This window comes from Thamnophis elegans, chromosome 4, assembly GCF_009769535.1.
Source record: "Thamnophis elegans isolate rThaEle1 chromosome 4, rThaEle1.pri, whole genome shotgun sequence".
Lineage (NCBI taxonomy): Eukaryota > Metazoa > Chordata > Lepidosauria > Squamata > Colubridae > Thamnophis > Thamnophis elegans.
In genome coordinates, this window is record NC_045544.1 from 109,718,931 (window position 1) to 109,861,664 (window position 142,734).

The 142,734-nt window shown below is 42.2% G+C and overlaps 1 protein-coding gene and 1 long non-coding RNA gene across 2 annotated transcripts; both read right to left on the reverse strand.

Annotated features, from left to right (window-relative positions):
* Window positions 1-60,332: 60,332 nt before the first annotated feature.
* On the reverse strand, window positions 60,333-70,918 carry LOC116508205. The gene is made up of 3 exons (XR_004255296.1): window positions 70,773-70,918; window positions 66,201-66,324; window positions 60,333-60,531 (listed from the first exon to the last, which is right to left on the reverse strand). It is a non-coding gene; the product is annotated as an uncharacterized LOC116508205 (long non-coding RNA).
* Window positions 70,919-84,966: 14,048 nt separating this feature from the next.
* On the reverse strand, window positions 84,967-120,094 carry LOC116507761 (prepronociceptin-like). The gene is made up of 3 exons (XM_032216088.1): window positions 119,961-120,094; window positions 117,413-117,554; window positions 84,967-85,452 (listed from the first exon to the last, which is right to left on the reverse strand). The coding sequence occupies exons 1-3, from the start codon at window positions 120,092-120,094 to the stop codon at window positions 84,967-84,969; spliced, it is 762 nt and encodes a 253-aa protein (XP_032071979.1).
* Window positions 120,095-142,734: the final 22,640 nt, after the last annotated feature.

Genomic DNA, 142,734 nt, shown 5'->3' on the forward strand with positions numbered 1-142,734 from the left:
ATAATAATTACCAATTTCCAATTGCTATTATAGAGCTTTAATATGCAGATCAACAGTTTAAACCATTATTTTTTTCCAGATTATGTATTCAATCAAAATATTTGTATCTCAGGAGAATTGCTTGCACTTCTTCCAGCCACCTTGTTTCAATATCTTCTTCAGAACTCTTCAGATGCTTCAAAAATTTCCTGATATTTAACGTGGAGTGATTACCGGTTCCCTATAGATATTTATGTAAAAGAAACAGGGATTGCAGATTTAGAAAAGAGAGACAACCATAAATCAGCAGCAAATCAATTTTGAAAATACTGGTATTAATACACAATGTTCTAAAAAAGCCTATATAAGTATATTGTTCTAGAGTTATTAACTTATTTGTATATTTTTTCATTTGTTATATGTTTCATTGATTCAGTTACCGACATGCCCACAAGAGAATCACCATTGCTATGGGAAATTATACAGCTGGCTGAAAAAAAGTTCATGTAGAAGAATAAAGGAATGGATGGAGAGAAACCATTCATTGATCGATTATTTTAAAAGACATCTGTAGGGAAACACACAGGACAACTAAAGAAGGGAGTATGAGAAACACACTTAATGGTCAAGAATGACAAATCTCATCATAATACTTCAAAGTGATTTCAAACCATAAAAATTAATACTAAACAGAAATGTAAGAAAGAATCAACCAAAAAGCCAATGCTTCTCTGATGGGTTGGGGTAAAAGAAGGACAAATAATAATAATAGTGTCATATTATTATGAAATCCGCTCTTCCCCTATTGTACATGCATCATGACATCGGTGGCATTACATAGCTCTTTGTCATGTTTACTTTGTCACTTTGGTAAAATCATCAGATTCTGAAGACACTTCTGCTCTCTAATAGTGTCTAAGCAGGAAATAAAAAATATTATTAATAGGAGAATAACCTCTTAGTAAAGTATGAGGAATATAAGACTTATTGTTAATGAATTCATTGTTTGTAATCAAAAAGGGAATTAGCCTGCAGCCGTTATGGTCTCATAAGTAGCCTATGTCCAACCACTCTTAAATTCTGTTAATCTTTATCTAGCACCAAAATAGCGCTGCCTATTAGTTGACTAAATTCCTTTGCATAGGCATGAACAATAAATTAGTTTAATTGAAACTTAACATGTGGCCCTGGTCTGACAGATGTAGATGTAAGTATAGATATAGGTACTGGTAAAGCTATAAGGCTGCCCAGCTAGTGACCAATTCTGGGTGGTTTATATTATTGAGAATAAAAAACAATAATAAAGAGACTAGATATATGTGGAAATATTAAGATACTACAAGGCTGTAGAGCTCCCTACTCAGGAGCCTGGGAAAATAACTTGGTTTTTAAAGACTTCCTCAACACCATTACATAAGAGCGACATGCATCTTAAGAAAAAGAAAAATCCAAAGTGATTTTAGTAGTATTTAAATTAAAAATGTTTCCTGGCAATTAAAATTGTTGCATTTGCATTTTTGCAAGGAAGATCAAAAATTACTTCTTTAAATATTTTCTTTTAGTTTTTCGTGACTTAATAAAAATATTTTTCCTAGCTTGATGCTTCCGTAGTTTTCAATCTTGCAAAAAATATTTCTTCAATAAAAAAATGTATATAAAAAACTACTGCTGCATTTGTTTAGAGCAGAATAAGAGAGTCAGGTATAGAATGTTGACTTACCAGTAACAGCATGCCATACCTCCAGAACAGGGTCCATTATAAAAGATGGTGGGTGGACATTTGCGCCACTCACAGGAGCCACCAATTTTTCTACAAGCAATGTCACGAGGGTCATTTGGATCAGATGCTGCGTAAAAAATGGCGGAAAATACCATTGGCATTTTAGATTCTGTATTTATTTATTATTACTAATTCTATTTTATTCTTTTCATAAACCTTACATATTTCATGATCTACATTCATTCTACAAATAATAATAACAAGAAGCCCAAAATATTAGGAACACTATTTGAACACTGTTGGCATTGACAAAATCCCTCACAGTCAATAGTTATAGCAGAAGGCAACCTTACTTGGAACAGCTTAAATCTTTTGACAAAACCTTTAATAACATCAAACAACACCTGCCTATCCTCCATTCATTGGGAAGGACTTGGTAGGTAGATAAATGTGCCAAATCTAGACTAAATATTTGGCTGACTATCCAACAAAACAATAATAATAAGATGTTGATGATATGTTGATGCTATACTAGGAAGCGATATGAACTCAATCAGGGGACCTCAAACTTTTTAACAGTTCCTCAGACTGTTGGAGGCTGGACCAGCTGGGTGGGGGTGGCTAGGTGGTCATGTGGGTGTGGCCAATTTAGCAGTCATTAAACAATACACACAAATTAAACTTTAATTAGTTCTGTTTCTGGAGGTTTTTTAATTGCTTTGTTTGCATGTTGCTCTTTTGATTGACTTTTCTTTTTACTAGATCGTTTTTTAAGTCTAGTGGTCCATTTCAGGAAATTCAGTTTTGCAGCAATCCTTCTCAGCCCCAAGGAGCTTACAATCAACAAGTAGAGCAAATCAGGGAAGGGATTTCTTCTCTTCCTTTTATGTGGGTGGGAGGCAAGGGACTCAGCCCAAGAGCCTGCTCCCGTGCAAGTATGTCCAGAGCAGAGGTGACATCTACAGGGCCAGAGGTTGGGGGTGAGTTTCCTGCCAGAGACGTTACCTCACTGCCTCCTGACAGCAAAGTAGGGGCAAGGGGCTCTCGTTATCCTGAGGGATTTCTGGAAGGGATATGGTCACTCCAGCTCCCCTTTGGCATGCTCCCTGGGAACAGATATTAAACTTTAAGCAGAACTGGGCAGCTAAGGCCAAGTATTCTGAGGAAGGTGGGGAGAGGCATAGGCAGCATTCAGGGCAGGGAATTCGGCTGGTGTGAGGCACTTCAGGGAAGAGCCAGGAAGCATTCCAGGAAGCCTCGCTGACCCACCCACCGAAGTGCCACCATGAGCATCCTAAGGAAGGAGGGAAATGGCGGCAGTGGCGGCATTTGAATCAGGGGATTTAGCTGGTGCAAGAAGCTTTGGAGAAGAGCCAGGGAGGGTTCTGACGTTGCCATCTCCCATGTGCTGCCCTCTCTGCATGCCCATCTGCTGGCATCACACCTTCACCAGCTGTGCCATTTGGCCGAGAACAATGGAAGAAAAATTTAAATGATTTTTTTTTAAAGAAAGGGCAAACTACTAAGACAAGACAGGTAGATATGATCCCCCTGTCACATTTCATGATGGAAAAATGAGGTAGGAAGAACCTTCTTAACATTTATAGATTGAACTACCCTTTATGCCCTTTGACTGGTGATCAACACAAAAAATAAAGTATGTAAAGAATCCTTGTGAAAAGTATTTGAGATTAGTCTCAGGTACACTTTTCCTCTAGACCATCTGGGTCATTTTAGTTTCTCTCCTTACCTGCTTGGTGGGAAAACAAGAAGATAGCAACAAGGAGGAGAAGAGCCTTCATGGCTGAAGCTCAGAGCAACCAGTTCAAGAGGCAGGAGTCTCCAAGTCAGGTCAAGTGGGACTGGGCAGTTCTTTGCTGAGGAGGCTATTTATGAAGCTTTAATGAGCACAAGGGTCAAAGGTGGCTTAAATTTTGGCAACCTGGAGAAATGACATATGGAAGCCAGCAGGTATTCTAGGAAAGGAAGAAAGGTAGTAGCCAGTTAAAAATAGCTCCATTTTGTTAGGCTAATCAGATGTGTAATTTAGGATAGCTAAAGCAGTTATTGTTTATTTTGATTTTTCTCTGTCTCTCAGCCACAAGAGGGAGCATCAGTACAAAGAGCATAACAACATGAAAACTGCTCAGTTATCAGGAATAATTATAATCTAATTTTAATAGTTTTAATGTTGTAAAGGTAATACTAAAAAGGCATATTTTTTCTCACATAGAGTACCATTTGGTTATTTAAATACTGTAAAGTTAAGAATGAACTTTCTCTCATCTCCACCTTTGGAAAAGCATCAAAAGTGTGACAAAGTCTTGAAAGCATAGCAAAATATCTGGAAATGTTGTGCTGTTTGATGGCAAACACAAAAGTTATAGGCAGAAAGTAGTGAGCTATGCCTCTCTTTGAAATCACCTTGCAACTGAAAACAAACAGCATGCAGGGAAATACATTTTAATCTTTTTCATTTAATAAATGCATACTTTAGGCCAAAGATTACTTATTATTTCTCTAATATGAATGGAAGGAAATGTAACAGAGTAGCATTCAATATAGAAGTCCAGCTTCCTTCTTCTGTTTCCTTTTCTTCAGTTTAAAGCATTTCTTATAGGGGAATGGAAGGTGATCTCTCTAAATAAATTCAGCAAGCACCTTACAATTTAAAAATACATTTGAATTCCTATGTTTTTAACACAATAGCTTATATCTTTCTCGGGAAATACAATAAAAATACTTTGCTTTCCATGTCTTATCTCTTTTTATAAATAAATCTTTAAAGCCTTGATAGTTAGTTTTTGTTAAGAAATATTAATTAAGAATTACATTTATAACTTAACCTTGATAAAGTAAGACAACTTTATATTTGTTCTTTTTGCTTTTAAAAATGATGATCTTTCATCCCTTTAAATAGTGTCCTAAAACTTTATTTCCTTTAATTTTCTCGTCTTTTTTAAAGAAACTCCTTTATACATGTAACATGTCTCTTATGTTAATCTAAGTTAAGAAAGTTGCCCAGGCCACTCTTCTGGTTTATTATTTGTGTGTTCCTTTTACTTAGTAAGACATCAGCCACTTAAATTTATAAATCCTTTGTAACATCTTTTTCCATTTCATTATGTATTGTGACTTGTCATTTTAAAATCCACATTCTCAATCTCGGTGATATTTTCCTCTATTTCTAATTTTGAAATTTTTTTTTTTTTGGTAGCAGACAATATTAGGCAATTTCTAAAGGTGTTTTCACCAAATATCCTTAAATTGTTTCTAAATTAAAATACTTTTCTCATTCTGCATAAGTGTAGCTCTTCTCCTTTAAAAATGGCCTTCAAAGCTCTCTTATAATATTTTTCTCTAGTTCACTTTTCCCCATGGAAGGTTTCTAGCACTTAGCTTCAACATCTTCATATATTTTTAATAGAATTTTAAATAACCCACAGGATGGATTTCAAAATCTTATTTGACTCCTTAATCCATTTATAACTTTCCAGAATCAGCATTCCAATCAGGATTTTCCTGTTTACTTCAAAATATTATTTTTTTAGTTCTCGTATCAAACTTCTTTTGCTGAGAATAAAAAGGGAATCACTGATAAACTGAAATTTGTCATTTTGAAGGTTCTTAATATCCAAATATCCAAAAACAGGGAACAAGCAATTTCTAAATGAATAAGAAGGAAGTATGTGAAACCAGTGTATATTTGAAGGCTCGAATCCACATCTTGACCACACCACTGTGACCCTCTGTATGTAACTCTTGGAGTTTCTTTGCCTGGAGAGCAATTTCAAGAAGCTTGTTTATTCACCAGCTCTTCATTCCACCACACTTGTAGGCTCAACAAAGAGTAGAGTCATTTCAGTCTGCCATTGCTTCCTCAAAAGTGCCTCTTTTATCCATTTTCTGAAGGGACTCAGGGCGGCTGAACAAAAAACCAAGGAAAGGGGAACAAATACAGAAAAGTAAGACAAACAAGACAGTGATACAACAATTTAAAAAACACAACAAGCACAAGAGTTTGAGTAGGGGGGGGGGACTCAACCCCAGGCTTGCTGGGACAGCCAGTTCTTAACGGCTGTCCGGAAGGCCTGAAGGGTGGCGAGTGTCTGAATCTCCATGGGGAGCTCATTCCAAACGGCCGGAGAAGCCACAGAGAAGACCCTCCTCTGGGTGGTCGACATCCGGCATTGGCCGGCAGATGGAATTCGGAGGAGGCCTAATCTGTGGGATCTGATGGGTCTATGGGAGGCAATTGGCAGGAGGCGGTCTCTCAAGTACCCAGGTCCAATACCATGTAGGGCTTTATAAGTGATGACTAGCACCTTGAAGCGTATCCGGAGACCAATAGGCAGCCAGTGCAGCTCGCGGAGGATAGATGTAACATGGGTGTACCGAGGCGCACCCACAATCGCTCGCGCGGCTGCATTCTGGACCAGTTGAAGTCTCCGAACACTCTTCATGTAGAGCGCATTGCAGTAGTCCAGTCTTGAGGTCACGAGCGCATGAGTGACTGTTGTGGTCATGAGGGCATGAGTGTCCCGGTTCAGGTAGGGGCGCAATTGGTGCACCAGGTGAACCTGGGCAAATGCCCCCCTGGTCACAGCTGAGAAATGGTGATCTAAAGTCAGCTGTGGGTCCAGGAGGACTCCCAAATTGCGAACCCTGTCTGAGGGGCGTATAATTTCACCCCCCAGCCTGAGAGATGGAATACCTTGCCAATTCGTGGGAGGAAAAAACACAAGCCACTCGGTCTTGTCAGGATTGAGAGCCAGGGCCATCGGAGCAATGAGTGCCTCCACATGTGTACTGAACCCATGTCCCTCCTGGCTGGTCGCAAACAGCAGGGAGGTGACAGGGGGCTGGATCCAGACAATAGTGACCGCATCTCTCCAGGAAGGGTCCTTTCCCCCCACTCTAAAGGCGGCGGTGGTGAGACCCCTTCTGAAGAAGCCATCTCTGGATCCAGCTGCCTTAAACAACTATTGTCCAGTCTCCAACCTCCGCTTTGTGGGGAAGGTTGTTGAGAAGGTGGTAGCCTTTCAGCTCCGACTGCGGGAGGTGGGGGTGGGAGCCACTGTTCTTCGGTGGTTCTCCTCTTACCTCTCGGACAGGTCGCAGTCGGTGTTGGTCGGAGGGCAGAGATCGACCCCTAGGCCCCTGAATTATGGGGTGCCGCAGGGTTCGGTCCTTTCCCCCCTCCTGTTTAATATCTACATGAAGCCGCTGGGTGAGATCATTCGACGGCACGGGATAAAATACCATCAGTATGCGGACGATACGCAGCTGTATCTGTCCACCCCGTGCCAACTCAGTGAAGCGGTTGACGTGATGTGCCAGGGCCTCGAGGCTGTTAGGGACTGGATGGGGGTTAACAAGCTTGTACTCAATCCAGATAAGACCGAGTGGCTGGTGTGTTTCCCTCCTACTAATTGGCCAAGTGTTCCATCTCTCAGGCTGGGGGGGGTCAAACAATATGCCCCTCAGACAGGGTTCGCAATTTGGGAGTCCTCCTGGACCCACAGCTGACTTTTGAACACCACTACAGTCACTCGCGCCCTTGTGACCTCTAGACTGGACTACTGCAACGTGCTCTACATGGGGCAGCCCTTGAAGAGCATTCGGCGACTACAGCTTGTCCAGAATGCAGCCACGCAAGCAATTGTGGGTGCACCTCGGTACACCCACGTTACATCTATCCTCCACGAGCTGCACTGGCTGCCTATTGGTCTCCGGATACGCTTCAAGGTGCTAGTCATCACTTATAAAGCCCTACATTAATAGGAGGGATGCGGGAGACCCCTTGCAGGGTAGGGCTGAGGATTATGCTCAATTCTTGGCGGACAAAGTAGCTCGGTTTCGATCGGACTTGGACTCCACCGCAGTAGATCCAGCTGAGACACAGGAGGATCATCTGCCACATCAACTCTGGGTTGAGTTCCAGGAAGTTGCCTCTGGGGATGTGGACAAGGCCATCCGAGCTGTAAGTGCCTCCACTTGTATTCTGGACCCGTGTCCCTCCTGGCTGGTGGCTAACAGCAGGGAGGTGACACATGGCTGGATCCAGGCGGTTGTCACCGCCTCCCTTCGGGAGGGGCACTTCCCCGCCGTACTCAAAACGGCGGTGGTGAGACCCCTCCTAAAGAAACCATCGTTAGATCCAGCCATCTTAAACAACTTTCGTCCTGTCTCCAACCTTCCCTTTATCGGGAAGGTTGTTGAGAAGGTGGTGGCCTTTCAGCTTCGACGGGCCTTGGAGGAAGCTAGCTATCTTGACCCCTTCCAGTCCGGCTTCAGACCTGGTTACAGCACAGAAACCGCTTTGGTCGCATTGACCGATGATCTCTGGAGGGCCAGAGATGGAGGCTATGCGTCCATCCTGGTTCTCCTTGACCTCTCAGCGGCTTTCGATACCATCGACCATGGTATCCTTCTGCGACGACTGCGGGAGGTGGGAGTGGGAGGCACTGTTCTGCGGTGGTTCTCCTCCTACCTCTCGGACAGGTCGCAGTCGGTGTTAGTCGGGGGGCAAAGATCGTCCCTGAGGCCCCTAACATGTGGGGTACCCCAGGGTTCGGTCTTATCCCCCCTACTATTTAACATATACATGAAACCGCTGGGCGAGATCATTCGGAGGCACGGGATAAAATACCATCAATATGCGGACGATACGCAATTGTATCTGTCCGCCCCGTGCCAACTCAATGAAGCGGTGGACGTGATGAACCAGGGTCTGGAGGCCGTTAAGGACTGGATGAGTGCTAACAAACTGGTGCTCAACCCGGATAAAACCGAGTGGCTGTTGTGTTTCCCCCCCAATAATTTGGCTAATACACCAACGCTTAGGCTGGGGGGTCAAATTTTATACCCCTCAGATAGGGTCCGCAACTTAGGAGTCCTCCTGGATCCACAGCTGACTTTTGACCACCAGCTGTCAGCTGTGACCAGGGGGGCATTTGCCCAGGTTCGCCTGGCCCGCCAGTTGCGGCCCTACCTAGATCGGGGGGCCCTCACAACAGTCACTCGAGCCCTTGTGATCTCCAGACTGGAATACTGCAATGGGCTCTACATGGGGCTGCCCCTGAAGTGCATCCGGCGACTACAGCTAGTCCAAAATGCAGCCGCGCGAGTGATAGTGGGCGCACCTCGGTTCGCCCACGTTACACCTGTCCTCCGCGAGCTGCACTGGCTACCTGTTGGTCTCCGGGTGCGCTTCAGGATACTAATGACCACCTTTAAAGCACTCCATGGTAGTGGATCTGGGTACTTGAGAGACCGCCTTCTGCCGATTACCTCCCTAAACCGACCAATTAGATCGCACAGACTAGGCCTCCTCCGAATTCCATCAGCTGGTCAATGCCGACTGGCGACCACACGGAGGAGAGCCTTCTCTGCTGCTGCCCCGACCCTATGGAACGAGCTCCCCATGGAGATCCGCACCCTCACCACGATCCAGACCTTCCGCGCAGCCCTCAAGATCTGGCTCTCCCAGCAGGCCTGGGAATAGGTTTCCAATCACCCGCCCGAGTGTTTGATTGCTGAATGAAAGTTGTGTTTTATCATTTTTCTTTTGTTCACTAATTGTTTGTTTTGACCTTGCACTTCCCCTCCCCTGTGGTTGTAAGCCGCCCTGAGTCCCCTCAGGGAAAAGGGCGGCATATAAATCCCAATAAACCTCAAACCTCAAACCTACATGGTATTGGACCTGGGTACTTGAGAGACCACCTGCTGCCAATTACCTCCTCTAGACCGATTAGATCCCACAGATTAGGCCTCCTCTGAATTCCATCCGCCGGCCAGTGTTGACTGGCGACTACCCGGAGGAGAGCCTTCTCTGTGGCTGCCCCGACCCTCTGGAACGAACTCCCCGTGGAGATTCGAACCCTTACCACCCTCCAGGCCTTCCGCAAAGCCCTTAAAACCTGGCTGTTCTGACAGGCCTGGGGCTAAAGAACTGTTGCCCCCGTCTCAAATGGTATGACTGTTGTGTGTTTTAAATTATGTATTGTTGCGTGTCGCTTTAATTTTTGTTTGTATCCACCTCCCTTGGTTTGAGTTGTGAGCCGCCCTGAGTCCCCTTTGGGGGAAAAGGGTGGCATATAAATAAAATAAACATTCAACATTCATTCAACATTTTTGGGAGGTTTGCAAAGTGCAAAAACTTTTTTTCTCCGTTTCAGAAAGCTCTTTAACTGATTGATCAGAATTAGATTGATCAAGTGCTGTGCCAGCAGAAACAAAGTCTTAAGTGCTGCAGAATGTCAGTGATTTCCTTCTCCATACACCTGGAAACATCTACCTACCTACCTAGACACTCTCTCTATATATATCCCTCTACCTACCTACCTACCTACCTACCTACCTACCTACCTACCTACCTACCTATTATCTCTCTCCCCTGCCTATCTACTGTATCTCTCTCTCTCTCTCTCTCTCTCTCTCTCTCTCTCTCTCTCTCTATCTATCTATCTATCTATCTATCTATCTATCTCTCTCTCTATCTATCTATCATCATCATCTATCCCTCTACTTACCTACCTACTCTCTCTCTCTCCCTCTCCCCCTCTATCTACCTATGTACCTACCTACTCTCTCTCTCTCCATACCTATCTAAATGTATTTCTCTCTCTCTTTCCCTCTACCTACCTATCTACTTACTCTCTCTCTCTCCCCCCCTCTATCTACCTACATACCTACCTACTCTCTTTCTCTCTTTTCCTACCTATCTACTGTATTTCTCTCCCCCCTTCTCTCTCTCTCTCTCTCCCTACCTATCTACTGTATTTCTGAGTCTCTTTGAGAGTGGGCAGCATACAAATTAATTAAATAAAAATAATAATAATAATTTCTCTCTCTGTATCCCTCTATCTACCTACCTACCCAACTACCAGGGCTGGATTCCTACCAGTTCTAACTCTTCTATAGAAGAAGTTCCACAAATCTACAGTGCTTTTTAGAACCAGTTTCAGCTCCTTCCCCCCACCCATCCACACATCATCAAGATGAAGAGCGAGAGGAGGAATTCTGGGAGTTGAAGTCCACAAGTCTTAAAGCTGTCTAAAGGGTTAATTCAATTCAATTCATTTTATTAGATGTATAGGCTGCCCAATCATGGAGGATTAAGGGTGCAAGGGCCTTGTAACTTGACAGCTTTAAGACTTGCACACTTCAATGGCAGAGTTCCAGTATGTTCGACTGAAGGGTAGTGGAAATTGGCCATACCTTTCTGTACTGGTAGTGATGCCAGCCTGTCTATGCCCCAATACCGGTATGGTCCCCTGGCCTGCCCCTGGTCACTCCCCCACCCCCAGGGACTTGGGGCATTTGTGTGATTACAAAAATATAAGTGTGTACATGGCTGCATGCATGTATCCATATCTCTTTGAATACATTTCAGTTTGGAAGACATTTCCAACTCTACAACCACATATTGTGCCAGAAAGTCACACAGAGTGTATCTTTTCTTTCTATTTGTTAATTTACACTGCCATAATTTACACTGTAATCACATTGCCATTGTGCTCCATTGTGGAATCCAACCATTCAGACAGAACTGAGGAAGTTTCTTGGATGAGAAGTGAATCATTTTCAAGGGGGAAAAAACCAAGAAAGTCCAGTTGTGTGTTGGAATTTTTAAAATAAATAAATACATTCTTTTAAATTGCCAGAGAAACTACAACATTCAAAAATAAACATAGAAAGGAGTAACACAAAGATAAAGAAACAAATGGAACAAAAAAAAGCATTCCAACTGATGTGGTTGCTTGGGAAGAATTAGTACAAAACAAATCCTATAATATTAAGACCTTTCGATAAAACATAAAAGACAAATATATAAATAAATGTATTAAGCAAAAACCCATGGAATACTACTAAAAATAAGCATGCCTATATCTGATGATTCAATATCTATGGAAAACCCTTGATTCTAATGCGCATGTGCGAGACCAAGATGGTTGCGAGGCTCCGTTCGCTGTGAACTATCCGACGAAAATGCCGAAAAAAACCGTGAGCAACAACTTTAAAATTAATATGAGAGGCCCGTCCGGGAGGCTTGAGATCCAGGGAGCTCGAAAAGATCAGCCAGCGGCAGGGGTTACCACTTTGGGGATAACCCTGGACCGCAAAAGCTCCAGCGCCTTCAGCGGCTTCCATGCTGGTTTGGCCGCTCGGCAGCGAGGAGAGGAATCTCAGCTAAAAAGCAACGATGGCATTCTTCGGCGGCTTCATCGCCTATTTCACCTCCCAACTTTGCCTGCCCACGACGAGAACACCCTGCGACCGTGGGACCACCCCCAGGACCATCTCCAGACCGTCCGGACGTTGCGACCGCGGACCGCATGGACTCTGGCGGCTCCAGCGGCTTCCGTGCTGTTTCGCCCATACCAGCTGTTCGGCGGCAAGTAGAGGAGCCTCAGCTCGGTGGCAGCGGCGACGTTCTTTGGCGGCCTCATCGTCTGCCTCACCTCCCTGCTCGGTCTGCCTGCAGTGGGGACGAGGAACCGGGGAGACCACCCTTGGGCCTTACAGATCTGGACGACCCCATTGGCTCTAGGGATTCCGGTGGTTCTCGTGCTGCCTCGGCCATTCAGTACTGAGGAAGCAAGTTCCATCTTGAGAACAGCGACGGCGCCCCCTGGCAATTCCAATGCCTGTTCCATCTCTTTACTCTATCTATTTTTAGTGGTGCGCCTTTGGGAATTCCTTGGAGTCGTTTTACCCCAGAAAGAAAACTCTGGGACTGGGCTGCTGGTGGACAGATGATGGCAGCATTGTATGTTCGCACTGAACCCCCACAGGACCTTTTGACCAACAAATTTACAGAAGAAGAGAGGGGTTATAAGACACTCCCCCATATATTCCACCTGAACTGTAATTGGTCTTCAGCCACTTCAACCTTGAGCACTAAGAGCCAACTCTGCCATCTGAGCTCGCATCTTAAATTTTAATCAACTGCGCAACTTATTTTAGTTTCTTTCTTTTCTTTCATCTTTTTCTTCTCTCTTTGTATGGGATATGCATGGGACACGTATGAGATGAATGAATGCCCACTTTTTACTATTATATTGTTGTAATTTTCTGTGTTTTAACTTTTACGTGGGGACTGCTTGGGGGAGTGCATGGGTATGTATGATTTGGAGGACCTGCCGGGAGATGCGGGGGCCATGGGGGTGGTTGAGGGGACCAGAGACATGGGAGAGGGTCGGAGTATTACGGTCGTAACAGGGAGGGGCAGATATGGCGGGGACTTTAGGGCAGGCCATTACCGGGGAAGGAGGGTTCGCTACATTACAGAGATCCCTCCTTCCGGCCCTATGAGTCCCACTCCGAGACCAGATGGCGCAAGTAGTCAGGACCCTGGACTCAGGCTGCTGTCGCTAAATGCCAGGTCTGTGGTACATAAAGCTCCTCTCATCCGGGACTTAATTTTAGACGAGAGGGCAGACCTGGCATGTATTACTGAAACCTGGCTGGGCCCAGAGGGAGGAGTCCCCCTTGTAGAGCTGTGCCCAGAAGGATTTCAGGTGCTGCACCAGCCGAGAGCCCAGAGAAGGGGTGGGGGTGTGGCCATTGTTATCCGGGAGTCGTTAGCGCCTCGTAGGGTCCCTGCTCCGGAGCTTGTCGGGTGTGAGTCTCTGCTGATAAAGTTGGACCTCAAGGGTCAAGTGGGTCTGCTGTTAACGTACCTGCCTCCCAACAGCGTTGCAGCAGCCCTTCCCTCGCTCCTCGAGTCGGTAGCCGAGCTGGCAATTGAGTTCCCTAGGCTGATGGTCCTGGGGGACTTTAATTTGCCGTCGCTCGGTGAAAACTCTGATGGGGCGCAGGAGTTCATGGCTTCCATGACAGCCATGGGCTTGACCCAAGTAATCCGGGGCCCAACCCATTCAGCGGGTCACATGCTCGACCTCGTATTCCTCTCAGAGCAGTGGATTTGTGATCTTGGTCTGAGGGGTAACGACATCATACCCCTGTCGTGGTCAGACCACTGCCTACTGAGGCTTGACTTCCGGAGACCAAACCCCCACTGTAGGGAGGAGGAACCGACCAGGTGGTTCCGCCCCAGGCGACTTATGGAGCCGTTAAGGTTCCAGACGGAGCTTGGGGTTATTCCTGATACTCTCGCCCACAGTCCGGTAGAGACTCTGGTTGCTGCTTGGCACTCGGCAGCATCGGAGGCCCTCGACCGGATTGCGCCACTACGGCCCCTCCGAGGCGGCGGATCCCGGAGACCTCCTTGGTTCACCGAGGAACTCCGGGAGATGAAGCACCGGAGGAGATGCCTAGAGCACCGATGGAGGTCCGATAAGTCCGAATCGAACCGAGCAATGGTAACCACCAGCACCAAGGAATACACCAGGGCACTTAGGGCAGCGAAAAGATCTTATATAGCCACCTTGGTTGCATCCGCTGAGTCCCGCCCGGCCGCCCTGTTTAGGATAACCCGCTCCCTACTAAATAAGAAGGAAGCGGGGGAACCCTTGCAGGGCAGAGCTGAGGATTATGCCCAATTCTTAGTGGACAAAATTGCTCGGTTTCGGTCAGACTTGGACTCCATCTCTGCAGTTCCAGCCGAGGCACAAGAGGATGAAGTAGACCATCTCTGGGTTGAGTTTCAGGATGTTGCCCCCGGGGATGTGGACAAGGCCATGAGGGCTGTAAGTGCCTCCACCTGTGTACTGGACCCGTGTCCCTCATGGCTGGCTACTAACAGCAGTGAGGTGACACGAGGCTGGATCCAGGAGGTTGTTACCACCTCTTTTCGGGAGGGGAACTTCCCCGGCGCACTAAAAGCGGCGGTGGTGGGACCCCTCCTGAAGAAGCCATCTCTGGATCCAGCTGTTCTTAATAACTATCGCCCAGTCTCCAACCTTCCCTTTCTTGGGAAGGTTGTTGAGAAGGTGGTGGCCTTCCAGCTCCAGCGGTCCTTGGAGGAAGCAAGCTATCTGGACCCCTTCCAGTCAGGCTTCAGACCCGGTTACAGCACAGAAACCGCTTTGGTCGCATTGACCGATGATCTTTGGAGAGCCAGAGATGGAGGACATCCCTCCATCCTGGTTCTCCTTGACCTCTCAGCGGCTTTCGATACCATCGACCATGGTATCCTTCTGCGACGACTGCGGGAGGTGGGAGTGGGAGGCACCGTGTTGCGGTGGTTCTCCTCCTACCTCTCGGACAGGTCGCAGTCGGTGTTAGTGGGGGGGCAGAGATCGACCCCCTAGGCCCCTAACATATGGGGTGCCTCAGGGTTCAGTCTTATCCCCCCTACTATTCAACATCTACATGAAACCGCTGGGAGAGATCATCCGCAGGCACGGGATAAGATACCATCAATATGCGGATGATACCCAGTTGTATCTGTCCGCCCCGTGCCAACTCAATGAAGCGGCAGACATGATGAGCCGAGGCCTTGAGGCCGTTATGGACTGGATGAGGGCTAACAAGCTTGTACTCAACCCAGAAAAGACCGAGTGGCTGTTGTGCTTCCCTCCCAAAGATTCGACCAATATTCCATCACTCAGGCTGGGGGGTCAAATTTTACACCCCTCAGAGAGGGTTCGCAACTTGGGAGTCCTCCTGGATCCACAGCTGTCCTTTGACCATCACCTGACGACTGTGACCAGGGGGGCATTTGCCCAGGTTCGCCTGGTGCGCCAGTTGCGACCCTACCTGAATCGGGAGGCTCTCACAACAGTCACTCGGGCCCTTGTGACCTCTAGGCTGGAATACTGCAATGTGCTCTACATGGGGCTGCCCTTGAAGAGCATCCGGCGACTTCAGCTAGTCCAGAACGCGGCCGCGCGAGTGATCGTGGGTGCACCTCGGTTCACCCACATAACACCTATCCTCCGCGAGCTGCGCTGGCTACCTGTCGATCTCCGGATGCGCTTCAAGGTGCTACTAGTCACCCATAAAGCCCTTCATGGTAGTGGATCTGCGTACTTGAGAGAGCGCCTTCTGCCAATTACCTCCCTGCGACCAATTAGATCTCATAGATTGGGCCTCCTCCGAATTCCATCTGCCAGCCAGTGCCGGCTGGCAACTACAAGGAGGAGGGCCTTTTCAGTAGTAGCTCCGACCCTTTGGAACAAGCTCCCCATGGAGATTCGTACTCTCACCACCGTCCAGGCCTTCCGCATAGCCCTTAAGACCTGGCTAGCCCGTCAGGCCTGGGGACAAAGATAGCCGCCCCTCCCGAATGATGAATGAATGTTGCTCATTATTTTTACTTATGTGTGTCTACGTCATTGTTTGTATTCCCCCTTTCCTGATTTTATGTGAGCCGCCCTGAGTCCCCTCAGGGAAAAGGGCAGCCTATAAATGTTAATAAATATCTAAATATCTAAAATTCCCTGCAGAAATCAAGTTTGGGAATGAGGTCACAAATTATCTCTCTGTCTCTATTTCTGTCCTTGTCTCTCTCACACACATATATAAATAGTTATATTGGATAGACCTTTCTTTTCCTGGTGGAAGAAAGTCTACAAAAAAAATCCTCAGACCAACCTGAAGCATAAGAGTACTGAAGAAAAATGATTTTTTTTAAAAGCTACTGAAATAGGCATTGTAGTAGCATATTAAGGGTGAAATTACAAATAGGCAATGTAATAGCATATTAAGGATGAAATCACACAGAAACCAGGCAAAACTGAGGGGTTTTTATTTTTAGAACCTTTTGAATCTGGGCTTTTACAACCATGTCTCTTATCTATAAACAAATCTATAAAATATCATTTCACTCCTGATATCAGCAAAAGCCCATAAAGGATTGCCATTTAACCTTGATGAAATAAACCAAATTTATGTTTCTTCCTTTTACTTCTAACAATGTTGAGTTTAGTCCCTTCAAATAATGTTAGGCCACCTGATTTCTTTTCATTCTGGAGAGTCAGATTTGTCTAGCGATTAAGCCATCAGGCTAGAAAGTTGGCACGTGGGAGCTCTACTTCCACTATAACTATAAACACCAACTGGTTGACCTTCAGCCATTTACTGCCACTCAGACCAACTAATCGCACAGGCTTGTTGTTGTGGGGAAAATAGGAAGAAACTGTGTCAGATGTTATATATTTACTGCCATGAGCTATTTGTAAAAATAATAAAGGTGGTATGTAAAAAAATAGATTATAATTCAAGTTGCATTACCATGTTTATCTGCTTCCTAGTCTGGTCTACTTTGAAGGGCTCATAACTCTTAATGAAAGACATTCTTAAATACAAGTTTGATATATGGCCTCTCCAGGACAAGGAATGGCATCCAGAAAAAGGAAAGAGAGTATACAGTGTTGAGGAGAGATCATTTGGTCACATGTTTGCATTCTGAGGTATTCAGTGTGAATTCTGTCACACTGTTTTGGTCATCAGTTTTCTATCAGAGCTTTTTTAGAAACCACTAAAGGAACACACTCTTCTATAGGTAAATTAGATGAAGAACATTTCAGTACTGGTAAGTTTACAGACTCCTCTTCATGAATCAAATGACTTGTTGAATCACTTTTATCTGTTACCTCTATGTTATCACATCTAATTATCAAGCCATATTCCTTAGAAAAGGATTGCTAATACTAAAAAAGCAGTAAAATATATGGAATCATGAAGCCTGATATAGAACAAAACCATCCAAACATTGTGGCCTCTTACATCATGGATTCACTTTCCATTATCCTACTTAATGTGATTTCTAAACATTGAGTCAGTTTGTTCCTGAGGTTTTCTCATTACCTCTCCTGCACACATTCATTACACAAGTTAACTGGCCATTTCTTGGATTACAGCAAGATTACAACAAGCATATTTTTTCTAGGTCTTAAGGCATTTTTAGAGATAAAGTTGGCTTCCACAGGTTCTTCATCACTTTCTTCCTATGGTTTTGGAGCAAACAACTACAATATTAAATGTTGACTATAATATTAAGTAGAGATTTTTCTTTCTTTCTAGAGCTGCCAATTAAACAATTTTTAGCCTTACAGGTCTACTAATGTGTCTATGGTTAATTTACTTCTAATTTTTCATGTTCAACTTTCATGCGGGTTTGGAGGAAAGATATGCTGGGAGAAATCATCTACAGTCCACAGAAATGGGCTCCATTCTCAAGGCAAAGTATGGGAGACATAGCTGAATAACTACCTTTTCCATTCACTCGTGGTGAAACTGTCAATAACCCAAGTCCTGCCCATTGCCTGCAACGACCAGGCTCAATACCTGACTCCATGAAGGACCCTCTCGGATGCCTTTTCAGCTATTTTTTGCATCTTGATTGTTCACCCCAGTTTTATCAGCAGAGTCCATGTAATACAGAAATTCTTGCATCTTCAAGTAGATTTATTTTCCATTCTTGTCCTCATCCCTCACTCTTAGGATCCTTTCTCAGAGCAACTGTATCACATATAGGGAGGAGAGAAAAAGAGGGACTAGCCTTATATATACCCTGAAATGTTGTCTCTTTTCTAGAGCATATTTCTTGTAGTTGAATAAGAGAGCAGATGTGAAGAACGTGAAATACTGACACTGAATGGTGTAACTCTGTTGCTCTGCCAGGTGATTGCATTTTATTTTCATTCATTAAATCTGTTTGTCACTCATCTCCCTACAATATCCCTTCAGCTGACATTTCATTCTCGTCCCAAATTAGGTAACATCAGGGGTCTCCTCCCAAGAGGCTTTCTCACCCTGAGCTGAGGGGCACCCAGGGAGGCTTCAGAATAATGGAAAAATGTGGGAGAAAAACCTACCCGAGAGAGTTGCCAAAAAGGCTATGTGCCTTCTCTGTATTTTTCATCTTCCATAGATTTTCAGGCAGGAGGAAATAACTGCATTCTCTTTGTTTCTCCTGGTCAAGGCCACAAAGCATAATGTAAACTCCCTGTATGCTCAGCAGTTAACTATGCAAAATACTCATGGAAGTGGCCCAGCTTTTGTGTCCCTTTACAATAATGAAGCCATATGTAGAAGATTTGTTCACCATTTCTAAAATAGTCTTTTAATTTTCTTTTCTGCCATAAAACTGCAGTCTTTATATAGACTTATCCAAATTTCACAGAAACCAAAACTTTACATAATCCAGGACTCTAAACCATTGAAATACTGAGTTTTTTCCTTCTACGTTTCCAGGTCAATGTGTACCTTGTAAGGCGCCTGATCTATGTTGATTCTCCAATTCTTGGCATGTGGAGTGGACATTCAACCCTCTATTCTTATATTGAAAAGAACTAACATCCTGAATGACCCACTTCAACATGTGTGTCTTCCAGAGATGGGTTGCTGCTGGTTTGGCCCAGATTAGATGAACCGGTTGTGGGAGGCTCTGCCCACCCAGCCGGACGCATGCCCTTGCAAGAGCAAACTGGTAGTAAAATAAATTGCAACCCACCTTATCTTGATAACACGTAGTACAGAAGTGATACATAGACAAAAGAGTGGATTCAATCAAATAGTATACCATTTTCATTTTCATATCTTTTCTTAGGCCATTGTAAGTGAAGACATTAAATCTTTTATTTGTATGTGTGTGTGAGAGAGAATTTATCAGCAAACATATTATCAGGGGGTAGCTACATTTCATTACAACCACACATAACTAATCTACCCTGATATGTAATTCATTTGCGTGTAACTAGTTATGTCAACTATGCAGACCATTCAATAATGGAGCCAAACATTTATGATTCCAAAGTATTTTAGCTATGAGCAGAACCATTAAACTATTCAACTAACTCTCCTGCTCTTGCAAGGACTTTTGCAAGTTAACCCTCAGGAGTGTTTCAATAGAAGGAAATACAACAAGGCCAATTACATTTAAGAGTAGTTTCAATATTTCACAGTGTGATGCAATCAGTATAACTGCATAAATAGAGAGTTGTGTCCTATCCCAAAAATACATTTGGTTCAGAACCAATCCCAACATGAAGATCCTTTATCTGCTGTTTGCATTCCTTTTCCTTGCATTTCTGTCTGAACCAGGTAAGAAATTAAATTATTGATAATTGAGAAATCACTGAAAGCTCACTACTTTCTAAGCAAGTATGATCATCACTGACAGCAGGATAATCTTCAACTTCTTCTTTTAGTTTGTGTAAAGAAATAGCTTTGAATAATATGGACTATTGACAACACGAGCCTTCAAATATTTGAAAAATATGCCATTGACTTTCCTTTTTCATTAAAACTTGAGGTCTAGTGTAATATTGGAGATCGAAAAGGGACTGGAAAACCAATTTATTGATTCACTATTCTCTACAAAACTGGTGGTTTTATTGTTGTATATTATTTGTTGATTCATTTTAGTTTTGGTATACCAAATTCTCACCAAAACACATTATGATGTGTTTGAGGGACACAGAACATTTTATCTAGTGCTCAAAACCCCAAGCTATAAATCTGGAGACTGTACTATTCCCATCTTTGGCATGAAAGCTGTTTGGGTACATTTGGGCTTCTCTCAACACAAAGCAGCTCACAGGATTGCTGTTGTGGTAAAATAGGAGAAGGCATCCTTGGTATTCTCTCAGCTTGTTTTTTTTTCCTTACAATTGTTTCATTATCAAACTAAGTAACATCAGTAAGGAATGAAGTTTGCTCTCAGTTTATATTCTAGCAGTCTGCCCTGTTAGTATTGGTTAGGAGTGGTCTTGGGATGTTTTTTTTTTTTTTTTTAGTTCTACTGTTTATTATTAACTTTTAGTCACTTCCGTATTTCTTGTTTATTGGTCAGATGTTAAGTTTGATGTTAATATAAGATAATTTGGATGTTGATTATGTGTAGGGGGATATCTTGGTCTTTCTGTTCCCTTTTTGGCTTGTTAATTGCAGTTTGCAAATTAAGTATATATTGTTTATTGATAGATAATTTATCAGTGCGAGGCTGCCAAGAATTCTCTAGTGCTTTTGGAATTGGGTTGATCTTGGATGGTCACAGTTCCCAAGTTGAAAGTATGGTTAAATCTGTCCATATGTTGTGAAATTAAAGAGTTTTCATCCTATCTTCTGACTGCTACTTGGTGTTCATGGAAATAGGAGGAGGAAGGAGTATTACATATATTTGTCATCTTGAGTTATTTTAAGAAATAAAGATGAGATAAAAATAAATAAAAATAGATATACATTATCGGGTGAATCTATTAATATTCAATTTGTTAAAAAGAAAAGCTATTGCAGCAAAATGTCACAAATGCACCACTTTTCAAGAACAGAGAAGAGCAGCATTAATTAAGAGAAAAGGGGAAAAAAGCCAAAGGAAAACCAGATCCTGAAGTTCAAAGGAAGTTAACCATTCTCACTCAAGTTCTTCATCAAAAACACTCAGCAGAACCAGCCATGATAATTCAGGATAATTTCTTAGCAAGCAAAAATCCATAGTAATAATGGGGAGAAATATATCACAGCAAGGTCTCCCTTTGATGTGAATCAGATTGTTTTTCCTCCATTCTACCTTAATAGATAAAGACATACCTGCCAATTCATCTCTGGCCAGATATGAAATGTGGGTTGATATAAGATATATTGGAGCTATTGAAGGGAAATGAGCAGAAATGAATTCTTTGATCAGAGGGAACATCTCAATTCATAGGAATCATGCAATTCTGTAGAAGAAAGTGATGTCTTAGAAGGAAATATCTATCCAAATAACAAAGTATTTTTACATCATTCCTCTGTCTACCCTTTTTCTTTCATAGGTAATGCCCAACGCAAATGTCGCCGTGAAAGAGGACGCTGCTATTATGGTCGCTGTGTAGGTTTCACTTTGGACATTGGGAGACAGGATTGTAGATGGAGAGCGAGATGCTGTCGACGGTAAGTAAACACTCCTCTAATAAAGATGCCACAGATGTAGATTGGAATACCCTTGTTTGCACTCCAAAATATTCCAAGGCATTGACCTGCAAAGGAAAATGTGTTTTTAAGGAAGAGGGAAGGACAGGAGAGACTTTCTGGTTCAGATAACAGAATTTACCTTAAACCTACTTTGATCAACCTATTATTTTATCTCATTTGTTTAGCCGCAGTGGAAAATAATACCATCTCCATCTACCACGCTGGACATCTTCAAGATATGGCCAATGACCTGAGAATGCCACCTGTATCGCTTTATATTTCTTTACATAAATCAAATTGCTATCTATGAAAACATTTATGCATTGAAGTAAAATTTGGAAAATATTCCTTAAAATAAAGCTAAACGAGCCGAAAAATTCCTGACGTAGATGAGGCACGTCATTCTCTTGCCTCCTCCTCTAGAGAGTGCTTTTTAAGAGGCTTTTTTAAACAGTTAAGCACTAAGCAGAGTCATCCATGGTGACTCTGGCAGCAACTAGCTCAGCCTGACCTCAGCTCTTGCCTTTTTCCTTTTACATTTTTTTTCTTTTCATGATAGCAGGCAAGAGCAGAGTTGAAATCCTCTCTGAAACAGCTGGAAAAGGTACATGTGGGTCAGAGGGAGTGGGAGGAATTCAAACTTCATCCGGTGCAACTTTGTGTGTGTGTGTGTGTGTGTGTGTGTGTGTGTGTGTGTGTGTGTTTGAGAGGGGGGAGGGAGCATATTGAGACAGTTCTTTAGTTTATGGACTATGTAACACTCTAATATTATGCCTTTGGGTCTTCTGAAATTTTAATTATCCAATCATAAGCAAAAACAATGTTTTCAGTAGAATGAATTTCCACTTCTACTGACACCTGCCAGCCAAAATGCTGCTGGTGGTATTGCTAACATGGACTGAGGAGGAAAACCTAAATTTTCTGAATCCTGGTGCAACTTTGTATGTGTGTGTTTGAGAGAGGGGGAGAGAGGGAGAGAGGGAGGAAGGAGGGGAAGGGAGAAGAAAAAGAAAGAAGGAAACTTATTTAGCAAAGGAGAAAAACAAATTTAAATCAGAACTGAGCATGCCTGGCTGTGGAATTCTGGGAGTTGAAGTCCACAAGTCTAAAAAAATTGCTGCCTCACCAGCCATACACCTCACCGCACGTCACTGGTTCATTCCTAAATGAGCAGTTACCAATGTTATATGTACCTAACCTGAAATTCAACTTACTATCAGTTAGGGCTCTGGTTAACATTGGCTATGCGGTAACCTTTAGGGGAGATATCTGTATCATTGAAAAGGAGGGTACCAGGGTTACTGCTACTTTAAAAAATGGTTTGTATGTTATATCAGATGTCCAGATGGCTAACACAGCTTAACATAATGTTAAACCCCATGACGAATGCATACATTTACTACATAGACGCATGAGCACATTAATCTTAAGATGCTGCCACAAACTGTTAAGTTGGCAGAAGGAGTAAAATTAAAACTATGCAGAAAATATTTAAACTGCAATGTTTGCAATCAGGAGAAAAGCAAAGTTACTCCAGCAAACAGACTGAATGGTTTTAAAACAAAGGAACCTCTGGAGGTTGTTTTTGCTGATATAATTGGACCTAAGAAACCCAGTTTGGGAGGTGCCTGTTATGTTTTGAGTATCATGGATCATTATTCCTGATATGGTTTCTGTTACTTAATGAAAAACAAAACAGAAACATTTCAGAATTTTTTTAATTGGCTGAGGATTGCGGAGAGAAAGATGAAATCCAAGGTTATTACTGTAGTTACTGATAATGGGATGGATTATAACACTGTTAAGGACGTAGGTCAGTATAAAACATCTCATTGAGATTAGGCAATATCTTGGTTTACAAATAGATAAAACTAGGGGAGGATACAAAATCTCACAAACCAAGAAGATTAACCAGCTACTCAGAACGTTTAGGATGGAACTGTGTAAACCAGCTAAAACTCCAATGGGTCAGGAATTTAGCCATGATGATGTAAAAAGCCCTGTGTTTGATAAAGGTATTTATCAATCATTAATTGGTAGCTTATCATATCTGAGTAATTGGTCAAGGCCCAACATAGCATATAGTGTAAATCAATTAGCCAGGTTTAATGCTGAACCTACTGAAAGGCACTGGCAAGCTGCTATGAAGATATTGATATATCTTAAGCAAACGAGGCATTATGCATTGTATTTAGAACTTAAAGATGATCTGAGCTTAACTGCATATGCTGATGCAAGTTTTGCTACAGATGTGTCTACACAGAAATCAACATCAGGGTTTGTTGTATTCCTGGGAAAAGCAATAATTGGATGGCCTTCTATTAGACGAAAACATTTAAGTCTATCAAATATGGAGGCTGAATTCTCATGTCTGTCATTATTATGTAAGGATTTGGTTCGCTATAAACAACTCCTATTTGATATGGGGATTGACATACGAGAGCATATTGTTGTTTACGGAGACAATCAAGCAGCAATTCAGATGGCATCCAATCTTGCTGTAAAAACTAGGTCAAAACACACTGGCTTGAGATATTTAAACGTAAGACAAAGTGTTAGTAGTAAACTGATTACACTAGAGTATTGTATGTCTGAAGATAACATCGCAGATCATTTTACTAAGGCCCAAGGTAATATAAAGCATAAACATTGCTGTGAGGAATACGGATTAAGCTTGTAAGATTTATATATTATCCTACCCAAAGGGGAGAATGTTAGGAATACAGGGCGGGGCATAACCTTTTCCTAGGGGGTCACAGCAAGATCGACAGCAGTTTACAACTTCCGCGACACCTCATTTTAAAGCCCATAAAAAACTGAATTGAATGAGCTATTAAATGTTAAATTTGCTTTAAGAATGGCTGGAAAATTCGATTCGGAAGAACAAAGGATCATTGACAGAATAAAATGCATTGCCTTTTGTTGTGTTCTTATCCACCTCGTTTGAATGCTGTTCGAAGGGCTAATGGTGGTCATACTGACTATTAAATCGTGTCAATAAAATCAGTTTTTGATGGGCTTTCGAATGGTGTATGAATTATTTGTGTTGTTATTACAAGTGTTGCTGTGACCCCCTAGGAAAAGGTTATGCCCCGCCCTGTATAATCTAATGGTTGGGTTGGCAATATATAAATCATGTAACAATGCTATACCTGCTTCTTTAAATGATACTGTAAAATGTGATTGGTTGCTGTTTTCCTCAATCGGCCATAAGAGGGAGTCAGAATGACTGTTAACTCTCTGTTTGTTAGATGCTGGGCTGATCTGATCTGAGTGTTTTGGAAGCTGGCTGTTAGAAAGTGCCGTGAGCTATTGTAAGTTTTGCAACTGCTAGCAAACTTTGCGTACCGGACTGTTTGTATGATTATAGACTATGTTATTTGGATTATCCCTTAAGTGAAAGACATTGATGACTGACTGTCTTATCCGTGTATGACTTGGACAGTTTGATGGACTCTGATAACTCTATTTCCACGAAAGTAAAAGCCTATTTAAACTGCAGTGTCTCTGTATGCTGGTTTGTGTGTTCTCCAACACAACTCTCACAACGCTTCTCTGAATGCACACACTCTCCCAATGGGGATCTTACATAAAAGTACGTATATATGCATGCATGCAAGAGCCAAGGTGGCGCAGTGGTTAAATGCAGCACTGCAGGCTACTGCTAGATCAGCAGGTCAGCGGTTCAAATCTCACCGGCTCAGGGTTGACTCAGCCTTCCATCCTTCCGAGGTGGGTAAAATGAGGACCCAGATTGTTGGGGGCAATATGCTGACTCTCTGTAAACCGCTTAGAGAGGCCTGAAAGGCCTATGAAGCGGTATATAAGTCTACTGCTAAGTCTACTGCTATTGCATGCATGCATGCATACATACATGCATGCATACATACATACATACATACATACATACATACTAGCAATAGCAATAGGACTTAGACTTACATACTGCTCCATAGTGCTTTACAGCCCTCTCTAAGTGGTTTAAAGAGTTAGCATATTGCCCCCACAATCTGGCTCCTCAATTTATCCACCTTGGAAAGACGAAAGCCTTTGTCAACCTTGAGCTGGTGAGATTTGAACTGCTGAACAGCAACTAGCAGTCAACTGAAGTAGCCTGCAGTACTGCATTCTAACCACCTTGGCTTTATACGGTATATGTGATTGTCAAGAAATGTTGCAATGCCTCATTTAGAAAATAATAGAGGAAAGTACTGAATAATTGTAGCACTTTCTTTGCTTCACAAAGCAACATCTTGCCTTTCAGACCTTATTTTTCTGAGAAGATAGTGATCTTATGCACAATGTTTCCATTCAAAAATCATTCTCTCTTATCAGCTGCTTGAGGAGAAGTCTTCCTCATAATTCTTCATGAGTCATAATTTATACTAGAGAATGGGATGAAGGGCTGCCCTAATCCTGAAGACAATTAAGGACCAAACAAATGTTTTGAAATATATGAGCTGTGGAATGGGTGGGAACAATTGCTCTTCTCCTAACCACTCATGTTCAGAAGCCTGTGTACCTACTTGCTCCATTTAGCTTTTATGCTTTTATGCTGAACCTATTTGGATGGACTATTAGACAAGGAGATCGCTGAGGAGATGATAAGCTTTTTGGATGCTGGTTGCAATTATCAGCTACAACTATTATGACTGGGAGATGTTTTCTGAGAAGGTTTCCAAGCCACAATCTTCCTACACTAATCCTTGAAAAAAATTCTGAAGGAACTATATCTCCAACACAATAGACTACTTCTAAAGCTAAAATCTTATGGCATCTCTTGACCCCTGCAAAACTGGATAGCTGCATTTTGGTCAAAGAGGCAGCAAGTGGTCAAAATAGGGAGCACACTGTCAAATCCTGCACTTGTTAACCAAGGCAGTGTTTTAGGACCAACACTCTTTATACTTTACATAAATGACCTTTGCAACCATATTACAAGTAACTGTGTTCTCTTTGCTGATGATATAAAACTATTTAACATCACTGATGATGACACTACCCTTCAAAAAGACTTTGACTATGTATCAGAATGGTGAAACAGTTGGCAATTTCAAATCTCAACCAACACATGCTCTGTCTTACACATTGGCAAAAAAAAATCAGAACACAAAATACAAGCTGGGTGGACACGACCTTGTAGATGACCCTCATTCTGTCAAGGACCTTGGAGTACTCACATGTAATGATCTATGTGCCACAGTCCACTGTAATAACATTGCCATAATAGCATTAAGAGTTGTTTACCTAATCTCGCATAGCTTTTACAATATTTACAAGACCAGAGTTGGAAGGGACCTTGGAGGTCTTCTAGTCCAACCCCCTGCTTAGGCAGGAAACCCTACACCACCTCAGACAAACATCTTCTTAAAGACTTCCAGTGTTGGAGCATTCACAACTTCTGGAGGCGGATTAATTGTTCTAACTGTCAGGAAATTTCTCCTCTGTTCTAAGTTGCTTCTCTCCTTGATTAGTTTCCACCAGTGGTGGGTTGCAGGTGGTAGGCTCGGATACAGGTGTACCGGAGCCTGCCCGGAGCCCAGGTACCATTCTGGAGCAGATGAATTTTGGTAAGAAATTTACTCAAACCATACGAATGATATATCAGAAACAAGCAGCAAAGATAATGGTAAATGGAGAATTAACAGATCCTATTGAAATAAAGAGAGATATGAGACAAGGTTGCCCATTATCACCACTACTCTTTGTCTTAACATTAGAGGTCCTAAACAGAAAGATCAGAGAAGGAGAAGAAATAAGAGGAATGAAAATTAAGAAAGAAGAGTATAAGCTACAAGCGTTTGCAGCTGATCTAGTTTTTATTCTTGAAGACCCACTAGAAACAGCACCCAAACTGCTAGAAAGAATAGAGGAATATGGAAAAGTAGCAGGCTTGAAAATAAACAAAGATAAAACAAAGATTATGACAAAGAATATCCCAGCAACACAAAAGGAAGAGTTGTCAGAAACTTTGCAGATTCAAATTACCGTATATACTCGAGTATAAGCCGAGTTTTTCAGCCCACTTTTTGGGCTGAAAAAAGCCGCCTCGGCTTATACTCGAGTCTACAACTGGATCCGGCAGTGCTGTTGCCTGTTGGAGGAGGAGGAGGCGAACCAGCCTGCCACCGCCGGCCACCGCCACCCCGCCGCTCTTCCCGCCCCCTTCCAAGCCCCACAGTCCAGCGGACGCAGCAGAAGCAGCCCCGGGGCTCCGCTGCCGCTCCCTGCATTTTGTGGACGGGGTCTCGCAGGAAGGAATCCCCTCTCCAAGGGATCCCTGTCCAGAAAATGCGGGGAGCGGCAGCGGAGCCCTGGGGCTGCTTCTGCTCCGTCCGCTCCTCTCTGCTCTCCTGTCGCCAGCTGGTGGGGCTGACCCTGATCCATAAACACTGCCGAATTCAGCCTTGGATCTTTGTCCGGACCTCTTTCTGGTCCGCCTCTGAAGTCCATATTCTCCATAGTCTCTCGAACTGCTCCCCCCCACCTCCAGTTTCTTCCTAGTTTGATCCCACGCGCCGCTGACCTAGGAACCGCATACCTCCCAGCAGTTTTTTCAGGCTGCTCCCAGATGGGACGGGAGGGGGATTGTATTAGCCAAAGGGGGGAAAGCGAGCGAGCGAGCGAAGCAGTGGGAGGGGGAAAGGATCCCTGTGAAGCCCTGCGGCCAAGGAGCGCTGCCTGCTTTTAAAGAAAACCTGGAAGGGGAAGAGGGCGGGTTTTTTCCCCCCTCCCTTTTTCTTTTCGTTCCCGTGGCTCAGCCTCTCCTTTCCTTGGGGCCGCTGACCTAGGAACCGCATACCAGCAGTTTTTTCAGGCTGCTCCCAGATGGGAAGGGAGGGGGATTGTAAACCCCTTCCACACTCTGGCTCCTTTTCTTTCCTCCAGAGTTCGGGCTCTCTTTCTTTCTTTCTTTGAAAGAGAAGCCCAAATTAGCCAAAGGGGGGAAAGCGAGCGAGCGAGCGAAGCAGTGGGAGGGGGAAAGGTCCCTGTGAAGCCCTGCGGCCAAGGAGCGCTGCCTGCTTTTAAAGAAAACCTGGAAGGGGAAGAGGGCGGGTTTTTTCCCCTCAGTTGTGAGGGCAATGCTGCTCGCGACTTTCCCCTAAATGTTGGAGAAAACTTTTCACCGCTGTCCTCCTCAGCTCATTTGGGAAGGACGATTGTAACAGGTTGAGATTTCCTTTCAAAACAAAACAAAACCAACCCCTCCCCCGGTCCCAATGTTTCAAACAACCCCCTTTCCTGCTGGGAAGAGCCCAGCCAACCCCCCGTCCCTTCCCATTCGAAAGGGAAGCTCGTATCACCTTCTAGAGAAAGTGGCAAATGCCCTCCGTGACTTCCTTGGTTTTTCTCCGGGCTCTGCTCTTCGGCATTGCCCTTGGGGAAAACTGCCGCGGTTTGTTTCCTTGAATATATTAACAGGCGCGTGGAAAGCAACTAAGCCAAGGAGCGTACGTAGTCCAGCCAAGTGAGTCTAGTTTCCTGGGGTCCCTTGCTCGCTCGCTTTCCCCACTTTGGCTAATTTGGGCTTCTCTTTCAAAGAAAGAAAAAAAGAAAGAAAGAAAGAGAGCCTGAACTCTGGAAGAGGAGGAGCCAGGGTGTAGAAGGGGTTTACAATCCCCCTCCCTTCCCATCTGGGAGCAGCCTGAAAAACTGCTGCCGCGCCACGCCTGCGCCCCAAACAGAGCTGGGTCCAATCAGCCTTTTCCCCCCTTTTTATGCCCTGTCTCAGTGCTGCTTGCACTCTTGTATTTTCCCCTTCCTCTTACGTGCCCTCCTTGGTGCAGCGGGCTAACGCTGGTGAAAGGAGTGGGGTGGACACAACTGGTAAATTATAAACCACAGATTTTAATCCTATTTAATTTTTAATGGTATCAAATTTAGCTATAAAGAAGAGAGAAAGAAAGAGGGAGTGTGTGCACAGGAGTGTGGATTTTCTAAAAACCCCATTGAATCCAGAGGAGGGAAGAAAGAAAGAAAGAAAGAAGGAGTGTATGAGGGTGGGAGATTTCCTAAACCCCATTGAATCCAGAGGAGGGAAGAAAGAAAGAAAGAAAGAAAGAAAGAAGAAGTGTGTGCACAGGAGTGTGGATTTTCTAAAAATCCCATTGAATCCAGAGGAGGGAAGAGAGAAAGAAAGAAGGAGTGTATGAGGGTGGGAGATTTCCTAAACCCCATTGAATCCAGAGGAGGGAAGAAAGAAAGAAAGAAGAAGTGTGTGCACAGGAGTGTGGATTTTCTAAAAATCCCATTGAATCCAGAGGAGGGAAGAGAGAAAGAAAGAAGGAGTGTATGAGGGTGGGAGATTTCCTAAACCCCATTGAATCCAGAGGAGGGAAGAAAGAAAGAAAGAAGAAGTGTGTGCACAGTACAGAGCTAGTTATTTATTTATAAATAAATAATATTTATTTATTTATTCAAAAACATTATTGGTATCTATTTTTATTTTTGAAATTTACCGGTAGCTGCTGCATTTCCCACCCTAGGCTTATACTCGAGTCAATAACTTTTCCAGCTTTTTGGGGTAAAATTAGGTGCCTCGGCTTATATTCGGGTCGGCTTATACTCGAGTATATACGGTACAAGTAAGGTTAAATATTTGGGGATATACTTATCACCTAGATGTAGCACTCTTAAGGAGGACAACTATACTAGATTAAAACAACAAATAGCGACTGATCTGATGAAATGGGAAAATCTGCACTTATCAATGATGGGAAGAATCTCTACAATTAAAATAATTAAAATGAACATTTTACCTAGCATTCTATACCTATTTCAGACAATCCCAATCAGATTGAGTAAGGATTTTTTTCAAGATTTAAATAAAATAGTTTTGAAGTTTATTTGGCAAGGGAAAAAAGCTAGAATAAAACTTAAATTACTACAAGATGCTAGAATTAGAGGATGATTTGGCCTACCTGATTGGGAGCTATACTACCAAGCAACAAACTTGATGTGGATATCATTAAAAAACTCTAGATTATTGAATGTAGAAGGTCATGATTTACTGTTGGGATGGCATGCTTTCTTATGGTATAAGGGAACTAAAGCACATGGTTATTTTAGAAGACATTATATAAGGGAGGCGTTGTTATTAAACTGGGAAAAGGTAAAAAGATTACACTACTTAAAAATTCCAGTCTGGATATCAACAATTGAAGCATTTTCATATCCAATAATATATAAAAAGGAACAAACAGTTAGATGTGTTGAATTATTGAATGCAGAGGGTGAACTCAAATCTATCCAAGAGTTGAAACAAGAAGAGATAGAAATGAACTGGTATTCATATGTACAGATACAATCTAGATATAATGAAGGTAGAAAATCCAAAGGTTTTTACAATAGAATGACTAAGTTAGACAAAATTTTAACAGGTACTGATGAAAAAGTAATTTAAAAACTATATGGATATCTATTGGAGGTTAAATTACAAGAAGAACAAGTTAAAGAAACTATGATAGCTTGGGGGGGGGGAATTTTAGGTATGGGATTGACTTAGAGAAATGGCAGAAACTGTGGTCTCAAAATTATAAAATGGCAATGTCTACTGCTTATAGAGAAAACTTGTATAAGATGTTTTACAGGTGGCATCTACCCCCAACAAGAATGTCCAAGAATAAATCAGAAAAGTGTTGGAAATGTCATCAGATACCGGGTTCATATTACCACATGTGATGGACTTGCATTGAAGCTAAAAGGTACTGGACTAAAATCCACATGTGGCTGGAGAAAATGACACACAAACAAATAGACTTTAAACCAGATGTCTTTTTATTGGGGATCATACCAGAAATCTATAACAAAGACTTAAAATATCTGATTGTAAATGTGTTAACAGCAGCCAGAATCGTATTTGCAAAAACCTGGAAAAATGAAACAATACCAAAACAGGAAGAAGTTATCTGAAAAATAATGGACTGTGCTGAAATGAGTAAATTGACACTTGAAATTAGAGAACAAGAGGACGAGCAATTTTATAAGATATGGGACTTGTTTTATCAGTGGTTAGGGGAAAAAACTTGGAAATGAAAAATGATTTACTCATGCTTTAATTGAAGAAGTTAAATGATAACACAATTATGCTGTGAAATAAATTAACAATGATAGAATGAAAAATTAATATATCTATGAATTGAATATTTTAGAACTTTTTGCTTTAAAAAGGATAAGGATAATAATGATTTTATGTATACTTAACAGAGGACTGGTGATATAATGTATAATGTTAAGAACGTACTATAATGATATCCTATTGTTGACAAATAATTTTAATAAGGGAATAATTGAAAATTTGTATATATATGTAGTGACTATTTAGAATATTTTGTTGAAAAATGAAGGAATAAGACCTCTGTTTGAAAGTATGATGTACAAGGATAATAATGAATATAAGCATATTTTCTGGGGAAAAAATAATATTAATGGTAACTGAATATATATTGTAGAAGGAAAGTGAGGTATTTAGTTATATTAGATGAAAAGTCTGAGATGGTAAATATTATTCGAGAATATGGATGTTAAAACAACTGTAACCAAACGGCATGCTGTATGTGATGATGTTTTTTTTTCTTTTTGTGTTTTTTTTCTTTTTCTGTGTTTTTTTATTGTTGTGTGTAATATATATAAAACAGAGAGATACAAAGTGTGTGTGTGTGGGGAAATATAGTAGTTAGGATAGATTAGCACAGGTAAGGGAATAAGAAATGATACTAAATTATGTTTGGGTTGGTGGAAATACCATCCCAAGGAAACATAAACTGAGATTTAAAATAGATACCCCAACAACAATAGAAAAAGAAAGGGAGAGAGGAGGACAGAATGAAAGGAAGACAGGGGAAAGAAGAAAGAGGTAAGGAGAGGAGGATGGAAAGGAGAGAAAGAGGAGGAGAGAGGGTAGAAAGGGGAAGAGGAAGAGCAGGAGTAGGAGAAAGGTATGGGAAGAAGGAAGGGGAAGGAGAGGAGGAAGGAGGAAAGTAGAGAAGGGAGGGAGGGAGAAAGGAAAGGAAAAGGAAAGGAGGATGGAAGGGAGAAAAGAGGAAGGAGAGAGGGTAGGAAGGGAAAGAGGAAGAGCAGGCGCAAAGGAGAGGTAAGGGAAGAAGGAAGGGGAAGGAGAGGAGGAAGGAAGAAAGTAGAGAAGGGAGAGAGGGTGGAAAGAAAGAGGTAAGGAGAGGAGGATGGAAAGGAGAGAAAGAGGAGGAAAGGGGGGAGGAAGGGAAAGAGGAAGAGCAGGAGTAGGAGAAAGGTACAGGAAGAAGGAAGGGAAAGGAGAGGAGGAAGGAAGAAAGTAGAGAAGGGAGGGATGGAGAAAAGAGAGGGAAAATAAGGTGGTGTTATAACAGGAGGAAGGGATGGTAAACAAAGCAACCCAAACTGTATATTATGACCTATTAAATGAAATAATAAATGTATAAGAATGATAAATGTTAAAACACCTGTAACCAAACGACATGCTGTATGTGATGATGGCTTTTTTTTTCTTTTTTTTCTTTTTTTTCTTTTTTTTTTTCATTGTTGTGTGTATGTGTTGTTTATGTAATAAAAAAAATAGAAGTTAAAAAAAACCTTGAGCTGGTGAGATTTGAACTGCTGAACAGCAACTAGCAGTCAACTGAAGTAGCCTGCAGTACTGCATTCTAACCACCTTGGCTTTATACGGTATATGTGATTGTCAGGAAATGTTGCAATGCTTCATTTAGAAAATAATAGAGGAAAGTACTGAGTAATTGTAGCACTTTCTTTGCTTCACAAGGCAACATCTTGCCTTTCAGACCTTATTTTTCTGAGAAGATAGTGATCTTATGCACAATGTTTTCATTGTTTTCAGACTAATGCACTCCATATACTTTTACTTCATTCAAAAATCATTCTCTCTTATCAGCTGCTTGAGAAGTCTTCCTCATAATTCTTCATGAGTCATAACTTGTACTAGAGAATGGGATGAAGGGCTGCCCTAATCCTGAAGACAATTAAGGACCAAACAAATGTTTTGAAATATATGAGCTGTGGAATGGGTGGGAACAATTGCTCTTCACCTAACCACTCATGTTCAGAAGCCTGTGTACCTACTTGCTCCATTTAGCTTTTATGCTTTTATGCTGAACCTATTTGGATGGACTATTAGACAAGGAGATCGCTGAGGAGATGATAAGCTTTTTGGATGCTGGCTGCAATTATCAGCTACAACTATTATGACTAGGATATGTTTTCTGAGAAGGTTTCCAAGCCACAATCTTCCTACACTAATCCTTGAAAAAAAAAATCTGAAGGAACTATATCTCCAACACAATAGACCACTTCTAAAGCTAAAATCTTATGGCATCTCTTGACCCCTGCAAAACTGGATAGCTGCATTTCGGTCAAACAGGCAGCAAGTGGTCAAAATAGGGAGCACACTGTCAAATCCTGCACCTGTTAACCAAGGCAGTGTTTTAGGACCAACACTCTTTATACTTTACATAAATGACCTTTGCAACCATATTACAAGTAACTGTGTTCTCTTTGCTGATGATATAAAACTATTTAACATCACTGATGATGACACTACCCTTCAAAAAGACTTTGACTATGTATCAGAATGGTGAAACAGTTGGCAACTTCAAATCTCAACCAACACATGCTCTGTCTTACACATTGGCAAAAAAAAATCAGAACAGAAAATACGACCTTGTAGATGACAAACATCTTCTTAAAGACTTCCAGTGTTGGAGCATTCACAACTTCTGGAGGCAGATTAATTGTTCTTACTGTCAGGAAATTTCTCCTCTGTTCTAAGTTGCTTCTCTCCTTGATTAGTTTCCACCAGTGGTGGGTTGCAGGTGGTAGGCTCGGATACAGGCATACCAGAGCCTGCCCGGAGCACCAGGTACCATTCTGGTAAGGTTCTCCAGCAGGCAGCCCCCCAACCCCCTGAGCTCCTTACCTCTCCTTTAAAGTCTTTGGCACTTCCACACACGGACATGGCAAGTACCAGTTGGAATGGAATGCAGAATCCACCATTGGTTTCCACCCCATTGCTTCTTGTCCTACCCTCAGGTGCCTTGGAGAATAATTTGATTCTCTCTTCTTTGTGGCAACCCCTGAGATATTGGAACACTGCTATCATGTCTCCCCTAGTCCTTCTTTCTATTAAACTTGACATACCCAATTCCTGCAACCGTTCTTCATATGTTTTAGTCTCCAATCCCCTAATCATCTTTGTTGCTCCTCTCTGCACTCTTTCTAGAGTCTCCACATATTTTTTACATCGTGGCGACCAAAACTGAATGCAGTATTCCAAATGTGGTTTTACCAAGGCATTATAATATGGTATTAACACTTGGACTTCCAGTTTGGACGTGTTGTCTGAAGAAGCTGGTTTTTTTAGCAACTCCAGTCCCAAGATAGCGTTACGCTGTCTAAACAGCATTCATCAGCTGTCTGGGACTCATTCTGCTTTTTTTGCAGAAACTAAGACACACGTTCGCCCCTTGCTCAACATTTGATTTATACCAGAATCCAAGACAGGCAGAGAAATACTGGAGAATGTAGAACTGTATGTATAATCTTTAACTCCTTCTACTAAATTAACGTGACAGAAGATAAAAATGGCACCGAAGAACTCTAAGGGTGGGGCTTTGCTGTAATGCTACAACTACCACAGAGCTTAAAATTACTTTAAAATCAACAAACCAGCAGTGATTTATTAGCAAGCTACAGAAAAATAATTGAAACAAGTGGCCTGTCTGGACTTATTAATTGGGTTGAAGATAAGATTAACTGAGGAAATGGCTTCAAAGCATGCTAAAACAACAATGGCTTGAAAAGTGCGGGGAGTTCCCCAGCTCTGACAAGTAAATTACAGTCATTGTTAGCCCCCCAACCCCCCCTCCACCTGCTGGAGAACCTTTAACACACGAAGTATTACAAAGAGTGTTAAATGATGCTTTAAAAGACCATGCAGCCACCTTAGAAATTAAAATTAAAATACAGGAGAAGATTTCTGCTGCTTTTAAGGAGATCTCGGAAGAGGTTATGGAGTTAGTTCAGATTCATAACCAAGAAATTAGAGAAGATTTTGGAAGCCTTTAAATATTTATCTACCCATGTATCTGTATTAGACGAAAAAGTGGAAGATGTTAATGAATCTAATATTAATTTGGAAACTAAAATGGATGCGGTCCAAGGCAAGATTTACGATGCAGAAAATGAAATCACAATGCTGCAGCATAGGCAGATGGAATTTGCTTTAAGAATAAGGGGTCTTAAAGAGAAACATCAAGAAAATCTGAAGGAGATTTTTTTCTGAAGCCTTTGACCAACTGATGGGCCAGTCGGGTGGGGACTTTGACTGGCATATAGACAAGATATATCATGTTAATTCATGGATTGCTAGACAGAAACAACTCCCAAGAGACATTGTAGTGTATTTTGCCACAAGGGATGTGAAGAATTTGATACTACAAGAGTCTTACAAAACCAAGTTGCAGATTGTGGGCCAGGATGTGACAGTTTTGAAGGAAATTCCACCCAAAATGTTGAGATCCAGAAAAGACTATGCATTCCTAGTGGAGGAACTTAAGAACCGTCAGTTACAGTTCAGATGGGAAGCTCCAGCTGGATTAGTGGTCAACTACCTGGGACAAAGATATTTCCTTAACTCAGTTAGGAAGGTTAGAGATTTTTACAGCAATGTACTAAAGGCTGGTCACCCCCCATCTCCAGGACCCAGACAAAGGGAGCAAGAAGGACAGACCAGACAGCAAGATACTCAAGAATCATTGCAGGTGGACCAAGTTCGGACCCCTCTGGTGGAATTAGAAGGAACCAAGGAGCAAAGACAAACCCGAGCGGTCACTAGACGTATGGAGCAAGAATTAAAGAAACAACAAGCTCTGCAACAGGCTTACGTAGTGGCTAAAGAAGCCACAGATTTCAGCTCAGAAGCTGTGGGAGGTGCCAGGCCGAAAACCAAACTACAGGATTTCGAGATGGCTCTTAAAAAGCTTCAGGGAGCTAAATATGATAACTAAATTCTTAACCTGGAACATCAATGGCTTAAATTCACCACAGAAAAGGAAGAAAATAAACCATTATTTGAAACAGTTCAAGAATGATATAATTTGCCTGCAAGAAACACATATTAGAACAAATGACCAGAAATATTTGATAAACGCAAGACTTGGACATTTTGTAGCCTCCGCCTCAGAGAAGAAAAACGTTATAGTTATACACCTAAGAAATAATAGGAAAGCTGATCTAATTGAAGCAATAGCAATAGCAGTAGACTTATATACCGCTTCATAGGCCTTTCAGACTCTCAAGGAACATATATCGCAATAGAACTTTTACTAGAATAGAATAGAATAGAATAGAATAGAATAGAATAGAATAGAATAGAATAGAATAGAATAGAATTGAATTGAATTGAATTGAATTGAATTGAATTGAATTTTATTATTTGTATGCCACCCTTCTCCGGGAGGACTCAGGGCGGCGAACAATTCAAAAGGGGAAAAGGGGGGAACATAAAACGAAATACAGATAATTAAAATAAGCAAGAGTCATACAACCATACAAGTCGAGAGGGGAGGGAACTCATCACCCCCAGGCCTGCCAGCAAAGCCAGGTTTTGACGGCTTTTCGGAAGGCCTGGAGAGAGCTGAGGGTCCGAATCCCTGCGGGGAGTTCATTCCAGAGGGCTGGAGCTGCCACAGAGAAGGCCCTCCCCCGGGTAGTAGCCAGATGGCATTGGCTAGCAGATGGAACCCGGAGGAGGCCAACCCTGTGAGATCTAATGGGTCTGTGGGAGGTAATTGGCAGCAGGCGGTCTCGCAAGTACCCAGATCCAATACCATGAAGGGCTTTATACGTTATGACTAGCACCTTGAAGTGTATCCGGAGACTGATCGGTAACCAGTGCAGCTCGCGGAGGATAGGTGTAACGTGGGTGTACCGAGATGCACCCACAATCACTCGTGCTGCTGCGTTCTGGACGAGTTGAAGTCTCTGAGTACTCTTCAAGGGCTGCCCCATGTAGAGCGCATTGCAGTAGTCCAGTCTTGAGGTGACTGTTGTGAGTGCCTCCCGGTCCAGGTAGGGATGCAACTGGCACACCAGGTGAACCTGGGCAAATGCCCCCCTGGTCACAGCTGACAAACGGTGTTCTAAGGTCAGCTGTGAATCCAGGAGGACCCCCAAGTTGCGAGCCCTGTCTGAGGGGTGTAGATTTTCACCCCCCAGCCTGAGTGATGAAATATTGACCAAATATTTGGAAGGGAAACACAACAGCCACTCGGATATGATGGATGAAGGGAAAAAGATACTTTTAATAGGAGTATACACTCCCAATCAACAACAAGATAAATTTTACAAGATGCTTCATACCAAGTTAATACAGTGAGACTATAGATCCTGCATACTAATGCGTGGCTGGAACGGAGTTTTGGATACCAAGAAAGATAAGAAGGGTCTTTCGCAAAATATTCAAATGCATGCAAAATTACCTAAGTCTTTCTTTGATATGATGGATGATTTTGAGCTCAGAGATATTTGGCGAGAAAGGAATGCTAAAGAACAGGACTTTACATTATTTTCTGATAGACATCAATCTTTCTCTAGGATTGATTTCATATTAACCACAAATGATTTGCTTTCCAAGGTAAAGAAGACCAAGATATGTTCCAGAGCCTTAACAGATCATAACCCAGTTTGGATGGAATTGGAATATGGGAAGGAATCTAAAAGGGGTTGGAGGTTAAACGAAAGTTTATTTAGATATCAGAGAAATGTCAATGAATGTAAAAAATTGCTGAGATAATAGTTTGTTTTTAATATGAATAAGGGTACATCTATGGAAATGGTTTGGGATGCAAGAAAAGCATATATGAGAGGAGTCCTAATAAATTTAAATAAGTTACATAGACATAGACAGGGAAAAAAGAAATGAACTAGAGGAAGAGATTAAGAAGAAATAGCAGGAGTTAATATCAAACCCAGGAGACAAGAAGATAAAAGAGGCAATTGCCTTATTACGAGCGCAATTTAATATGCTGAGGTCAGATCAGGTGGCTACTAACTTGTTATATGCTAAACATAATACTTTTTGCAATGCAAATAATCCAGGTAGATAATTAGCATAATGACCAGGAAGAAACAAAAATCTCGTAACATACAAAAAATATATTACAAAGGTAAATAAGTTTATCAACAGGATATGATCCAAAAGGCCTTCCTTGAATTTTTTACAGGATTCTACAAGGGTGATAAAATACAAGGCTTAGATATAGATAGATACTTGGACAAAGAAAAAATACCTATAGTTAAGGATGAGCATAGGGAGAGATTGAACCAACCAATAACCTCGGGGGAAATCCTCCAGGTAATTAAACAGTTAAAGGCTGGGAAAGGCTGGGAAAGCACCGGGCACAGATGGCTTGACAGCGGTTTACTATAAAAATTTACAATTACAAATGGTAGAACCTCCTAAGGAATTATTTAACAAAATCCAAATGGAAGGGAAAGTACCTCCATCTTGGAGAACAGCTTTTATATCCTTGATACCCAAAGAAGATCAAGATCTTAGTTAGCCAAAAAATTATAGGCCTATATCATTACTCAACACAGATTATAAAATCTTTGCTAAAATACTAGCGAATAGGTTGAGGGTGGTTGCTCAGCAACTGATTCACAATGATCAAACTGGTTTTATACAAGGGAGACAAATGAGAAGTAATGTAAGACAAATTGTTAATATATTGGAGTATCTGGGAAAGAATAACCAAGTCCCCGCAGCTCATTGTTCCTGTATCTTGTAAGAAGCACAATTTTAGAACTAAAATCTTTAGAGATATTAAAAGAGGAGAAGGTAGTTCAAACATGGTTCCAGTATGGGCAATTACAGGTCAGGTGGAAAATAGATCAAAAAAATGGTTTTATCCAAGTTGAGGATAATTTGTTTTAACAAATAAGAGATCAAAGCTTAATGCATATAAAGAGGATATATAATGTACTAATACAGATGGATTCGGAAACAGAATTAGTTAAAGATTGTATGATAAAGTGGGCTCAAAATATTGAAGAACCAATAATGTTGGATACATGGGGAAGAATATGGGTAAGAAATGTGAAATTTACACAAGCTCAAAACCTGAGAGAAAATTTTTATAAGATGTTCTATAGATGGCATTTAGATCCTAAAAAGCTGGCTTCTATGTATCCGAATGTACAGCCTAAATGTTGGAGGTGTGGTTCTTTCGATGCTACATATTTTCATATATGGTGGACCTGTAAAAAGGTTAAGGCATTTTGGATAAAAATATGGTGGATTATGCAAAATATCTTTAAAAGAAGGATAAAGTTTACTCCTCAGTTATTTTTACTAGATATATGTACTGACTTTACAGTGGTAGAGACTAACTTGGTTCTGCAACTAATAACGGCGGCAAGACTGTTGGTGGCGCAATACTGGAAGAAGAAAGACTTGCCTACAACTCAAGAATGGACATTGAAAGTTACAAACTTAGCCGAAATGGCTAAAATATCGGCATATCTTAAAGATCATTCAAATGAGAGATATAAACGAGACTGGAAAAATGGATTGACTATATACAAAACAAATACGGGACTAAGAAATTCCAGATAGTCTATGCTTAAGATCAGGAATGAGTTAAATTGTTCAAAGTTAGTGTAACAGGAAGAAGCTAAGATCAATGTAGCGATGTTATTAACCTCTTTTGTTGACAAGAGGAATTGCTGTGATTATTGTTTAATGTTGTATGGCCCCGGTTATGGACAGTATATATGTGACTGTATGAAAATGGAAAATGGAAAATAAAAACATTTTAACCAAAATAAGAAGCACAATGATAGGGTGGCCATGCAATGACCCATCCTGCGGGGTGGACAAAAATCCCTTTTGAGGACCACTGTCCCAATCTGGTAGTCATGTCACAATAATACATCCCTAATGTTGAATTGGAGGGTTTTAAAATGACCAAAATGAGCTGACGAGAAGAGTGTGGTTTTTTTACAACATTTGTCATTTTGTCATTTTTTGTCATTTGTCATTTTATTGACATTTATAGGCCGCCCTTTTCCCTAAGGGGACTCAGGGTGGCTTACATTTAATAGGGTGTGTGTGTGTGAGAGAGACAGGACACAAAAAAGAAAAAAATGTGAATAAAAGAAAATAACCAATAAAACACAACATTCATTCGACATTCGGGCAGGGCAAAATTAGAGACTTATCCCCAGGCCTGACGGGATAGCCAGATCTTAAGGGCTGTGTGGAAGGTCTGGACGGTGGTGAGGGTGCGAATCTCCACGGGGAGATCGTTCCAAAGCGTCGGAGCTGCAACCGAGAAGGCTCTCCTCCGCGTAGTCGCCAGTCGGCACTGACTGGCGGATGGAATTCAAAGGAGGCCTACTCTATGCGATCTGATGGGACGAAGGGAGGTAATTGGCAGGAGGCAGTCTCTCAAATAGTCATATCCACTACCATGAAGGGCTTTATGAATGGTGAGTAGCACCTTGAAGTGCACCCGGAGATCAACAGGTAGCCAGCGCAGCTCACGGAGGATTGGTGTTATGTGGGCGAACCGCGGTGCGCCCACAATCACTCGCGCGGCTGCGTTCTGGACTAGCTGAAGTCGCCGGATGCTCTTCAAGGGCAGCCCCATGTAGAGCACATTGCAGTATTCCAGCCAAGAGATCACAAGGGCTCGAGTGACTGTTGTGAGAGCCTCCCGGTTCAGGTAGGGCCGCAACTGGCATACCAGGCGAAGCTGGGCAAATGCCCCCCTGGTCACAGCTGACAAATGGTGGTCAAAAGTCAGCTGTGGGTCCAGGAGGACTCCCAAGTTGCGGACCCTGTCTGAGGGGTATACATTTTGACCCCCCAGCCTGATTGATGGAACGTTGGCCAAATTGTTGGGAGGGAAACACAACAGCCACTCGGTCTTGTCTGGGTTGAGTACCAGTTTGTTAGCTCTCATCCAGTCCTTGACGGCCTCAAGACCCCGGTTCATCACGTCCACTGCTTCATTGAGTTGGCACGGGGCGGACAGATACAGCTGTGTATCGTCCGCGTATTGATGGTATCCCGTGCCTCCGAATGATCTCGCCCAGCGGTTGAATAGCAGGGGGGATAAGACTGAACCCTGCAGCACCCCATAAGTTAGGGGCCTTGGGGACGATCTCTGCCCCCCCACCAACACCGACTGCGACCTGTCCGAGAGGTAGGAGGAGAACCACTGCAAAACAGTGCCTCCCACTCCCACCTCCCGCAGTCGTCGCAGAAGGATACCATGGTCGATGGTATCGAAAGCCGCTGAGAGGTCGAGGAGAACCAGGATGGACGCATGGCCTCCATCTCTGGCTCTCCAGAGATCATCGGTCAATGCGACCAAAGCGGTTTCTGTGCTGTAACCGGGCCTGAAGCCAGACTGGAAGGGGTCAAGATAGCTAGCTTCCTCCAAGGTACGCTGAAGCTGGAAGGCCACCACCTTCTCAACAACCTTCCCAACAAAGGGAAGGTTGGAGACTGGACGATAGTTATTAAGAACGGCTGGATCCAAGGATGGTTTCTTCAGGAGGGGTCTCACCACCGCCGCTTTAAGTGCGGCGGGGAAGTGCCCCTCCTGAAGGGAAGCGGTAACAACCGCGTGGATCCAGCCTCGTGTCACCTCACTGCTGTTGGCAACCAGCCAGGAGGGACACGGGTCCAGTATACAGGTGGAGGTGCTCACAGCTCGCATAGCCTTGTCCACATCCCCGGAGGCAACATCCTGAAACTCAACCCAGAGATGGTCTGCCAAGCTATTCCCCTGTGTCTCGGCTGGATCTGCGGGAGTGGAGTCCAGGTCCGACCGAAACCGAGCAACTTTGACCGCCAAGAACTGGACATACTCCTCAGCCTTACCCTGTAAGGGGTCCCCCGCCTCCCTCCTATTTAGGAGGGAGCGGGTTATCCTAAACAGGGCGGCTGGGCGGGACTCGGCGGACGCAACCAAGGTGGCAATGTGTGTTTTTTTAGTTGTCCTTAATGCCCTGATGTATTCCTTGGTGCATGCTGTCAGAAGTGCTCGGTTCGATTCGGACCTATCGGACCTCCACAAGTGCCCTAGGCGTCTCCTCCGGCGCTTCATCTCCCGGAGCTCCTCGGTAAACCAAGGGGGTCTCCGGGATCCGCCGACCCAGAGGGGCCGTAGTGGCGCAATCCGGTCAAGAGACTCTGATGCTGCCGAGTGCCAGGCAGCAACAAGGGTCTCCACCGAACTGTGGGCGAGAGTATCAGGAATGACCCCAAGCTCCGTCTGGAACCTTACAGGGTCCATAGGTCGCCTGGGGCGGAACCACCTGGTCGGTTCCTCCTCCCTACGGTGGGGGTTTGGCCTCCAGAAGTCTAGCCTCAGTAGGCAGTGGTCTGACCACGACAGGGGTATGATCTCGTTACCCCTCAGACCAAGATCACAAATCCACTGCTCCGAGAGGAATACGAGGTCGAGTGTGTGACCCGCTGAGTGGGTTGGGCCTCGAATTGCTTGGGTCAAGCCCATGGCTGTCATGGAGGCCATGAACTCCTGCGCTCCATCAGAGTGTTCACCGAGCGAAGGCAAATTGAAGTCCCCCAGGACCATAAGCCTAGGGAACTCAATTGCTAGCTCGGCTACCGACTCGAGGAGCGAGGGGAGGGCTGCTGCAACGCAGTTGGGAGGCAGGTACGTTAACAGCAGACCCACTTGACCCTTGAGGTCCAGCCTCACCAGTAGGGACTCACACCCGACAAGCTCCGGAGCAGGGAGCCTACGAGGTGCTAAAGACTCCCAGACAACAATAGCCACACCGCCACCCCTTCCCTGGGCTCTCGGCTGATGAAGCACCTGAAATCCATCTGGGCACATTTCTACGAGGGGGACTCCTCCCTCAGTGCCCAGCCATGTCTCAGTAATACATGCCAGATCTGCCCTCTCGTCTAAAATTAAGTCCCGGACGAGGGGAGCCTTGTGAACAACAGACCTGGCATTTAGCGACAGCAGCCTGAGACCAGGGTCCCGATTACTCGCGCCATCTGACCTTGGAGTGGGACTCATAGGGCCGGAAGGAGGGATCTCTGTGATGTAGCAAACCCTCCTTCCCCGATGATGGCCAGCCCTAAAGTCCCCGCCATATCTGCCTCTCCCTGTTATGACCGCAATGCTCCGACCCTCTCCAATGGTTGTAGTCCCCCCAACCACCCCAATGACCCCCGCATACCCCGGCAGGTCCTCCGAATCAGTCATACCCAAACTCTCACTCAAGCAGTCCTCACAGAATAATTAAAACACAAAGTTACAACAATGATAATAATAAAAGTGAGATCATTCATATCATCCCAGGCAATCCCATGCACTCAGCATACCATATTAAAAGTAAAAATTTAAAAATTGTGCAGGCTCACAGAAACTGTGCTAAGTTTATGGTAGTCCAACATAACGGTCAGGTGAAGTGGCAACAATAACTCCGTCTTTCAGCCAATGAGAATATGGCAAAAATGCAATGCCCCGTGTGTCTGTACATGTGAGTGTCAATGGTATGTTGTCATGTTGCTCAGTTATCCTAGGGCTCAGGAAAATACGCGGGCTGTCCTTTACGTGAGAAGCTTCACAGCATCCTAAAAATATAATCAATACTAGAATTATGTCACACAATGAAAAAATAACAGAATGATACGAGAAAATTCTACAACTTATGGGTTTCATGAACTCCTGCCACAGTGACAGGGGGATAACCTGGAGGCTTTCTTCGAAATAAGGGACATTCTTCTGGTGGTGAATATGGTGGAGGGTGTCCTACCCTGTTTTCCTGGTCAGGGCAGGAAACAGCCTCCGCAATCTCATACGGTGGAGGGTGTCCAGGCCTGTTTTCCTGGTCAGACTAGGAAGCAACCTCCACAAGCTCTTCCTCATTCGGGGGCTGACGGACGATTGGCATCCCTGGATGTGTGTGGTGGTGATTTTGGAAGAAAAGGTCTTACGTGTCTTCCTGGGATCCAAAGTACTTTGTCTTTTAGTTGGACTGTGGCGTAGCCTCTTCCCCAGGTAATCAGGTCAGCAGATCCTCGCCACGTCAAGTCAGGCAAGCAGCGATAGTAGACAAGTGGTCGGGGGGTTTCTGCAGATGGTGGGGCTGCAAAATGACGACTTGCTGCTGAGGAAGGTGGCTGACCGGTGAGATTTGATGAAAATAGGAATGACTCTCCCATGGGGTGGGAGCTGTCAAGGTCAAATGGGAAGAAGAGTTGGTAGCAGCCGCTGCTGTGGTGTCAGCTACATCATTGCCTTCCTGGAGAGGCCCAGGGAAAGGCTGATGACTTCGTATGTGGGAAACATGAAAAAAATGGGTGCGGGGGGAAATTAACTTTTGCAAAGTTAAAAAGAGCGAGAGTAATTGTGGTTCCAATGAGGGAGAAAGATAGCCCTCATAGATTGATTTCACAATCTGAGTTACATAGAGGCTATCCAAAATCAAGTTGAAGGGTTTATTTGAAAAGGTAGAAAAATCCAAAATGGAGGCAGCAAGCTCTGCATGCTGAGTGGAAGTCTGCGGGGGAGTAATTTTGGTATACCACTGGCCATCCTGCTGCCAGGCACAGGCTCCATACGTTTTGCTTCCATCGGCAAAAATAGTCATGGCCTGAGGAAGCGGGCTAGGGGAATATGGAGTGTGCCATTGCAGGGGAACAGTTTTCAAAAGAGCCAATCTAGAGTCGGGAGGTGCATGGCAAGAAATCTTGCCTGGCCAGTCAGCGAGTGCGAATTGAAGGTTTTCCGAGCTAGCAAGTAAAGTCTCCCAAGTCGATAAAGAACAAGGGACAAAAATTGTGGAAGGTTCAATTCCAGCCAACAACTTTGTTCTGACACGGACGTTTGTAATTAGGGCTGCAAAAACAGCAGGTTTCTGAGAAATAGTGGATTTTGGGGTGTGAGACAAGTGAACCCATTCAATAATTAATAATTTTGAAGTTTTTTGCACCACGGCCCCCGTTGGGAGCCCAAGAGTATTACATATAATGAAAGCTAAGGGGGTGTCGTCCTGAAGACGATCCACCAAAATTTGAGCGAGGGCCTCATTTACTTCTTTTACACTTGCTGATATGTTTCATCTAATTTAATAATATCCACAGGGTTTTTGCCCATTGTTAATGCAGAAAACAACGGAGCCAGTTGAGGGGTTGTGAGCCCCATATATGGGCATGCCCAGTTAATGGAGTCCAAATATTGCTGCAACTGTACTAATGTGGGAGTGAGTGGCAAGTCCAATTTTGGCAGTGCAGGAACAGCATGAGAAGCCAAAAGCTTATGACCCAGGTACGAAAAAGGTTGTACTGTTTGAACCTTCTCTGGAGCTATATGCAGGCCATTTTTATGGAGAAGGTTAGTCAGAAAAGGTAATGTTGCTAAAGCCGTACCTGGGGGTCGACATGCTGCAACCAAGATATCATCCAGATAGTGATAAACTAAAAAGTGAGGGTGTGCCATCCGATACGGCTGCAAGGTTTTATCTACAAAATATTGACACATGGTGGGACTATTGAGCATTCCCTGAGGCAGGACCATCCATTGATAGCGAGAAGCGGGTTTGGAATTATTAAATTCTGGGACGGTAAATGCAAACAATTGGCGATCATTCTCGTGGAGTTGTACAGAAAAAAAGGCATCTTTTAAATCAATGACCATGAGATCCCACTCTTGGGGAATCAAGTTTGGATTGGGGAGGCCGCACTGCAGTGCCCCCATGGGTTGGAGAATTCTACTGACGGCCCGCAAATCATGCAAGAAATGCTATTTCCCAGATTTCTTTTTTATAACAAACACCAGGGTGTTATACGGGCTCAGGGACGGCTCAATGTGTCCTTTTTGTAATTGTTCCTGCACTAGTTCTGTTAAAGCCTTAAGCTTCTCCTGGGTCAATGGCCACTGATCGACCCAGACAGGGGTTTCAGTTTTCAAGATTAATCGCAAAGGATCAGAAAGCAAGACAGAAGAAGACATGACAAACAAAGTGGAAAGCAGTAACTGCAAGATTAATTTGGCATTAAATTGGTACATGAGCTCACAGCCCCACAAATTAATATGGAGGGGCAAAATGACAGGTTTGATTTGAGCTACTACAGAAGAATCAAAAGAAGGAACTGGTAGCCAATGCTTACTGATTTTTACCATTTGGACGCCGCCTACACTGTGGACTGTGGGAGAGGCTTCTGTAGGCCAATCAGGCAGCCATTCCTCTTCATGGATGACCGAAACATCTGCTCCAGTATCTAAAATACCAAGAAAGGAGTGGCCCTTAATTTGAAATTTAGCTGATGGGCGGGCATGTTTCATTGTTTGTTCTATTGCCATGGCTTCATGGCTTCCATGGTAATCATCCGGGTCTGTCTCGAGGGGTACCAGAATGGCCGTGGCCACTAGGGACCCCTCGGGAACATGCATCGGAACATTAGGAATAAAAATCAAAGCAACAGAAGAAAAATCAGAAGAGTCAGTAAGAAAGGGAGTAGCGAGAACTCTTTGAGATATGAAATCACGATGAGGAAAAACTAAAAGAGGCATCATAGGGGGTAGTGGAATAGAAGTAGTCAGAATCACTGGAAGAAAATAAGAAGAGCCAGGCATTTGAGCATCAATAGATTCATTTGCCAAGAGATTAAAATAAGAAGGAAAATAAGAAGCAGACATAGCAGCATCAACCTTTTGTGTGGGACTGGCTGAATGCCCCAGGATTAGTTTTCCAACTGTGAGTCAGGTTTGGGCATGGGGTTTGTGTGACATTGATTTGCCCAATGAAATCCTCTTTTACAACGAGGACAGACTGTTTTTGACTGCGGCAGGTGAGAGCTTGCGGCAGCGGCCCCGCCCCCGGGTGCTCGGCACTGAGATCGAAAATGGCCAGGCTTCCCGCAGTTAAAACAGTTGCCTGATTTAGGATTATTCCGGGAAGCTCCCTGAAGGGCCATGGCCAAAGTTTCCATGTTGTAGGTGTTGGTGCCAACCACCTGGCAAGCCGTCAGGTAGTCAGCAATCGTGACTCCGGGTTTGCTCACGAGAGAGTGCAAAACCCATTGACAATCTGAATTAGCATTTTCATAAGCCAATTTCATTAGCAATTCATTTTGGTCATCAACATTTTCAATTTGACGTGCCAACGCCTTTTGAAGGTCGTCGACAAAGTCAGAGTATGCCTGATTCGGGCCTTGTATAATTTTGAAAAAAGATTTTTGTGGGGTGGCCGACGCATCGTCCACCTTTTTTAGGGCTTCCAGGGCTGCCATTATACCTGCCTCTCCCCATAATGACCATAATGCTCCGGCCCACCCCTGTACCCGTAGACCCCATTTCCCCTCTCACAGTCTCCGCTCCTTCCGGCAGGCAATTTATATCAGTCATTCTAGGACGGGAGGTAGGCCTGGCCCCCCCCTACCACTTCTGCAATAGCACTCAGTGGAGGAGGCACCAGGCTGTATTCCCAATCCTCTCATACATACACAACCACTCATCCATACGTTCCCCACGGAAGTCAGTTAAAAGATAGAAAATACAACAATAATGAAATTTTTAAAAGTGGGTACAGACATCAACAGACATACCATTCACACCACATTCATAAAATTGTGCTGTTGTTAAAAGATGTGCAAATTCAGATAGAGTTTGTGGGTGGGTTCGCCAGGAGTCCAGTCCGGGGGGTTCGCGGGGATGTAAAAGGGGAGGAAGAGTCATGTCTTCTCACTTCCTTGCGTGGGAGATCTTGTGAAAGAGGGGTCCAAAAGGTTCCAGGTGGGCTATCATGGCTGTGATGGAGTGCCTTTATCTTTCATTTTTAAATGTTTTGTGTTATCTGAAGTTGTACATGTGCATATTACACTGAATGACCTGGAATGCCAGCATTTTTATGAATGTTAGCTTGTACATGACAATATCTGAATGGATGAACCAATTAATATCAATAATCATCTAAAAAAAATTTGTGTTCTCAATTTCTAAACTTGAAAACTAGAAATGCCACTCTGTTCACTTAGAAATTTCATCTGCTATTCATATGAGTGATAATTTTCCCTTACAGAACTTTGAGATATTTATTATCTCAAATTTTGTAAAATTGTGTCCAACTCAAAGTTAAACAAAAAGAGTGTGAAGCACTTGCAGTACTCAAGGTAATACTAGGTAATTTCTAGGTAATTTACACCTAATCACCTGGAAGTTATACATTTGTCATGTTATTAATCTCAGTGTAGTCAAGTTTTTCTAATTAGTATTTAATCCCAGTTTGATACAGTAAAGGAGTATAATAATTACCAATTTCCAATTGCTATTATAGAGCTTTAATATGCAGATCAACAGTTTAAACCATTATTTTTTTCCAGATTATGTATTCAATCAAAATATTTGCATCTCAGGAGAATTGCTTGCACTTCTTCCAGCCACCTTGTTTCAATATCTTTTTCGGAACTCTTCAGATGCTTCAAAAATTTCCTGATATTTAACAATTCCTGATTACCGGTTCCCTATAGATATTTATGTAAAAGAAACAGGGATTGCAGATTTAGAAAAGAGAGACAACCATAAATCAGCAGCAAATCAATTCTGAAAATACTGGTATTAATACACAATGTTCTAAAAAAGCCTATATCAGTATATTGTTCTAGAGTTATTAACTTATTTGCATATTTTTTCATTTGTTATATGTTTCATTGATTCAGTTACAGACATGCCGACAAGAGAATCACCATTGCTATGGGAAATTTTACAACTGGCTGAAAAAAAAGTTCATGTAGAAGAATAAAGGAATGGATGGAGAGAAACCATTCATTGATCGATTATTTTAAAAGACATCTGTAGGGAAACACACAGGACAACTAAAGACGGGAGTATGAGAAAAACACTTAATGGTCAAGAATGACAAATCTCATCATAATACTTCAAAGTGATTTCAAACCATAAAAATTAATACTAAACAGAAATGTAAGAAAGAATCAACCAAAAAGCCAATGCTTCTCTGATGGGTTGGGGTAAAAGAAGGACAAATAATAATAATAGTGTCATATTATTATGAAATCCGCTCTTCCCCTATTGTACATGCATCATGACATCGGTGGCATTACATAGCTCTTTGTCATGTTTACTTTGTCACTTTGGTAAAATCATCAGATTCTGAAGACACTTCTGCTCTCTAATAGTGTCTAAGCAGGAAATAAAAAATATTATTAATAGGAGAATAAACTCTTAGTAAACTATGAGGAATATAAGACTTATTGTTAATGAATTCATTGTTTGTAATCAAAAAGGGAATTAGCCTACAGCCATTATGGTCTCATAAGTAGCCTATGTCCAACCACTCTTAAATTCTGTTAATCTTTATCTAGCACCAAAATAGCGCTGCCTATTAGTTGACTAAATTCCTTTGCATAGGCATGAACAATAAATTAGTTTAATTGAAACTTAACATGTGGCTCTGGTCTGACAGATGTAGATGTAAGTATAGATATAGGTATTGGTAAAGCTATAAGGCTGCCCAGCTAGAGACCCATTCTGGGTGGTTTATATTATTGAGAATAAAAAACAATAATAAAGAGACTAGATATATGTGGAGATATTAAGATACTACAAGGGCTGTAGAGCTCCCTACTCAGGAGCCTGGGAAAATAACTTGGTTCTTAAAGACTTCCTCAACACCATTACATCAGAGCGACATGCATCTTAAGAAAAAGAAAAATCCAAAGTGATTTTAGTAGTATTTAAATTAAAAATGTTTCCTGGCAATTAAAATTGTTGCATTTGCATTTTTGCAAGGAAGATCAAAAATTACTTCTTTAAATATTTTATTTTAGTTTTTCATGATTTTAAAAACATATTTTTCTTAGCTTGATGTTTCCGTAGTTTTCAATCTTGCAAAAAATATTTCTTCAATAAAAAAATGTATATAAAAAACTACTGCTGCATTTGTTTAGAGCAGAATAAGAGAGTCAGGTATAGAATGTTGACTTACCATGTACAGCACGCCTTACAGTCAGAACAGGGTCCATTATAAAAGGTGGTGTATGGACAATACTCCCAAACACAGTAGCCACCAATTCTTCTACAAGCAATGTCCCGAGGGTCATTTGGATCAGATGCTGCGTAAAAAATGGCGGAAAATACCATTGGCATTTTAGATTCTGTATTTATTTATTATTACTAATTCTATTTTATTCTTTTCATAAATCTTACGTATTTCATGATTTGCATTCATTCTACATATAATAATAACAAGGAGCCCAAAATATTAGGAACACTATTTGAACACTGTTGGCATTGACAAAATCCCTCACAGTCAATAGTTATAGTAGAAGGCAACCTTACTTGGAACAGCTTAAATCTTTTGACAAAACCTTTAATAACATCAAACAACACCTGCCTATCCTCCATTCATTGGGAAGGACTTGGTAGGTAGATAAAAGTGCCAAATCTAGACTAAATATTTGGCTGACTATCCAACAAACGAATAATAATAAGATGTTGATGATATGTTGATGCTATACTAGGAAGCGATATGAACTCAATCAGGGGACCTCAAACTTTTTAATGGTCCCCCAGACTGTTGGGGGGCTGGACCAGCTGGGTGGGGGTGGCTAGGTGGACATGTGACTGGTTGGTGGTCATGGCTAGGTGGCCATGTGGATGTGGCCAACTTAGCAGTCCATTAAACAATAAACACAAATTAAACTTTAATTTGTCCTGTTTCTGGGGGTGTTTTAATTGCTTTGTTTGCATGTTGCTCTTTTGATTGACTTTTCTTTTTACTATATCGTTTTTTAAGTTATTTAGGAGTCTAGTGGTCCATTTCAGGAAATTCAGTTTTCCAGCAATCCTTCTCAGGCCCAAGGAGCTTACAATCAACAAGCAGAGCAAATCAGGGAAGGCACTGCCTCTCCTTCTTTTGGGTGGGTGGGAGGCAAGGGAGCCCAAGAGCCTCCTTAGAGAGAGGCAAAAGAGCAGGCCTATGTCTACTCCAGAACCTGGAAACAGGCAACCTTCAACAACAACCTCCCACATACTTGGGAAACAGGGTGCTTCTCCTCTGGGCTTGATTCCTCTGCCCCCTCCTCATTTGCTCCCCATGTTTTGTTGTGACTGAAGGAGTAGCCATGAGACCCAGGCAAACCCCTTCTGGCACAAGGGCCTCCTCTGCCTTCTTGGGCTGAGCTAGACGACTGAGTAGCCTGCCTGCTTAAATGGTGAGGGAAGGGAAGATGAGGAATTACTAGACTGGCCTGCCTTCCCAGAAAGCACCGCTTCCCTCTCCTGCTCCCTGCCACCAATTTCCCTACTCAAATTACCTCTGGCTTCCTCTCAGCCCTGCTCTTGATCACGTAGCCCATAGCCTAAATCTGAAACCTACAAAGAGGAGTAGGGGAGCACAATTTTCCAATTAAGAAAACTTAAAACGTACAAGGCTGCTTTTTCAGAATGCTGCACCAAAACCCTTTTCTTGAGTTGGGAGGAGGAAAACCACTTTTACTGTAGGGTTCCTGCCCCCGTGCAAGAATGTCCACAGCAGAGGTGACATCTACAGGGCCAGAGGTTGGGGGTGAGTTTCCTGCCAGAGATGTTACCTCACTGCCTCCTGACAGCAAAGTAGGGTCGAGGGGCTCTTGTTATCCTGAGGGCCTTCTGGAAGGGATCTGGCCACTCCAGCTCCCCTTTGGCATGCTCCCTGGGAACAGATATTAAACTTTAAGCAGAACTGGGCAGCTAAGGCCAAGTATTCTGAGGAAGGTGGTGACAGGCAGAGGCAGCATTCAGGGCAGGGAATTCGGCTGGTGTGAGGCACTTCAGGGAAGAGCCAGGAAGCATTCCAGGAAGCCTCGCTGGCCCACCCCCACCCCCCGCTGCTGCCACTGTTCGAAGTGCCACCATGAGCATCCTAAGGAAGGTGGGAAATGGCAGCAGTGGTGGCATTTGAATCAGGGGATTTAGCTGGTGCAAGGAGCGTTGGGGAAGAGCCAGGGAGGGTTCTGACGTTGCCATCTCCCATGTGCTGCCCTCTCTGCATGCCCATCTGCTGGCATCACACCTTCGCCAGCTGTGCCATTTGGCCGAGAACAATGGGAGAAAAATTTAAATGATTTTTTTAAAAGAAAGGGCAAACTACTAAGACAAGACAGGTAGATATGATCCCCCTGACACATTTTGTGATGGAAAAATGAGGTGGGAAGAACCTTCTTAACATTTATAGATTGAAATACCCTTTATGCTCTTTGACTGGTGATCAACACAAAAAATAAAGTATGTAAAGAATCCTTGTGAAAAGTATTTGAGATTAGTCTCAGGTACATTTTCCTCTAGACCATCTGGGTCATTTTAGTTTCTCTCCTTACCTGCTTGGTGGGAAAACAAGAAGATAGCAACAAGGAGGAGAAGAGCCTTCATGGCTGAAGCTCAGAGCAACCAGTTCAAGAGGCAGGAATCTCTAAGTCAGGTCAAGTGGGACTGGGCAGTTCTTTGCTGAGGAGGCTATTTATGAAGATTTAAGGAGCACAAGGGTCAAAGGTGGCTTAAATTTTGGCAACCTGGAGAAATGACATATGGAAGCCAGCAGGAATTCTAGGAAAGGAAGGAAGGTAGTAGCCAATTAAAAATAGCTGCATTTTGTTTAGGCTAATCAGAAGTGTAATTTAGCTAAAGCAGTTATTGTTTATTTTGATTTTTCTCTGTCTCTCAGCCACAAGAGGGAGCTCCAGTACAAAGAGCATAACAACATGAAAACTGTTCACTTACCAGGAATAATTATAATCTAATTTTAATAGTTTTAATGTTGTAAAGGTAATACTAAAAAGGCATATTTTTTCTCACATAGAGTACCATTTGGTTATTTAAATACTGTAAAGTTAAGAATGAACTTTCTCTCATCTCCACCTTTGGAAAAGCATCAAAAGTGTGACAAAGTCTTGAAAGCATAGCAAAATATCTGGAAATGTTGTGCTGTTTGATGGCAAAGACAAAAGTTATAGGTAGAAAGTAATGAGCTATGCCTCTCTTTGAAATCACCTTGCAACTGAAAACAAACAGCATGCAGGGAAATACATTTTAATCTTTTTCATTTAATAAATGCATACTTTATGTTGTAAAGGTAATACTAAAAAAGCATATTTTTTCTCACATACAGTACCATTTGGTTATTTAAATATTGTAACGTTAAGAATGAACTTTCTCTGATCTTTCAATCTTTTTCATTTAATAAATGCATACTTTAGGCCAAAGATTACTTATTATTTCTCTAATATGAATGGAAGGAAATGTAACAGAGTAGCATTCAATATAGAAGTCCAGCTTCCTTCTTCTGCTTCATTTTCTTCAGTTTAAAGCATTTCTTATAGGGGAATGGAAGATGATCTCTCTAAATAAATTCAGCAAACACTTTAAAATTTAGAAATACATTGGATTTCCTATGTTTTTAACACAATGGCTTATTTCTTTCTCAGGAAATACAATAAACTCTGCTTTCTTATCTCTTTTTATAAATAAATCTTTAAAGCCTTGATAGTTAGTTTTTGTTAAGAAAAATCAATTAAGAATTACATTTATAATTTAACCTTGATAAAGAAAGACAACTTTATATTTGTTCTTTTCACTTTTAAAAATGATGATCTTTCATCCCTTTAAATAGTGTCCTAAAACTTTATTTCCTTTAATTTTCTCGTCTTTTTTAAAGGAACTCCTTTATACATGTAACATGTCTCTTATGTTAATCTAAGGTAGGAAAGTTGCCCAGGCCACTCTTCTGGTTTATTATTTGTGTGTTCCTTTTACTTAGTAAGACATCAGCCACTTAAATTTATAAATCCTTTGTAACACCTTTTTCCATTTCATTATGTATTGTGACTTGTCATTTTAAAATCCACATTCAACAGTCTCCATCTTGGTGATATTTTCCTCTATTTCTAATTTTGAAATTTTTTTTTTTTTGGTAGCAGACAATATTAGGCAATTTCTAAAGGTGTTTTCATCAAATATCCTTAAATTATTTCTAAATTAAAATACTTCTCTCATTCTGCATAAGTGTAGCTCTTCTCCTTTAAAAATGGCCTTCAAAGCTCTCTTATAATATTTTTCTCTAGTTCACTTTTCCCCATGGAAGGTTTCTAGCACTTAGCTTCAACATCTTCATATATTTTTAATAGAATTTTAAATAACCCACAGGATGGATTTCAAAATCTTATTTGACTCCTTAATCCATTTATAACTTTCCAGAATCAGCATTCTAATCAGGATTTTCCTGTTTACTTCAAAATATTATTTTTTTAGTTCACGTATCAAACTTCTTTTGCTGAGCATAAAAAGGGAATCACTGTTAAATTGAAAATTGTCATTTTGAAGGTTCTTAATATACAAAAACAGGGAACAAGCAATTTCCAAATGAATAAGAAGGAAGTGTGTGAAACCAGTGTATATTTGAAGGCTCGAATCCACATCTTGGCCACACCACTGTGACCCTCTGTATGTAACTCTTGTGAGTTCCTTTGCCTGGAGAGCAATTTCAAGAAGCTTTTTTATTCACCAGCTCTTCATTCCACCATACATGTAGGCTATGCACAGAGTAGAGTCATTTCAGTCTGCCATTGCTTCCTCAGAAGTGCCTCTTTTATCCATTTTCTGATATTTCTTATATATATCCTTTGGTTCCCAACAACTTGGTACATTTCATTTATTTTCTGATTTAAATCTACAGGGCTGTCAAACTCATGTTGTCATGGCGGCATCACATGGTGTATTGCGACTTTTTTCTCCTTTGCTAAACCAGGATGGGCATGGCCAGCATGGAGGTATCTGGCCCATGGGCTGGGAGTTTGACAGCTGTGATCTACAGGATTCCTGGCTTTCTTCTTTTCTGTGGATACTTTTGGCCCATCTTTGGCTTATAGTCGCAATTGTCAATTTCAGTTTAGGCAACTGCATTTTCTCTCATAAATTAGTGAAAAGCTCAGAGTAGATCCACTTAATGCTATGGGCCACTCACCATAGAGAAATATTCCTATGATTGATCCAAGAATGGTCCATTAACTCAATAATATATCCTCAATGCTAGAAATGCAAGATCCATTCAAGGGATTAAGTACCCGCTTTTAGTATAGAATAGATTGAATTGGAAGGAAACTTGGAGGTCTTTAGTCCAACTCCCTATTCAGGCAGGGAACCCTACATCATTTCAGCAAATGGTTGTCCAATCTCTTCTTAACAACTTCTAGTATTGGAGAATTCATAACTTCTGGAGGCAATTTGTTCCACTGAGTAATTGTTCTAACTGTCAGAACATTTCTTCTTAGTTCTAGGTTGCTTCTCTCCTTGATTAGTTTCTATTCATTGCTTCTTGTCCTGCCTTCAAGTGCTGTGGAGAATAGTTTGACTCTATCTTCGTTATGGCAACCCCTGAGATACTGGAACACTGCTATCAAGTCACCCCTAGTCCTTCTATTCATGAAACTACCCAATTCCAGCAACCGTTATATATATATTTTAGCCTCCAGTGCCTTAATCATCTTTGTTGCTCTCCTCTGCGCTCAACATCTTTTTTACATTGTGGCAACCAAAACTGGATGCAGTGTTCCAAGTGTGGTTTTCCAAGACATTATTAACTGGTACTAACACTTCACATAATCTTGATTCTATCTCTCCGTTTATGCAGCCTAGAACCGTGGTGGCTTTTTTGGCAGCTGTTGCACATTGCTGGCTCATATTTAAATGGTTGTCCATTAGGACTCCAAGATCCCTCTCACAGCTACTACTATTGAACAAGGTATCACATATTCTAAAGTTGTGCATTTGTTTTTTGTTGCCGAAATGTATAACTTACTATTTTTATTGAACCTGTCTTCAGTTTGCCTTTTTTTTACCAGACGTTTCCAAAGCAATTCCTAATGGATGCTTTAAAGTGGGGGATATATTGTATACACAGGATTATATTATAAACAGTGGTTGGCTTTGTTCTGTTCTAGCTTGATTGATAAGTTAACTATGACCAGATCATAAAATAAAATACAATACAATAGCAGAGGTGGAAGGGACCTTGGAGGTCTTCTAGTCCAGTGTTTTTCAACCACTGTGCCGCGGCACACTAGTGTGCCGTGACATAGTGTAAGATGTGCCATGGGAAAAACACCCACCGGGTGTTTTTGCCTCGGGACATCTCTGTATCCCGAAAGTTGCTTTCGGGACACAGGGATGCCTCTATTAAGTCCTTGCGGCCCCGCGTTTACTTTAAAAACGCGGGGACTGCCGGGAGGTAGCGCACGCAGGGACGTCACTGACGTCCCATGCATGCGCCCATAGCGGTGGGTCTGACTGGCTGGCCCCGAAAGCACCTCCCCAGGGAGCAGCCACCGACCTCTTCCTCGCCCGCGGAGTCGCAGGAGGAGGCTGAGCAGAAACGCCCCCGCATCGCGCCACCCCGCAGGAGACAAGCGGCAGGAGACAAGCTTGCTGTGGGCTGGCGGTGGACAAACGAAGCTGCTGCCGCCCGCCTGCTCACCCATCTCCGGCCAGTTACAGTGCTCGGCGAGTTGGGTCGTTGGCGCCATCTCCCGCAGAAAGCAGCGGTTCCTGCCCCTGCCCTCCAGTCCCTCTTTCCTGCCAGGACTCTGCTCCGAAGCCAAGCAGGAGGCGCCGGGCACCTACCGGGCAGGGCGAGCAACTAGGCTTCGGAGGGAAGTGGGCTGGGGGGTGGGGGTAGAGGCTGACCACTGGCGGTGTGGGTAGCGGAAGAGAGATCCCCGTTTGGACAAAGGAGGTCCTCACCTTCGCTCTCCAAGACTGCCCCAGGCAGCCGCCTGCCCGTCACCAATGCTCCCTTCCCTGGAGGAGGGGAACCCAGAGGCAGCCCGGGCTGCCAGGGGCTTTCTCAGGATGGGACAAAGGTGCCGCTCCCCTTCCCTGATTGGAGTGATCAGCTTCGTGGATGTCACTTTGGCCCTTCCTGCAGCCCCTTCAACCTTCACTGGGCAGGGAAAGATCCTTCCAAGCTGCCCGGGCAGGGGACCCTCCCCTCCCCCCCACTGCTTGGGTCCTCCTTTCTGTCTTCTAGGGCCTAGAATTACTTTATATATAGTCAATATAGGCACAGAGTTAATTTTTTTTAACATTTTCTAATGGTGGTGTGCCTCGTGATTTTTTTCATGAAAAAAGTGTGCCTTTGCACAAAAAAGGTTGAAAAACACTGTTCTAGTCCAACCCCCTGCCTAGGCAGGAAACCCTATACTATTTCAGAGAAATGCTATTCAACATCTTCTTAAAGACTTCCAGTGTTGGGGCATTCATAACTTCTGGACACAAGCTGTTCCACTGATTAATTGTTCTAACTGTCAGGAAATTTCTCCTCAGTTCTAAGTTGCTTCTCTCCTTGATTTATTTCCACCCATTGCTTCTTGTTCTACCCTCAGGTGCCTTGGAGAATAGTTGACTCCCTCTTCTTTGTGGCAACCCCTGAGATATTGGAACACTGCTATCATGTCTCCTCTAGTCCTTCTTTTCATTAAACTAGACATACCAGTTCCTGCAGCTGTTCTTCATGTGTTTTAGTCTCCAGTCCCCTAATCATCTTTGTTGCTCTTCTTTGTACTCTTTCTAGAGTCTCCACATCTTTTCTACATCATGGCAACCAAAACTGAATACAGTATTCCAAGTTTGGCCTTACCAAGGCATTATAAAGTGGTATTACTTCACATGATCTTGATTCTATCCCTCTGTTTATGTAGCCTAGAACTGTGTTGGCTTTTTTGGCAGCTGTTGCACACTGCTGGCTCATATTTAAATGGTTGTCCACTAGGACTCCAAGATCCCTCTCACAGTTACTACTATTGAGCAAGGTACCACATATACTGTACCTGTGCATTTTGTTTTTCTTGCCTAAATGTAGAACCTTATACTTTTCACCATTGAATTTCATTTTATTAGATAGTGCCCAATGTTCAAGTTTGTCAAGATCCTTCTGTATCTTAAGCCTGTCTTCTGGAGTGTTAGCTATTCCTACTAGCTTGGTGTCATCTGCAAATTTGACGAGTTCCCCATTTATTCCCTCATCCAAATCATTGATGAAGATGTTGAAGAGTACTGGGCCTAAAACAGAGCCTTGGGGTACTCCACTGCATACTTCCCTCCATGTAGATGCAGTTCCATTGAGGACTACACATTGAGTGTGGTTGGTCAGCCAGTTACAAATCCATCTGGTGGTGATGCTGTCTAACCCACATTCTTTTACTTTATCTAGTAGTAGGTTATGGTCTACCTTATCAAATGCCTTACTGAAGTCCAAATAAACTATATCGATGGCATTCCTCTGGTCCACTAATTTTGTCACTTTGTCAAAGAATGCAATAAGATTAGTCTGGCATGATCTGTTTTTGACAAACCCATGTTGGCTTTTGGCTATTACTTTGTTTACTTCTAGGTGTTCGCTAATTTGTTGCTTGATTATCTTTTCCAGAATCTTTCCTGGTATTGATGTCAGGCTGATAGGTCTATAGTTTTCTGGATCTATTTTTTTTTCTTTTTTTGAAAATGGGAACCACATCAGCTCTTTTCCAGTCCTCTGGCAGTTCCCAAATGCTCCAGGATCTCTGAAAGATATAGTTCAGTGTTTCTGAGATCTTATCTGCCAGTTCCTTCACAACCCTGGGGTGTAATCCATCCGGTCCTGGTGGTTTGAACTCATCTAGGGTAGACAGGTGTTCACTTACCATTTTTTTCCCTATTTCAATTTGTGTTCCTAATCTGATTTTTGTGGTGCTGTTTTTGATAGGTTGTTTTATCCCTTTGTGTAAAGACAGATGCAAAAAGTGAGTTAAATAGTTCTGCTTTCTCCCTGTTGCTTGTCACGTTTTTGCCACTTTCTCCCAGCAATGGACCAATTGTTTCCTTTTAAACTTTTTCTTGTTTTTAACATGTTGGAAGAAGCTTTTTTTTTGTTAAAAAGCTATAGATTAAAAAGCTTGCTGAATTGGTGAATATCTCTTTTCCCTGGAGAAAATTCGGGGAAATCATCTATGTAATTTTCATACCCAATACCTTTGGTAGAGATATTGGAAAGCCTATTTGGGCCTGGAATCAGAAGCTATGTCTAAACAAGAAAAACTTTATATAAACTTTATAGAGAACCAAAGTGTTGTAATATTTTGAATAGGGTAAACATTTAATGGGCCAGGATAGCAATCAACCAGGCTCAGATTCCTCCAGGGATTCCTATGGAAACTTCCATACTTTTGCCTTAGCAGTGCTTTCAAAGTATCCCACGTGGCATCCCAAATGGATCCAGTTTTTATTTAAAGTGTAATTTCTGAAAAGTTTGATCCAAATATCATTTACATTTGATTTTTAAGTATTTTGTGTTATCTGTAGTTGTACATGTGCATATTACACTGAATGACTTGGAATTCCAGTATTCTCATGAATGTTAGCTTGCATGTGACGATATCTGAATTGATGAACCAATGAATATCAATAATCATCTAAATAAAATTTGTGTTTTCAGTTTCTAGACTTGTGCACTTAGAAAATTCATCTGCCATTCATATAAGAGTGATCATTTTCCCCTACAGAACTTTTAGATATTCATTATCCCAAATTTTGTAAAATTGTGTCCAAGCAAAGTTAAACAAAAGAAGTGTGAAGCACTTGCAGTACTCAAGATAATACTAGGTAATTTCTAGGTAATTTCCACCTAATCACCAGGAAATTATACATTTGTCATGTTATTAATCTCAGTTTGGTCAACTTTTTATAATTAATATTTAATACTAGTTTGATACAGTAATGAAGTATAATAATTACAAATTAACCATTGCTATTGTAGAGCTTTAATATACCGATTAATAGGTTAAACAGTTATCCTTTTCCAGATTATATATTCAATCAAAATGTTTGTATCTCAGGAGAATTGCTTGCACTTCTTCCAGCCACCTTGTTTCAATTTCTTCTTCGGAACTCTTCAAACTATTCAGAGTTTTCCTGATAGTTTATACAGGACCTTGGCGTGGCCTATAAACATTTTTTTTAAAAGAAACAAGAATTGCATATTTAGAAATGAGTGAGAATCATAAATCAGCAGCAAATCAATTTTAAAAATGCTAGTATTAATAGACAATGTTCTATAAAAGCCTACATTAGTATATTGTTCTAGAGTTATTAACATATTGTATATTTTTTCATTTGTTATATACCTTATGGCAGGGGTGTCAAACTTGCGTCACCAGGCAGCATCACATGATGTATCCCCCTTTGCTAAACTGGGCATGGGAATGGCCAACATGTGATACATCCAGCTTACAGACTGCGAGTTTGACAACTCTATGGGTTCAGTTGCCCCCATCCCCAGAAGCAGCATTTGTTCACAACATTTTTTGATATATAAGAGAATTACGGTTATGATGGGAAATAATACAGCTGATTGGGGGGGAAAATCACAATAGAACGATAAAGGAATGGAAGGGGTGAAGCCATTCATTGATCGATTATTTTAAAGAACTCTGTGGGAAAGCACACAGGACAACTAAAGAAGGGAGTATAAGAAAAAGACTTAATTGTCAAGATGGACAAATCTCATCATAATACTTCAAAGTTATTTCAAACGATAGAAAAGTAATGCTCAACAGGAATGTAGAAAGAATCAATAGGCCAATACAGTTTTTTATTGTGAAATCCGTAGAGGAAGTGGAGTTGCTATCTTTATAAAAAGTCCCTAAATCTAAAAAATATTCAAGTTACGCATGAACTCGCTCTTCCTGAGACCATTGTCTGCGAGCTGTCCTTAAATACCACACTTAACTTCTTAGTATCTTACATCATACATGCGAACAAGATAACTTCACTACTATTGTGGGCTGCGTCCTGCCCACACCCTCTTATCTTTCTTGTTGACCTCAATCTACCTCTTATTAATTGGACCCTAAACAAATGTACAACTGAACCCATACATGCAACCTGTGCAATGTTGTTATTAGTCTGGGACTAGATCAACTAATAACTAACAACACTAGACTCAACAACTGCCTTGATCTCATCTTCTGCAACAGTTTAAACTCAATTTATGGACTACAAAGAAAGAATCCTTTTCCAACAGTGACCACAGCATGATTGACTTTTGTCTCAATATATCATATTTTTGGATTATAATACGCACCTTTTTTCCTCAAAAAAGAGGCTGAAAACTGAGGTGCATCTTATACATTGAATACAGCATTTTTTTGCCTCCCAAAGCCCCACCCTCTTCACCAAAGTGGCTGTGCATACCCTTATGGGGGCTTTCAGAGAGCTCCTGGGGGCTGGGGAGGGCAGAAATGAGCAAGCAACAGGCCGTTCTGCCCCTCCTCCAGCCCCCAGCAGCACTTTATAAGCCTCCATAAGGATATGCATGCAGGTTTTTTTGACAAAAAAGGCCCATTTTCACAAAAAAATGGGCCATTTTTGAGAGGTTTGCAAAGTGCAAACAAAATTAATTTCTCCCTTTCGGAAAGCTCTTAACTGATTGATGAGAATAGATTGATCAAGTGCTTTGCCAGCAGAAACAAAGTTTTAGGTGCTGCAGAATGTCAGTGATTTCCTTCTCCAGCACATGGATAAATACACCTGGAAACATCTACCTACCTACCTACACACGCTCTCTATATATCCCTCTATCTACCTACCTACCTACCTACCTACCTATTCTCTCTCTCCCCCTACCTATCTACTGTATTTCTCTCTCTCTCTCTCTCTCTCTCTCTCTCTCTCTCCCTACTTACTCTCTCTCCCCCCTCTATCAACCTATGTACCTAACTACTCTCTCTCTATCTCCCTACTTATCATATTTCTTTCTGTCTCTCTCTCTCTCTCTCTCTCTCTCTCTCTCTCTCTCTCTCCCTCCCTCCCTCCCTCCCTCCCTCCCTCCCTTTCTCCTTACCTATCTACTGTATTTCTCTCTTTCTATCCCTCTATCTACCTACTTACCCACCTACCAGGGCTGGATTCCTGCCAGTTCTAACCTCTTCTATAGAAGAAATTCCAAAAATCTACAGTGCTGTTTAGAACCGCTTTCAGCTCCTTCCCCCCACTCGTCCGCACATCATCAAGATGAAGAGCGAGAGGAGGAATTCTGGGAGTTGAAGTCCACGTCTTAAAGCTGTCTAAAGGGTTAAGGGTGCAAGGGCCTTGTAACTTGACAGCTTTAAGACTTAGCATAGCAGTTAGACTTATATAGCAGTTAGACTTATATACCGCTTCATAGGGCTTTCAGCCCTCTCTAAGCGGTTTACAGAGTCAGCATATTGCCCCCAACAACAATCCGGGTCCTCATTTTACCCACCTCGGAAGGATGGAAGGCTGAGTCAACCCTGAGCCAGTGAGATTTGAACAGCCGAACTGCTGAACTGCAGTCAGCTGAAGTAGCCTGCAGTGCTGCATTTAACCACTGCGCCACCTCGGCTCTTCACACTTCAATGCCAGAGTTCCTGAGCCAACATGACTGGAGGAGGAATTCTGGGCATTAAAGTCCACAAATCTAAAAGCTGTCAAGTTTGAACACCCCTGTTTTTTTTTTCTAAAGGGTTAGGGGTGCAAGGATCTTGTAACTTGAGAGCTTTAAGACTTGCGTGCTTCAAATGCCAGAGTTTCTGAGCCAACATTTTGGTTGCTAAGCAAGTGCAATGTTAAGTGAGTTTCACCACATTTTACAAGTTGGCCATTCCCACCCAGTCACATGGCTGGCAAGCCACTCCCACCAGGTCACATGGTTGGCAAGCCACTCCCACCCAGACACATGGTTGGCAAGCCATGCCCACAAAGCAGGCCACACCTACAATAGAGGTTCTAAAAATATTTAAACCTATCACTGCCACCTATCTACTCTCTCTCTCCCTCTTCCCCTCTACCTATGTACCTACCTACTCACTCTCTCTCTCCCTACCTATCTACTGTATTTCTGTCTCTCTCTATCTCTTTCTATTTCTCTCTTTATCCCTCTACCTACCTACCTACCTACCTACCTACCCACCTACCTACCTACCTACACACTCTCTTTCTCTCCTACCTACCGTATTTCTCTATTTTGCTATCTATCTATCTATCTATCTATCTCTATCTATCTCTATCTATCTATCTATCTATCTATCTATCTATCTATCTATCTATCTATCTATCTATCTATCTATCTATCTATCCCTTTATCTACCTACCTAACTACTATCTATCTCTCCTTACCTACCTACTATATTTCTCTCTCTTTCTCTCCCTCTGTATCCCTCTATCTACCTCCCTACTTTTTTAAAAATTTGCCTCTTCAAAACCTTGGTACGTCTTATACTCCAATGCGTCTTATTCTCCGAAAAATACAGTACATCCTTACAAAAATCATAATAATGATAGGCTGCCCAATTATAACTTTAAAATAGCCAACTATGATCTCATAGATGCAGATCTTTCATCTCTTGATTGGCACATTCTATTCACTGTGGAGATGGGTTCCTACTGGTATGGTCCAGTTCGATTGAAGGGTAGTGGAAATTGGCCATACTTTTCTGTACTGGTAGTGATGCCAGCCTGTCGATGCCCCCATAGCGGTATGGTCCCCTGGCCTGCCCCAGCTCACTCCCTCCCCTCCGGTCACTAATTGCTCACTCTCTTGCCTAGTCTACCCACACCATGCTTGCCCTGCCTGCCTACCTATCCGTCACTTACTGACTTGCTGATCACCCCACCTCTGAGATCCCTATATATACCATGGTCACCACGTAGCCACTACCTTTATTGGCTTGGGTCTCACATCATCTTATTGACTTCCTGATCTCTCTGACTCAATCCTTGCTGACTTCACAACCTGCCTGCCCTGCTGTGTTACTGCTGCCGCCTCCTGCGGCTGCCTAAAGGTAAGTAAGCCTAAGGCTGTGACTTTGCAGGGCGCAGACGGTAGGGGGAAGCTATCAAGAGTGCCGGCAGGCTTCGCTGTCTATGCGAGCCCGGACTGGCTGAGGCCTTCCTTGCCACCACTCCCCGGGCTTGCATAGACCGTGAAGCCTGCTGGCACTCAGCAGATAACTTTCCAGGGCATGTGGGGGGCAGGAAGAACCACCGCAAGTACCATCAGGCTTGGGGTCTAAGCCTGGGGACCCGGCTGAGGCTTTCCTTGCTGCCATCCCCAAGGTCCTGTAGACCATGAAGCCTGCTAGCACTTGGCAGGTGACTTCATGGGACATGCCAACGGACGACAAGAACCACCATGAGTGCCAATGGGCTTCACGTTCTACGTGAGCCCAGGGACCGGCTGAGGCCTTCCTTGCCACCAGTCCCCAGGTTCATGTAGACCACGAAGCCCACCAGCACTTATTGGGTGACTTTATGAGGCTGTGCTGTGGGGCAGTAAGAATCACTGAGAGTGCCTGTGAACTTCATGATCTATGCGATAAAACAAATCCCATGTGAAAAAGTATTCAAAGCCAACAGGCTTGAAATTTTGAGCTTAAACAACTTAGAACTGCATCGCCTTGGGTCTGCCCTAAGCATAGTAAATAAAATTATCTGCTACAATGTCCTACCTGTCAACAACTTCTTTAGCTTCAGCCACAATAATACACAGGCAAACAATCAATACAAACTCAAAGTAAACAGCTCCAAATTTGATTGCAGAAAATACAACTTCAGCAACAGAGTGGTCAATGCCTGGAATGCACTAGCTGACACTGTGGTTTCTTCCTCTAAGCCCCATAACTTTAACCTTAGATTGTCTAAGGTTTAGACTGACCTCACCCCATAACCGCACCGATGTGCCAACCATCCCTGTCCTAATATTCCTTTTTATTCGTATCCATTTTATGTATTAAAAATCATGTTTATACTTATATATGTTATCTGATACATGCTTGATGAAATAGATAAAAATGTTCTATGATGGATTTGGGTAAAAGAATAGAAAACAATAACAAGAGCATCATATTATTATGACATCAGCTGTTCCCTTTTTGTATAGGAATCAACCTGGAGTCCTTGTGATCCCACAAGTGGTCTAAGACCAACTGCTCTTAAATTCTGTTAATCTTTATTTAGCGCCAAAATAACACTGATGATTAGTAAATTCCTGTGCATCGACATGAGCAATTAATTGGAACCTAACATGTGGCCTTGATCTTCTGCATCTGATATGTAGATGTAAAGTATAGATATAGGTACTGGTAAGCTAGAAGGCTGCCCAGGTAGAGACCAATTCTGGGTGGTTGATATTACTGAGAATAAAAAACAACCATAAAGAGACTACATATATGTGGAGATACCAAGTACAAAACACCAAACCCCAAGGGCTGTAGAGCTCCCTACTCAGGAGTCTGGCGAAACAACCAGGTTCTTAAAGACTTCCTCAACCCAATTATATCAGAGAGATATGCATCTTAAGAAAAAGAAAAATCCAAAGTGATTTTAGTAGTATTTAAATTAAAAATGTTTTATTGGCAACTAAAACTATCACATTTATACTGCTGCAAATAATATCAAAAATTACTTCTTTAAATATTTCTCTTTTTCTTTCTCTTTTTTATCTTTCTTTTATTTTAATAATTTTTCACTTTTTCTTTAATTTTTCATAATTTTTTATCTTTCCTAGATTTATGTTTCCGTAGTTTTAAATCTTGCACTACTGCATTTGTTTAGAGCAGAATAAGAGATTCAGGTATATAATGTTGACTTACCATGTACAGCAAACGAAACCACCAGCACAGTCTCCTGATTGTACACTAGGAAATGGACATGATGCTCTACAGGTGCCACCACTTTGGAAACAAGCAATGTTAGCAGGGTCTCTTTGGCCAGTTACTGCATAAAAAGGGGGAGAAATACTATTGGCATTTTGGAATCTGTATTTATTTATTATTACAAATCATATTTTATTCTTTTCATAAATGTTACATGTTTCATGATTTACATTCATTTTAGAAATAATAATAATAAGAAGCCCAAAATATTAGGAACACTACTTGAACACTGTTGGCATTGACAAAATCCCTATCATTTAATAGTTATAGTAGAAGGCACCTTTACTTGGAACAGCTTAAATCTTTTGACAAAACCTGTAATAACATCAAACAACAACATCTACCTATCCCCCATTCATTGGGAAGGACTTGATAGGTAGATAAATGTGCCAGATCTAGTCTAAAGTTCTGGCTGACTGTCCAACAAACCAATAATAATAATGATTCTGGTGTTGATACTGTACTAGGAAGTGATGTGAGCCCATTCTCACCTATGGAAGTTGAATGGCTGTATAGAAACTACTAGTGGAGATGACAGTATATTGGCTCAGCTATTTAAAATCCTAAAAGATTATGCTGTTAAAAGTGCTGCACTCCAGCAAATTTGGAATACTTAACAATGGGCACAGGATTAGAAAAGTTCAGTTTACATTCCAATCCCAAAGAAGGGCAATGTCAAACAATATTCAAATTACTAGGCAATAGTGCTCATTTGACAAGCTAGCAAGCTCCTGCTAAAATCCTATATGCTAAACTTCAGCAACAAGTGAACTAATCACTTACCAGATGTATAAGTTGGATTTTGAAAAGCAGAGGAACTAGAGATCAAATTAAAGCATTCACCGGATTATGGAGAAACCATCTACTTGATTATACTAAAGCCTTGGATTGTATGAACTGCAAAAGTGTAGCAAGTTCTTAAAGAGACAGAAGTGCCACATGACCTTACCTATCTCCTGGGAAACCTGTATGCAGGTCAAGAAGCAACAGCTAGAACTTGACATGGACCAATCAATTGGTTCAAAATAGAGAAAGGAGTACTAAAAGACTATATATTATGATCCTGTTTATTTAACTTATATGCAGAGTACACCATGCACAATGCTGAGCTGAATGACTCACAAACCAGAATTAAGATTGCCAAGAGACATATCAACAATCTCAGATAAGCAGATGATCCTACACTAATGGCAGAAAGTGAAGAGGGTAATGAGGGTGAAAGTGGAGAGTGCAAAAGTTGGCTTGAAACTAACATTAAAAGCTAAGGTCATAGCATCAACTTCCATTATCTCCTGGCAAGCAAGTAGAAGGGGAAGAAATGGAAGATTTTATTTTCTTAGACTGCAAGACCACTTCAGATGGCAACTGCAACTATGAAATTAGAAGACTCCTGTTCCTTGGGAGGAAAGCTATGGTAAACCTAAGCAGCATATTAACAAGATAGACATCACTTTGTCAACAAAGTTTTGCAGAGTCAAAGCTATAGCTTTTCCAGCAGTAATCTATGGCTGTTAGAGTTGAATTATAAGGGAGGTAGAGCACCAAACAATTGGTGCTTTCAAATTGTGGTTTTGGAGAAATCTAAAGGAAATCAACCCTCATTTTTCTTTGGAAGGACAGATACTGAATCTGAAGCTCAAATACTTTGGCCACCAAATGAGAAGAGTGGATTAATTGAAAGGATCTTGATGTTGGAAAGATTAAAGGCAAAAGGAGAAAGGGACAGATGACACATTTAGAAAGTGTCATTGACATAATGAACATGAACTTGGGAAAACTCAACTGATATAATGGAGGACCAGGCGACCTGGTGAGCTATAATCGATAGGCTTGGACAAAACGTAGCAAGAGGACAACAACAAGAAGAAACATTACTGTAGGCTATATATTTATTTGATTGGATTTATGTGTCACCATCTCATCTAGAAGTGACTCTTTGAATATTGAATTTAAAAGAACTTAATAAACTAAGATAGAATTAGGACAACAGTGATATGCTGCAAAAAAAATCCTCAGTATTGTTTACAATTACCATTCACCATATAATTCATATAATACATATCTTAATTCCTATAATGTGTGCTACCAGCTATATTTCATGTTTCCATCATTTCTGCAACTGCTTTAGTTTCCCCATTAAATTCTGAGGCTAGAACTAACCTCTTCTATGAAGCTATTCCATCAGAAAGTGAAGGCCCTTAAAGAAGCTGGAGAATTTAAGAGAGGTTTTCAACTAGCTGATTTTGAAGAATTTCAGAATTACCTGGTGGGGGAGGGAATTAGAAGCAGATAAACCTTTCATGGGGGGAGAAAACTGGGGAAATCAAGAGGCAAATTTCAGATTTACTGAAAAAAAGCATATGTTAAGCAACATAGCATTTTAATAGTAGATCAACTTATGTAAATGTAAATTTGTTAGGGGGATCATTCTTCTATAATAATGCCATGAATTTTCTTAGCTGTTTACCCTTTTTTTTAAAAAATAAAATATCATTTTTCTTTTTCTCCAGTCATATTTGAGAGGGATACTGTTGGAAATATAATAAATGACATAAATAATATTTTGTGAGTGTATCTTCAGACATTCATCTTGAAATATTGGCAGATGAGTCTTCCCATAGGTATAATAATGTTTAACAATGTTTTACAAGTTTTCCTACTTTTCAGGATATATCAATGCTTTATTCTATTGGATTTGGCACATCCAATAAAATATGTCCATTTTGTCATTAAGCAGAACAAATCTTTGTTCAGAGACCAGCCTCAGGATTAAAGTCTGAAGATAAACTAGAATAAGAATAAGAATAAGAATAGAATAGAATAGAATAGAATAGAATAGAATAGAATAGAATAGAATAGAATAGAATAGAATAGAATAGAATAGAATTTGTTATTGGTCAAGTGTGATTGGACACACAAGGAACTTGTCTTTGGTGCATATGCTCTCAGTGTACATAAAGAAGAATGAAATAGAATAAATTCATCAAGAATCATAAGATACAACATAAGATATAATGCTTAGTGATAGTCATAGGTTAATAATAAGCAATCAAATTATACTAGGAAACAAACAATATCAATTTTAAAGATACAGGTAACATGGTTATAGTCATAAGTGGAAAGAGATAGGTACTAGGAAAGAGATAGGTGCTAGGAAGGAAGAGAAGAATAATAGTAATACAGTCTTAGTAGATAATTTGACAGTGTTGTGGGGATTAGTTGTTTAGCAGAGCGATGGCATTCAGGACAAACTGTCCTTGTGTCTAGTTGTTCTGGTGTGCAGTACCCTATAGAGTCATTTTGAGGGTAGAAGTTGAAACAATTTATGTCCAGGGTGTGAGGGGTCTGTAGATATTTTCTTGGGGGCTCCTGTGCTAATTGTACAGGTATCTGATATGATTTTGCCTAGTTTCACCTGCTGCTTCCTGTCTGTTAGGAAGCTTATGATCCATTTACAAGTGTGAACAGGTACAGCTAGATGATTTAGAAGAATATCTGGAATGATGGTATTGAATGCTGAGCTGAAGTCTACAAAGAGGATCCTTGCATAGGTCTTTGGAGATTCACGATTTTCTAGGATGTAGAAAATCATTCTAGGATGAGCCATATTAACAGTGTCATCTGTCAATCTATTTGCTTGGTATGCCGATTGCAGGGAGTCTAACAGCGGATCTGTGGTGGTTTTCAAGTGGGACAGCATTAGCCTTTCAAAGGTTTTCATAACTTCAGATGTTAAAGCAACTGATCTGTAGTCATTCAATTCCTTGATGGTAGGCTTCTTCGGCACTGGGATGATAGTAAAGTGTTTGAAGCAAGAAGGAGCATAGCACATCTCTAGTGATTTATTGAAGATTTGGGTGAAGATGGAGGCCAATGGGTCAGCAAAGACTTTTAAGCAAGAAGGAGTTATCTTGTCTGGGTCTGGAGCTTTTACTGGCTTTTGTCTGGGAAATAGATCTTGCACTTCCTTTTCTGTGATCACTAGAAGTTGTGAACCCAAAGGGATGGGATCAGTTGTAATAGGTTTAGCTGTTGTTGGTGTGAGATGGGGTCACAAGGATGGAAAGCTGAATCTACCTTAAGCCTGATGAGATTTGAACTGCCAAATTGCAAGCAGCTGGCACTCAGCAGAAGTAGCCTGCAGTACTGCACTCTAACCACTGTGCCACCATGGCTCAAGATATTATTTTATCTTATTTATTTTATTTCCAACAGTATCCCTCTCAGATAAGATGGGGAAAAAGAAGAAGGATTTATTTTGCAAAACTACTAAGACAGCATAGCATTATTATAGAAGGCAAGTAGATATGATCCCCCTGAGACATTTCTTGTTGGAAAAATGGTGTGGGAACACTCCTCTTACCTTTTGTAGATTGAAATACTCTTAACACTCTTTGACTGGTGGTCAATACCAAAAATAAAATAAGTAAACATTCCTTGTGAAAAGCATTTGAAATTACTCTCAAGTACACTTCTCCTCAAGACCATCTGGGTCATTTCAGTTCTTACCTGTGACTGCTTGGTAGGAAAGCATGAAGATGGCAACAAGGAGGAGAAAAGCCTTCATGATTGAAGCTCAGAGCAACCAGTTCAAGAAGCAGGAGTCTCTAAGTCAGGTGAAGTGGGACTGAGCAGTTCTTTGCTGGGGCTATTTATGAAGCTTTAAGGAGCACAAGGGTCAAAGGTGGCTTAATTTGTGGCAACCTGAGGGAATGACAACGTCACAATTACATTGGCATTCTTTTTAAAAAAATCTACCTTCTGGTGGGCTGTTTCGTGAAAGGATTCAGGATTGGAGGAGAAAAGAGGTGAGTTTCAGAACAAAGTTCAGTAAGTTAAGCATTTACTCTCCAGCAGAAATTCAAATGCAAGATGTGAATGTCCTCTGCCCTTGCTGTTATTTGGCATTGAAAGATGTAATCCTTCTATACATCAGATTCTAGATATTAAAACAGCAATCATAGCAGATATCCATCTTTTTTGTAGATATGTGTTAATATATGCCACATACGACTTCAGCAACAGAGTGGTCAATGCCTGGGATGCACCTGACTGTTGTTACATCCTCAAACCCTCATACCTTTAACCTTAAACTGTCTACTGTTGACCTCACCCCATTCCTAAGAGGTCAGTAGGAGCATGCATAAGTGCACCAGCATGCCTAACATCCCTGTCCTAATGTCCTCATTTATTTGTACCCATTTCCTGTGTCCTTATTCATGTTTATTCTTATTCCTGTTATCTTGTACATGAGTGACTAACTAACTAAACTAACTAACTAACTAACTAACTAACTAACTAAAATAAATAAATAAATAAATAAATAAATAAATAAATAAGAACCACTTAAAACTGTCTTATGCATGGGTTCAGGGTAAGATGAAAGCAGTGTCAAGAGCAGTGAAACAGTGCTGTCAGGGAATGTTTATAAGGTGAACATAGATGCAAGTGAGGAATGTCCCTTATTTATTTAAGGTTTCAGAAGCAAGCAGTCTTGAAGGGCACAGATCAGCTTTGCTCCTTGTGCAGCAACATTTCTGTCCAAATTACTTGATTTCATTACCAGGTTGACCTTGAAATATTCAAGAGATTTGGTTCTGTCGAAGGGGTGGGCTGCTGGGGGTTCACAGTGGTTCGGGAGAAACTCTAGCTAAGATTCTATGCAGTTCAGACAACCCCCAAATCCCACTCCTGGCTGGGCCTCTCTCCCTCTCTCCCTCTTGGGAGGGTTCCCAAGAGTCCTCACATGGTCCATTTTGCAGATAAGTGCAGGGCGCGCACGGAGGCTTGGAGAGGGCGAAAAATGAGCCTACTGGAAGTTCAGGAAGGCCAGATATGGGCACAGAAATGGGCTCCAGAGGGCCTCTAGAGCCTGGGAAGGCAGTTTTCAGCCTTCTGGAGGCTCAAGGAGAGCCTCCACAGTCCAGGGAGGACAAAAGCACCCCAACCATGGTGCAGAAGGCCAACTAGGCCACACCCATCATAGCCATGTTCACCCAGCAATTGGGCAGCGAACCCCTTGCTAAAAAAATTTGAAGCCCACCTGTGGTTCTTTGTGATTTTAACCTTCACTTGGTTTATCTTGAATCTGGAAAAGCTTAGGAGTTGATTGTCATCATGGAAACTATGGACCTGACGTAATTATAGAAGGCCTAGGCCTACTTGTTCGACTCATTTGTTGGTTTCTTAGTTATCATCAGAACAATCAGGATACCCAAATGAGATTTTAAACATTTGAAAGTTTAAGTGCTGAATGTCTTAAAGCTTTTGTTTACTATTTTAAAAGAGAAAGGCATTCAAACTGTAAACCTGCTCAAGGAAAATATTTTTAAGGGGAAAAAAATGCAAGAAATGTAAAGATGGTGTACTTTTTTTCCTCAGTAGTTTAAAGGTCATTCCAATTCTATCTTGACACAAGTCAGCAAGGAAAGGGTTATTTTTTTTTCATCCAGTTCCTTTAGCCTCTGAAATATTTCATCAGTTAGACAGCATCATCCAACTTTATAACAATAATTAATCCTAAACCTCATGTAGTCACCGTCATGCTGGGCATAGTCATTTAATGTCCCACAAGGTAAATCTTTAATTTGAAGTTATCAATTCATCAGCATTTCTCAGACCTATTATAATTTTTGGAGGCATTGGTGGATTGATCCCACAAAATTCTTCCTATTGGAGAGAAATAAGGGTGGGATAATTTGTAATCTTTTAACTTGGGGTATATAGTAGCAGAAATATAATTAGGGCAGAGAGTTTAGTAAAATTACATCTAAGCTGCATATCATTCTCTGCAATTCCTGAATCTTTGAAATAGTTGAAGCTATTGAGGGACAAAAATAACAGAAAATTCAATAATCTAATTAAAGCTAAAAGTCACATTTTAGGCAGAATTACCCTAACAAGGATAAAGATTTTGCTTTTATTTTTAGCCTGATAATTTTAATTACTCAATAATTATATTATTTTTATATCATTTTATTTTTTGATGCAATACTTCTAAGGCATGGTTTGGCAGTCAAAGCTGGGTGGTATCAAAATTGAATAAATAAATTAATTAAGAAAGCAAAGTACACCAAAATGATGAATGAAGTAAGGTACATCAAAACCATGTTGTCTTGTCTAGGAAATGTTGAGCAAATTGGAAAAAAAATTCCCACCCATCCCCATTAAACTTTGGAAATTAACAAATTTGGTTACAAATTTTGCAACAGAATTTGAGAGTTAATAAGAAACAAAACTGATTATCTTTTCTGTATCAAGGCATAATTTTCAAATGGCTTTAGCCATGATCCCACTAAGCAAGAAAAAAAATCAGTCTCAGTATTTTATACAATACATTCAAGGGATCAAGTAACAAGACCATGAAAACTTGTATTACATTATTTTTTTTCTCTTTCTAATTTGTTTTTTTTTTTTAAATAAATATGACAGAAATCAGTAGGAAATGAATAGAGCTTTCAGTTACAAGTCCAGCTATTGATGCTTAATGTTGTTTATAAAAAGGTATAATGTCCTTGCAACTAGGTAGGACTAGTTTCTGGAGAAATATGCAAAGCTGCGTTTTTTATGGTTCTTTAAAAGCAGTATTTAAGTTATTCATTAATTTGCTTATTGCAACAGGAAAGTTACCAGTATGAATATCAAGTGTGGGCTGAAAAATCCAGGCAACTAATAGATGGTCATCATCAAAGTCATTCAGAGAACATATATTCCAACCTATATGGATACCTATATATGTAGGCCAAAGCTAGTAGCTCTAAACTGAACTTAAATATAGTTGGGCTGTGAGAAATAATTAACTGAATTCAGCATTCCCACTGTTGTGGGACATAGACCTGTTGCCTTCTGTTGGAGGGATGAAGAGTCCAACTACTACTGTTTTGAATAAATGTATATGTGCATGTGAGGGAAAACACTACCGCTTATCCAGAGGGTATGTCTATCTCAACAATTATGTACTGGCATATCCAGGACATTTAGAGAAATTTATGATTATGATTGAATTTGTATCCATATTGTTTTCCTTGCCAAGTTCAGGTGTAAAATCCACTCTGGTAATCAACAAGGCACAGGCATGTACTTCATGGCCTTCAAAATGACATTAAACTTCTTTCTCCTCTTGACTTTCTCATGAGGTCTCCCATTTCCCATCTCTAAAAATAAGATTTTAAAACATAAAGTGCTTGGCAGGAGATTTCCACTAGCTGCCTATCAGCTCTGGATTTTGGCTGGGAATCTGGCATCAGGATGTCAATTTGAGCAGTATATTTATTTGAAAGCCATTCATATACTCAATACTAATGTTGATAAACAATTAAAACACATTTTATTGAGACTTCTAGTTAACAATAAAACGTAGGCTATCATGCTGTTCTAGATAATGCATTTTACCTATTATAGATTATCAGAGACAGAAAACATGTCTACACACAAAAACATGTGTACATGCCAAACAAAATGTGCCTTCAATTATAAGTCCAAGTGGAATAAAATGATGAAAGAAATTGTGATTGTTGCTGGCAACATCTTAATGTAAGTGTCAGTTAGCTGCAAACTTTTCAATTTGCAGAGGTGGGATGTTCTGGAAAATATTGAAACATTTTGTTCATACTCTGGACTATGGAAATTTGGCAGTTTTTGTGGAAAGAAATATTTCAAAGCGTAAAATGACTCATACTGTTCTGGATGGCACACAACTCAGAATATCATCCGCCACTTCCAATTTTACAAGACTTATTCCAAGACAACTGTCAGATTGGCTCAGAGCAACAAATTGATATGGTCCAAAAGAAGAATGGAAGTTCTAAATAAAACTGAAGCACCTTAACCTTGGAAATGGGATGTTAAAGAATAGTAATCATAAGCAATGTACTAAATTAAATCTTTTAGAACCATAAGCTAATAGTCAAATGGCCTAAGATGACCGAGGTTATTTATTCACAAGGTGGTATCTGTACACAGACAGAATATGCACCATAAGTACAAAGTCATTGAATAAAGGAATACCACTTCATATATAAGAATGTACCCCGTTTAGATTTGTCATACAAGCTGAGATTTTTCCCAGATTCACTGCTCCTTTTTGAAGAGATGGCAGCTATGTCCGGAGGGGGGGAAGGGGGGTGTTTGTACAACTGTACCTTAGGCACCATTCCTATGTGCCTATTCCTACACTGGGAGGCAATGCAGTCCTTATTGATTGCACTACTACAACATGCTTTACATAGGACTGCTCTTAAAGACCACCCAAAAGCTACAGTTGGTCCAAAATGCAATGCCATAGGTACTTACAGATGCATCTCTTTATGCTTATGTATAAAGACAGACAAATACCAACCATCCTGTCACCATGTATGATGCGTTGGACTGTGTTTTTAGTGGCTTATAACTACAGACTCATCAACCAGCTGGGTAAATCCCTAAGACCATGATGGGGAACTTATGGCATGAGGGAGGCCATTTCTGCCCTCCCCAGGCTTAAGGAAAGCCTCTGGAGCCTGGGGAGGTGAAAAATGGGTCTAACAGGCAAACCGGAAGTTTGGAAACGATCCAGTTCTGCCTTCCAAGGGCCTCCAAGGGCCCGGGGGAAGGCTGTTTTCATCTTCCCCAGGCTTCAGGAAAGCCTTCGGAACCTTGGAAGGGCAAAAAATGGGGCCATTGTGCCAACTGGAAGTTTAGAAATGAGTAAGGTGACCAGATTTTCAGATTGGTAAAGAGGGACACCATTGACCAGTTTGAGGGGGGGGGGGGGGGACTTTATTAAAAATTTTATATTTTGTCAAAAGGTCACAAAAGACGATTACATGACCCCCAGGACACTGAAACTATCATAAATATGAATCTGTTGCCAAACATCAAAATTTTGATCTCGTGACCATGAGGATGCTGCAACGGTCGCTAAGTGTGAAAAATGGTTGCTAAGTGTGAAAAATGGTCATCAGTCACTTTTTTCAATGCCATTGGTCACTAAATGAACTAATTGAAAGCTAAGGCTAGCTTGCATTATAATGCCTTATGCTAGCTTACATTTTCAAGAGAGAGAAGCTAAAACTCCTAAACACACAAGGAATTGTCTTTGGTGAATCTGCTCTCAGTGTACATAAAGAAAAATAAAATAGAATACATTCATCAAGAATCATAAGCTACAACACTTAGTGATAGTCACTAAAGCCTGGAGGATTGTTCCCTCTGTGCTTCTTTAAAACAGTATATGTTAGAATAGAATAACAGAGTTGGAAGGCACCTTGATCCATGCCTGCTTCTCCAGCGTTCCTGATTCAGGGGCAGAGTCCAAGATAGGTGCCTGGGCGCGCCCTGTTCCCCACTCAAGGCTTCGTGTTAAAGCCAAAAAGGACCTCCACAGAAATGGCTCCGCGAAGGCAGGGCAGGGACGGGATGCTGGAGAGCAGCTTTTGCCTACAGCCTTTGGGGGAGGGGGGTGTTTGCAACCCTGCCCTGTTTGATGCCCCTTGTTGCTTGAAATGGGGTGCTCCGTTTGGGGGGGGGATGCAGGAGGTCCAAATAAGAGGTGGGCTCAGCCTCCGCTGGGATGGAGAAAGCAGAAGGAAAGGCAAGAGCGGGGGGGATGGGACTTCACTGGCAGTTGCAAAGCAGCCTTCCCCCAATTGCCTTCCCCCAATGCCCCCTAACCCTTTCAAAAGCCACCCCCATCGCCAGCCTCTCTCAACTGGATCCCCCCTTGCCTCCTCACCACGCTGCCGCCGCTGGAAAGTCATCACTCTCCCTGCAGAAAAATGGCCCGCGTCGGTGTGCGCATGCGCAGGAGGGGAGAGAGGGAAACCACTGCCCTCTAAAGGCCACATTGGGAATGACACTTCAGAGAAATAAAAACTTTTTTAAAATTGATTTTCTTTCTTCTGGAAAATCGAGATTTTTTGAACATGCCGCGGGACACAGGAAAAATTATTAAAAATTGTGACTGTCCCGCGAAAATTGGGACATCTGGTCACCTTATGATAGAATGACTGCATTTTTAGAGATACTCCTTTTCGCGTGCCTTTGGCAAGCCATGTTGTCATTTTGTTATGTGGGCTGTGGAGATATCTGGAGCTTCCCACAGTCCCGTCATCTCCTTTTGGGGTCTCATGATCTGACCTTTCACCTCATAGCTCAGCCCAGGCTGATGCTGCTAATTGCAGGCAAATTCTCACTACCCTGAGGAACAACAGGATTCCCATCCGGGCGGGGGGAGGATCTTTGTTTTTGTGCTTCTGTAATGAAGATTAATTGTTCTTTGAAGTACCTTCTGGGCAAAATCTGTGTGAGGCAGAAGTTTCTACAGTTAGATCCTCTGACCCAGGCTGAATTTTAAATATATTTTATGATGAAAAATGTCTATCTAAATTCAGTCAGACTGCTTCAAGAAGAAGGGGTGTGGCCATTAGAGACAATTCTGTGATTAGTCTGTGAGAGCAAAGTGTTGGCAAATCATGTTATTACAAGAGGATGAAAAGTTTTCTCTAAATTACCAATACAGGTACTGTGGTAGATAATTGTTTGTTTACATTACTAATCAAACTCCATTTGCCAGTTGTTCTGGCAATAATTCAATCTGTCTACATGTTTATTCAGATGAAGAGATTTTGACAACTTAGTCCTATATTCCAGTTCCCAAGTCCATTGTCCAAACAAGAGCTAAGTTCCTTCCTTCCTTCCTTCTTTCCTTCCTTTCTCCCTCCCTCCCTTCTTTCCTCCCTCTCTCTCTCCCTCCCTCCCTTCTTTCCTTTCCTTTCCTCCCTTCCTCCCTCCCTCCCTTCTTCCTTTCCTTTCCCTCTCTTCCTTTTTCCTTCCCTTTCCTTTTCCTTCCTTCCTTCCTTCCTTCCTTCCTTCCTTCCTTCCTTCCTTCCTTCCTTCCTTGGAGTGAAGCAGATTAAATTTCTTGAGAGGAGGACATAAGTACATTAACCTTTATTGTTTTGGGATACTTCAAATTGTGATGTTTGGACTTAGCCATTCATGACACAAAGGATGCAGTCACACAAGGTTGGTAAATGTGAGGCTTGATTAGGCTTACTATGGCAACACAGCTTGTTTCTTATTGGTTAGTTTAGGTTTCAATGTACTGCATGCATTTTAAAGGGTTTAATTAAACAGCCAGATTAAGCATATTGTGGAACGCTGTCTGAGTTTGGATTGAATCAATTGACAATTATATAGTGTACCAATTAATACAGTGTGCCAGTGCTAAGTTTCATAAAGTTTTTAATTCTCTCTTGTAAGAGGAAATAGAGCTTTATATTGTCTGAAGCTGATTGTATCCCCTGAATAAATTGCTAAAGCTATCCAATTTGGATTCTATTGATTCTTTTTCAAAAGCTGATATCCTATTTGACATTCTCTCCAATTTCATTAATATAAAATGTAAATTCCCATCACTCACCTTCTTGGTATTCTCTTCCCAAGAAAACATTGTTTTATTAAGAATGGAGGTAAATTTAACTCCAGGTGGATTTCATGTTTTCAGAAATGAAAGAAGAGTTGTGATTCCTTGCCTTCTTTATCTTTACAGGTCCTAGTGCCCGCTAGGGAAAGATACAACCAAGGTATTCATTTGGAGGCATTTGTTTAGTAATCCTGAAGAAAACTCAATATCACATCTATAACAGGGGTGGTTTCTGGTTGCTGCTACTGCCAGTTTGCTCAGGGAGGTGCTTCGTGTGTGCATGCAATTGATGTGCACTATGCACATATGCACCGTACTAAAAATGCTTCTGCACATGCGCAGAAGCAAAAAACAAGATGGCAGTACCTATGGCTCCAAGAGAACCAGTTCAGGAGTGTGGCTGGCTGAGTTACTACCTACTCGGCCGAACTGGTCCAAACTGGTAGGACCTCTAATGCATAACCAGAACATGGATAGTGTTCTTACTTGTGAGGGAGGAGCTGAAAAATCTCTCATCTGAACTTATAGGGCTATGGGACTTGTCCACTGCTTCTCCCCCGCCCCTCTCAATTGAATAAGCAGCTCCTATTAAGAGCAAGAACAAGGCTATTTGTAGAGGGGTCAAAAAAGTCAAGAGAAAGCCTGTAAACACACGTTTGAAACTCTGCAAACGTTTAAAAAAGGGATGAGGTTTTCACTACATGGTTGAAGACACCATCTGTCTCTTTGATACTTGCTCTTCTTACCTACAGCTGATTCTGAGCTAGAGTACAGTAAAGGCTCCACAAATTGTGTTTATCAGTGCTCTTCGACTATTTCATTCAGTGCCATACCCAAAGAAATGTAATCTACCTGTGTGAAAATCAAGCAAAAGCAAGTATGAGGAGGAAAACAATAGAAACCCCCCCCCCCCAAGGGATGGGATTGTATACCTTCTGAGGGAGAACTGATAAAAACTCTGATAAAACATTCTGCTGTGGATGAAACCAAAATGTCATAACATAATCCTTATTCTTAACACTGGTATTCCACAGGGGTGTGTGTTGAGTCTCCTATTCTATACTCTTTATGTACATGACTGCATTCCCAGTCACACCAGTAATACTATTATTTAATTTGCAGATGATACAACAGTGGTAGGACTCATCTCCAGGGGGGATGAGTCTGCCTATCGAGATGAGGTGGACCGGTTGCTTTCATGGTGTGGAGACAATAATTTGGTCCTTAACACCAATAAGGCAAAGGAGCTTACAGTTGACTACAGAAGGAATAGATCAGACATCCAGCCCTTGGTTATCAATGGAGACCAAGTGGCCAATTTTAAGGTTTTGGGTGTTATCAAAAAAGAGGACCTGACATTGGGTGCTCACATTGCAGCACTGGTCAAAAGGGCCCAGCAGAGGTTATACTATGTGGGACTTCTCAGGAAACAACAACTGAATTAAAAATTGTTGATGACCTTCTACCGCTGCACTATAGAGAGCATCTTAACTTACTGCATCTATGTATGGTTTGCTAATTGCACAGTGGCAGATAGGACAGTGCTCCAGAGGGTCAACATCATTGTCCAGAGGATCATTGGTTGCCCTCTCCCCTCCTTGGAAGAGCTTCATAGCTCCCTCTGCCTTAAGAAAGTTCAAAATGTTTTTAAAGATCCATCTCATCCAGGGCACCCTTTTTTTTTAACTATTATCATCGGGCAGACTGTACAGGACAATAAAAACAAGGACAAATAGGCTGAAAAACCTTCTATCCCAGTCCCCTCAGGGAAAAGGGCGGCCTACAAATGCTAATAAACCACTAAACCACTAAACTGTAACGATGTTGAATTCTACTGTATAGTGCAATATTAATGCAGTATCAGGGGTTTTCAATTCAATTGTGTAGAGTGTGATGGATATGTGTTTTTGTTTTATTTTTTATAGTTTTCTTATGTATGATGTACGCTGAAGATGGCATTTAACTTCATTATATGAAGGTGCAATGACAATAAAATAAACTTAAACTTAAGGTAGAGCATAATATCAATGCCTCTCATAAGTGGACAAATAAATGAAAATCTGATAGCTTGAATATCAGCTGCTCATTTTTTCTTCTGCCCTAATTTCTAGATCGTTGGGTTTGTTGATTCTTTGCTAAAAGTTAATAATATTGCTCTATCCACCATCAAACTTCTTTCCCTTGGCGTGGACTATCTTCTACATCTCTGGGAAGATGGTATGACTGCCCCCAGGTTCCAATAAGTCACCATTTTAAGAATTGACTAAGAGAAAATGTTATGATTAACTCATCTTGCTATTATCCTACTATGTCTGCCTGCAAGAGATAACTTCTAATTCTTGTGAAGAGGACATTTGCCCACTCTTTATAATTGAGTTTTTAATCTTGGTTTGTCCTTTTTTTGACATTTGTAATAGACCATTTTCTCTGGGATGGAGATAATCCTTTCTCCAAAACCCAAGATATTAAAAAAGGATGTAAGCAATGTATTGCAACACAGAATATAGTGTATGATCATGGAAAGATTGGCTGGTCCAGGTAACTTGATGGGATATAACACACACACACACCCGTGGTGTGTGTGTGTGTGTGTGTGCGTGTGCGTGTGCGTGTGTGCGTGCGTGTGTGTGTGTGTGTGTGTGTGAGAGAGAGAGAGAGAGAGAGAGAGAGAGAGAGAGAAAGAGCTTTGGTTCATGTTTGCAATCATCACACTATATCATCATAATTATTATTTCTGCTATATGCCTGCTAGTTTCTGGATTTTTAAAATAGTCTTTCTTATTATACTGTTATAGAGATATTTTGTTGTGCAAATTAGATCTTAGCACAATGAGACCGTGTGATCTCTCTGGTATCATCCTTCCTAGCTTGGTGTCCTCTAGAGGTACTGGTTGACAACTTTCAAAATTCCCACCCAATTCATTGCCAAGCATTCTGAATATTGAAATCCTGTACTGCCATTTTAAGAACAATGCACTGCATTATACTGTCAAGCGGGAGATGAGTATATCTGCAGGGGTTGGAAGGCTTAGCTACCTGAAAGCAATACTTAATGACTCCTGGATATGTTACATGACTTAGTTGGGAAAATGGGAGTTGAAAGAAAAAACAGTTTGTTTTGTTCACATTTTTCTATATAAGCAACTCAAGAGAGCACAAGACAATTGCATGGATGCAGCCTACGGCAATTAAGTTTTACTTAAAGCTGCCTTATATGTCCATAGCAGAGGGTGGGAAATTGGTGCAATTGGTGCAATTTAACCCATTTATACTTGGAAGTAGGTCCCACTGTGTTCCACGGGCTTTCTTCCTTATTCAGTCAATTTAAAATGTGAGCCCAAATTCTGCAGCTGGCTAGAAATAAGGAGATCTGCAAGAATGCATTATTGCTTTTTGGAAAGACTTGTTAGCTTAGAGCAAAAGCCAAACAGCTGTATTCATATAACGTGCTACCTCCAAAAAAATTAAGCCATATTATAACTTGATATGATTCATACAACATGTGAAGATAATGAATGACTACCTCAGTTTACCCAACCCCATTTTAATCTAATCTAGCAGGTTGTACAAACCTAGTCAAACTGTTTCAGAACTGGAATCACATGCTTCCTTGACTAAGTTTAATTTTTGTTTTGTATAATTGTAAATTAAATAGGGAGAACTGTAGCTATCCAGATGCTAAATATTATTGAATTACAGCTCCCAACATCCCTAGTGAACATGCCAGCAATAAACAATACTACAGTTTTAATTTAGCAGTAGTTAGTGGGTCACAAACTATCTATTTGAGTAATAAATTTCAATGCATATAATTTAAAATAAACCAAACTCCTTCCACCTTAGAAAATGCACTCCTAGCCCACTTCATATGACAATCTTATTAACTTCAATATTCTGTAGTGAACTCCAGAGAAGTAAAACATAATTTCCAATTGGTTGTAACAACTGTATTCCAACCAATTATACGCAGGTGTCCTGTCCTATTCTCATAGCATGCCAGTCAGCACAAATTCAGACAAATCTCTGTATTTTAGTACATAATTACTTTAACCAGTGGAAAATCATCATTTGGGACACACAATGTTCTCCTTTGACTTAAGTGTTCCCCTAAGACAATCAACAAATGGTGCTAACTTAACTTGTTTTGAATTAACTTTAACCCGTGGGAGAAATTTGGTAGCCACTTTTCAGGCTAACACATTTTATTCAAAAGCATAAACTCTTGTTAGCTGGTAAAGGTACTACCAAACTCCTGAGGTTTTTTTTGTCACCATGGACTAACACTTCCTCCTACAATGTCTAATCCTTGGGAATTAATTGTCTAGGTTAATTGTTCCATTCTTAGTATTTCTATAATATCCTAGCTCCCTCATTAACCCTGGTAGGCATGTTGTGAAAATAGAGCTAGAATGTTGGGTTTGATTTATAAGAGATTAAGTTCCACATTAATATGTATTGTCAGATGCAGCTGCGTATGCTGGGAGAGTGGGAGGAGGGATGAATTTTGGCAACGAAAAAGTTGGGAATATACTTGTAAACAAAAGAAAGAGATAATAATGGAATATTAAAGTAAAAGCTCAGAAAAGAGCAGAGGATTGAAGTATCTTAATATGGACCTGTCTGTAAAGAAACTTTTACATGATGCTGCGTATTTGCATTAGCAAATGGGCTTACCTCAGACAATTTACTTTGTAAATAAAAAACGCAATTGAAGACAAAATTGAACAGGAGATGTAATGGTATGTAGGAATGACTCTGGGACAGAGGAAAAAGAGCTGCAGCCTAGAAAACCAGAAATGGATTTTGAAGGATGGGGTTAGGAGGGGTAGGGTGGAGAATGTGTCTCAGAAGGGACTTTGCCTAGTTTTTGGAGAGGAAAAGTAAGGGATGGGAGTGGTCTATTCAAGTTTGCATGATTCTGTTAATGCAGCCATTCAATAAAAATAGAGACATTCACAGTTGTTCTTCTTGTCTGAACTACTTTAAAGAGATAAAAGTTCATTCTACCTGCACACATAATGCTCCAGAAGTAGAGCCACTCCTGGTGCAATCAAACTCATATCAGAGGTGGAATTCAGCAGGTTCTGACCAGTTCTGGACAGTGGTGGGATTCAGCCAGTTCGCACCACTTTGGGAAAACCGGTTCTTAATTTTCTGAGCAGTTTGGTGAACTGGTTGTTGGAAGAAATCATTAGGGCAGAGAACCAGTTGTTAAATTATTTGAATCCCACCACTGGTTCTGGAGAACCAGTAGCAGAAATTTTGAGTAGTTTTGAGATCTAATAAATACTACCTCTGACAGGCCCCACCCTCATCTATTCTCTGCCTGCCGAGTCCCAGCTGATTGGGAGGAAATAAGGATTTTGCAGGAACCTTCCCCTGGAGTGGGGAGGGAATGGAGATTTTACAGTATCCTTCCCCTGCCATGCCCACCAGGCCACGCCCACCAAGCCATACCACGCCTCCCCACCAAGCCACACCTACAGGACCAGTAGTACAAAAAATTTGAATCCCACCACTGACCCATATCATTGAGGGGTGGCAATGAATCAGGAAAAAGGAGAATAAACTACCAAACAAGGATGACAACCCCTCAGACTTAAGGCTTAATTTGTTTGCTTGAAAAATTTTTGTTCAGGTTTTTGTTCAGAAATGATGAGGAGCTGGACCTCAAAGAGGTGCTACCTGTGAAAGGGTTTTCTGACAACTTTCCACAAACTGTTGACTTCAAACATGCAAGGCTACATCTCATTGAATTCTTAATTAGCATCATTCTGCTAGGTAGAAGTATTGGGTATTAGAAGTTCAGTGTGTCTGGTGAGCATCAAGTTAAGGAAAGCTTTTATTTATTTTTTAGTTATGGGCTGAAACAATCTATATGACTTCCAAATGACAATATTTTCCTCTATTTCTTTGCTATCCTTTAGTGGTCCTCCCAATTTTTTGTAGTCTAAGTATGGCCTGGATTTTAGCATTAGAAACCTGTATGTTTATAAGATGCGCAAGCAGAGCTTTAAATTTGTGATGAGAAAGCATGTAGTCATTGAAAGTGTGTCGATCACAATGCTACAGTAGAAATAGAAAACTAATTTATTAATCTTTTCTTTTTCTTTTTGCTGTGTACAAGTTTAATGGAGAAATCTTTGTGCCTGAAATCAAAAAGGACAGAATTTGTTTCCCTTTTTAGATATTTAACATTCAATAATTAACAGAAGAAAAATACCCAAGCCAGCTATATCATTTCTTGATCGATCATGCGTCTTGTCTGAAAATTGTTAGCAGGCAGCAGTGAAGAGGAATTCACTTGCTTCTGGTCTTTTTCTGGTTGTGCCACTTTCGGGTGTATTTCCGAACACCGATGAAGCCTCCAAATCGTTTTTGGAGCGCTCGCACCTTGGGCTCTTCCATCTCCCCGTAGTTGAATGGTCCCCTCAGGAAATCGCCCACCCTCTTGGGAATCTTGAGCTGATCCTGTAAATCCCCAAGTGAAGTTTGGCTTCCATCACTAGTGACATCTTCTGCCTTTGGCTGATGGATGAGACCACTCAATTTGGACACTTGCTTATCTTCTCCATCGCTGAGATCCAGCATTCTGGTCAGGTCACTGTGATGTTTCAGGTTATTTCTGGCTCCTTTCAGGCTGCCATTCCACATCTCCAGTGGCCATTTCATTTCTTCCAGGCTACTGTGGTCTAGGGACAAAGACCTTTTTCTGCTGATGGCTTTATTGCAAAGTCCCCAGGTAGCACTGGGAAACAGTTTCCCTTGACACTCCATTACACAGATCTGTAGGGAGGAAACAAGGACACTTAGTAATATGCCTCACTTTCTGAATGTAAGGAAAGGTACCCATCATAATCTTTGTGTCAAGGCTCTGACTAACAAACTCAAGCAAATCAGAACTCTGAGACCTGGCTCCTTTTCAAAGGTCTTCTTTAATGAGTACATCATATCGGCACAGCTTCAAAGGAAAACCAAATCTAAATCTTTCCCACAGTTTTAGTATAATTAAACTAGGAAATAACCCCATCCCCAAGTGTTGCAGGTCACATTGGCCAATTGGGTTAATTGGCGGGCTCCTTCCCCAACCTTATCTGTTGCCAGTAGAGATGACCTTAGTTCTTATGAGAAAGCTCTTTGTTGTGTCTAGTAATGCATTCTCCTTCCCCTCTTCCACCTCTGGGTGGCAACTGAGGAACATAAAGATGGCTGTGGCTAGGTTCAGTTCAAAGTTGACAGTTTGCTGAAGAAAGTCAAAGAGGTATATTACAGTAAATTATGTTTTAAAATAATCCTGTTTCTGCTTTTTCTTAGACATATAGCTTAATTTATAGAGTGAATTTCAGAATCCATGGCTGCAATAGAGAATATAACATTCCTTCTGATTTCCTTTCCTGGAAATTCTTCATGACTTCATGTAATCCTACAGGTTTACAGACTAATTCAGAAGTCAATACATCTGTTTGGATTTGGTCTTTGCAGTGAATTCACCCAGAATTTTTACTCATGATCTGACAGATAATGGTAATCTAATAGTAGTAGTGGTAGAAACAGAAGACAGTTTCAAATCAGTCTCCTATTATATGAATAGTGGCCACTGAAGACTGATCAGAACTGTCATTTAGAATTGAATTGTTCCATTATTTCCTAGGAGGTTGGTGAGAAAATGCCATCAATCTTTGAATATACTACTACTTTGGGGTTTCTTTTTCTTGTCTAATCTTCTAAAATTGTTGTTTTTCGCTGAGTCTTGCTCATTCTTCTGTAGATTTAATCATGGAGAAGATCTATGTGCAGAATTCTCAGAGGCCAGATGCTCAGGCTGTGTTGCTGTTGAATCACCAGATCTGTCAGAAATTAGGAGTCTGTTCTCTGATGGTGATTATTAATAAGAACAGCCACTCCAGGATGCCTCCAGAATCTAGCTGTGTGCCCAGTCAAAGGGGGTTCTGGAAACTGCACTCCAGCAATAGCAATAGCGTTATACTGCTTCATAGTGTTTTACAATCCTCTCTAAGCAGTTTACAGAGTCAGCATATTGCCCTCAACAATCTGGGTCCTCATTTTACCCAACTCGGAAGGATGGAAGGATGACTCAATCTTGAGCCGGTCAGGATTGAACTCCTGGCAGCGGGCAGAGTCAGCCTGCAGTACTGCATTCTAACCACTTGCCACCACGGCTCTGCTGAATAGATGCAGGACATCAGCTTGTCTACTTTGAATTAAGTAGTTTTTATTTTCTTCTTAAAAGTTTGAAGAGATGAAACATTTAATTCAGGGGAATGATGAAGTGGTAGAGTCTACTTGTCACTAATGGCATTGATTTCCTAAGGGAGCATCTTGAAAGACTAAACCATAGTAACTTTTGCAGCCACTAGAAGCCAATGTTCAAGTGTTTGCTCCTATAAAACATTGTTGAATACCGATTGTACCCGGTTCTGGCTATGGATTGGAGAATATTTCTTGTTCTTTCTGTTCTTGGAATCAATCCCCTAACACTGAAACTACTCTCCATTAGACTCTGCAAGGAAAAAATGTATTTTCTTTGGTACTGGTTCTCCAAGGGTTCGAACATAAAAATGCATATCTGAAATGCTTATTACCTCTCTAAAACAAAAATAGGGCTTCTAGTCTTTGTACCATTTTCCCCAATAAAGAATTCTAGATAAGTATCTATGTTCAAAAAAACATATTGTCAAATGATAGATTTTGCATTGTTATTTTTTTATATTTTTTACTTATATTCATTATGTATGTACCACCAATTTCCCAAGAACTTTTAACAAAGTTATGTAAAAACAGTATAAATATTCTTATAAATGAATGCATCAAATCAAATCCCAGGATTTTCTGCCACTCTTAATAGGCTGTTTGTCTAAACTCATGTCTGTAGATGTACGCCAAAAAACCAACAACCCCAAAACATGATGAAAACAATAGTTTGTGTACCATTAAAAGGCAGCTAATCCAACTGCTAACAGAGAAAACAATTGCTTCTAGAAATACTAAACATGACTATAAAGGCTTAGCAATGTGGGCATGAAAAAAGAAAGTGGGGTTGATCACACTTGGCTTTTAATAACCTCTTACTGTGAATTCAATTCTCTTTGAATGAAAGGGAAGTGTCAGCCCTGGTTGCCATCTCATAATTGCTTTCCGTTAAATACTAACAGCCTCTTCAAATGACTATTTGTGATGAATTAGCTCTGTAGGGAGAAGATACTTGAACAATATAGTTGGAGTCAGAAAAGGTCTTCTCTGTCACTATTACCAGAAATAACAGCCCTTATTTTTTAACTGTAGGAAACGGGCCCTGTTATTTCGGTTATAATTGCAGGCACCCATCTCGTCTCTCCTCCATAGTTTCTAGCCCAAACCAGGTCCCCAGGCTTAAAAGTGCGGGAGGGGGTTGGAGGCCCCAGGTTGCCAGACTGAATTCCTGAATAGACGGGATGCAATCTATCCAGGGTGGTCCGCAGGCGCCTGCCCATCAACATCTCCGCGGGGCTTTTCTGTGTCAGGGGGCAAGGTGTGGAGTGCTGTGCCAATAAGTAAGCATCCACCCTTGCCTGCCAGTCTCCACGGTTTAGACGGCCCAAAGCCTCCTTGGCAGATCTAACCGCCCTTTCCGCTCGGCCATTGCTGGCCGGGTGGTAAGGTGCAACCAGCGCGTGGCGGACCCCTTGCTCGGCCAGGTATGTTTGGAACGTTGTAGACGTGAATTGCGGGCCGTTGTCGGACACTACTGTGTCCGGCAACCCGTGGGTTGCGAACAATCGTCGCAAGGCTCGCACAGTACTGTCAGATGTGGTGGAGTGCATGAGCAATACTTCCACCCATCGAGAGTACGCGTCCACAACTATAAGGAAAGTCTGGCCGTGAAAGGGGCCAGCGAAATCTATATGTATTCTAGACCAGGGACCCCGAGGCATCTCCCATTTCCGGGAGGGAGAGGAAGGAGGAGATGGTCGGGACTGCTGGCAGGTTTCGCATTTGGCGACCCAGGCTTCGATCTCTGCATCTAACCCTGGCCACCAAACGAAACTGCGAGCAAGGGCCTTCATTCTGCTTACTCCGGGGTGACTTTCATGGAGACGTTGCAGAATCTGTTGTCGGAGGACCGTTGGGATGACCACACGGTCGCCCCACAGTAGGCAGCCTGAATGTATAGAAAGCTCCCACTGTCTGTTCTTGAAGTGCTTGAACTGAGGTGGTAACTCACCCGCAGGCCAGCCTCTCAGGACCCAGTTCAATAGCTGTGACAGTGTGGGGTCAGACTGAGAGTAGGCGGCCACATCGGTAGAAGTCAATGGCAATTCTAACTGAGCAATTGCCAGAACAGAACGGCAAGGAACCGCTTGATCTTCCATGTCCGGAAGAGGGCAGCGACTAAGGGCATCTGCATGCCCTATTTGCTTGCCCGGACGGTAGCACAGGGCGTAAGAATACGCCGCTAAGAACTCCGTCCAGCGGGTCATCCTTGGGGACAGGATAGGAGGGGTCGGTCTATCACCAGCCAGTAGCCCAAGGAGTGGCTTATGGTCTGTGAATAGGGTGAAGTGCCGCCCGTATAGGTAGTCGTGAAACTTTTTGATTCCAGACACTGCAGCCAGAGCCTCCTTGTCAATCTGGCTGTAGTTCCTCTCAGCCGAGGACAGTGTTCTGGAATAAAAAGCTATGGGGGCTTCTGAGCCGTTGGGCAGGACGTGACTCAGAACAGCCCCCAAACCGACGGGGGAGGCATCACATGCTAGAGTCAGGGGCATCTTGTCGCTATATTGCACTAAGACTGCCTCTGACGTCAGCAGGGATTTGACAGCCGCGAACGCATGCGCTTCGCGGCTGCCCCATTGCCAAGGCGCGGATCGGTCGAGCAACCGATGTAGCGGCTCGGCTAGTGATGCCTTGTGAGGGATGAAAGGCGCATAGAAATTTAGAAGCCCCAGGAACGATTGGAGCTGCGCCTTTGTAGTAGGAGTGGGAGCGTTCCTGATAGCTGCCAATTTAGAAGGGGTAGGATGAATTCCCTGGGCATCAATTGTGAAGCCCAGGAAATCCACTTGGGGCACAGCAAAGAAACATTTGCTGCGTTTAAATTTAAGACCCGCGCCCCTGAAACGGTCGAGGACTTTCCTCAGTACTTTGATGAGGTCTGAGCGGCTGTCAGCAGCGATCAGGACGTCATCAAAGTAAGGTACCACTCCAGGGAGCCCATGGAGCAGACGTTCCATGAGGCTCTGGAAAATCCCCGGGGCAACGGAAACGCCGAATTGAAGGCGGCGACAACGGAAAGCCCCCCGGTGGGTGACGATGGTTTGGGCAGCCGCCGCATCGTCATCCACAGGGAGTTGCTGGTAGGCCTGCGCCATATCCAGTTTAGCGAAAATACGGCCCTGCCCCAAGGAATGGAGCAGGTGCTGTACAACAGGGACTGGATAGGGGTTTGCCTGAAGGCCAAGGTTGATGGTCGACTTATAGTCGGCGCAGATCCTAATGGAGCCGTCGGCCTTCACCGCAATCACAATGGGGGACTCCCAAGGTGAGTGGTCGACGGGCTCCAGTATGCCCTGCGCCACGAGCTTATCGAGCTCAGCTTCAACCTTTGGCCTTAATGCAAAGGGCACCCTGCGGGCCTTCAGTCTGATTGGTGCAACCTGGGGGTCCAAGCTAAGGGATATGGGGCTGCCTTTGTAATGGCCTAGCTGGCCATCAAAGATATCAGCATAGTCTGACAAGACTGCTGCTATGTCTGGGGGCGTGTCCGCAGTAGAATGAATCCCCTGAAGGGAGATACCCAAGGGAGAAAACCATTCTAACCCCAGAATTGCTGGTAAAGGTTTCTGAACAATTAAAGCAGGTAAAACAGCGCAAAACTTGCCATAAGAAACCCTCAAGGCATATGAACCTAGGATAGAGATATGGGAGCCTTGATAGTCTGTTAAAATTGCGTTAAGGGGTGACAAGTGACAACGTTTCACGTGGGGGCACAACATAGAAAAAGTGTCCCAAGAAAGAAGGGATTTTGATGAGCCGGAGTCCACTTCCATCTGACACGGCTTCCCTTCAATCAGTATTTTAATATTGATTTTGTCCGTACCCTGTGAGGATGAGTTGATGGAGGTGTCATGCAGGGACGAAGAAGCTTGATTGATGTTAAAGCATTCGTCTTGACGCTGAGCAGGTTTCCGCTGCTGCGAGCTCTTCGGCGGGGGTGGAGGAGGACCATATGGAGGAGGTGGCTCGATTGCTGCAGAAGGAGTAGGAAGTGAAGCCTTGCAGACATGGGCTAAATGTCCTTTCTTTCCGCAGCGGCGGCAAACCGCTGCCTTGAAGGGGCAATTAGCCCGGGCGTGCGCTCCGCCACAGCCAATGCAAGCAGAGGAGTTTGAAGGGAAACGGCTGATGGCTTGACTCTGTCGAGGCTGCTGACGGCGGGGTTGTGCTCCAAGTCTATCTACCTGAAGTTGTTGTAGATAGTCAGGCAGGGGGGCTAGCTCATCAATTAGATTTGTAATGTACGTTGGCTGCTGGAGCGGAGGAGGAGTTGGAACGGTTGAGGCTTGAGTGGCAGGTAACCCTCCAGCAACCGTCATCTGCGCGAGGTAGCGTTCTATTTCGTTGGAGGATGAATCTGCCAACTCCGCAGCGCGAGCCTCGTCTATGGCATAAGCTAATGTGACCTTAGGCTTGCCCAAAAGTCTACGCCTGAGAAAAATATCCTTTAGGCCACAGACGAATTGCTCTGCTAGATTTGCCTCAAGATCTGGGAACTCACACTGCGCTGCAGCAACTCTCAAGGCTTGCAAAAATTGATTTACCATTTCTGCAGGCTTTGGACTCGCCTGCGGTAAGCGAAGCGTCTGGCTATTTGAGATGGAGTAGGTGCGTAGTATGCCTGCAATCCGTCTGTTAGTTCTTGCCAGGTGAGGTCGTACACCGCTCTAGGGGCGGCAAAGGACCTTGCGGTGGCAAACATTTCTGGGCCACAAGCCGTAAGGAAGAACCCACATTTCCTCGCTTGAGACTGACCTTGACGGTTGTTAGCGATTAAAAAGCATTCAAACCGTTCAAGAAATGCCTCCCAGGTTTCACCTCCAACCCCAAAAGGGGCAAACATTGGCATTCCGGCCATAGCAGTTGGTTGGAGAAGTGGCAGTTGGTTCCTTTTTCTTCTGGTTACAGGTCCCCAGTCCTCGTCGCCAGTATTATATCTTCAGGAATGAGACAGAGGCTCGTGTCCGGTAACTCTGTAACCAATTTATTTTAACACAACTTGTAACAGTAACAGGTAACAACCAGGCAGGGTGCTGGTTTAACAATGTAGCAACAGAAGGATGATCTGTGTAGAGAGAGAGGCAGAGAAGCAGCTCCAGCTGGACTGGAGTGTTCGTCTGCTCTGGTGCTGAACAACTGACAGTTTGAACGAGTCTGCCTTTTATAGTTCCTCAGACTCGCCCGGCAACTGACAGGCGCGTCTGATTGGCTAAGACGCGCCTGGCTGCTGCCGAGCTGTCATTCGTAACAGCGAGGACTAACTTTTACTATACAACACTGTTGACATTCTGTTTCTCTCTTTAAGTAAGGAAATTTCTCTGAAATGATGACCCAGCAGGTCACAGGTTACCTAGTGTTGTAATTATTGAAACCCTGAATATGTATAGGCAATACTAATCAAAACTAAGGAAGAACAATATTTTTGTGTAATTTGAGCTATAATCTAGCGGACTGTCACAACAGTTTATTTTGGTGCCTCAGTTTCATCATAAAACATTTGTGAAGTTGTTTCAGGAAAAACCTTTCGGCTGGTGAAGTTATATGTTCACACCCTTGACGCCATTTTTCTCTGTATATTAGAAAAGGAATACATTATTTCACATTGAAAAATATTTTGTAAGTATAAAAGATAAGGTGAAAGTAAAGGAGTCCTTGTGGATGTTACTCAACTAATTCTGCTGACTGTAGGGGTACTGCTCATCTCTGATTCAAGGACATTGAACTAACGCTGAGGTTTCCATTGTTATGGGCAAGCATGATGTCACAGACCTCTGTTAGGTTCCCACAAAGTGCTATCAATTTATCTATTTATCTGTTTATCTACTCACATTTTCATGCTTTCGAACTTCTAGGTTGACAGGAGCTGGGCAAGGATGAGAGCTCACTGCTCAGGTCACAAATCTGGCTGCTGGCTTTCCAGCCAACAAGTCCAGTGTCTTTACTGCTGAGCCACTTCCACCACTCCTAAAGGATTAAACTATATGTTAATTACATTTATAATTGATGATTTTTTTTATTGTAGGTTGATACATGAGTGGATTTTTTAAAAGTTGTCATGAAATTCTTAAGAGGAAAATAAAATGTTAAGGATTACCAGTGGAGGTCTTTCAAGATCTGTTTTTTTTAAAAAGGAGCTTTTAACGCTTTATCTGAATGATGTACACACTATCACATACCTTTTTTACAATAGCATATAGCCGTGATGGCGAACCTATGGCATTGTGCCAAAGGTGGCACCTGGAGCCATTTCTGAGGGCACGTGAGGCATTGCCCTGTCTGCTCCAACATGCATGACACGCTGGCCAGCTAATTTTGGCCTTCCTTTTTGGCCATTTTTGGGCCTCCAGAGGCTTCCCTTGAGCCTCCAGGAGGGCAAAAACGGCCTCCCCTGATTCCAGAGGCTCCCCAGAGGCCACAAACAGGACCATTTTCAGACTTCCAGTACTTCCAGTAGGACCATTCTCACTCTCCCCAGATTCCGGAGGTTTTTCTTGAGCCTCTGAGAGGGTGAAAGCAGCCTTCCCGGGCCTCCGGAGGCTCTCCAGAGGCTGGAAAGAGGCCCGTTTTCTGACTTCTGGTACTTCCATTAGGCCATTTTTCACCTTCCTAGAGCCCTTGCACAGGAACTGCACTTACCTTGCATCAAAAATGGGCCATATGGAGACTCCTGGGTGTGGAGGGTCAGCCAGTCCTTACAACTACCGGTTAGGCGAACCAGATTGAAATTAACATCCAGTTCACCTGAACTGGTTGGAACTGACTGAATCCCACCCCTGATTCTGGGTTGAAAAGTGTCGAAGGGCTAAATTTTTATTCCACTCCTAACTAAGGTTTTTTTATGCATCTTGTTCTCCCCCCCCCCCCCCTGTTTCTCAGTAAAATGGATCACTGAGGTAGCTTGGGTTCAGGGAGCTTCTCACAATGAGAGAGAATGTCTTTTCACACTGAGTTTCTTCAACTGGAAGAAAGAGAAATTTCTTCCTGTTAGAACTGAACATTCTGTGCTCACTTTGTTAGGAATTAGTGAGGAGTTTGTACAGAGTCAGTGAGGAGAATAAGGAGGACATAAATCAAAGACATACACATCTATTGTTATTTCAATGATTTAATATCGTGCAATCTTTAGCACTCTGTTATGATGAGACAACACCACAGTCATGTTGGTTATACTGTTTAAAAACAGCAGATTCTGATAATAACTTAATTACAACATAGGATAGGCATAAATAAAACTGACAAGGGTAAGATGGAAGCTTGGGAAGCAACTGGTCAATATGAGTAGCCATTTTTCTATAGCTGCCACTATGGGAATAATGAAATATTGGTAATTAATATCATGGTTAATGAGGCAGGTAGTTCCTGTCAGCTTCACCCAAAGAAATTCCTCAATAAGGAATTTGTCACTCCTATTCCCATTGCTCTTTTGCATGACTGTTTATTATATCTTCAGGAATGAGACAGAGGCTCGTGTCCGGTAACTCTGTAACCAATTTATTTTAACACAACTTGTAACAGTAACAGGTAACAACCAGGCAGGGTGCTGGTTTAACAATGTAGCAACAGAAGGATGATCTGTGTAGAGAGAGAGGCAGAGAAGCAGCTCCAGCTGGACTGGAGTGTTCGTCTGCTCTGGTGCTGAACAACTGACAGTTTGAACGAGTCTGCCTTTTATAGTTCCTCAGACTCGCCCGGGAACTGACAGGTGCGTCTGATTGGCTAAGACGCGCCTGGCTGCTGCCGAGCTGTCATTCATAACAGCGAGGACTAACTTTTACTATACAACACTTCTTCCCCCCCAGCTGTGCGCATGCGTGATGTTTGCGCACGCGTAGTCTTGTAAGTATACAGGAGAACGGCGGACACGCCCCGAACACCGCAATTGCATTGCAGGCGGATCATCGCATTGATGTCCCTGTCTGAGCTCCTCCCCTCGGGGAGTGAAGCTCCAGGTGACGTCTGATGGCAGAGGAACCCTGAATGGATGATTCCCACTGAATGGTAAGCTGGGCGAAGGGGGCGCGGCCGAGGATGTTGACGGCTTATGACTAGGCCGGTAGGCGGCCTCTGGAAGGGGAAGGCTAGGTCTATGTTGGCCTAAACGTAATGGGTTGGGGTTTTCAACTCCGGATTGAGAAGCACTGCTGGGCTGTGATACTGAGCTAGGCTGGCCTGGATTGGAGAAGGCTGGAGAGTTGTGGTTATTTAACTGCGGTTGCGGATTCAGGTCTGGCTGAGAAACGGTTAAGCCAGGACCTTGCGTGTCGGCTTGAGAATCATTTTCTGATGACCGTCGTTGTCTCAATTGATCCAGGTGTCTTCTCCAGGTTGATCCATCTGAAACTCGAATCCTGTAGGAAACGGGCCCTGTTATTTCGGTTATAATTGCGGGCACCCATCTCGTCTCTCCTCCATAGTTTCTAGCCCAAACCAGGTCCCCAGGCTTAAAAGTGCGGAAGGGGGTTGGAGGCCCCAGGTTGCCAGACTGAATTCCTGAATAGACGGGATGCAATCTATCCAGGGTGGTCCGCAGGCGCCTGCCCATCAACATCTCCGCGGGGCTTTATATAGGCAGCGATGCCTTGTTGAACAATGAAGGAATAAGATCTCTGTTTGAAGGTATGAAATGCAAGATTAACAATGAATAGAAGTATATTCTCTGGGGGAAAACAATGCTAATGTTAATTGAATATATATTGTAGAAGGAAAATGAGACCTTTAGTTACATTAGAGGAAATATCTGAGATGGTAAACACTATTTGAAGATGTAGATGTTAAAACAACCGTAATCAAATGACATGCTGCATGTGATGATGGTTTTTTTTCTTTTTTCTTTTTGTTTTTGTTTTGTTTTGTTTTGTTTTCCCTTTCCTTCTTGAACCTTTTTTTTGTCCTTTTTGGCCTCCCCCCCTTCCCCCACCCTTTTTTTTTCTTTCTTCCTCTCTCTCTTGTCTTATTTTGTTGTTTTTTGTTTTTTAAACCCTAGCTTATTGTGGTGCTTATTAAATATACAATAGAGAGATACGGGATGTATAAACTTAGTAGGGATGCACCTGTGATTAAACGACATATTGTATGTGAAGATGGGTTTTCCCTCCCCCCCTTTTTTTCTCTCCATCCCCTCCCTTTCCCATTGTTGTCTATGTAACAAAAAATAAAAATAATTTATAAAAAAAAAAAAAAAAAAACATCTCCGCGGGGCTTTTCTGTGTCAGGGGGCAAGGTGTGGAGTGCTGTGCCAATAAGTAAGCATCCACCCTTGCCTGCCAGTCTCCACGGTTTAGACGGCCCAAAGCCTCCTTGGCAGATCTAACCGCCCTTTCCGCTCGGCCATTGCTGGCCGGGTGGTAAGGGGCAACCAGCGCGTGGCGGACCCCTTGCTCGGCCAGGTATGTTTGGAACGTTGTAGACGTGAATTGCGGGCCGTTGTCGGACACTACTGTGTCCGGCAACCCGTGGGTTGCGAACAATCGTCGCAAGGCTCGCACAGTACTGTCAGATGTGGTGGAGTGCATGAGCAATACTTCCACCCATCGAGAGTACGCGTCCACAACTATAAGGAAAGTCTGGCCGTGAAAGGGGCCAGCGAAATCTATATGTATTCTAGACCAGGGACCCCGAGGCATCTCCCATTTCCGGGAGGGAGAGGAAGGAGGAGATGGTCGGGACTGCTGGCAGGTTTCGCATTTGGCGACCCAGGCTTCGATCTCTGCATCTAACCCTGGCCACCAAACGAAACTGCGAGCAAGGGCCTTCATTCTGCTTACTCCGGGGTGACTTTCATGGAGACGTTGCAGAATCTGTTGTCGGAGGACCGTTGGGATGACCACACGGTCGCCCCACAGTAGGCAGCCTGAATGTATAGAAAGCTCCCACTGTCTGTTCTTGAAGTGCTTGAACTGAGGTGGTAACTCACCCGCAGGCCAGCCTCTCAGGACCCAGTTCAATAGCTGTGACAGTGTGGGGTCAGACTGAGAGTAGGCGGCCACATCGGTAGAAGTCAATGGCAATTCTAACTGAGCAATTGCCAGAACAGAACGGCAAGGAACCGCTTGATCTTCCATGTCCGGAAGAGGGCAGCGACTAAGGGCATCTGCATGCCCTATTTGCTTGCCCGGACGGTAGCACAGGGCGTAAGAATACGCCGCTAAGAACTCCGTCCAGCGGGTCATCCTTGGGGACAGGATAGGAGGGGTCGGTCTATCACCAGCCAGTAGCCCAAGGAGTGGCTTATGGTCTGTGAATAGGGTGAAGTGCCGCCCGTATAGGTAGTCGTGAAACTTTTTGATTCCAGACACTGCAGCCAGAGCCTCCTTGTCAATCTGGCTGTAGTTCCTCTCAGCCGAGGACAGTGTTCTGGAATAAAAAGCTATGGGGGCTTCTGAGCCGTTGGGCAGGACGTGACTCAGAACAGCCCCCAAACCGACGGGGGAGGCATCACATGCTAGAGTCAGGGGCATCTTGTCGCTATATTGCACTAAGACTGCCTCTGACGTCAGCAGGGATTTGACAGCCGCGAAGCGCATGCATTCGCGGCTGCCCCATTGCCAAGGCGCGGATCGGTCGAGCAACCGATGTAGCGGCTCGGCTAGTGATGCCTTGTGAGGGATGAAAGGCGCATAGAAATTTAGAAGCCCCAGGAACGATTGGAGCTGCGCCTTTGTAGTAGGAGTGGGAGCGTTCCTGATAGCTGCCAATTTAGAAGGGGTAGGATGAATTCCCTGGGCATCAATTGTGAAGCCCAGGAAATCCACTTGGGGCACAGCAAAGAAACATTTGCTGCGTTTAAATTTAAGACCCGCGCCCCTGAAACGGTCGAGGACTTTCCTCAGTACTTTGATGAGGTCTGAGCGGCTGTCAGCAGCGATCAGGACGTCATCAAAGTAAGGTACCACTCCAGGGAGCCCATGGAGCAGACGTTCCATGAGGCTCTGGAAAATCCCCGGGGCAACGGAAACGCCGAATTGAAGGCGGCGACAACGGAAAGCCCCCCGGTGGGTGACGATGGTTTGGGCAGCCGCCGCATCGTCATCCACAGGGAGTTGCTGGTAGGCCTGCGCCATATCCAGTTTAGCGAAAATACGGCCCTGCCCCAAGGAATGGAGCAGGTGCTGTACAACAGGGACTGGATAGGGGTTTGCCTGAAGGCCAAGGTTGATGGTCGACTTATAGTCGGCGCAGATCCTAATGGAGCCGTCGGCCTTCACCGCAATCACAATGGGGGACTCCCAAGGTGAGTGGTCGACGGGCTCCAGTATGCCCTGCGCCACGAGCTTATCGAGCTCAGCTTCAACCTTTGGCCTTAATGCAAAGGGCACCCTGCGGGCCTTCAGTCTGATTGGTGCAACCTGGGGGTCCAAGCTAAGGGATATGGGGCTGCCTTTGTAATGGCCTAGCTGGCCATCAAAGATATCAGCATAGTCTGACAAGACTGCTGCTATGTCTGGGGGCGTGTCCGCAGTAGAATGAATCCCCTGAAGGGAGATACCCAAGGGAGAAAACCATTCTAACCCCAGAATTGCTGGTAAAGGTTTCTGAACAATTAAAGCAGGTAAAACAGCGCAAAACTTGCCATAAGAAACCCTCAAGGCATATGAACCTAGGATAGAGATATGGGAGCCTTGATAGTCTGTTAAAATTGCGTTAAGGGGTGACAAGTGACAACGTTTCACGTGGGGGCACAACATAGAAAAAGTGTCCCAAGAAAGAAGGGATTTTGATGAGCCGGAGTCCACTTCCATCTGACACGGCTTCCCTTCAATCAGTATTTTAATATTGATTTTGTCCGTACCCTGTGAGGATGAGTTGATGGAGGTGTCATGCAGGGACGAAGAAGCTTGATTGATGTTAAAGCATTCGTCTTGACGCTGAGCAGGTTTCCGCTGCTGCGAGCTCTTCGGCGGGGGTGGAGGAGGACCATATGGAGGAGGTGGCTCGATTGCTGCAGAAGGAGTAGGAAGTGAAGCCTTGCAGACATGGGCTAAATGTCCTTTCTTTCCGCAGCGGCGGCAAACCGCTGCCTTGAAGGGGCAATTAGCCCGGGCGTGCGCTCCGCCACAGCCAATGCAAGCAGAGGAGTTTGAAGGGAAACGGCTGATGGCTTGACTCTGTCGAGGCTGCTGACGGCGGGGTTGTGCTCCAAGTCTATCTACCTGAAGTTGTTGTAGATAGTCAGGCAGGGGGGCTAGCTCATCAATTAGATTTGTAATGTACGTTGGCTGCTGGAGCGGAGGAGGAGTTGGAACGGTTGAGGCTTGAGTGGCAGGTAACCCTCCAGCAACCGTCATCTGCGCGAGGTAGCGTTCTATTTCGTTGGAGGATGAATCTGCCAACTCCGCAGCGCGAGCCTCGTCTATGGCATAAGCTAATGTGACCTTAGGCTTGCCCAAAAGTCTACGCCTGAGAAAAATATCCTTTAGGCCACAGACGAATTGCTCTGCTAGATTTGCCTCAAGATCTGGGAACTCACACTGCGCTGCAGCAACTCTCAAGGCTTGCAAAAATTGATTTACCATTTCTGCAGGCTTTTGGACTCGCCTGCGGTAAGCGAAGCGTCTGGCTATTTGAGATGGAGTAGGTGCGTAGTATGCCTGCAATCCGTCTGTTAGTTCTTGCCAGGTGAGGTCGTACACCGCTCTAGGGGCGGCAAAGGACCTTGCGGTGGCAAACATTTCTGGGCCACAAGCCGTAAGGAAGAACCCACATTTCCTCGCTTGAGACTGACCTTGACGGTTGTTAGCGATTAAAAAGCATTCAAACCGTTCAAGAAATGCCTCCCAGGTTTCACCTCCAACCCCAAAAGGGGCAAACATTGGCATTCCGGCCATAGCAGTTGGTTGGAGAAGTGGCAGTTGGTTCCTTTTTCTTCTGGTTACAGGTCCCCAGTCCTCGTCGCCAGTATTATATCTTCAGGAATGAGACAGAGGCTCGTGTCCGGTAACTCTGTAACCAATTTATTTTAACACAACTTGTAACAGTAACAGGTAACAACCAGGCAGGGTGCTGGTTTAACAATGTAGCAACAGAAGGATGATCTGTGTAGAGAGAGAGGCAGAGAAGCAGCTCCAGCTGGACTGGAGTGTTCGTCTGCTCTGGTGCTGAACAACTGACAGTTTGAACGAGTCTGCCTTTTATAGTTCCTCAGACTCGCCCGGCAACTGACAGGCGCGTCTGATTGGCTAAGACGCGCCTGGCTGCTGCCGAGCTGTCATTCGTAACAGCGAGGACTAACTTTTACTATACAACAATCAGCAGTTGTCTTTACTTCTTGGAGTCAAACAAGGAGGAATGACTACCATTTCCTGAACCCGAGCTGCCTCAGATAAAGGATTGGAGAAAGAGAAAAAGAGATCTATAAAAAGGGAAAGAACGAGCGAAGCAACCTGGCCCCCTTCGTAATTACTGGCCCTTTGTCAAAGAAAAGGAGGAAACTGACCAATTTGTCAACCTTGTTGCAGCCTCGTAAGTCCTCAGACTTACGAATGACAGCTCGGCAGCAGCCAGGCGCGTCTTAGCCAATCAGACGTGCCTGCCCCTTGCCGGGCTGTCAGACGCGAGGCAATTGGTTAAACCGTTTGACAGCCGGGTATAAAAGGCTGTCAAACATCGGAGACTTGCCGGTCTACTTACTGTTGTTGTTGTTACACATTCTTGCTTGAATAAAAGGTTACAGTTACCTCAGACACCTCCGTTAATTCCTACCGCCGATCTAACACTGGCGACGAGTGGTGGGGGAACTGGCTCTGAGCACAACCTGCAACCGAGAGCAAGCAATGTCTTAATAGGTGCTTAGACCAGACGTTTACCACGCCTAATTCACCTCAGCTGCTTCAATCAATTCGCCTCAGACAATTCCTGATGGCCGGCATGCCAGCTTTTGCTCCTTTCGGAGTTGGCGGAGAATCTTGGGAAGCCTTTTTAGAAAGGTTTGAGTGCTTCCTGATTGCAAATAACAGGCAGGGCTACTCTCAAGCCAGAAAATGCGGGTTTTTCCTCACTGCTTGTGGCTCTGAGATGTTTGCTACTGCCAGATCATTTGCTGCCCCTAGGGCCGTCTACGACTTGACCTGGCAAGAACTGACAGATGGGCTACAAGCATATTATGCTCCTACGCCGTCACAAATTGCTCGCCACTTCGCATACCTCAGGTGGGTGCAGAAGCCTTCCGAAACTGTCAACCAATTTCTACAGGCTCTGCGAGTCGCTGCAGCTCAGTGCGATTTTCCAGACCTTGAAGACAACCTCGCAGAACAATTTGTGTGTGGCCTCAAAGACATTTTCTTGAGGTGCCGTCTACTAGGCAAACCAAAAGTTACCCTAGTCTACGCTATAGATGAGGCTCGAGCCGCTGAGCTAGCAGACCTTTCCTCATCTGAAATTGACAGTTACCTAGCTCAAATGGCCATTTCTGTCGGTTTACCTGCCTCGCCTGTATCACCTGCCTTGCCTGCCTCCTCAACAATCCACCTATATCACCAATTTGATAGACGAATTAGCTCCACTGCCCGAGCACCTCCGACACGCTCAAGTGGATCGTCTGAGGGCTACCCCTCGTCGTCAGCCACCTCAGCAAGTCCAAGCGATTATCCGATCTCCTGCCGCTTCTTCCGTTTGCCTAGGCTGCGGAGGCGTGCATCCCCGGTCTACCTGCCCTTTCAAAGCAGCGGTCTGCCGCCGTTGTGGGAAAAAGGCCATCTTGCTCAAGTTTGCCGGGCCTTCCTGCCGCCTCTATCTTCAAATGAACCTGCTGCTACCTTCGGACCACCTCCATCGCCTAAGAACCCGCAATCCTGCAGATCAGCGCAATGCCAGGACGAGTGCTACAATCTCTCCGAGGCCATTCCTACGCTCCCCGAAGTAGCTGTCAACCTGACGACAAGTCACTCCTTGGGCTTCTGGCTGGTGATAGGCCGACCCCGCCTATCCTTTCCCCTAGGATGACCTGCTGGACGGAGTTCTTGGCGGCGTACTCCTACGCCCTATGCTACCGTCCAGGCAAGCACCTAGGGCATGCAGATGCCCTCAGTCGCTGCCCCCTTCCTGGCGAGGACATCCAGTTGGTTCCTTGCCGTTCTGTCCTATCTATTGCTCAATTGGACTTACCCCTAACATCTACCAATGTGGCCACGCACTCTCGGTCTGACCCAGTCCTATCCCAAATAATGACTTGGGTCCTGAGAGGCTGGCCGACAGCAACCACTCCACTAGACTGCAGGCCCTTTAAAACTCGTCAATTAGAATTATCCCTACATTCTGGTTGTCTTCTTTGGGGCGACCGCGTGGTCATCCCATCGGTCCTCCGGCACCAAGTGCTACAACGGCTACATGCCGATCATCCGGGAATAGCGCGTATGAAGGCACTAGCCCAAAGTTACATTTGGTGGCCAGGCCTGGATTCCGAAATCGAGGCCTGGGTCTCCAAATGCGTAACTTGTCAACAGTCCCGGTGTCAGCATCACTCCATTACATAATTAGGAAAGAAAGACTAAGAGACTCCATGCGAAGGAAAATCCAAAGTACTTTTACTAATCATAAATGGTAAGCACGCAGTTGCGAAGCAAAGTCTGCTTAATTAGGCGCGAAAGCAATTGATATATAGAATAGCCCGTTCCCCCCCCCCTTAGGATCATAGCTCCAGTCCAATCATAAGTCCTTCAAGTGTCAGGTGTGAGATAACTTCAAAAAGACAGGCCGAAGATGGAATGTCGAGGCCGTTGATGCAGGCGGGAAACACACACGCATGCGCAATCCCAACGTCTGGTACATCCTAGAACATTCCTCCAGCACATCAATTAACCCCTCCCAAATACCAGCCCCCCCTCCCCGTTTCATGGCAGCTGAAGCAACAGCAAGGCAGAAGCTGACATCCGGCCGTCCCCCGGAAAAAAAAAGGCTGTCAGGCCTGGAAAAAAAAACAAACGAAACAGACAAACGACAAAACACAAAAAGAAGAGGGAGGGGGAAAAAGAAAGTCAAGGCTTGTCGGGATAAGCAGCATAAAATTTCTGAAGCAGGCGGGGAGCCCGAACATGGGATGTATCAACCCATTCTGTGTGGGAGGGAGGAAAGTGCTTCCAAGCCACCAGGTATTGGATGCGATTACGGTGCTTGCGGGAATCAAGAATTTCACGAACTTCAAAATGACGTTCCCCATCAACCAGCAACGGAGCAGGTGGAGGGGCATCTGGGGGGCGCAAGTGGGAAACCCGAACAGGTTTGATGAGGTTGATGTGGAACACCGGGTGGATTCGGTTGAGGTGTCTTGGCAATTGTAAACGAACAGAAACAGGATTGATGACCTTCACAATAGGGAAAGGGCCAACGTATTTGGGTCCCAATTTCTTCGACTTCTGTGTAGTGTGCAGGAATTTCGTGGACAAATACACCAAATCCCCAGGCCGGTATTCATAGGGCTGAGCGTGTTTTTTATCTGCTTGCTTCTTATGGGCCTTATGGGCAGCGTCCAAAGTGGAAAGGGTCAGTGGCCAAATGCGACTGAGACACTCACTCCAGTCCGCAATTGAAGGAACTTGTGGTTGGTCACTAGGCAATTCGGGAATAGGAACAAAATCTTGACCGTAAACGACCCGAAAAGGGGTGAACCCCGTGCTGGAGTCAACCGAGTTGTTGTAGGCCACCTCAGCATGTGGTAACAAGTCGACCCAATCGTCTTGTTGATAATTGATGAAACAACGTAAATATTGCTCAAGGACGGAATTTGTACGTTCACAGCCGCCATTAGTCTGAGGATGGTAGGCGAAGCTAAGGCCCTGGGCGGAGCCAATGCATTTGAGAAATTCCTTCCAAAAATTAGACGTGAATTGGACCCCACGATCGGAGATAATACGGTCGGGCACTCCATGCAAACGGTAGATGTGGGAAATGAACAGTTTAGCTAATGCCTTGGCGGAAGGAATTTTGTGACAAGGCACGAAATGAACCTGCTTGGAAAACAAATCAGTGACCACCCATATAACGGTATGCCCCTGGCTTTCGGGAAGCTCAACAATAAAGTCCATAGAAATCTCCTTCCAAGGGGCAACCGGGCGAGCGACGGACTGGAGGAGTCCTTGCGGTTTTCCCGGCGGTTTTTTGGCGGCAGCGCAAACTGGGCAACTGGCCACATAAAGTTCAATGTCCTTTTTTAAAGAGGGCCACCAGAATTGTCTCTTCACGAGATGTAAAGTTTTTACGAACCCAAAATGACCCGCCAATCTGGAGTCATGAGCGCGACGAAGGACGACGAGCCGTAGGGACGCGGGGATGTATAATTTAGCACCAATCCACGGTAGATCGTCCCTCATGGTGCAGTCGTCCCGATGGTTCAGAAACCAGTTGTCGTGAGGAAGAGCTTTTTTAAGGTCAGAAAGTAGATCTTGAGGCACTTCTCTCTGTGCTTGGGTCTGTTGACGCGTGAGTACCGGAGCCGCCAGGAGCGGTTGGACGATACTCAGTTTAGACCAATTATATTGAGGTAATCTGGACAAAGCATCCGCCATGAAGTTCTTCCCTCCCGGGATATACTTTAGAGTGAAATTGAAACGGTTGAAATATTGGGCCCATCGCATTTGTTTGGGGGAGAGACGACGAGGCGTCCGCAACGCTTCCAGGTTCTTGTGGTCAGTCCACACCTCAAATGGGTGTTTAGCGCCCTCTAGGAAATGGCGCCAAGTAGCGAGGGCCCAACGGACCGCGAAAGCCTCCTTCTCCCAAACCGCCCAACGCCTCTCCGTGTCAGTGAGTTTTCGGGAGGTGTACGCGCAAGGCTGCAAGTTACCTTGGTCATTGGCTTGCAGCAGAATGGCTCCTACGGCGACATCACTGGCATCAGCCTGGACGATGAAAGGCTGTTCTAGGTCAGGATGCTTAAGAACTGGTTCAGCGGCAAAGAGGCGTTTAAGTTTCTCGAATGCCGCCTGGCATTCCATGTTCCAGTCCAAAGGCTTATTAGGTTTAGGTTTCGGGTCGCCCTTCGTCTTGAGCAAATTAGTAATAGGGAGAGCAATCTTAGCAAAAGAGGGAATGAATTGACGGTAGAAATTAGCGAAACCCAAAAATTTTTGCAATTGTTTACGAGTTTTGGGCGCGTCCCATTCAGTGACCGCCTTCACCTTTTCAGGGTCCATTTCAATGCCATCAGGGGAGATGCGATAGCCCAGATAGTCAATTTTAGTTTGGTGAAACTCACACTTAGACAATTTGGCATAAAGGTTAGCGGCACGGAGTTTTTTCAAAACAGTGCGCACCAGGGCGACGTGGTGGTCATAATTGCGAGTATAGATAAGGATATCGTCCAAATATACGATAACACCTTTGTACAGATGATCGTGCAAGATCTCATTAATAAGTTGCATGAAAACAGCAGGAGCCCCCTGTAGGCCAAAAGGCATAACCCGGAACTGGAAGCAACCAAGAGGGCAGTTGAAAGCAGTCTTCCATTCGTCTCCTTCCTTGATGCGTACTCTATAGTAAGCTTCCCGGAGGTCCAATTTAGTAAAGATGCGGCCCTTCCCTAGCTGTGCCAACAAGTCTTTCATCAATGGGAGTGGGTAGAGGTTCTGAGTTGATACAGCGTTAAGGTTTTTAAAATTACAGCATAAACGAAGAGAACCATCTTTTTTTTCACGAAAAAGTACAGGGGCAGCCACTTTGGGCCGAGCCGGTTCAATGAAACCACGTTTCAAATTTTTGTCAATGAAAGAACGCATTTCCTCCATTTCCCTGGGCGACATGGAGTAAATCTGGGGTTTAGGGAGCTTAACCCCGGGTAAAATGTCTATGGAGCAATCAGTAGGCCTGTGGGGGGGCAGAATGTCCGAAGATTTTTCGCTGAAGACTTCCTTAAGATCCCAATATTCTTTCGGAATTTTCTCCTCTCCTGCAATCCTTTCCTGCCCTCTAGCGGCCACTTCAGGAATGTCAGTGATAGGTTGGTCCGGAGAGCCGTCCCCCACTGGAGGCACCTTTGAGCGAACGCGTAAGCGGCCTGTCCGCCAATTTATGTGAGGGTTCCACTTCCGGAGCCACGGGATGCCCAAAATGAGTGGCCTGTCCATGCCAGGTGCGACCACAAAGGAGATTAGTTCAGTATGGGTACCCATCCTCATTTCCAAAGGCTCCGTAAAAAAATGGGCGGGCCCCCCCCCGCAATGGATCCATCTATTTGGCAAAACACAATTGGGGTTTTCAAAGTGCGCAATTTGAGGCCCAATTTTTCCACCATGGCTGGGTTGATCATGGATCGGGAACAGCCTGAATCAAGTAAGGCCAGAAGGGTGGCAGGTTTCCCCTCAGGAGGAACTTTTAACTCAATAGGGATTAGCAGGGGCCCCTTGTTTGAACTCACCCAGTGAGGCGATGTGTCGTCATCGGAGTCCTCCGAAGAAGAGGAGTTGGCGTCCGCGTCTCCCTCTAATGTCTGGGCAAACGGAGGGGGGTTGGATTCCACAGCGAAAGCTGTTTCCTTCTTCTTCTTCTCAGAGCCTCTTCCAGACTTTTCCTCATGTTTGGGAGGGAGTTGAGCAGAGAGGGGCAATTTAGCACGACATTCGGGGGCGGTGTGCCCTAATTTGCCACAACGAAAGCATGTTAAAGGTCTGGAGAGGCCTGCAGGGGCCCCCCTCCCTTCACCCCGCCGTTTGAAGAGCGATTGGGTGGCAGGAGGGGGGAGGGACTTGGCAGCCCTCTCTTTCCGCTTCCTCCGTTCCTCTTTAGCATAACGGAGCCGGGTTAAGTAGAGTTCAGCGTCCGCTGCATGCTCAAACCACGTGATCAAACGTCTAGGCAGGTTACGATTGACACATTGCTGATAAATGTCTTCATCTAATCCTGAAGCAAATTTGTCCAGTAGGGCGTCCTCCCCCCAGCCTCTCATGTATTGTGAAAGACACTGAAATTCCTGGATGTATTGGGCGACAGGTCTATCGTCTTGTTCAAAGGTTATAAACTTCAATTTGCTCCGCTTCTCCGTTAACGGGTCATCAAAACGTTGGCGGAAAGCCTCCATAAAGCGGTTGAAATTCCCCAAGAGGGGAGAGCCAGACATATGCAAAGCAGTTGACCATTTGGCAGCTTCACCATCTAATGACAAAAGAACCATTCTGACCCTCATGATGTCAGTCTCAAAGTCTCGGCCATAAATTTCCATGTAATTAAACACTTGCATAAGAAAAGAGGCCAGGCTAGTAGAATCACCATTGTAACGCACAGGCAAGGGAGGGATTTTAGCCATCCGATGTCTTCGGGGGGGTGGCCCCCCTTGGTCAGGCAAACCTCTAGCCGCAGGGGGTGAAGCAGGCCGAGGGGGAGGGGGAGATGGCGGGCGTGGGTAACGTTGCCAATTTCTCCAGTCTCTTTCCTCCTCCCCCCTTCTTTCCTCAAAGTATGTTTGACCCCAATAATCAGGTAGTTCACTCCGCTGGGGTTTTCTCATGGGGCCCTGGTGTTGCCAGCTTCTCCAGTCTCCTTCATCGCCCCCCCTTCTTTCCCCAAAGTACCTTTGACTCCAATAGTCAGGGAATTCACTGGTCTGGGGTCTCCTCACAGCTCCCAGCTCCAGCGATGGTTGCCGGGGTTGTCTTTGGGTGATTCCAGCATTCCAGCTTGTCTCTGTCTCTCTTTGTCCCACCGAAGTCGACCATCGGGGTGGGGGAGGTTCAGGCTGGCTGGAAATTTGCAGTTGAAATAAATCTTCGTGTAAAGATAGGTCAGGCGGGCTGGGCTCGTGTAGAGAAAGGTCGGGAGGTCCTACTCCACTGGAATCCGCACCTCCAACGGCCCCCTCCTCCTCTCTGATCGGAGAAGACATTATCTCCCTTCTCGGTAGACGTAAATCTCCTGGAAAGGGATTTTGCAGACTTTGCTTCTTGTCAGCATCACTCCATTACATAATTAGGAAAGAAAGACTAAGAGACTCCATGCGAAGGAAAATCCAAAGTACTTTCACTAATCATAAATGGTAAGCACGCAGTTGCGAAGCAAAGTCTGCTTAATTAGGCGCGAAAGCAATTGATATATAGAATAGCCCGTTCCCCCCCCCCTTAGGATCATAGCTCCAGTCCAATCATAAGTCCTTCAAGTGTCAGGTGTGAGATAACTTCAAAAAGACAGGCCGAAGATGGAATGTCGAGGCCGTTGATGCAGGCGGGAAACACACACGCATGCACAATCCCAACGTCTGGTACATCCTAGAACATTCCTCCAGCACATCAATTAACCCCTCCCAAATACCAGCCCCCCCTCCCCGTTTCATGGCAGCTGAAGCAACAGCAAGGCAGAAGCTGACATCCGGCCATCTCCCCCCTCCTCCCCCTCCCGGGAGTGGGAGATGCCCCGCGGACCTTGGTCCCATATTCACGTTGATTTTGCGGGCCCCTTCCACGGCCAGGTATTCTTGGTGGTTGTAGATGCGTACTCTCGCTGGGTGGAACTGTTGCTTTTAGGAAATATATTTTATTCAATTTTCACATTCCATTTGCAATCATTTATATACAGGGTATTTACTATAAGAAAAGAAAAAAAAAAAAAAAAAAGAAAAAGGGAATAAAACGAACAAGTAAAAAAGAAACACAACTCATCATTCACAACCCCACCTAACCCTTGCGTCCTCCATACACCCCATCTACCCCCTCCAACTTTCCTTTCTCCCTCTAACACTCCCCTCCTACTTCCCTTTCCCCTCAAGCCTTCCTTCTCCCCTTACTCCCCAGACACCCTCCTTACATTCCCCTTACTCCTTACATTCCCCTTACTCCTTCCTTACTCCTCCCTCTTCCTTCCCTCTACCTCCCTCCTTGGTGTATGCCTTTATTCGAGTGTTGTTTGATCTAATAAAAGTAAAGTAAACCAAGGAAAATAATAATAATAATAATAATAAGAAAAAAAAAAGAACCACCGTATATAAATACATTCTTGTTCTTATTAAAACTATATTAACACCCCCCACCCCACCCCCCACAATCCCCATCCCTAATCCTCCCGACTTCCCAGGGTCCACACCTGGCACTACCTTCTATCTAAGATATCTTGTATACATATGGATTAAAAAATAAAAGTAATATATCAAAAAAAAAAAAAAAAAAAAAAAAAAAAAAAAAGAAAAGCCGGGACAGAAAAAAAAAAGGAAAAAAAGAAACCACTCTTTGTGTTGATCTCAGCCCCCCATCTTTATCTATACTTAAATAGTATAAATCATTCTATCTATATTTTATTCTCATCTCTTACTTCTTTGCTATTTACCCCAACCTTCTGTAGACTCTCCCGTTCCCTTCCTAAACCTCATGATCCCTTCCAGTAAGATTTAAGCAGCGTAGTTTATGCCATATATTCAAATATAACTTTACAGACAAGTAATCAAACTTTCCCATCTAGTAAAATTTAAACAACGTAAATGATCTTTCTTTACCCCTTTTTCAAACAGTAATTCAAAATAATCTAACCCGATTTCCCCTTCTTAGTAAAGTTAAGCAGCGTAGATCAGATATTACTTTACACAGGAATCAATTTCTGTAATTCCAACCGACTTCCCCTTCTAATAGAATTTAAATAACTTAGTTCATTCCACATGTATTTTACCCTCATCCCCCACTTGTCTGATATTTACCACTATCAAATTTATACTACCATTTGTTTAAAATATAACTCAGAGCGATTTGTAGCATGAATCCTTCCACATATTCCAATAATACTTTCAGCAAAATTCAGTTAACCTTCTATTTTAAGGTAGTCGCTTCTAACAAAATTTAAACAACATAAATCATTCCACATTCTTTTTACAGTTATCTTAAGATAATCCCAAGCGGCTTCCTGTTCTAATAAGCTTTAAACAACGTAAATTTTGCCCTCATCCCTTGCTTGTCTAATATTTATCACAAATAACGTAGTACTACCATTTGTTTAAAATATAACTCAGAGCGATTTGTAGCATGAATCATTCCACATATTCCAATAATACTTTCAGCAAGATTCAGTTAACCTTCTATTTTAAGGTAGTCGCTTCTAACAAAGTTTAAACAACATAAATCATTCCACATTCTTTTTACAGTTATCTTAAGATAATCCCAAGCGGCTTCCTGTTCTAATAAGCTTTAAACAACGTAAATTTTGCCCTCATCCCTTGCTTGTCTGATATTTACCACAAATAACGTAGTTCATTCCACATGCATTTTACCCTCATCTCTTGCTTGTCTAATATTTACCACTATCAAATTTATACTAGCGTTTATTTGAAAAATAACTCAGAACTATTACAACCAACTTTCCCTTCAAATAAAAGTTAAATAGCATGGATCATATTCAAATAATGCTTTCAGCAAGAGTCAGTTAACCTTCTATTTTAAAATAGTCCCATCTAACAAAGTTTAAACAACATAAATCATTCCGCATTCTTTTAACCACTATCAGATTTATGCTAACGTTACTTTAGAATCTAGCTCAAAGTAGTTTCACCCAGCTTTCCCTTCTGATAAAAATTAGTCCACTTTTTCTACCGGAGAGAGGTCTCAAACCCCCATTCAGTCCTCAACTTTAGGAAGTCTTTTGAAGTATCTAAATTCTCAATCTGCGTTCTTCTGCTTCTCCGAGGGAGGAGGGGCTACCCCCTCCATCTTGCAGCCGCATGGCCAGCCGTTTGCTTTCTCCTTCCGCTTGTCTCTCCTCTCTTCCAAGCGCGTCAGGAAGTCCCGCCTTCAGAATCCTACAATAGAAATCTTGAGCCTCCGAAACAGAGTTAAGACGAAATCTTTGATTCTCAAATGTAACCGTGATGCCGGCAGGGGCCTCCCATCTGTATCGAATCTGTTGACTCCTAAGCTCTTTAGTTAAAAAGGCGTAATCCCTTCTTGCTCTCAACATTTGGAAAGGTATATCTTTGAAGACAATCACGTCCTGGTCATCAACTCGGAGACTGTTATTATGAAACTTTTGCACAATCGCGTTTCTAGATTCTTTTGTAAAGAAATGTATAATTATGTCCCTCGGGAGCTGTCGCTGTTCCGCTATCAATGAGTTCTGGCGATAGATTTTCCGAATCTGCCAATCAAGGTTAAGTCCCGGGCTTCCCAGCGCATGGCTGAAGGCTTCAGCAAATGTCTGTTTCAAATTCTCTTGCTCCTTTTCACGGAATCCTCTGACTCTTATTGAAAATGCCTTCCTATCAAAATTTAGCGTCATAAGCTGTTCTTCGTTATTTCTAATTTTTTCTTGTAAAATTTGAATATTGGTAGTCAAATCAAAATTAGCCTTCTCCAGACTTTCCAATCTGTTCTCTATTTCAGCAGAGTAATCTGACAGGGCAGACACGGCTGCAAACGTATTCGCCTTCATTTGATTAACTTTAGATTTTAGATCCTCATAAAGTTGCAATACAAATTCCTTAAGTTCTTGCTTAAGGGCATTAAATATTTTAAAGAGATATTCCTGTGTTAAAACTTCTCCAGTAGAGGGCGTAGGAGACAAAGGCTGTGTTTCCAAAAAAGATTGTTTAAATTCTTTAGACACATTTGTAGCAAGACGTTTCTTTGATCTGGGTGCCATAATAGATAAACAAGTAAGCAGTGCTTCGCTCCCCTCTATTTCCAAAGAAAAAGAGTTTATTTTGTTAAGGAGCGGTCTGCAGGAAGATAAGCCCGGCTAAGTACATCCAGTAATCATCCACGGAGAGAAATCGCCATTTTAAAGTCTATTTAAACAAAGAAGTCTTTAAGGCAAATGGTGCTGGTATTTAAGATAGTAATAAAAGCATAAATCTCACAGGGGTGGTACCCTCCCGTATCAACTCTAGCTTGAAAAAAACTTTGTTTTGTCCTGGGGGGGGCTAGCCTGTCTGGGGCTGCCAAAAAAAAAAAGGCAGCTGAGAAGGAACTGGCCGGAGATAAAGGCTCCGCTTCGGCTGGATCTAATCTCTTCCACAGCCAAAAAAAAAAAAAGGCTGTGGCTTACGAATAGACCCTAACCTACGGAGCTACCCTCCCTGCCCCTTTCTTAGCCAAAAAGGGGTGCTATCTATGATCTTATTTAGATATACAGACCAGATCTCTGAGGAGCTCGGTGGAGCCCTCCTCGGCAACAGGCCACGCCCACAGGAAGGGTGGAACTGTTGCTTATGCACTCCACCACAGCCAAGAGTACTGTGCGGGCCTTGCGACGTTTGTTCGCGACCCATGGGTTGCCGGACACAGTAGTATCCGACAATGGCCCACAATTTTCATCTACGACCTTCCAAACATTCCTGGCCGCCCAAGGGGTCCGCCATGTGCCAGTTGCCCCTTACCATCCGGCCAGCAACGGCCGGGCGGAGAGGGCGATTCGATCCGCCAAGGAGGCTTTGGGCCGATTGAACCGTGGCGATTGGCAGGCAAGGGTGGATGCGTACTTAATGGCACAGCACTCCACTCCTTGCCCCCTGATGCGGAAAAGCCCCGCGGAGCTGCTGATGGGCAGGCGCCTGCGGACCACCCTGGATAGACTGCACCCCCTCTATTCAGGGGTTCAGCCTGGCAACCTGGGGTCACCCTCCCGCTCTTTCCTTCCTGGGAACTTGGTCTGGGCTAGGAACTATGGGGGGGATACTCGATGGGTGCCTGCCACCATCATCGAAGTAACAGGACCCGTCTCCTACAGGGCAAGACTTCCTGATGGTACCATCTGGCAGCGGCACCTGGATCAATTGAGGGGCCGCCACAACACCGAAACGCCAACTCAAGCTGACCCGCAGGGGCCAGCCATAGATGCCTTACAGCCAGCCCCGGTTCCGCAACATCGCTCCAATATTACAAACCATCCAGCCTTTCCTGATGCAGGCCACCCTAACCCAGCCACCGGGTAGACACCCTCTGCTGTCAGTTCAGCACACTCTCAAGCCGAGCCCGCAATACACCAGCCATCATTATTAGGCCACCCTGGGCCTAGCCCTCCCATCTCCCAGGCCGCCTACCAGCCTAATTTCAATCCACCGCCATCCTCGGCCACGCCCCCATCGCCCAGCCTACCTTATCCATTCTATCCTCCAGTACCAGCAGGAGAGTCTTCTGACGTCACCTGGAGCTCCACTCCCCGAAGAGAGGAGCTCTTACAGGGACATCTCTTGTCAGCTCCGCCTGCAGTCCAACTGCGGCGGTCAGGGCGTGTCCGCCGCTTGCCTGCGTATCTTAACGACTACGCGTGCGCAGTTTCTAACGCATGCGCATCGCTGGGGGGGGAAGGAGTGTTGCAGCCTCGTAAGTCCTCAGACTTACGAATGACAGCTCGGCAGCAACCAGGCGCGTCTTAGCCAATCAGACGCGCCTGCCGGTTGCCGGGCTGTCAGACGCGAGGCAATTGGTTAAACTGTTTGACAGCCGGGTACAAAAGGCTGTCAAACATCGGAGACTTGCCGGTTTACTTACTGTTGTTGTTGTTACATGTTCTTGCTTGAATAAAAGGTTACAGTTACCTCAGACGCCTCCGTTAATTCCTACCGCCGATCTAACAAACCTCATCCACTTTATTTCATCAGGACTATTGAAGGGTAGAAATGATCAAGCCAATGTATTCCCCTTAAAGGTCTTGTTAGGAATGGGAGGTGGGTAACAATTCCTTTTAAAAGAGGAAAACATTTCAAACCTTTGCAGAAGCTTACAATGTTTTCAACCATTCTGTTGTCATCATATGGTGACAGAAATTAGGAGCTGCTTTTAAACCAGCATGGAAATCGTCATTTGGAAGTGTCATCAGGATTTCAAGCTCCTCATTCACAACCTATGTAAATTATACCTATCTCCACCCGAGGACTCTTTATTCTGCCTTATGCCATGCCCCAGTGCCGCATACACAGAATAACTAGGATGTTCTTGTAGGATTTATGGTTCTTCCAGCATTACACAAGCCTTCAGAAACAGTCTAATTGTTATAAGTGTTGTGAGGACCACTGGGAGAAGTTCCTATCTTCTCATTTCAGCCCACTCCCCTCGATATGACCTATCTCATAGGTGTCAAACTTGTGGTGTCACGTTGCCGTCACATGACGTTTCATGACGTTTTTTCCATTTGCGGAGCTGGGGTGCGTATGGCCTGCGTGGGACACATATGGCCTGCACACCAATTTGACACCTCTGAATTTTCTGGTGAATGTGGAATGAGGTGTGAGGAAGCAATAGCAATAGCAATAGCAGTAGACTTATATACCGCTTCATAGGCCTTTCAGGCCTCTCTAAGCGGTTTACAGAGAGTCAGCATATTGCCCCCAACAATCTGGGTCCTCATTTTACCCACCTCGGAAGGATGGAAGGCTGAGTCAACCCTGAGCCGGTGAGATTTGAACCGCTGACCTGCTGATCTAGCAGTAGCCTGCAGTGCTGCATTTAACCACTGCGCCACCTTGGCTCTTGGCTCAATAGATGCTGCATGGGGAAATCAATTCTGAGGTTTCATTTTAAGCTACAATGCAGATTATTTATGTGGGCATGGTATGTTTGGTGACTATAACAGTTAGAATTGAAGAAGCTTCTTAGAAGAGAATGTCTATGGAGATTCTCAGTCACCCAGGTCATGGTTGTCCCACGGATGCTTGCTTTGTAAAAGCAACTGGACTTTTTTTGTTTGCTTGAAGATATTTCGTTTCTCATCCAAGAAGCTTCTTCAGTTCTTCACCACTCACTCAGAACCAGTTGCCTTTTGAAAGAAAGCACCTTTGGAACAGGTTTAGATGAAAAGCAAAATATTTTCAAAGAACCCCCCCCCCCCAAAAAAAAAAAAACAACCTCCAGTTCCCTTTTGGAAAAAAGCACCGTTTGGACTCTGCCTCTGTGGTCATATACTAAATGATTTTGAGTTTGAGTTTAATTTTATTTATAGGCCCCCCCAATCCCGGAGGACTCCGGGCGGCTTACAGCAAGGGGGGGGGAAGCAATAAAAGAAAATAAGAATAAAAATAGACAGGTTAAAAAACAACACAGATACATTCGTTTCAGTCGGGGCTGGACCTCAACAATGAGGTCAACAGCCCCAGGCCTGCCAGAATAGCCAGGTCTTGACAGCTTTTCTGAAGGCCATGAGAGTGGGCAAGGTCCGGATTTCTGGGGGTAGTTCCTTCCAGAGGGTCGGAGCAGCCACAGAGAAGGCTCTCCTCCGGGGAGCCACCAGCCGACATTGTCTGGCTGATGGCATCTGAAGGAGGCCCACCCTCTGGGATCTTACCGGCCGTTGGGAGGAATGTGGCAATAGGCGGTCTCGCAGGTATGCTGGCCCTAAGCCATGTAGGGCTTTAAAGGTAATAACCAACAACTTGAATTGCGTCCGGAAACCAATAGGCAGCCAGTGCAGCTTGCGGAGGATAGGTGTAACATGGGTGTACCTAGGTACACCCAATATCGCTTGCGCGGCTGCAAAAAGGAACTAATATTTTGGGAATTAGCAAGATTTGCTTGCATCTTTGCCCTCCCCTACTTAACTTGACCTGTACCGTGTTTCCCTGAAAATAAGACAGGGTCTTATTTTCTTTTGACCCTTGAAATAAGTTGTTGGCCTTATTTTTGGGGAGCTCTTATTATTTTTGAAATGCAGGAGGTGGCAAGCATGGTCACTTCATGGCTGCTGCTGTGTTGCAATATTTTCAGGGAGGGCTGATTTCGTGACCCGACAAAAGCCCGAACGTCATAAGCGCGCCGACAACACCGCGGCGCTAAAACCGCAATGTCAAAAGCGCGCCGACAACAGCGCGCCAACAACAGCGCGCCGACAGAAGCGCAATTTAATTTAAGGTAAGATTTACGGTTAGGTTTAGGGTTAGGTTTAGGGTTAGGTTTAGGGTTAGGGTTAGGGTTAGGTTTAGGGTTATGTTACAGCGTGCTTCTGTCGGCATGCTTTTGTCGGCGCGCTTTAGGGCTAATTCGTCGCTCATTCGTCGCACGGTTTTGTCACCGTGCTTTAGACACCGCGGTTTAGTCAGGCGCGCTTTTGTTGTGCCCGCATTTGTGGTGGAACCGCTGATTTTTGGGGAGGGCTGATTTTAACTCATGTGCTCAGAAGTCTGATTGGGCTTATTATCCAGAGAGGTCTTATTTTGGAGAAAATAGGATAGCTGTGGGCAGTCTAAAAGCAAATAATTCATTTTACATCTACCCCCTCCAAAAATAATTTAAAAAAAAACAACCTTGTCAATGTTGGCCTCATCTCAACCAGTACAGTCTTCATCTTCCAAGGTTTCCTTGTGGATCCCAAGCACCAAAACCTTGAAGAATAGACTGCTCAAAGAAGGTGAAATTGAAATAATAGCATTTTCTAGATTACCTACATCTCTTCGTGGTGGTGGGCTTTCAGAGGAGCCTGTATGAAACTGCCTTAAGATCTATTTGGCTCCGGTAATCTACTGATCATTATCTATACTCAAATTAAGAAAAACCAGTTGTTTCCACCTCATCTAACATGGTCCTCGTGTCTTTACTCTCCTGGGGGCAGCTTGCAAAAGATCTGTTCCTTCTGCAGTGCCCTTGGAAGGTGACTCAAGGTGGAGCCAATTATGGAAATTTGTTATTGCTGTATAATGAGGAGGCCATGCGTCATGGCACAGAGCAGAAAGGCTATTCAAATGAATATTAATGATCTGTCCATTGCAATTTCTAATTGTACAGAGGTTCTACTGCCAGCAGGAGGAAGACTGGTCTAGTTAGCCACTTTTATTCATTCATTATGACTCTTAAACTGCCCAGCCATGTCAGTAGATAGGGAATTAGCAATTCAAGTTACAGATGAAAGGTTACATTTCCTAATGTTGAGCACAGCATTAATAACAGCATTCTTACATCTTACTGTGTTAGCCTGAACCACAAGTAATGAACCAAAAGAACAATTGTGGTTGTCATAATCTCAAGCCACTTGCTAAAGGCACACAATATCTGTCCATCTGTCTCACCTATCCACTCACCTTGCAAATTATGGTTTTGGTGGCTAACATAGACTTAAAAACACAAGCAAGATTAAGAATGAATATAAAAAACATGAAAACAAAATATAAAATAACGCAAACGTAGACCAAATGCAACATATTCAACAACTCAAGCTGTTTACTAAATGGGCTCACTCTAAAGTCAGACCCAGTACCTGCATAGAGGGGGGAAAACCGTTAAAAACTTTTAAGTTTGGAAAGAACAACAGGGTTGGGTCATTTGAATCTCAGAGATATGCTAGTCCTAGAGGGAAATGCAAGCCTCCAGGTTCCTATTAGATGACGTTGTTTTATGAAAGGAACCCAAAGCATGTCTATTCTCTCAGATATTGTGGGAGAGGCAGATGCCTTCTATTGGAGTGTAGAATAAGCTTATTTAATGGAAAGTCTCTTCCTTCCTTCTTTCCTTCTTTCTTTCCATCCTTCTTTCATTCTTTCCTTCCTTCCTTCCTTCCTTCCTTCCCCTCCTCCCTTTCAATTGACAAGAGTTCAGTCAGTCAGGCAAGACATACACAGAACATGAATATATATGCAAAGATAATTGCTGGGATTACTCACCAGAAGGCTGATGTCATCTTGGTGGTTGTATAGATGTCTGTGGCAGTTCCGGCAGTCCTTCCGGCAGTCATTGTGGGCATAGACTAGCAAGCAGAATGACAAGATCCCCCACAATAGCATCCTCATGATGTCACGTTGGAAGCTACATGAGAAGAAATTAGAGAACAGTTATTTACAGTAAGAAAAAGCTTGGCAATGTGCTAACATTGGCACCACCATACTAACAGCCACCTTCCTGCATCCCTGCAAGGCATCTTCCTCTCTGGTTTTTATTCTTTTCATTAAAACATGAAAATAATAAGGAAAATGGCACGTTACCAAGTTAAGAACTATCCTCCAGCATCACCTCTAGTTACAAAACAGCTTCTGGTTCCACATGAAACATAGAATTTTTAGAAAATAAAAAAGTTGATGGCTACTAGAAAGTATATTGTTTACGACTATGCCTACCTACTCAGGCAAGAAATCCCCCAAAATAAGATGTAGGTGAGAACCACCATCTTCGGGGATTTCAGAAGATGACAGGAAATAAACTCACTGGTTTACTTCATTCGCAGCTATTTTGTGAACAGTCAAGTCTAAGGTGACCAGATTTTCAGATTGGTAAAGAGGGACACCTTTGACCCGGGGGGGGGGGGGGTGATTAAAAATTTTATACGGAGCAACAAAAATTTTCATACAACGCAAAAATAGTATTGTAATATTTTTTATTTCAACAGAACTACAATTTACAAATATAAATTGTAACTGTTGCCAAACATCAAAATTTTGATCACGTGACCATGAGGATGCTCCAACAGTCGCTAAGTGTGAAAATGGTCGCTAAGTGTGAAAAATGGTTATCAGTCACTTTTTTCAATACCATTGTAACTTTGGTCACTAAGCCCATTATACCACCTTTCTTGCCACAGTTCTTAAGTGAATAACGGCAGCTGGTATTTTGTATTTTGAATAGAATCTTTTTTTAAATAGTCTAAGACAATTTAAAAAAAGAATCCACACAGAATAAATTGAAGTAAAACATTTCAAACTATTCTTTCTATGCACAATATATTTCAAACTATTGTGCATAGAATTTTTAAAAATGGTTTCACTTCAATTTATTTTGGATAGAATCTTTTTTTAAATAGTCTAAGACAATTTTAAAAAAGAATCCACACAGAATAAAACTATTTTAAAAAATCCTATGCACAATAAATAAAATATTATTTTAAAATACATTAAAAAATAAAAAAAAACCAGCTCACTTACCAGCAGGCACAAGTGAGCACTCCAAGTCAATCCAGAATGATGTAGATGTTAATACAAAGAACTGAGCAAATTAAAATGGTGAAATTAGTCAGGGAAATGTTTTTCAAAGAAACTTTGCCACCATTTTTCCCACACGAGCCGACCTCCAACCTCTGTGCCCCTCCCCTCTGGAAAATCCAGGAAGGAACACTGGGGGCTTCTCTAGCCAAGTATTTCCTGAAGCTCTATGGTACTTGGTCATTTTTTCTTTTAAAATGAGGTAAAAGGGGTGTGGGGGGGTCTGTTTTCTTGCTTTAATGTTTTAATTATATCTTCAATGAAAGTACTGAGACAGAGAGAGAGGTTAGGGCAGAGTGTCTTTTGTCTTGCCCTGGTTAGGATTTCTTAAGCAAATCCACTGGGCTTTCAACATGAAGCCAGAAAATCGGGAGTTTTTTAAAACGGGACAAATTGTTATAAATCGTGACTGGCCTGCAATAATTGGGACGTCTGGTCACCTTAGAAATGAGGCCCTTCTGAAGCCAGAAAAGGGTCATTTCTGAATTTCCAGTAGGCCTGTTGGGCCTATTTTCTGCCCTCCCCAGGCTCCGGAGGCTTTCTTGGATCCTGTGGAGGACAAAAATAGCCTCCCCAGCCCCCTGGAGGAAATAGCAAGCTCAGCTAGAAGGCAAGTAGTGCAGCACACATGGGGTGTGGGGGGGTGCATGCATGTGGGGCATGCTTTGCATTATGGGTCACATTTTTTGCATCCAACAACGAAAAGGTTAGCCATCACTGACCTAAACCATGCAGACCCCCTTAGTTGATACCCCCTGCTGGCCATTCTAGAAAACCCAGCCCCAGTTACCCCCCCCCCATCCTCCTAATAGAGGAATGGCCATCTGGCCCCATTACTACCACCAAGGTTACAAAACCATCCATGAAAGATCAAACCCTAGTTCAAGTTCTCAACTGAATGTGGAAGGGTTGGCCAAAGAGGCCCATCAGAGTAGAATTTACACCTTTCCATGCCCAGCAACTATAAGTGTCTATGCAGAAAGGCTGCTTACTGTGGGGCAATAGAGTAATTATTTCACTGAAACTGCGACATCCTGTTCTGGAAGCCTTACACGTAGGTTATCCAGGCATTGCCAGGATGAAATTCCTCACCTGTAGTTATGTCTGTTGGATGAGCATGGACAAGGACATCTCAGAATGAGTCACCTCCTGCAAACTATGTGAGGGGACAAGACCAACGCCATCCTCTGCTCCAGTGTGCGAGTGGGAGACTCCCAAGACACCCTGGTCAAGGGTCTACATCAATTTCACGAGACCATTCTGAGACCAAATGTTTATGGTTAGTTTTGACATGTATTTCAAATGGTTGAAGGTGGTCTTGATGCCATCAACAATCTCAAACACCATCATCAAGAAATTATTGACACTGTTCATGCCTCTTGGAATTCCAGACATCCTGGTGTCTGACAATGGCCTGCAATTCACTACCAACCAGTTTGAAACATTCCTGGTAAATCTTGGCATCTGCCATGCCCTGGTTGCATTGTTTCATCCAGCCAGCAATGGACAGGCAGAAAGAATGGTGCGATCAACCATTGCGCGAATGTGCCCTTGGGACTGGCAAACTTGAATTGCCAAATATTTGCTATTCCAGCATGTAGCACCAAGTACCATGATTAACAGAAGCCCAGCTGAACTTTTAATGAGTCGCCAACTACAAACGGACTTAGATTGGCTACACCCAGAATATTCTTCAGAGACGCGCCCTGTCTTTACCAGCCAACTCTGATCATTTGCTATGGGAGATGTAGTCTACACCCACAACTATGCTGGGGGTGCACTCTGAATCCCAGGCTGAATTGTAGCAGTCACCAGACCATGATCATACAAGGTAGAGCTGGAGTATGGCCACATCTGGCCTCAGCACAGCAACCTCTTGCACAGCTGCCTGGACACCTCCATCCATTACCAGTCAGAATGGGCTCTACCCAAAACCAATTCTTCACTGGAGATACACAAAGACTTTGAGGCCCTGCCAAGACTGGAGCCAACAACAACCTGAAACAGTGCAATGATGCAGGTACCTGGAGAATCAGGAGGTGGTCAGCACCAAGTCCAGGGCAAACTGGTTCCAACCAAGCCGGAAGCGCCAGAGGCTGAGTTCCCGATGAAGCTGCAGGAAAATCTATGAGCTTCAACCACCTTCCTGGTTAAAGTGCTGCTGCAAATGAAATGTGCAAGTAGGAGCGGCCGCCCCATCGCCCCGCCTACATGCATGATTATGTTTGTAATAAAGAGTAATGCCCTGTCTCAGTGGGGAATGGTGTTACATATTGTAATTAGTTACTGAAGCTAAGAACTGAAGTTTTCACTATGGTCACTGTTTAAAATGATTGGTTGCCCGGCTGACAGCCACCTTTAAAAGGAGTGCAGTCAGCCAGACTGTTTTGCTGGTGTTTTACTGTGTTACAATAAAGAGCTTCAGCTGAACATCACTCTATGTCTTTCCATTCAACCCAAAATCTAACACTTTACCATTTTTATATTTTGTATTTTATATTTAGATATTATTTTTGTTTAAACACTGTGTATTTTCGGGAACCGGTTTGTTTACTGTTTGCTTTTTGTTGTATGCCATCCAGAATCGCCTTGTCTGCATTGGGCAGCCTTATAAATCTAGTAAATAAATAAATAAGCCTAGCTAATCCTTGAGTAAAGAAAAATAATGTTTATAAGCAAAAGCTACTGAAGGCCACATAACTAAGCATCAGAATTCTACCAGGGACAAGATAAGACAGAAATAGTAAAATAATAATTTCACTAGAATTGAAAATCTTAGAATATTTATTGTTAGTGCAGTCCAAGATTTGCATAAGCCAACTCTCATAAGCCAAATTCTAACTACTTAAAGAAAAATAACTGATCTTGAACCAAACTACTACATTTAAAACATGGAGTCTTCAGATATCAGATGCTCAAGCTGAATGCTTACAAATGTTTTAAATGTGGAATCAGAAGAAAGTAGACATCCTTTCCTTCATACAAGAAGGAAAATTAAATCAAAAGCAATGAACATCTTATTCTTGTCCTTTAGCTACCTCATCCTCTTTCCTGTCTTGGAATTCCCTCTGCCCCATTGAACACTATAGAATATAGATTGTCCCAAGAGTATTTAGTCAAGAGATTTATATGCTCTTACGTATCCAGGCTCTTGATATGTTTCAGCAGTATGCAGAGGTAGGCCCTTCCAACATTAACCACAACCATGTGATCAAACCCTGCCTTTTTTCATTTTCATGTGTGTCAGGTGTCCTGACTGTAGCTCCCATTCACAGGTCTGCAAAAAAATTTTTTCCGAGAGCTGTTTTGGTTATTCTACGTAATCTTTATGTTTTTTGATATGCTGAATCCGAAAATGACCTCCATTTTGTCATGGGACATCATGTTTCCTGACAATTTAGGTAACTATGTTAAATAAGGCAATATCTCAAAATAAATGGAAATAGACTTATAAAATTAAAGTTTTATTGCAATATTTTCATGAAAATCCTTTTTTGGACTGTAATGAGCTCAGCTACACTAAACTCGATTCTTCTTCCTTGTGAGGCTCCTCTTGGTGCATTTACACTTGTGAGTAGGATCTGGAATGTCTCTCTGAAGTATCCAACAGTAGTCTGCCATCATTGTAATGCTCCATTTTCCTCTGGTATCTCCTTTCCATCTCTTTAATGTCTTGGTGGAATCGTTCACCTTGTTCCTCACTCACAGCACCCAATTTTTCAGGAAAGTAGTCAAGGTGGGACTGGAAGAAATGCACTTTCAAACTCATCAGACAACCTAAAGCTTGAAATGCTTTCAGCATTCTTCCGACAATCTTTTTGTAGTGAGGATCTTTGTTATTGCCTAAAAATTTCTGTACGATTTCTTTAAATGCAATCCACCCTTCTTTTTGCGGATCCATCATGGTATTGACAAACTTTTTTTCAGCTACAAGCCTTCTAATGTCTGGTCCAATGAACACACCTTCCTTCAATTTTGCCTTCGACAGGCATGGAAACTTGGTGACCAAGTATTTGAAGCATTCTCCATCTCTTGGAAGTGATTTTACGAATTGCTTCATCAATCCCAATGTTATGTGGAGAGGTGGTAGAATAACTTTATGGGAAGGTACCAAAGTTTCTCGTAGGACATTTTTTTCACTGACTGTTAGCATCCTTGGCTGCCAACTCTTCTTAGTCCAGTGATTTTGTCGGTCTCGACTGTTCCATAGAAACAGAAAACAAGGGTATTTGGTATACCCAGCTTGTTGCCCGAGCAGCATGCACAAGAACTTCAAGTCCCCACACACTTGCCAACCATGGTCTTCATATTTAAATTTACAAAGAACCAATTCCAAGTTCTCATAGGTTTTCTTCAAGTGTAAGGAATGACCTACAGGTATGGAAGCGTAAAAACCATTGTGGAGTAAAACTGCTTTGAGACTTCTTTTTGAAGAATATATAAAAAGACGCCATTGCTCTGAATCATATTGGATTTTAAATTGACCCATCAGACCTTCGACATCGATGCAATAAACCAATTTGTTTTCCTGGGTGAAGTAAGGAACGAACTCCTTTTCACGATGTCTGAACCATGAAGATGAAGCTCTGGCAACAATAAATTCCTGCTTTTCAGCCTTGATCTAAGTCACTCCGTGGCATCTTTGGGAAGATTCAAGTCTCTTACCAAATCATTCATCTCCTCCTGAAAAAACAATTTTGGTCTTGTATCATCTTCAAGGTCAGAACTTGATTCGTCATCTGGTTCACATATGACTTCACCTTCATCAGAGCTAGATATCTCTTCGAGGGTAGCAGGGGGCTTGGGTACTGGTATATCTGTGCCATGGGGGATGGGATGAATTGCTGAGTGAAGATTGGGGTATGAAATGGAATGCTTCCATTTGGAATTAAACCCTTTCACATCGCATGAACAAAAGTAACAGTCATCACTATGGTTCTTTTGCTCTCGCCATACCATAGGAATCCCATAACAGAAATATTTTTTCTTACCCTTGAACCAGTTTCGGAGGTCCTCAACACATCGTTTGCACACTTTATGAGGTGCCCAAACTTTATCTTGATCTCCAATTTTTAGTCCAAAGTATGCAAAGTATACTTTTTTCACAAAGTCTGTAATATTCTGCTGTTGCTTCAACACTGTATATTCACCACAGAGGAAACAGAAACTGTCTGGCGAATTAATATACTTTCGCGGAGCCATAACATAACGGTTGAAGAATGATGAGCTAACATGAATTGCGATGAAAAAGTGTGAGCAGCCTAGAACCAAGAACCTGATGATGATTCGTGCACAACTGTGGCATGCAGGAGAGAGCAGTTTTGTGTCTGTACACATCACTATGGTTCTTTGGTCATGTCACAGATGTCACAGTGCTGGCCACGCACCCTGCACTGACTGTAGATCCTGCTATCTGCCCTGTGTCTCCCTCCCACTGGATTCTTCAGGAAAGATTAACCCCTTCTACCATTAGAAGCACAGACTTAAAACTTGCTTAGCTTATGTATATATTGCTGACCATCAGATTTACAGTGCTATTTTTTTAACATAACTCGGACAAACCCTTTAAGGCTTTTTTTGGCATTTTATATCTTAAATGCACTTATGTGAATTAATTAATAGTAATTTAGACTTTAAATTTGGTTAAAAACCCATAATATAAAAACATACCATTTTTTTTAAAAAAATGATAAATTTGAAGACAATTTTGCATGTTGTGGCAAATCATGACATCTAGGAGTTTTTTCAATATTTTATTTGTTTTCAGCACATCAAAATACATGGAAATTAGATGAAAATAATCAAACAGCTTTTTTAGTCGCAGACCTGTGCTATGAATCTTCCCAATCATATCTAAATTAGCCATGTGCTCATGTGATCATGAAAGAGGGATGTTTGCAAGCTGCAGCTCATGTATAAATGTTCCACCACAGCAATGGAGCACTGGAATAATTGGTAGATGCACTTGATAGTTCATGATGTTGTAGACTAGGATGTTAATGGAGACATCAGCAGTGTTCTTTAAGAGAAATACATAACTACTGTGTTTCAGTTTGGCACAGTCAGTTTGGCTACAAATTGGGAAACTATGAGATCTAGTCCCTCCTTAGGCACAAAGCCATTTGGGTGACTTTCAGCAGTCACTTTTTCTCACCCTTAGGAAGAAAGCAATGGCAAACTGTTTCATAAACAAACAAACAAAAGCTTGTCAGAAAAACTGCAGTGACTCATCCAGGCAATCTCTGGAATGGGAAGAAAACATCCAATCTACTAAAGTTTTTATTAGTGAGCTCTTGTAAAGAACAATGTACTGCCAGTTACAAAATCATACCATACCATTCCATTCATTCATAATGATGGGTGGAAAATCTGGGAAGAAATGTATCAGTTTCTGCAGAAACAATGACCATTTTGGGCTTTAGTATTTTACTGTTTTAAGTTGAATAAAAAACTAATTGGCAATGAAGACTAATTTAAAAAGTCCATTTTCATATTTATATGTCAGTCCTGTCCATTCCCTTGGCCCTTGGTGCTCTTGTTCCATTTGGACCACATTTACCATGGTATTGATTAGTGTGTTCTCCTCCTACATTACTCCTCTTGGGCTGAAGAGAAAACTTTTGTCAATTTCATATGGTTACAAAAAAGACAGATTAATCCTTTGCTTGTAAAACAAAGAGATCCACCATGCCTACCATAAAGTTGTAAAAGATAATCTCAAAGCTTTTCTTTTTATTGATGAACTTGTTAAAAACTGGTCATGGAGGGCAGGAACCAGGGATGTGGGATTGTTCCTGCCATAGCAGACAATAATCCATTGGAGTGGAGATGTTGCCTACAATAAAATGAAACTCGATAGGCAAACTGGATAGGGCTGTTTGAGTCAGTATGAACCAGAAAGCATTAAAGTTGTTGTGTGGTAGAAAAGATTGATGAAAGTCACTTTTCTGGTGAGATGAGGCTGATAGGTCAGTGGCCCTACTCATACTGGGAAAACTGGTCATGTGAATAAATCATCTGCTACCATGACATTTCTGGAGTGTAACAATCTATGGAAAAGTTTGAATTCAATGAACTTTGGAGTAATCCTGTTTTATTCAAATTGTCACTTCTTTTTGAATTAGTTTGATTGAAAGCACACTCTTTTTTTAAAAAAGTTCCAGAGCAAGAAAGAAGCAGCCATCATTTGGGAGGTACAATCTCAACTATTTCATAACAGTAAGATAATAGAGATGTCCATGGAGATTCTCAGTCATCCAGATCATGGTTGCCCCAAGGGTGCTTTATCAAAAGGCAACTGGAATTTCTTTGTTTTTTTTCTCTTGAAGATGTTTCACTTCTCATCCAAGAAGCTTCTTCAAAACTGAAATATATTCAGAACTGAAGATGATTCTTGAATGAAAAGTGAAATATCTCTACGGAAAAAAAACCTCAAATGCTTTTTGAAAAATCACCTGTGGGTAATAGAGATGGTTTCTTCAGCCTGCTATTCTTTGTAATAATGGGTTGGATGAAATGGTAGGATTTGTTATCCAATACTAATAATAGAAATCATATGAATGGGAAAATCAGTAATAAACACTCTCAAATTTGCTTTAAGATCTGTATTTTATTTGAGTTTGTTAGTAACATTTTACAAAACTAAGGAATATTAATAGGAAAAAAGGAGATACCACTCAGTGCAAATGCATAAAGTATTATTCTATGTTCAAGCTCTCATGGGGGATTTTCCTAAAATGGGCATGCCTGAAATTGCAATTTACAATGCAAATCATAATTTACACTGCTTTTTTTGGGGGGGGGGGATAACTTCTTTGATCAAAGAAAAGACATCCATGTTTATTGCTGACTAGATTCCCCTTTATGAACTCTAGGCATGAAATGGGGGAAAATGAACTTATAATTTAGAGGTTAGATGATTAGACAGGATAGATTCTAAAAAGAAGAGAGACATATTGTAACCATAAAGTAAGAGGTGATTATATAATTGTACTTATTACTGCTGTAAAGAAGATTAGAAGTTACTTCTTTCTCTTTTCTATTATCTGTTTTAGTTCTTTTCCCTTGCACTTTTAGCTTTTTCTTTGATTTATTTCTTTTTCCTTTTTTCGTACTTAAAATTAGTTTCTTTTAGTTTTTATCTTTCTCTTTAAGAAAATCTTTAGAAAGAGAGTTGATAATTTAAAAAACCTTTGTGGGGAAAAAACTGGAAGGCACAAGAAACAAATATATGCAAATGAAGCAGACACTGCAAAATTGTGCAAGACTTTAAATGAGATATTTTCATGCATATCATAAGGAATACTAGCTCTGTAATTTACCTTTTGTAAGTAAAAATGTAAATTTCTTCCACAGAATTCCAGAAAAACAAGTAAATATTTATATTCCCTTCCTTTTTGCCTCTCTTTCTTTAAAATAACCATAAACTTTACTTTTTGATATTAAAGCCTATTTCTAAAATTTACCTAATTATTTCTTAATTTAGGATTAACTTTCATTTCCAAAATTCTGTGAAAAAAACTCTAGCTGGTTACTTAATATTTTCTGAAATTTGCCCTTAAGTCAAAACATGAATAAGTATAAAAAGGGGAGGACAGGATGAAGAGGACTGTGAATATTATGTCAGTTTATAGTCCAAACAAATAACTCTTTATTCTTGACTTTGAAGTTGAAGCCACCAATTTCCAAAGCCAGTATGTATTTCTCTAGAATCCAGAAGTCTTGTTTTGTCAACAGTTGATTACCACCTTCTCTGCCTATAAGGACTGGAGAGAGGGGGGGAGGAAACAAGTTAATTAAAATAAAATATTTTTCTTTATTAATTAACTTAAAAGATAGCTCTTGCTAAAAAAAGGAATAGAAAGGTTTGGAAGAACATTTGTGCAAAATAATAAATGGTAAAAGCAAGAGGCATACACTTAAGGAGGAAGTTGATTTAGCTGACCTTCAAACTTTCTTCTTTGAATTATAATAATTTAAACTGTTCTGAAATGCTAATCAAGAGAAGGATTTCAATAAGAAACCAAATCAGATATAAGCTACATTCTGCATAAAGGAATTCCTTGGGACAATTTATCTCCTTGAAGTTTTGGAATCACATGATTTGGAAGTTTCATTCAGATTTGGAAGTAAAATTTCCACAACTTTGCTTTAATGGTGCAATATGGGTAGAGAAAACAAACAGTTGTTTGCCTTTTATTTGAATGGAACCTTACTTAAATTTGTGATAGTTGAAATTATACTTCCATATTTGCATTTTTCTAAATTTTCAAATGTATTTTTAAAGCATACATTAGGAGAAAATGCTTATAGATATGAATACTAGTAGAAGTTATTTATTTATTTGTAATATTTATTTGCCGCTCATCTCAAATCCAACAATTATGGGCAATGTGCAAATTTGAATTTTCTTAAAGGAGATTGTTTACAAAACTTCACCAGATTAGGCAAAACTGCACTCAAAAATGCAAATATTAGAATATTTCAATGAAATATTGAATAATTCTTTTTTTAAAAATCATGTGAAAATAAAACAAAATCAATACATTCCTACAAAACACAAAAACCAACTGAGATATAGTTATTTACCTAATCCATTTATATAGGGCTCTTCCTGTTAAGATAGAATATATCTAAGTATTAGGGTTTTCTTTTTAAAAAATTAACAATTTTTAATTAGAGATAGTCTTTGACTTATAACCACTATTGAGCCCAAAATTAATGTTACTAAGTGAGACATTTGTTAAGTGAATTTTGTCCCATTTTACAACCTGTCTTGCTACAGTTGTTAAGTGAATTACTGCAGTAACACAATTGTTAAGTGAATTTGACTTCCCCATTGATTTTGCGTGTTAGAAGGTCGCAAAAGGTGATCACATGACCCTGGACATTGCAACCATCATAAATATAAGTCAGTTCCAAGCATCCAAATTTTGATCATGTGACCATAGGATGCTGCAATTGTCGTAAGTGTAAAAAAACGGCCATAAGTCACTTTTTTCAGTCTCATTGTAATTTTGAAAGGCCACTAAATGAACTGTTGTAAGTCACGGACTACCTGTAGTAATTATAAAATAACAAACAAATATTTTGGACAACCAGAGCCACAGTCAATGCCTGCAACTAGAAGTGATTTTACTTTCAACTTTGACTTGGGCCAGGCACTTTTTCTCTCAGCCCAACCCAACTTACAGGGTTGTAGTTATGAGGGACATAGGAGGAAGAAAGGATGTTGGATATGTTTGGTGCCTTGAGCTATTTGTAAAAACAATAAAGGCAGGAAACAAAAAATAAATTAAATAATTAAATTAAATTAAATTAAATTAAAGAAATGCATACAAAGGAAGAGCAGCAAGTGGAGATGTTTTTAAGAAATCTTATTAAGACACAGGATAACAAATCATTATGAACACTTAAGTCAGTGAGACTTATTTCTGAGGAGATATTTCCTTATTTCACACACACCCCTTCCACCCATTACCTGATGAACAGAGTATTAGGAAAAATAAGAGAAAACAATTCAAAGGAAAAAGGCACAATTAAGCTGTAGCTGCACAGTCCTGAACTCAATAATGGAAAGCCAGATCTTCTAAACTCAAGCAATGTTGGTGTCAAAGGTCCCATCTTGTGGCATACATAAAACCTATCTATTAACAGTCAAAACACCTGGATTTACTTGGTCCTTTTCATAATGGATAAATATAATGACTTTTGACTTACGATTTACAGCAAATCAGGCTTCCCCACTGGCAGCTCCCTCCAGTAGGTATAGTGTGCGGAGGGCAGTAGTAGGCTTTACAGAATCCATGGTGACTCCTCCTGCATTGTAAGGTATCAGGGGCAGGCTGAAAACTTCCTGTCACAATCAACAACAAAAAACCAATGAGTGGAAGCTTCCCTATTCATCTTTTTCTTAGAGATTTTGTTTGGAGAACTTGCGGAAGGGAAGCTAAGATGAGGGACTGGGTAACTCATTCAGAAGTGAAAAAAGAACACCATGATTAGAAATAAGTAAAGCAGTTTTCTGCTATCTGATGGTAGTCCTATTAATTTTGATTTATTTATTGCAATAAATAACTAATGTAATTATAAACATATATTAAAATTTTTGAGGTGGGTCTTTTAAAAGGTTGCTAAATAATTCTAATTATTGATTAGTCAACAGCTTTCAATAATCTATGGTAGGTGGGTAAGATGTTATACTGGTCCATTGGTTATTTATTTTAATATTTTTGTTTGCTAGTTTAGGCACTTTCAAGGGAAGCAAGAATCCCATAGTTCTATTGGTTTCTTCTTTCTCCTCAATGTATCCCCATCACTTATCTTCTCCTTCATTTCAAATGTTATATTTGCCTTGCCTCCAGAAGTTGTTGATGCTCAGTATTGGAAGTTTTTAGGAAGAGAATGGACAACCATTTGTCTGAAATGATATAGGGCAGGAGTGTCAAACCCAAGGCCTAGGGGTCAGATCCGGCCTGTGAGGTGCTTAGATTTGGCCTGTGGGGTCACCCTGGAAAGAGAAAGGACTGGCCCATGGTGCCTCTGGCAGTGAAATGGAGCTTGCTCCATTTTCACTGGCAAAGGGTTGCAGGAGGCTGTCACAGCTGAAAATGGAGCTCAGGAGCCCATTTTCTCTGGCAGAGCACTCAGGCCACCATAGGCACCCATGACACAAGTGACATCAAACTCGCTATGCCTACCCTGACCATGCCCACTCCAACCCCCAGAGGTCAAACACAACCCTGATGTGGCCCTCAATGAAATCGAGTTTGACACCCCTGATATAGGGTCTCCTGCCTGGCAGGGGGTTAGAATAGAATATTTTCAAGGTCTCTTCCAACTTTGTTATTCTGTTATTTAATTTTGAAGCGAAAGTTAATTACACTGCTTGTTACATTAATATTCAAAAATGTAATTATTATTGATAGAATGTCCACATATCTACTCTATCATAATCCTTCTAAGGCATATGTATGACAGAATATTAAGAATCTCAATGTATTATATAAATATTATTATATTTAAATAATATACTGTACTAAAATGGAGAAATGGCCATTTAAGCTAGCCTATATGGATAAATTTAATTATATGTTAAAAGCTGAATAAAAAGCTAATAGTTTATGAATATACCTCTATTTTCTTCAAAAGCCATTCATTTAATTACTATTTTGTAATATTTTTATATTTGCAATGTTATACTTTTATTAAACATTATCATATCTTTTTGCTATTATTCTTTACTGGTAAAATATTTATATTCTAATAAAAATTGGCTGTCAGTTCTAGGGGAAAGACCTCATGTATTCCTTCATGAAGAGCTGTGCATATTAATTCTACTTTATCAATGCTAGTCATCAAAATCCATACTCATTAAAAATGTGAGAGTTGCTTTATTTGCAGTGTTTAATTTAATGTAAGTATTTTAATCTGTATCTCTTTTAATTTTCCCCATCTCTTACCTGGAATAATTTGACTGAAGAACAAGAGAGCAGCAAACAAAAGGAAAAGGGTCTTCATGGCTGAAGGCTGATGTTCTCCAGATGTGTTACACTCTAGGCTGCTTGAAGTTCTTTAGGAGAAGATCTCTGAGAAGGGGGTCTGTCTATATAAGGCTTTCAGAGCTCTATGACATCATGAAAGTTGAGAAAAACCTTAATCATTAATATATTTTGGGAAAACCACTTTATTCCGTTTCTAAATGCAAGGGCGGTATTGCAAAATGTCCCTTGGTAAGTCTGATGTAATGCACCAATTCCTCTTCACCATGGAGTACAGCCAGGCAAGTGAGGTAATGTTCACCAGATACAGAAGGCTACTTTTGCAAAATGGTTGTGATGCCAGAGAAAGGTCACACAGTCTCAACTATCCAGTCTCAACTTGAATCAAATTGAGACATAAGTTATCTGTCAGCGTTCCAAGTATCATGCAGAATTAAATCAGAGTCCAAGGCAAAACAATCCTTAAAGTTCCAATTTAATAAGTCAGACAGCTTGGCGCATCTGTGGAATCCCAATTCTGGAAGTTACCTAGGATTCCCACCCAGTTGAAAGTTCATGATCTTGTCCCCACACCCACAAATCCATCACATAGTCCATTCTTCTTCTTCCATGCTGGCATCTCCACCCAGCTGGTTCCGGTCAGGTGCAGAGGTGCGGAGACAAAAGATGACCTTGGGTTTCTAGAAAAGAATGACAACAACACATTTCACAACTCTACTCCTTTCTATTCCCCCCTCTCAACTACTACACTAATGAAACAGCATAATGAAATAAGAGGGAGTGTGGCAGGCCAAAGATCCTAAAAGGGGTATAACTGCAGGCCTGGCAGGTGGCCTCTCCTCAGAAGAAAAACGTTCCCTGAAAAGAGAATAACATAAAAGTTAACATAACACAATTAACCACCTCTCCCCACCCCCTAAGGACCATTTGGCTTATCAGGAAACTTCTCGTGGAATTGTTCTACTAACTTCTCCACTTTTAAGTTCCAACTTTTCACCCAAGTGGCTTCAGACAAAGGGTAACTCTTCCAATGCACTAAATACTGTAAGCGACCCCTATTCAGCCTGGAGTCTACAATCTTTTCCACCTCAGACTGTGTTTCCCCTTCTATCACTACAGGGGGAGGGAAAGCTTGGGTGGATGGTCTTATGCTAGACCCAGTTACTGGTTTCAACAAGCTACAATGAAATTCTGGACCAATTTTTAATTCTGCATGATACTTGGAACGCTGACATTATCATTATTAAGCTGGAGAATTTTGGGAATTTTTCCATTATTACTCCACATCCATTTGGGTGCTGCCTATTGTTAATGATTTGCAAATGGTATTTATACTGCATAGTGAGGTCACAGACTTCAGTATAATCTGATGACCCCGAACTGAGTACAGCCACAGAAAGTCTTGTATACTTTTATTCATGATCCCTAACCATTCCTTAGAGTTCCACTGAATTGCATTTTCAAGGTGACAGGAAATCTGCAATACGTGAGGAATTATTACATTAATTGTTACATAGAATTCAACTCCCAAATTTCATCAGCCAGCATAGCCTGACTCCCCTGCATTGATGGAGCTTCTTTTCCCATTCATGTGAAGAGGTCCTGCCCACCTTCAGCCATACCCACTCCCAGACACTCAGAGAGTGCAATCACTGAAAGGATTCCATTATGTCCCTCTGGTGACTTGCCTTCTACTCGCATTCCTATATATAATTTTGTAAACAAAATAAAAAATCACACTCCTTTGTCATTTTACCACCAGAGTTGAATAGTGTGATCTCAGATGCTGGAAGGCCACATACTGGCCACAACTACCTATCTTCCATGTCTGAATTGATAAAATATTATCTTTCTGCTTTCTTCAATCATTTGTGCTTCCTGGAATGACTTTACTGCTAAACAGTTTCTTAAAGGTTTATGTCTAATCTAGATCCACTTCCATGAGAATATTTGCTCCTCATGCAGTTATGAAGCAAGCTCTGAAGTATCAAAATCCTCAAGGAAATAGTATTTACTACTATTAACACTAGTAGAAACAAGTGGTAACAACTACCCAAATACCTCTTACGGTAGTACCCTGGGAGCGGGGGGGGGGGGGAATAAAGTATTTTCTGATTATTTCTCAAATTTTCTGTGCTAAGGATCCCTATAATTTTCTTAGAACTGAACTTAACACTAATATGTGGATTCCTTTCCACCTCCCTCAGAGAGAACTTCATTCTGTTACTGTTTATCCTGCTGTGGGTCTACTGAGAATGAAACAACTAAATAATAGCATTGTTCTTTTTTTTAACTGAAAGTTTCTTGACAGAGAAGGCTAGCCAATGGCTTTGGCAAGAACCATATAAGTGTAGTTTTGGCTTATAGAATGAGATAGAATTGCAGACAGAGTTGTTCATATTCTGAATTCCAACATCACTTTATTCTCTTGTATAGAATGAGCAAGCTGCATTCACCCAGGCGGGCAATTTAAGGCAGCCAAGACCCCTCCCAAGTTTTATCAACTACCAAAAAGCTTAGTGAGAAAATAGGGAGGAAGAGATTAACTCTGCAGCCCTGCTTTGCTGATAAAACATATCTGATAGCAGGCGTAAGAGAGAGATGGCCCCTTATCCAAATAATTGTTTGGGATTTCTAGCCTCATGTAGAAGGAGGCGGAAAGGAAATGAGGCTTATCAGGGCAAGTCTAGTGAGAGACTTCCTTTAGTTGATTGAAGCCTTTATGCTCAAATTAAGCAGTGGGAGAACAGATACTTGGGAAATTAAGGGAGATATGAGAGAGACAAGAGAAATGGAGTAGGCAGAGAGGACAGCCTTAGAAAAGCACCCGGATGCTAAAAAAAAACAAAAAATAAAAAAACACTCAGGAGGCAAATATGGAGAAAAGCAACACCCAGATAGTGTAAGGTAACATTTCCAGCTTAATGGAGTAGTAAATAGCGTGGGTCTGGTAAGGGCATGAAAAAAGTTAGCATTCACCCCCTCCTAGAAGAATGAAATATTTTAGAAAATATTAATATTACTATAACAATATTCCACGGTCCAGCAGCAGCAAGGGAACCGGTTCAGGGGCATGGCAGGTCTGGGTCATTGCCAGTTCTGCAACCCAGGCCTGAATTCTACTACCAGTTCAGCCAAATCGGGAGCAATCCACCTCTGATTAGCTCTCTACTCATCTAACAACAGGGTTCATTGCATTGCAAAATCACCTAGGGACATTGCATCACCCAGCAAGATTCAACCAAGCCTGGGACACAGACAACCTACAAAGTTAGCTAAGAGCCCCCTGGGAGTTTGACAGCCAATGGGATACATTTCTTGTACAGGAACAGAAAACTCTAAGGCAGGGCCCAAGAGAGGATATAAATATATCCCGCTCTCCATTCCAAGTGCTCATTTGCCCAGCACCTCAAACCATGTGGTCCTGTTCACCATTAAAACCATCCTTCCAAGCAGTCTCCATGTTCCCAGTGACTTTCTCCCTACTTGGAACTGAACCCAGCTGTACATTTCTTCCAACAGGCATAAACTCGGCTTCTGTGCAAAAAGAGGATTGCAAATCTTCAGAAAGCAATATTTATCATGATAGACATTACAACACAGAGTGATAATCAATAAAGCGTATAGACAATTTAAAAATGATTGAACAATATTTCTGTCCATTGGCCTTTACTATTGTTGTTGTTAGAAAGGTTTTTTTTATTAAAAAGGCCACCTAAAGAAAAAAAAGGTCCCAAAATGTAATCTCATCTCCAGATTACCTAGGCCTGGAAGTCATGCAGGAAAGGCATTGAGAAGGGCGGACCCACAAATATCTAACTTCTTCTCTACCCCTGCAAAGCCATGCTTACCCCAGAATATTGCAAAGGAGATATTGTCCCCATATACCAGAAGAGGTGTTGAGCAATACAGCTGTGTTTCTCTTATACACAGTGTAGCTGACTCACCCAATTTGGGAATCCATAATGCGGCTTACTGGTTTTGCATATTCTATGAGTTAGCTAACATGGTTATTCAAGAAACTCTGGTTAAACAAAGCATGATTAATAACTCCTGGCTATAACTCTGACCTCAATTAGGATGAACCATTCCATCTCAGTCTTCTTGGTTGAGAAATTTCTTGCATAAACATATCTATGGCAATATGTTATTTTTCCAAACATATTTTGGAAGTAACTTTTTCTCTCATCCTGTTTTTCTTATTTTATTATTGCTAAATTGTACTTGCTCTCTCTAGAAGACCAGGAATATTTCAAAGTCAACTTTTAGAGATGAGTCAGTTCAAACTCAATGTTCCATGGCTCCGGTTCCCTGTCCACCCCCACAAAAAAGCATGTGATGTGTTTTCTATCAGCTCTTTGAGGCCAAACCCCAGAAAAAGGCATAGAGTGTAAATTACATTTCCCAATAGTGTTTTAAAAAATATTGTTGCTTCTTTTTAATCACTGTGGCTACAGTCTACCCAATTTCCCTTTCTGCCCTATAAAGACTAATGACATCTTCATATCCAAAAGTTATGTAAGCACAAACCATTCCTTTTCTTTTTCCCTATCCAACTTCATTTACTGATTAACTGGACCAGAGACACAGACCCAGTAGCAAAGACATCTTTCCAACTTTGAGTAAAAGAAATAGCTCTTCTACTAACACCTTTTTCCTTTCCTAATTGATTCAAGGCAAGGACTTCCTAACCTGTGCTTGATTGAATCAAAGTAAAGCTTAACAAGATTGTATGCAATGCCATCCACCCAAGAGACAAACAACAAGAACAAGAAACATAGAAAATGTGTATGGAGATTCTCAACATGGTTGTCCCAAAGATGCTTTTCTCAAAGGCAACTCGAATTTCTGGGTTAACCTTTCTTGGTTTGAAAAATAGCATTAATCAAAAGTACTCTCTGTAATCTCCTTGAAACTAACTACTTCATTAGAAAAACACTTCTTATCACTATGTCAGACAAATTGTTGGGAAAGGGCAGGCTTTTCTATAAGTTGTCGAAACAAGAACCATTAAAAACAAATCCCATGAAATGGACAACCACACATGGTATGTGTAGTGGGAATTAAATTCTATATAGAAACTAACTTTTTACTATAACAATATTCCACTTTTTCTGAAATTTGGAATCCAACAATTCTTTGTATAATAAATAACCAGCATTCTTTCTCAGTATTGAGCTCCATACTTCTTCCACCATGATAGCCATGAAATATGAACACATGTAGATTAGATCACAATGTGCATTGACTTATGGACATATAAATGTACACTGAAAAGGCAGCCAAAACTGTGAGATGTGGGGGAAAGGGCTTTGGATGTCATGGCTAAAAGGCATTTCTGACATGATAATCCCTGTCAAAATTCCCAACGTTTTAAGCACATGTCAAAATAAATTGTTAAATAAATTGAATCTGGCATTTGGGAATTTTTCTCACTTCTTTCACATTATGTGTATGGAAAATAAATGTGTTTATTTAGAAATTAATTGGGTGGAAATCTTACTCTCTTGCACCAATCTAGCAAAGCTGTACTTCAGATGACCAATAGAGAGGAACAAAAAGTTAAAATTTGCTTGTATCATCCTGACTTCACAGTAGCTATAAATGTTGTATCACAGAAAGGGCCATGTTATTCATGCTTGCCAACAATAGTTTAATATTAGGAACTTTAAAAGAAAGAAAGAAAGAAAGAAAGAAAGAAAGAAAGAAAGAAAGAAAGAAAGAAGGAGCGAGGGAGGGAGAGAGAGAGAGAAATGATAATCCAAATATCATGAATATGTTTGTTTGTTTGTTTATCAAGGTTCTATGCTGCCCGTCTCACCAAAGGCAACTCTTAAAAATATCCGATAAAAAAACAAAGGGAAACCACAAGTAACCACAAGAAATAAATCTTACTATAAGATCAGAGGTTTATTATTTCATGAGCAATTTAGAACATGAACAGCCAACATTACAATGCAATTGCACAGCAAAACTTATATTTTTAATCCATTGCAATGGGTTTCTTTATAGCAAATAGCAATAGCGCTCTACAAGGATTGTTATCTGGAAAAGGACACCATTCCCATCTCAAGCCACATTATTTATACCTTATTTTTAACTGACCTATGCATTCCCTAGTTTCACTTCCTTGTTCTTTCTTACTTTCTTACTGACTGTCACTGACCACCGCTCTGCAAACACCTGTGTACATTTGAAGTTCTCAGACACGTGTTTCTTTCAGTTCCTCATTTCCCACCATCTCATTCTTCCTGCTCTAAATATATCTATACAAGTACCAACTTTGCAGAAAAGCAGCACAAAAATCAGACACAACTCAGCACATTTGAAATATGTCTAGTACATTTTGTAATTATGTTAGTTTAAAACTTTGGTTCAGTGAGGCCTGTAAGCTCACTCCTAGGCAACTTTCCAATGGATATTTTTCTCCCCTCACGCAAACCTTGACTGAATTGCAGTATAAAACACTAAAATAATAAATAAGGGCCTTACATTTTAAAAAAATCAATTAGAATAAAACTAAGCAAGATGGAGAGGGTGAGAGGAGGTGGAGTGTTTTCTACTCCATTAGCCACTTCCAAATTGCCACATAGGTAAGGTGACCAGACGTCCCGCTTTTTAATAATTTGTCCTGCGTCCCGTGGCATTTTTTAAAAGTCCTGATTTTTGTAGAAAGGGTGCCCCACCCCTTTTTGGCTCCACCACGTGGCTTCCTCTTGCAAACATTTTCACTCATTTTCCAGGTCTATCTTTGTCTATAGTGGCTGAGCACCGGGAGGGCAGCCTGCGGGGCTGGAGGCTGCACAACGGCTGTGCGCTGCCGAGCACTAGCAGGAGTCGCAGGGCGGGCTGGCTGAGCCGCCCGATGGAGGCTGCCTGGCTGCTGGCGCTGCTGTGCCTCTGCTCCGCCACTGAAGATGCCACTGCGTTTGGATTCCCGCTGCCCAGGAGCCGCCCGAAGCCTTCCAGCCTGCCCGGTGCGAATCGGCCGTGGTGCAGCCAGTGGTGGGCATCAGCCAGAGGGTGAAAATGAGGCCAGACAAGAAGGACCTGGGCACACTGGGCTACATGTTGGGCACCCCTTCGATTCCTCCCTTCCACTTTTCTCCTTGAGTATTGAACTAGGTGGTGAGTATTTTAACTTGTTGGGCCTAGACTGTCCTATCAATTTCCATAGACCAAACTTTTAATCAAGAACCCCCCCCCCCCCGGTCAATGGTTTCCCGCTTTACCAATTTTAAAATCTGGTCACTTACACATAGGGGCTCCAGACTAGTTGGCACAGCCATGCCTTCAAGCCTTTTGGAAGGTCAAAAGGGTGTGGCACCAAGGAAAACAAAAGAAGTACCAAAGAAAATCAATTTGCAAAGAGGAAGAGCTTAAGGTCACAGTACAAGTTTTACCTCTTCATTGCTGTTACTTAAAATTCTTTATTTATTTTTATCTGTTTGTCCTCATTCAGGATAGTTCCAGTGCTTCACATATTGTTCCTTCAAAATAATGTCTGAGCTCTATTACAAATCAATTAAAATTCTTTCCTCTTTATCTTCTTCCTTTTCTTTTTCTTTTTCATACACAAATAACTTTTCTCAAAGCATTTGATCCATTTCTGCCATATCCTTTCCTATCATACTTGCCTTTTGAAAGCCTGAAAATTCTGTATTATTACAATATTTTCCTTTGTAGAAGAAGGGAAAATAACTAATTTTTATGCCCCTTTCCAAATGTAAAATATCCTTTTAGAAGTCTGGTTGCCAGAACGATGGATCTGTTCCAAACATGTTCCTTCATTTTGTTGAAATCTTAAAGGTAAAATGTAAAAGGCTAGTGTTTACTGAGTCCTTCCTACCAGACTTGGGAAAATTTCCAGGTTTGCCACTAAACATGGCCTATTTTCTTATTGCAGCTTCTGGGATATTCCAGATCCATCTCTCCTGGATAGCTTGCTACTTTTCTGCCCTTCTGTGTGACTGGCACATGAAATACAGCAGCTTGCAGGATATTCTTGTCTTTTCCATTCTTACCAGCTCTTCGAAAATCCTAGAACATGATTTGCAAGCTGCACTTGCTGAGACTGAAATAGAAGAAAACTGAGGAGGGTTTACCCTTGTTAAAAACAGCTTTCAGCACCTTAACAGTCAGGTCTGTAAAGGGGTGTGCATAAGTGCACCAGCATGCCTACCATCCCTGTCCGATTGTCCCCATTTATTCGTACCCATTTCTTGTGTTCATGTCCATGTTTATACTTATATCTGTTATCTCATACATGTTTGACAAACTAAATAAATATAAATAAATAAACAAACAAACAAACAACAGGCACCACTGTGGCAGCACTGTCAGTCTTAATATCTTCTGTTGTAGGAATCCTGTGCTCTTGTTTAAATAGAAATTTATTAGACGCAGCTATAAAGAACTATTGCTTCTTTTCAATTGCCCTTGTCTTGACTTTCTTTATGCAGAAAAGTAGCTGTTTCATTTCTAAATAGAATGATTCCAAGCAAAGTTCTCCTCATTTTACCCCTTTCTTACAATCACAGGCAGATCTTAGGATTTTGAAGACTGCTTTCAATAATTAGGTTATAAAGACAAAAGGGTTATGAGGAACAAAACTTCAAGATAGTTTGTAGAGATTCTCTGCCATCCTTTATTAACAGATTAATAGAGTTGGAAGGGACCTTATAGGTTATTAGTCCAAACCCCCCCTCAATCAGGAGACCATGCACCATTTCTGACAAATGGCAGTCCAATCTTTTCTTTGTTTAATATTTATTTATGTTTAATTTAAAACAAACACAATCCTTCTTTACATGCTGTAGAAAATGTATCAGTTGGTTACAAAAAGACTTTTATGCATCTCTTCCACAGTCAACAAACATATTTCATATTAACTCAAGCATTTTATCTCAAATATTTAAACATGTCACCATCATCTTATCTCCATTTTCATTTGACTATAATTGTTTAAGTGTCCTTCATCATAAACATACCAAAGTTTAATACGTAACCACATACTGGCCTTTCAATTACTATTTCTAAGATCCTCCACTAACACTAAACCCTTATGTCCTATTCTAGCTAAACATCCATAATATTTAATAACAAAGTTTTCTAATCCTCCTTTCCAAATCACTGTTTAAAATTTACATCCAGTTTCTATATTATACATATATGTATGTATGTATGTATGTATGTATGTATGTATATGTATGTATGTATGTGTATATATGTGTATATATATGTATCTCTGTCATTCGGCTCATCACAAGATGATGAGACAGAATGAGATCAGACAGAAACCCAATATTTTTACTGTTGCCTTTTGTTACATTTGTTATATTTGTGCTGCCTCCCTTTATTTATTTATCAGCACAAATATAACATATATGTATGTATGTATGTGTATGTATATGTGTGTGTGTGTATATATATATATATATATATATATATATATATATATATATATATATATATATATATATATATATATATATAATGTATGTATAAAGTCACAACCCCTGGTATGCCCAAATATGGGAGGAAGTTCACTGCTTCCATTCTCTGTCCATCGGCTCGTCATAAGAGACCATCCAGACAGAAACCCAATATTTTTCCTGTTGACTATACACTACACAACACACCACACACCACACCACCACACACACACACACACACAGACAGACAGACAGACAGACAGACACACACAGATACATACATACATACATACATACATACATACATACATATATATATATATGGTGTTATTCTTATCCCTTCTTTATTTGACTATATCCTGTATCATAACATTTCCCCCCTAATAATCGAAACTTTAGCTGTAACTAAGTTGGTTCCCCCCCCCTTTTTTATTAACCTTTATGTATAATCCAAGGGATTTCTAATCTTCCTTACATGCGTACCATTCCATATACATATCCAATTATACTCATCATAACACTACACATTGTATACATTAGTAACATTATCAATTATTTATTTAAGCTATATCTATTGTCAATAAATTTCACTAAGTTTAACTAGTTTTACATTATATTCTTCCATCTATCAACCTATATCTTTCCAATAGCAAAACAGTCTCATATCTTCTGCCATTTGTGGTGCCAGTTCTCTAATCATCTCCTTAATCAACTTGTATGGACTCCTCTTAGCAACTCCTTGCTTATAAGATCTCTCATGTAATCTTGATGCCCTTCTTCTGTTTCCTTAATCATCTTATCTTTGATTGTCAGTAGTGCTATCCATGCTATTGCTGATGAGATTTCTCTCGTTAAATCCATAGATTCTTTATTATTTTCTTCTTCTGTATCTTGCCCTCTGGGATAAATTTCCCCTCCTTCTAATTCCTCTTTCAGTATTCCACTCTTTCCATTTTCAAAGACCGGCCAATCACCATAAATAACAGCAAATTTGATCACTTTATATTCATTTTCCACTTTGATTTTTTGAGTTTTAACAACCACATTTTGCATTTGATAAACATCTTCAACTTCTTCGTCATATTTTGCTGTTATGTGCTCTAAGTCTTCCAACTTCTTGTCTATCTCTCTCATATGTATTGGATAATTTCTGTATTTCTGAAAATATCTTTTGCAAGCTCAAGATTTCTGTTGCTTTTGAAATTGTGCCATTCTTTCCAGCTAACAAACACAGCTGCTCTAGTTTGGAAGGTTAAAAAAAGTTAAACATATATTCACAAAAACGTTTATTTTCACTTTTCTCTGATTAGAGATATACTTCAAAGGGACATCTGTGTGCTTCCCTTCTTATCACTCTCTATAACCAAGCAGTAAGACCTTACAGTGCCAAACCAAAACAATCAGCAAAGAAAAAAAAATGTTCCATTTCCAATACACAAACCCCAATAAACAAACCCTCCAGCCTCCGAGCAGCAGTGTTACCATTACAAATCTTATTCCTTTTGTATCTTTTTTGTATTTCAAATTAGAAAAAAGAGTCCAATCTTTAAATGAATTAGTAAAACACCCACGGCAATGAAATCTTATTTCTAGATTGAATCTCTCCTTGGTCAGTTTCAATCCATTATTCCTCGTCTGGCCTTCAGGTACTCTGGAAAATAACTTGACCCCCTCCTCCCTCTGGCAGCCCCTCATATATTGGAACACTGCTATTATGTCTCCCCTGGTCCTTCTCTTCACTAGACTAGCCATGCCCAGTTCCTATAACCGTTCTTCATATGTTTTAGTCTCTTGTCCAGTAATGGGATTCAAATTTGTTTACTACTGGTTCTGTGGGTGTGGCTTGCTTGACGTGGCAGGGGAAGGACACTGTAAAATCCGCATTCCCTCCCCACCAGCTGGGTCTCAGGCGGCAGAGAATAGATGGGGGCAGGGCCAGACAGAGGTGGTATTTACTGGTTCTTCAAACTACTCAAAATTTACTCTACCAGTTCTCCAGAAATGGTCAAAAACTGCTGACTATCTGCTCCAGTCCCCTAATCATCCTGGTTGCTCTCCTATGCACTTTTTCTAGAGCATC

Excerpts from the sequence above, each read along its gene's own strand:
- LOC116507761 (XM_032216088.1), bottom strand. The coding sequence starts at position 120,094 with ATGAACAGTGTCAATAATTTCTTGATGATGGTGTTTGAGATTGTTGAT. Across the intron at positions 117,555-119,960 it reads AATGGTCTCGTGAAATTGAT|CTTCCAACGTGACATCATGA; the intron begins GTAGACCCTTGA and ends CTTCTCATGTAG. Across the intron at positions 85,453-117,412 it reads AAGATGACATCAGCCTTCTG|ATCTGTGTAATGGAGTGTCA; the intron begins GTGAGTAATCCC and ends TCCTCCCTACAG.